General features: G+C 33.9%; 1 protein-coding gene and 1 pseudogene across 1 annotated transcript; both read left to right on the top strand.

The window, feature by feature from the left end:
* Positions 1–62,395: 62,395 nt before the first annotated feature.
* LOC110672769 (pentatricopeptide repeat-containing protein At4g19191, mitochondrial-like) lies at positions 62,396–121,931 on the top strand. The gene is made up of 8 exons (XM_021835636.2): positions 62,396–62,458; positions 62,840–62,980; positions 63,092–63,210; positions 63,475–63,832; positions 63,959–64,205; positions 64,845–64,942; positions 66,335–66,646; positions 119,564–121,931. Exons 1-8 carry the CDS (start codon positions 62,396–62,398, stop codon positions 121,790–121,792), a joined length of 3,567 nt encoding a protein of 1,188 aa, XP_021691328.2. The 3' UTR covers positions 121,793–121,931.
* A 2,271-nt stretch (positions 121,932–124,202) lies between these two features.
* LOC110672800 (probable methyltransferase PMT7) lies at positions 124,203–137,396 on the top strand (annotated as a pseudogene).
* Positions 137,397–144,179: the final 6,783 nt, after the last annotated feature.

Raw genomic sequence — 144,179 nt, 5'->3', positions numbered from 1 at the left:
GTCTACCTCTTGATATGTGTTCATTTGTAATGGAGGTGCGATCGGTTGGAAGAGTTTCAAACAGAGCACATTGCAGATTCCACTACAGAGGTCGAGTATATTCTTGCATCGATGTCGCAAAGGAAGTCGTTTGGATAAAGAAGTTCGTGAGAACTTACGGTAGTTCCTTCCATTGATTCAGCGGTTCCATTTCATCGTGACAACAATGGAGCGATCATACTGAGCTAAGGAACCAAGGTCTCACTAGAAATCCAAACACATAGAAAGGCGCTACCACATTATCAGAGAAATAGTTGGGCGAGGCGATGTAGCCATGCAGAAAATAGCATCAGCTGTAAATCCAGCTGATCCATTCACTATGCCTATGTCACAGTCTCGATTAGACCGACATCTTCAGAAGATAGGTCTAAGATATTGTAATGAATGGCTCTAGTGCTAGTGGGAGATTGTTAGTAGTATGCCCTAGAGCATATCATTTAGTATGTATCTTGTACATATTTTTATTAATAAAAAGGCATTTCCACTTTTCCGTTTACATAATATATTTATGTGTAATAGAAAAGGTCCATTGATATTTTGTTAGAAATATTATTCTTAAGTTGTTAAGAATATGAGTGACAATATTTCTAGCACGAAGTATCATAAATAGGTTCACAATCGAGGATACTTCATAATAAGGACATGACTTTTCCAGAAAGATTGTATTCATGTTTGTTCCCAAGTTATTTATATGAGATATAAATAAGATGGAATGGTGAGTCTCATGCCATATAACAAACATGATAGGCACTTATAAAAGATAAGTAGGCCGAACCAGTGACACTTATGACAAGCACATGGAGCTTACTCTTGTCAATGTTTTGTTATAAATCATATCAGCGCATATAATCTTTAGACCTGAGATAGCACAGTTATCTTGTATATAGGTAGTTTGAGTTTGATACTTCTTTCATACTTGTACTATGTATGGATATATAGGCATGTGTTGGCTCCTACTAGTTATATATGGAGGTAGGTGTTGATCAAGATGGAATCTGTTCCTCTAAGTAAATAGAGACAAAATCCTATGTTCATATAATTGTTCTTGATGTTTCAAGTTCCTGGCCAGGACAGATAGATTTATTCAGAAAAGAGTTTCTGATGAGAAAATCTTTTTAATCAAGAACTGGAATTAAAAGAGAACATAATATTCATAGCAAATGGAGTTTGACATAAACCATGACTCCAGCTTGAGTTGGGATTTTGTAACAGAGAGATTCTAGTGCATGGTAACATATGATTATAGGTTCATTTAAGGTAAACCTTATTACTAATTGGGTGGCCATGGCATGCTATGCTAGGTGTTAACCATGGTCTATGAGGTTCATAAAATGATTTAGAGAAATCATTTATGGTAAGAAAGAGTTCTGATGATATTAAGAGTTGATATCATGTCTCATTGCCAATTAGTGATGAGCCTAGTAAGTCACACACATACACAAGTTATCACCTAATTAAATATGATTTAATTAATTAATTAAAGAGTTTAATTGATTAATTAAATAGGTTTGGTTTGCAATTAAATTGCAAAGTCCCTAGCATGACTTGAAACCAAATCTAGATTATTGGATGTATAATATAAGTTAAATTTATATTTAAAGTGTTTAAATATGAATTTAATTAATGAGAAATTAATTAATAGAGATTAATTAATTAATTTATATTTGATATAAATTAATTAGAAGAAGAAAATAATTATTTTGGGTTAAGAACTCAAAATTAAGACACAGGGGCATTTTGGTCATTTTGCAGTGTGACACGTGGCACCATGAGATGGTGACACATGGGATTACATAAGCTTGGCAAATGTTTTTAATCATGTAAGATGATTAAAATCAAGATTAAATATAGGTTTGACACTTGGCACAATGTGATTGGGTCACTTAAACCTAGAGCTAATCAAAGGGTGACATGTGGCAAGGGTTTAATGTGTTAACCTAGCTATTTAAGTGTTGTTATGATAAAATAAAACACAACCAGCAGCCACACTCCTTTGTCACGCCACTTTGAGGGTTTTTATCTCTTCTTCTTCATCTCTTATCAATTCAAAGAGATTAGCCATCAATCTCTTGAATTAAGAACACTAGAAATTGTTTCTAGTGTCCTGTTTACATCTCTAATCTCTTAAAAGGCAGAACTTGAATTTCTAATTAATAGAAAAGGCTTTAGAAGCTATTCAAGGGCTGCCATAGGTGTTCTTGGTGTGGACAAGCTAGAGGGACAACATCTGGTGTCCTGAAGACGAATCTCAAAGGCGCAGACACGCTGCAGTGCATCAAGAGGTTAGTGTAATCGTTCTTGATTTAATCTAGGGTTCTAAAATTAATCTGATTAATTTTAAAATCTTAAATGGAAAATACAGATCCAAAAACATATTAAAAGAGTTTTAATATGTTGTTTATCATTGAAATCAAATAGATAAAAATAAATCTTGCATGATGCATGTGACCCTAGGTGAAAATTTTTGAATTCAATGGTATAAACTTGTGTTTTTCACGCTTCCGTTCCTTCAGTGTATTGATGCAAGAGGGGAAGGTGGTCGCTAATGCTTCTAGACAGCTAAGGCCACATGAACAGAATTACCCTACCCATGATCTAGAGCTTGCAACAATTATCTTCGCACTGAAGATATGGAGGCACTACTTGTATGGTGAAAAGTGCTACATTTACACAGACCACAAAAGCCTGAAATACTTGCCAACTCAGAAAGAGCTCAACCTTAGACAGAGGCGATGGATTGAGTTCTTAAAGGACTATGATTGTGTAATTGACTACCATCTTGGGAAGGCAAATGTAGTTGCTGATGCTTTGAGCAGAAAATCCATGACAGCTTTGAGATCATTGAATACCCGTCTATCTTTGGTTCAAGATGGAGCTATTTTGGCTGAGTTGCAAGTGAGGCCAAACCTGTTACAGCAGATTTTAGATGGGCAGAAGGCAGATGAAAAGTTAATGGCTATTATGAGCAAAATCTCAGAGGGAAAAGCAACTGATTATGGGGTGAAAGCAGATGGGTGTCTGTATTACAAAGGAAGACTGTGTGTACCAGATGATGGGGAATTGAAGGCTAGTATTCTGAAAGAGGCACACACTAGTGTATATGATATGCACCCAGGAAGTACAAAGATGTATCATGATCTGAAGCTTCAGTATTGGTGGCCTGGTATGAAGAGGGACATAGCTGACTATGTGACTAAATGCTTGACATGTCAGCAAGTCAAGGCAGAACATCAAGTTCCATCAGGTTTGCTACAGCCTATACGCATACCTGAATGGAAATGGGATCGGGTCACCATGGATTTTGTAAGTGGTCTACCTCTCACCCAGAAGAAACATGATGCAGTATGGGTGATAGTGGATAGATTGACGGTCAAGACACTTTCTCGCCGATTAGGACTGACTACTCACTGGAGAAGTTAGCAGAATTGTATATCAGTGAGATAGTTAGACTGCATGGAATTTCACTTTCCATCATATCTGAACGAGACCCAAGATTTACATCGAGATTTTGGAAGAAGTTGCATGAGTCCTTGGGTACACAACTCCATTTCAGCACAGCTTTCCATCCTCAGACGGATGGGCAATCAGAAAGAGTAATCCAGGTAAACAATTGAAACCAATGAAATTGATACAAATATTGAATTGAAATGATAATAATAACATGAAATATATGTCAGGTCCTTGAGGATATGCTGAGGAGTTGTGTCATTGAATTTGAGGGAAGTTAGGATAGATACCTCCCACTGGCAGAATTTGCATACAACAATAGCTACCAAGCTAGCATCCAAATGGCCCCGTATGAAGCACTGTATGGGAGAAAATGTAGAACTCCAGTGTGCTGGACTGAATTGGGCGAAGACAAACTGGTAGGGCCAGACCTGGTGAAACAGACTGAGGAGAAAGTGAAACTAATCAAAGCCAACCTGAAGGTTGCCTGCATGCATGTAAATCTTATGCCGACCTGAAGAGGAAAGAAATAGAATATGTGGTTGGCGACAAAGTGTTCCTCAAGGTGTCACCGTGGAAGAAGGTATTGAGGTTTGGAAGAAAAGGTAAGTTGAGCCCTAGGTTCATTGGCCCATATGAAGTCATTGAACGTGTGGGTCCAGTGGCCTATAGGCTAGCTTTACCACCAGAGCTGGACAAGATCCACAATGTGTTCCACGTGTCCATGCTCAGAAGATACCGCTTAGATCCTTCGCATGTCATCTCCAGAGAAGAAATTGAAATACAACCGGATTTGACATATGAAGAAGAACCTCTACGAATCCTAGCTCGGGAAGTAAAAGAATTGAGGAACAAGCAGATTCCACTGGTGAAAGTGCTTTGGAGGCACCACAACACCGAGGAGGCAACTTGGGAAAGTGAAGAGACGATGAGGCAACAGTTCCCTCAACTGTTTGCATCAGGTAAATTTCGAGGACGAAATTTAAATTAGAGGGGAAGAGTTGTAACACCCTCCCGGTAGCAACTCCGTACATTCTACTGTTCCGGTGACCCGTGTCGGTCCGGACAGCTAGAATGTTCGGAAAAATATTTAAACTAAAGTGAGGGACCACAATTAACTCAAATATTAATAAGAAAAATTTAGTAAAAATTTTAGAAATAAAATACAACCAAGTCAAATGAGCCGGTGCCCAAGCGATGGGTAACCAGAGGGAAGTTGCGGTTCTCGCAACTAGGAGCCCTAGACCCGGGGAAAAATTCATAAAATAATTTTTGGGACTCCAGAGAAGGGTCATTGAGGTTCCTATGGCATTAGAATGCCAAGAAAATATTTAGAAAAATTTTTCAATCGGTACAGACAATTTTGACCCGTTAAGCCAAACGGAGGGCATTTTGGTCATTTCGCCTTCAGAGACGATTTTTGGCCAACTTGTCCATTTGAGTAAATAATTAATATGACATAAAATGTGAATAAACATTACTAAAAATTAAATTGAAAATGAGTAGTGATGAAAAGAAAAGAAAAATGAAATAAAAAGCAAATTATGACATATGATGATGTCATTTAAAAAGCTGCCACCAATCATATTTAAACAAACATTCAATTAACAAATAAAAAGAGATAAATATGGCCAAAAAAAATTAAAGAAAGCAGTAGCCTTCTTCTTCCCCAAAATCAGCCGTTTCCTTTGCCTTGCCCAACCTCCATTGACAACTTCAAGCAAACTCCCTTTCTCCCTTTGTTACACCACTAAACCCTAAACCCCTTTCATTAAAATTTGTCCACTCATCTTGGGAGAGTGTTTGGAAGTCTAGAAAAAGAAAGAAAGTGAAGATTAAACTTGGGAAAAATCTGCCACTTAAAGGTTAGTGCATCTATATACCTAAACCTCTTTACTTTCATGATTAAGGACCTGAATTTAGTAAGAAATTGAAATTTAAATGGACAAAAACTCATGTGTATGTGTACCTGGATTTCGGTAGCCCTATTTTAGGGATAGGAATGAGTGTTTTGTTGGACTTAGAGTGGGCTAGAAATGATGTTTAAGGTATATATATGCATGGATAATGAACTAGTGTGCTAACTAAGGTGTATGGGTAAATTGAAATGGATGCTAGGGTTTTGAGAAGTGAAAATTTGACTTGGCTTAGGAAATTGTTAGAGAACATTTTAATGGTCAATTAGTGACCATTTTAGGTAATTTGACCATAATTTGGACTGAAATGTAGCATGGCAAAGTGAATGAGTATGCTGCCTAGGGACAGCAGCAGGGTGACTGAAATTTCAGTCCACTTAGACAGCCATAACTTTGGCTGTGTAGGTCCAATTGGTGTTTGGCAAATTGGACATGAAACTAGGCTTATAATGGCACATTTTTGCTGAAGAAACCATGCCCAAAAGACCAAAGCAAGAGGACCAAAAGTTGGCCCCAATCCGGATACCCTGCAACAGCACCTGCAGAAATGACCAAATGAATAGTAACTGTTCAATTGGCCATAACTCACTGTAGATATGGTCAATTGACCTGAAATTTTTACAGCAACAAGTTAATACATAGACAAACAACTTTCATGAAGGAACTTACCCCAAATTATGGCCAGAACCCATCCAAAAAAGTGATTCCAGTCACTGTTCATGTTACTGTAGATATGGTAATTTCTGCAGAATGGAAATCCGGCCAGCTGTGGTTTTTGGACCATATCTAGAGCTACAAAACTCCAAATGGAGTGATTCAAAAAATGAAATTCAACTAGACAAAATAAGGAACAACTTTCATGTTTGCCATTTCTTCAAATTCCCACTGCAACAGTGCTTAATGGAACAGTAAACTTAGGCTTCAAAAACTAAAATTTCTGCCCTCTTGGTTTTAAGCATAGAAATGGTAATGGCAATCAATTCCAACAAGTTTTAAATACAAAATGTGGTATGTTTGGGGTGTTAAAACCAATACACCTATTTTCTATCCAAAAGTCAACATTTTTGTTGACCAATGAGGTGAATAGTGACACCAAAACTTGAAATTCAAAGATTGAAGAATTTAAAAGTTTCAAATGCCCTAGTATACCTAACAAGATTGGTTTGGATAGTTTGGCATGCCAATAGGGTTCAGTTAGCAGTACTGCACATGGCAATATGTCATTCTGTGATTTTATGGCTTTTAGCCATTCTGACCTTGTATTGAGATTTGGCCTTGTGCCTGATGTATTTACAGCTTGTTAGCTGTTTTGTTGCACACCGGGAGATGCATATGTGACCGATGGTGTGACGGCCCGAGGTACTTGATACCCAGTGCCAGTTTACCCGTTTATCCAGCCCAGTCGTCTAGTGTAGGTTACTTGGGCAACCAAATGAATGAAAGTGGACAAAGTTAATGATATACAAATTCAAAACAAATGAAATATATACATTCACTACATATTTATTTTCTTGCTATTTCTTTTATTTTATTATTGCACCACTAAGCATCATTGCTTAGCGCGTTGCTTTTGCCACGCGTAGGTTCTGGAGATACAGATCGTGAGCCCAGTAGACCGCAGACTGGGTGAGTCCATCCTGCAGTTCTACATAGTGTCTGTGTCACCTCAGCTTCTGCAGTGCATTGGTAGGACACTAGGTGTCATTTTGGCATTTTGTAACAAATTTTTATTTTCTCATATGTATTTAGAATTATGTAATGTATTTTGTTGATCATGTAAATTATGAAAATTGTATTTGTGAATGGAAAAGTAAATATCTAATTGTGATTTATACTTGATTATCACTTGTGATGGATGATTGAGAACTGAAATTGAGAAATGCTGTTGAGATTTTGATATTGGAGTTTGAGATGATGAGACATGAATATTGGAAGTGTTTTTCACAGGTTCCGAAGAACTGTTTTCTCCATTTTTAGTCGATACTCTGCCGGATTTTTTTTATAAAATTTTCGAAACCTCGAATAAATAATAATTTCGATAAATGGCTTAAATAAATTATATTTCATAAATTATATTCAAATCTATGACAAAAATTGATTAAGGTAAAATAGAGTGTGCCGGTACACCGTGTGGCATTGCTTACTTGGATATACGGTACACGGGTAAGGGGTGTCACAATGTATATATTGTATTTGGTCTTGAGCAGTTGTAAAATAAAGTTGTAATTTATTTTGGCCTATAAAAATGTTGTACTATAATTTTCTTATCTCAGCTTTGAAATACTTAGTCATTTTGCATCCTATTTTTGAAACTACTGAAAGTGATGTTGAATTGAGTTTGACTTATGTTTGAGAAATTGAATTGTGTTGAGCCATATTGGAGTTTGGGATTGAAACAAATATATTGGAAGTGTTTTCTATAGGTTTTTGAAGAACTATTTTGCTTAAAATATAAATGGCACTCTACTGAAATTTTTATAAAATTTGTGGCTATTTCAGACCTAATATGTGATTTAACTTTGATTAAAAAGTTTTAACACCTGTCAAAAGGACTCACCATTTTAAAAAGAAGTAAGAAATTGTTTAAAATCCCTTGTAGTGTATTTAATCGATTACCGGTAGGCGAAGTACAGTAATTCATTAGGTGTACTACGGGATCATATTACATCTTACGGAGGTGTAGGGTGTAACATGTTTAGTGGTATCAAAGTTGTAACACCCCTATGTTCAGTAGTGCGTTCTACTGCTCCAGTGACCAGTGTTGTCCGGACAGCTAGGATGCCTAGAACCACACTTCAATATGAGTGAGGAGACATAAAATAATGAAATACAATAAAAGAAAATACAAGAAAAACAAAGGAAAAATAATATCAAAGAAATGTAACCAAGTTAAACGAGCCGAGAACCATAGCGATGGGTGACCGCACCGGGAAGTCACGGCGTGGACCGTTGACTAGCCCTGGACTGCGGAGAACCCTGGAAAATATTTTTAGGACTTAAAGAGACATCAATTGAAGTATAAATATCATTAGAAATATCAAAGAAAAATTAAATAATTAGTACAAACAAAAGTGAGAAATCGAAAAATAGACAAAACCCGGTGTTACCGAAAAATTGGGAATGCAATCCGAACAGGGGCATTATGGTCATTTGACATCCTGAATTGTCTTTTGACCTAAATGTCCATAAAAAATAAATAATATTACACTTGGAAAATATAATGAAAAATTAATTTAGGGGTACCTAATGTAAATAGCAAAAATGGGGAGTTAAATGTGGGAAATTGAAACTTTTGAATAAATTAACATTATCTTTCCACTTAGTGCTCCACTCACACCTAAAGTGGACCACTTAATCTGCATTTGGACAGCAGATCCATTTCCTTCTTCAATCTCAAAAATTCAGCCGTGAGCCTCCAAGAAGAACTCCATGGCCAAAGCTTCCAAGCTCCATGCATGAACTCCAATCTTCACTTTCATGCCATAAATCCAACAAGTCCCTTCATGAAAGTTTGTCCTCACATCAAGAACAATCCTTGGGCAGCCATTAGGAGAGGAAATAGTGGAGTTGTCAAGGGCAGCAAGGGTCACACATATGAGGTAAGTTTACATTTTTGAAGATTTCTTTGTTAAAATTTGTGTACATGTTATGGGTGTTGGTTTTGTGAAGGAAATTTTTAAGTTTGAAGAGTTATTGAGATATCCATTTTTGGGCAGCCATGTATTCATGTATTGATGAAGTATTTGTACATATAATTGATGAGAATTATGTTAGTTATGGTGATTTAATATCCTAGTAAAATATTTCATATGTATAAGGTGATTTTTGCACTTGGATGAAAATTGATGATTATAGGACACTTTGGTATTGAGGAAGAATTTAGGCAGCTTGGGGATTCTTGAATAAATGTGTGTGTTCATGAAGGTGGTGGCAGAATATTGACATAGAAGTTTGATGGATATGTATATAGATTGATATTGTAAAGTGTATGTAAGATTTGTAATGGTTAGGTGTGTGTGTGATTGTACTTAGAACTTGTAAATGTGAATTATATTTGGTGTGTTGAGGATAATTGTAATCTGCCCAAAGTAATGTTAATGTAAAGTGGAATATGTTTTTGGTAATGTACCAAAACAGATTTGGTAGGGAAGTAAACATATTTGCAAGGTAAGTGTGTGATTGATGTGTGTTTAAGCAAGGTAACTAAGGGCAGTGTACATTTTAGCCAATAAGTTTAAATGTGTAACCTCAATTGGTATGAGACCAATTGGAGGTGGAACTAGGCACAAAATGTGCCAACTTTCATTGAGAAAGCATACCAAAATTCTGCTTGCAAGGTGACCTAAGAAAATGACCAATTCGGATTAGGTACAATTAGGACCTGAAAAATGACCAATTGGGCAGCAGTGAGTGTTTAAGCCATAACTCACTCAAAACAGGTCCAATTGACCTGAAATTTTAACCATGAATATTTAAGACCCATACCTACAAGTCTTATGAAGACACCAAAACCCAGAAATGACCAGAAGCAAGTCAAAAAGCTTGCACAAGTTCGGGTCCAAAAACTGGCCGAACCAAAGTTGACCAAATTGACCTAAAATTGACCTAATTTGATGCCATTTGACCAGCAATAGTATAATGACCATAACTTGGTCTACTTAACTCGGATTGACCTGAAATTTTGTCCCGCGTGCAATAAGACAAAGATCTACAAGTTTGTAGTTTTGACCGAAACCCGAAAACCGAGGGAACTAGATCGTCCGGTTAGGTCAAACTAGTATCCCAGAATCCAGTAAATTGCAAGAAAATGCACTAAACAAGGAAATGAGTTTGCTAAAACGTACCAACCCTAAAACCCTATCGAATGTGACATATTAAGGACACCAAAACCTAATTTACCTTAAACGCATCGAGGGTCGGTATATTAGGTAATTGAGCAAATAATAGCCTTCAGTGAATTACTTATCGAACATTATCGTTAGAGACAGTTTAATTTAGTACTGAAACACTTCAAATTGTGTTTCTCAGTTACCAAAGACTCAGGAAAAGGGAAGGAAACACTGAGTCCAGACCAGGAGACAAATATCAGAGGTTTGTGCACAACTAGTTTTTAACTGATTTTGTTTGAATATTTCATATGATTAAATGACATACTTTTCTTATGTATTATGTTTAACAAGCATTGGATTTAATTCAATGATTATAGGAAATTGTTATAGTATGTATGAATTTAGCTTTGTGAAATGGTATTTCCGCAAGTATTAAGCATTGTTATGGATTGAATAAATTATGTTTTGGAAAATTGTGATAGAACATGTTTTGAGTTGTGATGGTAATTTTCATGGAAAAATGCAAATTTATGATTTGAATTGTGATGAGCATAAAAATTATTGGACATTGGAATTGACTTTGAATCACATTATATTGTGATTTATGCTCACTAAAAGGATTGTGATATTGTTTTATATCTCACTATAGATGCTTGACTAGGTTATTACCCGTCTCTCTCATTTGTTGAGAAGACAATGGAGTTAGTTATGTTTTGATTACCATGGTACGTGCACAGGCTTAGATTTTCCTCTGATTTGAGGTTAGATCTAAGTTTATTTTATCGTTATGGCCCTTGCGGAAGATTCATTATTGTGATGGTACTGTGCACGATGATTCGACCTCCCCGACCATAGGGAGTTAGAATTTGATTCGACCTCCCCGACCATAGGGAGTTAGAATCACATCGAATATGGCCCTTTCGGATTAGTCTTGCATATTAGTGAGATAAAGATTGATTTTTGAGATACAGAATGGCTTTTGAATGATAAGAAATTGTGATTTCAATTATGGGTTATGTATAATTGATTTTGTTGAATTACTTAAATGGTTAGCCATGATTTGATAAATTGAATTTTGGGATCAAAGTCATTTATACAAATGATTTACATTATTGGCAACGAATATTTTGAGTTTTGAAATTTGATGAGTATTCAGATTCCCAATTTATTTATCAGAATTTTGTCAATGTATATTGTACTATGTTTTAAATTATAGTTGTGCACCATCGAGTTCACCACTCAATGATAGCTTTGCATGTCGTCGCAGTAAGAAGAGCATAGAGCGATAAGTAAATTTCCTTGAAGATATATTCAGATCACCTGTGTATATCATAGGTATACCCATGTACATAGGTTTTGATGTATGCATGTAATAATATGTATGTAAATTATTTGAGCAGTTGTATAGAAACTCTTGTAAAATATTTTGGTTTGTAATTAAATGTAAATTATTGTAAATGTAAATTTGAGATTTCATTTACTTGAATAGTTTTGTATTATATTTCTTGTATCTCAGTCTTTGAAAAATCATCATGATTTGAGTTGAGAAAAATGTTGTGTTGAGAAATATGTTGGAGTTGAGATTTGCAAATACATATTGAAGTGCTTTTTACAGGTTTTCTGAAGAACTGTTTTATCCAAAATACAGAGGGCACTCTGCCAAAATTTTTACAGAAATTCCAAATAATTCAAATGTGTCAATTCTATCACTTCAGTTCAAAAAGGTTTTAACACCTGTAAATAGTGCTCACCACTGTACAAGAAGTAAGAAAAGTTTTGAAAATCCCTTGTAGTGTATTTAATGGGTTATCAGTAGACAGAGTTGGTAATTCATTAGGTATACTACGGGATCATGTTATGCCCTACAGAGGGGTAGGGTGTGACAAAAGTATATATTCCTCCTCCATTTATGGGGTGAGTATGACTATATTCCTCCCTCTTTGACTTGCCAGTCTGAGGTGAGTATGGATGAGTTCTCGTTAGCTAGCTAGCCACCTCCCTTATTGATTTCGATTGGTGGGGTGAGTTTGCCTTGTTGTGGTGTACAACACGGCATGTTTGAAAAATTTGTGTCATGACCAAAGTTGTGTTATTGATTGGCAACACTGTGTTATTAAATTGTTTAATCAAATTTGTGTTATATGAGCTTTGAAAATTGTGACATGAAATTGTAAATCATTTGAATTGTGAATTGTCAATAAATGTTTAATATAGCACATTTTAAATTTTTATTATGCAGCACTAAGTAAATTTTACTCAACGATAGCTTTTTCATTGTTGTCGCTGGTAGACAGACAGATAAAGTAGCAGAGTAGGCTGCTTGTAACTTCACTTTGGGATTTTGCCGGGTATATTGAGTATACCACTTCCTTGTAAATATTATTGTAATATATGTAAACTGTATGTGTATATTGTATTTGGTCTTGAGCAGTTGTAAAATAAAGTTGTAAATTATTTTGGCCTATAAAAATGTTGTACTATAATTTTCTTTTCTCAGCTTTGAAATTCTTAGTCATTTTGCATTCTATTTTTGAAACTACTGAAAGTGATGTTGAATTGAGTTTGACTTATGTTTGAGAAATTGATTTGTGTTGAGCCAAATTGGAGTTTGGGACTGAAACAAATATATTGGAAGTGTTTTTTACAAGTTTTTGAAGAACTGTTTTACTCAAAATATAGACGGCACTCTGCTGAAATTTTTATAAAATTTGTGGCTATTTCAGACTTAATGTGTGATTTAACTTCGATTAAAAAGTTTTAAAACCTGTCAAAAGGACTCACCACTTTAAAAAGAAGTAAGAAATTGTTTAAAATCCCTTGTAGTGTATTTAATGGGTTACCGATAGGTGAAGTACGATAATTCATTTGGTGTACTACGGGATCATGTTACATCTTATGGAGGCATAGGGTGTAACAGTTAGTGCTAATTCATCCTTAAAACTTTGTATATATATCATGTGGAGTATGAAATGAGGGTGAAATTAAGAGAATTGAAACAAGTTTTTGCATGAATAAATTCCACCAATTTCGGCAGCCTTAGGATACATTAGGGTTTCATTGATTAGATTAAGTTATAGTTGTACATGGCTGCCATTGAATATAAATTTGATGCTTTGGTTCATTGATTGCATGTATATGGAGAATTGAAGTTGTTGGAGTTAGGGTTTAGGCAACAAATTTATGATTTTGCTCATGTATTGGTGAAAGGAAATTCTAATGGTCAATTAGTGACCATTTGGTTGTGCTTGAGTAGGAATTGAAGTGAATTGTGCCATGGGAATTGAGGTTAGAGGTGCTGCCTTGAGTGCCTTGCAGGTCTGGATGTGAGTCCAGTATGTTTGGGCAGCTATAACTTGAGTTGTGTAGGTTCAACTGGTGCAAGACCAATTGGACATGAAATTAGACACATAATGGCACAACTTTGATGAGTTAAATCTTTCCAGAAAACAAACTTAGGATACCCTAAAAAATTGACTAAATCCGGGTAGCATCAATTCTGCCTAGGCAAAATGACCAAATGAATAGTGTTCATTCATTTGGTCATAACTCAGTGTAGAAAGGTCCAATTGACCTAAAATTTATATCAATGGAAAGCTGAGGCAATTTAGAACAACTTTCATGTAGAATACAAACTTAAATTCTAGACTTAACTAAATGAATTTGCTAGCTAAATTTAGACTACCAAATCTGGCAGAACCAAAAACTGCCCAGAAATTCTGGGTAAAGGCAATCCGACCAGTTATGGTGAAATAGTCATAACTTGAGCTAGAAAACTCCAAATGGGGTGATTCAAAAAGAGAAATGTAGCTAGACACAATAAAGAACAACTTTGATTAAGAACACTTGGCCAAATTCTCACTGTAGAATAGCCTAATGGAACAGTGAACTCTAACACCTAAAACTGAAATTTTTGATTTATTCTCTATTGGTTAGAAGCAATGATTGACAACTAATGCCAAAACTTTTGGGAATCAAAATGTGGTAAATCTATGTGATTAAAACTCATGTAACTATTGTATATGAGAAAGTCAATATTTTGACTTAAATAACCAAATGAATAGTAACCTTACATGTTAAGTACAAATATTCAAGAAATAACTTTGTAATATGCCCTAGTAGGCCTAATGTGATTGGTTTGGATAGGTTGGCATGCCAATAGGGTTCTGATAACAGTACTGCGTATGGCTTCATGCCATTCCGTGATATGATAGCCTATGGCTATACTGATTATGATGTTATACTTGGCTTTATGCCTTATTGCTTTTATGGCTTATTAGCCATTTTGTCTGCACACTGGAAGACACATTGTGACCGATGGTGTGACGGCCCGAGGTACTTGGTACCCAGTGCTAGTTTACCCGTTTATCCAGTCTGGTCAATTCATATAGGTTACTTGGACATGAAAAAGTATAAATGTAATTGAATTGATTATTAAAGGAAGTAAGGAAATTAAATATCAAGATAAAGAACAAGAATGATTACAACAAAAAGAGGCTCAAAATCATGAATTAAATAAATGAGTAAGAATACTTACAATAAATTAGATTAGTTATTTAGCAGAAAAAATTGAAATGAATCGGAACAATATTAAAATTTAATTATTATGAAAGAATTAAGCGCTTCTGAAGAGGAATAAAATAGAACAAAGTATAGTTAATACTAGAAGTATTATATGAAATTAGATTAAATTCTAAAGTATCCAAATTTTGATCTATTTCTTTCTTTATTGTATATTATTTTTTTATTATATTATTGCACCACTAAGCAGCAATGCTTAGCGCAATAGATTGTTTCCTTCGTGCAGGTACTGAAGGTAAAGCCCAGCGAATATTAAACAGAGATTTTAGAGTTCTGATATGCAGAAGTGCCTGAAGTATTCAAGGTTGTCATCTCCTCAGCAATGCATGTAGATAGGGCCCATATAAGTTATTTTATGTATTTTGCATATTATGCTAATTATGAACTTGTGTAATTAATTTATAAATCATGTAAATTTATGTAATTTGAAAATTTTTATATATGAATTCAGTATGAATGGAAATGTATGGAAATGATTATGAAATTAAAATATATGGATGAGATTTGAAATATGAGATAATTATGAGAATAATTGATGAGATAATCATGATTGGCACGGATAAGATTTTATTGTGAAAATATTATTGAAAATTTCAAACAGGTGAATAGTGAATCACGTTAAACAATAACAAAATAAGGGAAACTCCATTAGTTTCTCCGTCGAAAAATAATTGATATTAAATTGAACAAATTTAAAATTTTTAAAGAAATAAAGTAAGATAAGTTAGGGTGCTCTGGAACCGAATGTAGCACACCTTGCTTGACTACACTGTAGACGAGTGAGGGGTGTCACAGCTTGCATATGCATCATACATGAATTTTAAACTTTTTCAAATGGATGAGAAAGGTGCTTTTCTAAATGTTTTTATTGATGAGGAGGTATATGTTGAGCAACCTCCCGATTTTGAAAATTATGAATTCTAAACCATGTTTTTAAATTAACTAAAGCCTTGCATTATTTGAAACAAGCTCCTAGAGCTTGGTATAAAGGGCTTAGTTACTTCTTTTGTAAAATGATTTTTCAAAAGAAAAAGTGGATACAATACTTTTTGTTAAAAATCATTAAATGACATTCTTGTAGTGCAAATATATATTGATGATGTTGTATTTGGTGCTACTAATGAGTGTTTGAGTGAAGAGTTTTCTAACACCATGAATAGTGAGTTTGAGATGAGCATGATGGGAGAACTCAAATTCTTCCTTGGGCTTTAAATCAAACAAGCTAAGGATGAGATCTTCATCAACCAAGCCAAGTACACAAAAGAGTTGATCAAGAGGTTTGGAATGGAGAATAGCAAGCCAAGCAAAACTCCAATGAGCACAAATACCAAGCTTAATAAGGATGAAAAAGGAAAGTCGGTTGATTAAAAGCTTTATAGAGGTATAATTGGTAGTTTCTTATATCTCACAGCTAATAGATCGAATATCATGTTTTTCGTTTGTTTATGTGCACATTTTTAATCATGTCCTAAAAAGTCTCATTTGCATGCTATTAAATGCATTCTTAAATACTTGAGTGGCACATTACACTTAGGTTTATGGTATCCTAGAAATGCATCTTTTAATTTGTATTCCTATTCGAATGCTGACTTTGTTGGAAGCATCCTTGATAGGAAGAGTACCTTAGGTAGTTTCTTAATGTAGCAAAAAACAAAACCTGATTGCACTTTCTACCGCCGAAGTTGAATATGTGGCTACGGGTCTTTGTTGTAGCCAAATACTTTGGATTAAACAACTTGAGGGACTTCAAAGTGCCTCTTAATCACATTCCTATAAAATGTGATAATAAAAGTGCAATCAATTTGATTGAGAACCCCATTCAACATTCTAGAACCAAGTATATAGCCATTAGACATCATTTTATTTGTGATCATGTGTTGACTGGTGTCGTTATTCTTGAGTTTGTTGATACAAATAACCAACATGCTGATATTTTTACAACTTATGAGAAAATAGGTTTAATTTCATTAAAAGAAAATTAGGGATGCTTGATAGGCATGATACTTAATTAATGAGTGTCTTATTGCTTTATGTGATAAATGCCTTGATTCTCTTTTTATATGACTTTCATAATATGAATGATTGAATGTGTAAAACAACTTATTATAAATCCTTTCCCTTTAACTTTGTTTCAACTATTACATAAAATTCTTTTGTGTTTTTTTGCTCAAATCCTTGTATTTTTTTTTTTTTCGTTCTTTTCTTTTCATATCAAAAAGGGAGAGAAAAGGTATTCTTAAATAAAAAATTAAACTTTAAGAACTCTTTTCATTTTTTTTCCAGGCAGTAGCGAGATCAGTAGTTGAAAGTTCAAAAGAAATCAAAAGTTCAAAAGAAAATTGCCTCTTTAAACAAAAGCGGTAATGACAACCGAAACTTACTTCTTTGGCTACCAAAATCTCTTTTTTTTTTTTTGGGGGCAGTTTTAGCTGCGGCAGCCAAAACTTCAGGTTTCAATAGTTGAAGCTAAGTTTTAAAAGAACCCTAAAATCCCTCTTTCATTTTTTTTTTTAAATCCTCTCTCTCATACCTCTTTCTCTCTCTCAACATTTCTCTCTTTCTTTTTCTCCGTTTAACCAAAATTTCTTCGAGAATTTACAAAAATCCTTCCCCATTGCCCTAAAAACCTTCTAGCAGATTGTGTCTTCAAGGTTTTTATCTACACATTTCGCTTTTTCACTCTCTTTTCTAGCTATTTGTCTAATTCTTCTAATTTTTTCTTTTTTTTTTTGATTTTCTATTTAAATTTATATTATAAAATGTGTTCTTCTTACTCTTTGCAAATTAATCTTAAATTTCCTAGATTTTTTGGCTTGTTTGGTGTTTGGGTCTTTTCTCCTTTTCTCATCTTTTTAGGTTAGTGTTCTCTTTCTTTGTTTTCAAACACACACACACGCACGCACACACACACACACATATATATTCTTATTTAAATATGTTCTACAATTCTATTTATAAGGATTTGCTTATTGCAAATTGATGAAATGAATACACTTTTATTGTGCTTTGCGTCTCTACTTGATATGAGTTATATACATTTGATTTCATTCTCCTAAAATAATAATTATGTTTTGCCAACCAATTTTGCTGTGCTAATACCGGTTTAACTTGAACAAAATTGAATTTTTTTACATTAAATATAGCTCCTTTAAGCACTTGTTCTACTTATCTTACTGTGTCTTCTTATCACTTTGCTACTTATTTCATAACTATTTTTGTTTGCTATATTTGTCAAATTCTACGTATATCAAAACTGCATTTGAGCAAAAAATGGATATTGTGAGAAGTTTTTATGTTTTTAAATTTCTTGAATTTCTTTTACAACTACTTTGACGTTAATATATCTTGAGTTCCTTTTATGATGACAGGCGTATGAGTCAATCTAAATATGTTAAATATCTGTAGTGTATGCTGTCTTGTTTTGTGATCTTATGCTACATTCTTTTTATTGTTGCATTTTTGTTTTTCTCTTTTTCTCAAGCATGCCTGTTTGGTTATGTGTTATGAAGAAATGAGGTTTTGTATCAAAATGCTTAGAGCTAAGATACAATTCTTTTTTTTTTTTTTTTTGCTATTTTTTTATGCATGAGATGTTGTTATATTGCTTTTTTTATACAAACCTCTTTATCATAAGTTTCTAAGCTAAAGCTACCCCTGTACTGTCTTAACCTTAGTTCTGATCAACTTACGCACCTTGATTGAATCTTTGTGCTTATTATTTCTTTATTTCTTCTTGTTTGATCTTAGAATTTATGTATGTTAGTTATAATTGCTTTTATTAGGAGCTACTTGTACAATTGAGATTGGTATATAGCTATATTGCTTTTTTTTTAATGCTCCTTGTGATTTTTTTTTTCAATGTACTTGCTTCAACAAATGTTCTACTATTTGTGTTTGTACTTGCTGTTTGTACTTCTGTGGGTCATGAGACTTAAAGATAAGTTGCTAAATGTTTATGTTGAAGCTTTATTAATTGAAGTTGGGGTTGAGTTTATCTTTTGTGGTTGACTTATATTACGCTGTTTTTGACTTTGAAAATGAACTTTTTATGTTTGGTTTGGGTATCTCCTATATTTTTTATGTTTAGATAAGTGTTGAGATACTTTTAACTTAGAGATGTCTTTTCTATGTTTATTGCGTGTAATGCTTCTATCTCTATCTCTTTTTCTCTGCTCTGTGGGTTAAAAGAAGACTTGTGGTAAGTAGCCTAGGGGAGAATCCAGTCGAGGACCTCAACCTACCCAACCTCCTTTAACCTTTGAGTATCATATATGAAGGAACGGAAGCGTGAAAAACACAAGTTTATACCATTGAATTCAAAAATTTTCACCTAGGGTCACATACATCATGCAAGATTTATTTTTATCTATTTGATTTCAATGATAAACAACATATTAAAACTCTTTTAATATGTTTTTGGATCTGTATTTACCATTTAAGATTTTAAAATTAATCAGATTAATTTTAGAACCCTAGATTAAATCAAGAACGATTACACTAACCTCTTGATGTACTGCAGCGTGTCTGCGCCTTTGAGATTCATCTTCAGGATACCAGATGTTGTCCCTCAAGCTTGTCCACACCAAGAACACCTATGGCAGCCCTTGAACAGCTTCTAAAGCTTTTTCTATTAATTAGAAATTCAAGTTCTACCTTTTAAGAGATTAGAGATGTAAACAGGACACTAGAAACAATTTCTAGCGTTCTTAATTCAAAAGATTGATGGCTAATCTCTTTGAATTGATGAGAGATGAAGAAGAATAGATGAAAACCCTCAAAGTGGCGTGACAAAGGAGAGGAGTGGCTACTGGTTATTTTTTCTTTTCAAAACCACACTTAAATAGCTAGGTTAACACATTAAACCCTTGCCACATGTCACCCTTTGATTAGCTCAAGGTTTAAGTGACCCAATCACATTGTGCCAAGTGTCAAACCTATATTTAATCTTGATTTTAATCATCTTACATGATTAAAAAACATTTGGCAAGCTTATGTGTAATCCCATGTGTCACCATCTCATGGTGCCACGTGCCACACTGTGAAATGACCAAAATGCCCCTGTGTCTTAATTTTGAGTTCTTAATCCAAAATAATTATTTTTCTTCTTCTAATTAATTTATATCAAATATAAATTAATTAATTAATCTTTATTAATTAATTTCTCATTAATTAAATTCATATTTAAACACTTTAAATATAAATTTAAATTATACTATACATCCAATAATCTAGATTTGGTTTCAAGTCATGCTAGGGACTTTGCAATTTAATTGCAAACCAAACCTATTTAATTAATCAATTAAACTCTTTAATTAATTAATTAAACCATATTTAAATAGGTGATAACTTGTGTATGTGTGTGACTTACTAGGCTCATCACTAATTGGCAATGAGACATGATATCAACTCTTAATATCATCAGAACTCTTTCTTACCATAAATGATTTCTCTAAATCATTTTATGAACCTCATAGACCATGGTTAACACCTAGCATAGCATGCCATGGCCACCCAATTAGTAATAAGGTTTACCTTAAATGAACCTATAATCATATGTTACCATGCACTAGAATCTCTCTGTTACAAAATCCCAACTCAAGCTGGAGTCATGGTTTATGTCAAACTCCATTTGCTATGAATATTATGTTCTCCTTTAATTCCAGTTCTTGATTAAAAAGATTTTCTCATCAGAAACTCTTTTCTAAATAAATCTATATGTCCTGACTAAGAACTTGAAACATCAAGAACAATTAAATGAACATAGGATTTTAACTCTATTTACTTAGAGGAACAGATTCCATCTTGATCAACACCTACCTCCATATATAACTAGTAGGAGCCAACAAATGCCCATATACCCATACACAGTACAAGTATGAAAGCGTTAGATCAAACTCAAACTACCTATATACAAGATAACTGTGCTATCTCAGGTCTAAAGATTATATGCACTGATATGATTTATGACAAAACATTGACAAGAGTAAGCTCCATGTGCTTGTCATAAGTGTCACTGGTTCGGCCTACTTATCATTTATAAGTGCCTCTCATGTTTGTTATATGGCATGAGACTCACCATTCCATCTTATTTATATCTCATATAAATAACTTGGGAACAAACATGAATACAATCTTTCTGGATAAGTCATGTCCTTATTATGAAGTATCCTCGATTGTGAACCTATTTATGATACTTTGTGCTAGAAATATTATCACTCATATTCTTAACAACTTAAGAATAATATTTCTAACAAAATATCAATGGACATTTTCTATTACACATAAATATATTATGTAAACGGAAAAGTGGAAATGCCTTTTATTAATAAAAATATGTACAAGATACATATTAAATGATATGCTCTAGGGCATACTACTAACAATCTCCCACTAGCACTAGAGCCATTCATTACAATATCTTAGACCTATATTCTCAAGATGTCGGTCTAACTGAGTCTATAACATAGGCTTAGTGAATGGATCAGCTGGATTTTCAGCTAATGCTATTTTCTGCATGGCTACATCACCTCGCCCAACTATTTCTCTGATAATATGGTAGCGCCTTTCTATGTGTTTGGATTTCTGGTGAGACCTTGGTTCCTTAGCCTGTATGACTGCTCCATTATTGTCACAGTGTAGTGGAACTGCTGACTCAATGGAAGGAACTACTGTAAGTTCTGTCACGAACTTCTTTATCCAAAGCGACTTCCTTGCGGCATCGATGCAAAGAATATACTCAGCCTCTGTAGTGGAATCTGCAGTCGTGCTCTGTTTGGAACTCTTCCAACTAACTGCACCTCCATTACAAATGAACACATATCCAGAGGTAGACTTTCTATCATGGATATATGATTGGAAATCAGAATCAGTATAACCATCCAATTGCAAGTCTCCACCTCCATAAATCAAGAATAAATCCTTAGTTCTTCTCAAGTACTTAAGGATAGTCTAAACCTGGATTGGATTGATACCTGCTAGTCAAACTAACAGCATATGCGATATCCGGCCTAGTACACAACATTGCATACATTAAACTTTCAATAGCCAAAGCATATGGAATCCTGGCCATCTTATCTCTTTCTTCAGGTGTCTTTGGAGACATCTCTTTAGAAAGATAGATACCATGTCTCACTGGTAACAATCCTCTCTTGGAATCAAGCATATTAAACCTCTTTAACACCTTTTCCAAGTATAGACTTTGGGATAAACCAATTATTCTTTTCGCTCTATCTCTATAGATGCGAATCCCAAGAATATAGGTTGCCTCCCCTAAGTCTTTCATGGAAAATGTATTTGACAACCATACCTTTATAGTTGTCAACATACCTGTGTCATTACCCATCAACAGTATGTCATCCACATATAAGACAAGGAAAGTGATAGCACTGTCACTAACCTTCTTATGTACACATGGCTCATCCTCATTTTTGATAAAACCAAAGGATTTAATGGCTTCATCAAAACGGATGTTCCAACTCCTCAAAGCTTGTTCCAACTCCTCAAAGCTTGTTTCAACCCATAAATGGATTGCTTTAGCGTGCATACCTTGGAACCATCTTGGGATTTAAATCCCCTAGGTTGTTCCATGAAAATGTTTTCTTCAATGTATCCATTGAGAAAAGCTGTTTTGACATCCATCTGCCAAATCTCATAATCATAGTATGCAGCTATTGCTAATAAAATCCTAATTGATTTAAGCATGGCAACAGGCGAGAAAGTCTCCTCATAATCGATTCCTTGCCTTTGGCGAAACCCTTTCGCTACTAGCCTTGCCTTATAGGTCTCTACCTTTCCATCAGAACCAATTTTCTTCTTGAAAACCCATTTGTTCCCTATAGGTACAATACCTTCAGGTGGGTCAACAAGATCCCAAACTTGATTCTTATACATGGAATCAATATCGAATTTTATAGCATCAATCCATTTTGAAGAGTCTATATCTGATATAGCTTCTTCATAAGTAAGTGGATCATCTCTATGATCTACTTCTTCATGAGTAGACAACTCTTGTTCTTCTTCATGAAGAAAACCATATCTCACTGGTGGGTGAGATACCCCGGTTGTTCTACGAGGAACAGCTGTAGATGTTTCATCAACGGGTATAGGTTGACTAGATGGATCTATATCCATCTGATGCATTGGTTGGTCGAATTCTCCAATTCTAACTCTATTTGCTTTCCTTTGCCTCCTTCTTGAACAAACCGTTGTTCAAGAAATGTGGCATCTCTACTTATCACAACCTTTTTGAAGTAGGCAAATAAAAATAATATCCAAAACTATCTTTTGGATATCCAACAAATCGACCTTTTACGATCTGGTCTCCAATTTATCGGTGTTGACTTTTTGATATAAGTGGACAACCCCAAATCTTAACATGCTTAAGACTTGGTTTTCTTCCATGCCATATCTCATAAGGTGTGGAAGAAAGCGATTTTGATGGAATCCTATTCGAACATACAAAGTGATTCTAATGCAAATCCCCAAAGAAGATTGGCATATCAGTATAGCACATCATACTACGTACCATATCCAATAGGGTACGATTTCTCCTTTCAGATACACCATTCAGCTGTGGCGTTCCTGGAGGAGTCAGCTGAGAAACAATGCCATGCTCTCTCAAGTATTCATCAAATTCAGTACTCAAATATTCACCTCCACGATCTGATCGAAGAGCTTTAATACTCTTTCCTGTTTGATTTTCTACTTCAGATTTAAATTCTTTGAACTTTTCAAAAGATTCATGTTTGTATTTCATCAAATACAAATACCCAAACCTTGATTTATCATCAGTAAAGGTAATAAAATAATGAAAGCCCCCTCTAGCCATTTCTTTAAATGGACCACATACATCACTATGTATTAGCTCCAAAATATTTTCAACTCTTAGCCCTTGTCCAATAAAGGGTGATCTAGTCATTTTTCCCTGAAGGCAAGATTCACAAGTTGGAGTAGGCTCAGAGCCCAATGAGGATAGAATCACCATTTTCTCCAATTTTGCAATCCTATCTTCTGCAACATGACATAACCTTAAGTGCCAAATATATTTTGAACTTGAGTTGGTTTTCACCATGGCATTGTATTCTTTTAGATCACTTGCATTCAATTTGTGTTTGTCATTATTATCCAAATAATAAAGACCATCATTCATATAACCCGAACCAACATATTTATTTCCAAAATAAATATTGCAAACATCATCTATGAACTAAAATTCATAGCCATTTCTAGTCAAACTAGATATAGAAATGATGTTCTTAAAAGCATCAGGTACATATAAAATATTATCCAAACACAAAACATGTCCAAACATGTAAAAAGATTTAGATCCTATGGCTAAAGCTTCAAAAGTTGAGCCATTGCCAATCCGGACTCTAATATCTTGAGAACGCAAGCTGCTACTATTTGCTAGTTCCTGCATATCATTAGAAATGTGAGAACTGGCACCAGTATCTAAAACCCAAGCTGTAGATGAACTATGAGTATCATCAAAATCTAAATAACAAGATATGGACATACCTTCCGAAGGTGTATCCTTCTTGTCCTTCAGAGAAGCAAGATACTCTGGGCAGTTCCTTTTCCAGTGCCCATCCTTTTGGCAGTGGAAACACTTTCCTTTGCCTCCATCAGCTTTAGTCTTCCTTTTTTGTTTAGCTATTTTCTTAGAAGGACCAGGAATCTGAGGTTTCTTTTTCTTATTGCCCTTCTTCTTGCTGGACTTTCCAACAGAAGAAGATGCAACCAAATCTACCTCTTTTCCTTTATTGCCTGGCATATTCTTTTGGGCAATAACCAGCATGTTGAGTAAACCAGCTAAGGTGCATTCCTGTTTAGTCATATGGAAATTTGTCACAAAATTCCCAAAAGACTCAGGAAGGGACTGAAGGATCAAATCCGTTTGTAGTTGGAAATCCATGTTGAAGTCAAGATGTTCCAACTGCTCAATCAGCCGAATCATCTTGTGGACATGATCCCCAACATTCTGTCCCTCAGATATCCTCATATGGAATAGCTGTCTTGATATCTCATACCTAGCATTCCTACTGTGCTCACCATACAACTCTTGTAGGTGAAGGAGGATCTCACTCGCACTCTGCATGTTCTCATGTTGCTTCTGTAACTCATTACTCATGGAAGCAAGCATGTAACACTTAGCTCTCATATCATGCTCCTTCCACTTGTCCAAAGTTTCATGTTCCTCTTATGTGGCCTCTGGAGGTAAGGGACCAGGATCATTTGAATCTAGAACATATCCTATATGTTCAAGGTTCAGGACAAGTTTTAAATTTCTTAGCCAATCAGATAGATTAGGTCCTGTCAACCTATTGTGATCAAGTATGCTTGCAAGGATATTGGATGGTGGTGGTTGTTTTGTGCTCATTTTTATCAGAAAATTAACTGCAGAAAATAACCAGATTAATTAGTAAATGTATCATGTAATTAAACAAAATGATTATGGTCTTTTAATCAAATTGGTCCTCCCACTAACTTAGCGAATCCTACACTTCCAAAGTAGAAAACGGAAATCCTAGTTGGATGGATTTCTAGTGGGTGATTGAATTCTTATAATTCTATTGATCATCCTAAGGTACATCCATTATTGGAATTACAATAAACTATAAGTGAGCAACTCCTTGCCCATTACATCTCATGTGAGGTTCAATCCTTTACCTAGCCCCTAATGCTCAAAATCTCAAGTACATCCATTATTGACTTATCTTGCATTAGTTAAGTTGATCCCATTGAGCCAGTAATTATGCAAATAATTTTAATGTCCTTAGGTACATCCAATATTGGCCACTAAACCATTTACATAATTACAACATCTCACGCTTAACAATTATTCTTAAGAAAATCTCTTAAATTAATTGCATCTTATGCAACTATTTAAAATTTCTTAAAATAATTGCCCCAATGGAGGGCCTATGTTATAATTACTTTAATTATAGCATTTCCAACTTAATCATTTGTTTGGAAGATTTTATGGTCATTCTAATTACTATTAAGGTCTCACTTTGCACATTATCCATTTAGCATGCATATATCATATAATTGCATACATTCCCATACATCTCATGCATTCATGGATAAGCAGTAAATATGGTATGATCATGGACTTTCTAAGGGATTCAATTCTGAGCCACCAAGAATTGAATCAGGGCATTCCTAGGTGCATTTCATTTATTCATTTTACAAGAGTTGCTGAAGGAGTACATAATCAACACTTGATCTTGAATTCCTTCCACTGGTCCCACCAATGCTCTTGACCTCCTTGAACTTCTTGCAATCCAATATTACATAGTAATCCTTGGCATACCAAGGCAAATTTACAAGAACTTAAATAAATAAAATTACAACCCAAAAATTATTACAAACTTAATAATACATGCCCAAAATAAATTAAATTAATTAATTAATTTACAATCCCAAAGAAACATAAAGAAATAAATCCAATCACATTGGTCTTTTATAGTCCATGATCATCCATCATGCATATCACTATTTAACAATTAATTAAAACATACATACTTAAATTAAATTGAATATCTCATATTCAACTTAAAAATCCAGATTTGAATATGATTCAAATAAATTTAAAAATTCATATTTGAATCTCATTCAAACAAATTTAAAAATTCAGATTTGAATCACATTCAAACATTTTTTAAAAAAATCATATTTGAATCACATTCAAACATTTTTTAAAAAATCGGATCTGAATTTTATTCAATCAATTTTAAAAAATCAGATTTAAATATGATTCAAACAACTTTAAAAAATTCAGATTTGAATCACATTCAAACAACTTTTAAAAAAATCAGATTTGAATCACATTCAAACATTTTTTAAAAAATCAGATCTGAATTTTATTCAATCAATTTTAAAAAATCAGATTTAAATATGATTCAAACAACTTTAAAAAATTCAGATTTGAATCACATTCAAACAACTTTTAAAATTCAGATTTGAATCACATTCAAACAATTTTTAAAATTCTGATTTGAATCATAATTTAATTGTGTGATAAAAATTATAATTAAACAATTTAATTAGACATAAAATGGATCTTGGATCATACAACAATTGCACATTCACCATCCATTTACCTTTGCACACCATTGTGGTGCATCAACCATGCGCACCATGGTGTTCATCATTTGTGCCACCACCTTGGCTTTGCAACCAGCAATGAACTTTTGATCTCATGATCAAACACACAATTAAATCATATAAACATCAATCTAAATGGCAAATATAGTGGCTCTGATACCAATTGAAGGAACGGAAGCGTGAAAAACACAAGTTTATACCATTGAATTCAAAAATTTTCATCTAGGGTCACATGCATCATGCAAGATTTATTTTTATCTATTTGTTTTCAATGATAAACAACATATTAAAACTCTTTTAACATGTTTTTGGATCTGTATTTGCCATTTAAGATTTTAAAATTAATCAGATTAATTTTAGAACCCTAGATTAAATCAAGAACGATTACACTAACCTCTTGATGTACTGCAGCGTGTCTGCGCCTTTGAGATTCGTCTTCAGGACACCAGATGTTGTCCCTCTAGCTTGTCCACACCAAGAACACCTATGGCAGCCCTTGAACAGCTTCTAAATCTTTTTTTATTAATTAGAAATTCAAGTTCTGCCTTTTAAGAGATTAGAGATGTAAACAGGACACTAGAAACAATTTCTAGCGTTCTTAATTCAAGAGATTGATGGCTAATCTTTTTGAATTGATGAGAGATGAAGAAGAATAGATGAAAACCCTCAAAGTGGCATGACAAAGGAGAGAAGTGGCTGCTGGTTATTTTTTCTTTTCATAACCACACTTAAATAGCTAGATTAACACATTAAACTCTTGCCACATGTCACCCTTTGATTAGCTCTAGGTTTAAGTGACCCAATCACATTGTGCCAAGTGTCAAACTTATATTTAATCTTGATTTTAATCATCTTACATGATTAAAAAAACATTTGGCAAGCTTATGTGTAATCCCATGTGTCACCATCTCATGGTGCCACGTGCCACACTGTGAAATGACCAAAATGCCCCTGTGTCTTAATTTTGAGTTCTTAACCCAAAATAATTATTTTTCTTCTTCTAATTAATTTATATCAAATATAAATTAATTAATTAATCTCTATTAATTAATTTCTCATTAATTAAATTCATATTTAAACACTTTAAATGTAAATTTAAATTATACTATACATCCAATAATCTAGATTTGGTTTCAAGTCATGTTAGGGACTTTGCAATTTAATTGCAAACCAAACCTATTTAATTAATCAATTAAACTCTTTAATTAATTAATTAAACCATATTTAAATAGGTGATAACTTGTATATGTGTGTGACTTACTAGGCTCATCACTAATTGGCAATGAGACATGATATCAACTCTTAATATCATCAGAACTCTTTCTTACCATAAATGATTTCTCTAAATCATTTTATGAACCTCATAGACCATGGTTAACACCTAGCATAGCATGCCATGGCCACCCAATTAGTAATAAGGTTTACCTTAAATGAACCTATAATCATATGTTACCATGCACTAGAATCTCTCTGTTACAAAATCCCAACTCAAGCTGGAGTCATGGTTTATGTCAAACTCCATTTGCTATGAATATTATGTTATCCTTTAATTCCAGTTCTTGATTAAAAAAATTTTCTCATCAGAAACTCTTTTCTGAATAAATCTATCTGTCCTGGCCAGGAACTTGAAACATCAAGAACAATTAAATGAACATAGGATTTTATCTCTATTTGCTTAGAGGAACAGATTCCATCTTGATCCACACTTACCTCCATATATAACTAGTAGGAGCCAACAGATGCCCATATACCCATACACAATACAAGTATGAAAGCAGTATCAAACTCAAACTACCTATATACAAGATAACTGTGCTATCTTAGGATTATATGCACTGATATGATTTATGACAAAATATTGACAAGAGTAAACTCCATGTGCTTGTCATAAGTGTCACTGGTTCGGCCTACTTATCATTTATAAGTGCCTATCATGTTTGTTATATGGCATGAGACTCACCATTCCATCTTATTTATATCTCATATAAATAACTTGGGAACAAACATGAATATAATCTTTCTGGATAAGTCACGTCCTTATTATGAAGTATCCTTGATTATGAACCTATTTATGATACTTTGTGCTAGAAATATTGTCACTCATATTCTTAACAACTGAAGAATAATATTTCTCACAAAATATCAATGGACCTTTTCTATTACACATAAATATATTATGTAAACAAAAAAGTGGAAATGCCTTTTATTAATAAAAATATGTACAAGATACATACTAAATGATATGCTCTAGGGCATACTACTAACAATATAGTGACTAGGAACTCTGAGCAATATGCTCCTTTCTCTAAATATTTTGCTCACTCAGGTCGACCCATTAACCCAGATTATGTCCCTCACTTCACCTCACATAGATTCCTACAGCCATTTATAGCTTAGGGGTGGGATTTCCTTATCACCACATCTGGACCTACCCATGAGAACCTAGTTAGAGATTTTTATGCTAACCTACACTATCACGACCCAGGGATGGGGTTGGGACGTGCTCGTTCAACCAGCTATGCACTAGAGTTGACTTCGTGTCCCACATCGAAAATGGGAAAGAAAGATTTGTGCTATATATGTGGGAGCCTTCCTCACCTGGTTAGCGCGCTTTTGGGAATGAAACCTCCCAAGGGATAAATCTGTGAGGCCCATGGGCCAAAGTGGACAATACTAATTAGAGAAGGATCAGGCTATTACAATTTGGTATCAGAGCTGGACTCCCTTAAGTACGGTGTGTGGTGCGAGGACACACTAGGCAGAAGCTGGTGGGATGCGGTTGGGACGTGCTCGTTCAACCAGCTACACACTGGAGTGGACTTCATGTCCCACATTGAAAACGGGAAGGAAAGATTTGGGCCATATATGTGGGAGCCTTCCTCACCTAGTTAGCGCGCTTTTGGGAATGAAACCTCCCAAGGGACAAATCCGTGAGGCCCACGAGCCAAAGCGGACAATACTGACTAGAGAAGGATCGGGTTATTACAATTTGGTATTAGAGCTGGAATCCCTCTAGTACGGTGTGTGGTGCGAGGATGCACCAAGCAGAAGCTGGTGGGCTTATTATAACCCAGGGATGGGGTTGGCACGTACTCGTTTAACCAGCTATGCACTGAAGTGGACTTCGTGTCCCACATCGAAAATGAGAAGGAAAGATTTGGGCCATATATGTGGGAGCCTTCCTCACCTGGTTAGCGCACTTTTGGGAATGAAACCTCCCAAGGGACAAATCCGTAAGGCCTACGGGCCAAAGCAGACAATACTGATTGGAGAAGGATCGTGCTGTTACATACACACACTTTGTCAATCCAACCCCTTACTCTTGTTAGTTATGTAAACCAACGTAGAGGTTAAATTACATCTGCTACCCTAGTTGAGATTTTAGGAATACCCAACACCGGTGAAGTTGTCAATAACACTTACTAGTGGATCACTGAACCATTCTCTCCTAAGGATCAAGTCAGAATTATATCTTAGGTTGAACATACTAAAAACCCTGTACATTTTCCTGCTGCTCATCCAGGTGTTATCCCTAAAGTAGTTCACCACATTCTTACCTATGAGATCATCCTTAGGGCTGGACATAGACTTGATATCACTTATGCTGATATGTTTATCATGTCTTACCTTTTAGAGCATCGTCCTTTAAACCTACCTATACTTATGATTCATACCATAACCATGGCTTTTAGGTACTCCTCTGTCTGTCTCCTCTATGGTCAGGTAATCACTAGGCTTCTTAGGGCACTTAGGGTAGACCCTGGTGCCAAGGCTACGATGACCATCCCCAAAGACTATGGTTTTTACACCATGAATAATCTACCGCACATGGGGCTCAGTGTTTATGCGGCTAACTATGAGCATGCCAGGAGAGATAGATCCACATCTGCTCAAAGACCACAGCCTCAACACACAGCAGCAACAGCTTCTTTTGATCAAGGTGGTGTAGCTCTAGCCATTGTAAGAACTAGTGCCACAGCCAACTAAGATGAGTCCTCCCAGACTTTTCACAACATATATGATGCCTTAGCTCATGTGGAGCTCAGGTCTGTCCAGATGGAGGATAGACTATAGAGGATGGAGGACTGCCAACTTCACCATTAGTAGTATGTGGAAGAGCAGATGGCCCAAATTTTCTCACTTCTCCAGCATATGGCCTCTAGTGCTCCTCCCTCAGGTACAGCTGCTCCACCACCTCCTTTTGACCTTCTTTTCTATTGTTTTTTTATGCTCTTTTTATACATCTTCTCCTTTGTTGAGTGTTTTGATGATGCCAAAAAGGGGAGATATGTAGCTAATGGATGTTTTTCTTTATCTTATGAATGTTTTAGCTAGCAAATATAGTTATAGGTTTTATAGCTGCTAATATACATGTTTACAATTGATATACATGCTGTTTTTAACCATTGCTCACAGTGGGCTTTTGGATGATGATTATTCCCTATGGTATATTTATGATATATTCATTCAGATTTTGGTCTTTTGTCTCTCTTATTGGACTATTTTTTATCTAGCAATGTTCTTTTGCATTATCATTCATTTAGGACTCATGATATCATATCATTGCATCCATTGAGTCAAAACCCTTCTTATGTACTCTCCTAATTTTATTTATTGAGGTATAAATTATTTTTGAAAGGGGGAGTACACTAAAGGGGAGATTTTTGAAAAACACACATTTCAGTTGTGCTTAATTTCTCTCATCCGCTAATTATTTGTCATCATTAAAAAGTGGGAGATTGTTGGACCTAGGGATCTTAATCTATATTTTGATAATAATAAATAATTAGTGTGCTACTAATTTATTTTGGAAGTATTTGTGTTAAGATTGTAAATCCCAAATTCAAAATTGTGAAATTGCTTCAAAATAAAAATTGAATGAGAGCAAAGAATTGAAGCAAATATCATGGGAGACTCTATAAGATTTTTATTGTCTTTATACTTTGTGAATCTCAATTAATTGATTGTGTTAGCTCAAGTCTAGGTATTTCCAAAATTTCTTTATATCTTTGTTTTTACCTATTTTTTGACCAAGGGGGAGTGAAATGAAATTTTCATTTCAAGAAGTGCAAAATTTTTTTTTGAAAATGTTTTTGTTGAAAATTGTATTGAATTAGTTTTCCAATGGTTCAAATGGATCAAAAATCTAGTTTCGGGTCAAGAAGTTATGCATTTTTTAAGCCTTTATGTTTTTTAGTCTAGTGGGCACTTCGGTAGCCGAAGTAGTGGACTTCAACAATCGAAGTTAAGTTTTTAAACATATGTTTTTAGCACATTAACTTTTGGCAACCGAAGTAAGGGACTTCGACCGCCAAATCTAGATTTCCACAACTCGAAATAATAGGGTTTTAAGTGGTTGAACGGTTATATTTGCATTTAATACACCCCCTAATAGTTATTTTCTTGTCAAAACTATAAATAGAGACTATTTATGACTAGAGAAAAGTTACAACTAATTATTTGAAAATTTATTGAGTTTTAAAGCTTTTTCCTGCTTTTTCTCTCTAAAAATTGAGCCATTTCAAATAATTTATTGAGAGCTTATTTTTTAGTTGTAATTATTGCATTCTGAGAGTGAGATTGAAGTTATTGAGAGTATTTATTGTATTTAGAGTGTGCTAGAGCATTAAGTTGCTCTTATGAGAAGGGATTTGTAAAAGAGCAAGGGTTTGCTCTTGTGATTTTGTAAGGGGTTTGTTCTTTACCCAAAGAAGAAATATAGTGAAGTTAACTCTCAAGGAGGGCCTTGAACATAGAACGTAGGCTTAGGATAGCCTAACTTCTATAAATCTTTGTGTTCACCATCTTTCCTTTCTCTTTTCCTTGTGTTTGTTTTTCATTAAGCTCTCTTAGCCACTAAAATATTTAATTAGTATCCAATTCACCCCCCCTCCCCCTTGTTAGTAGTATACACTAGAATATATCATTTAGTATGTATCTTGTATATATTTTATTAATAAAAAGGCAATTTCACTTTTCCGTTTACATAATATATTTATGTGTAATAGAAAAGGTCCATTGATATTTTGTTAGAAATTCTATTCTTAAGTTGTTAAGAATATGAGTGACAGTATTTTTAGCACAAAGTATCATAAATTAGTTCACAATCGAGGATACTTCACACAGGACCTGACTTATCCAGAAAGATTATATTCATGTTTGTTCCCAAGGTATTTATATGAGATATAAATAAGATGGAATAGTGAGTTTCATACCATATAACAAACATGATAGGCACTTATATATGATAAGTAGGCCGAACTAGTGACACTTATGATAAGCATGTGGAGTTTACTCTTGTTAATGTATTGTCATTAATTATATCAGTGCATATAATCTTTAAACCTGAGATAGCATAGTTATCTTGTATATAGGTGGTTTGAGTTTGATACTACTTTCATACTTGTACTGTGTATGGATATATGGGCATGTGTTGGGTCCTACCAGTTATATATGGAGATAGGTGTTGATCAAGATGAAATCTGTTACCCTAAGTAAATAGGGATAAAATCCTATGTTCATTTAATTATTCTTACTGTTTCAAGTTCCTGGCCAGGACAGACAGATTTAATTAGAAAAGAGTTTCTGATGAGAAAAATCTTTTTAATTAAGAACTGGAATTAAAAGAGATCATAATATTCATAGTAAATGGGGTTTGACATAAACCATGACTCCAGATCGAATGGGGATTTTGTAACAGAGAGATTCTAGTGCATGGTAACATATTATTATAGGTTCATTTAAGGTATTCCTTATTACTGATTGGGTGGCCATGGCATGCTATGCTAGGTGTTAACCTTGGTCTATGAGGTGTCTAAATTGATTTAGAGAAATCATTTATAGTAAGAAAGAGTTCTGATGATATTAAGAGTTGATATCATATCTAATTAGTGATGAGCCTAGTGAGTCACATACATACAAAAGTAATCACCAAGTTAAATATGATTTAATTAATTAATTAAAGAGTTTAATTGGTTAATTAAATAGATTTGGTTTGCAATAAGATTGCAAAGTCCCTAACATGGCTTGAAGTCAAATCTAGGTTATAGGATGTATAGTATAAGTTAAATTTATATTTAAAGTATTTAAATATGAATTTAATTATGAAAAATTAATTAATAGAGATCAATTAATTAATTTATATTTGATATAAATTGATTAGAAGAGGAGAAATAATTATTTTGGGTTGAGAACTCAAAATTACAACACAATAGTAATTTGGTCATTTCACAGGGTGACATGTGGCACTATGAGATGGTGACACATGGCATTATGGTTTGTCATTTGTCTTCCTATCATGCATGATGATCAAAGTCAAGATTAAACCTAGCTTTGACACTTGACTTAATGTAATTAGGTCAATTAAAATTAAGATGCAATCGGAAGATGACATGTGACAAGGGTTTTAAGTGATGACCTTATTATAAAAGGGATAGAATGAAAAAACAAAATAAATATTATGATTTTTCTCAAAGTGTGCCGCCACCTCTATGCCTTCTTCCTCTCTTCTTCTTCTTCTTTCATCAATTCAAATAGAATTGTCAATATTCTCTTGAATTAAAATTGCTGGAAATTGTTTCTAGTGTCCTATATATATCTACAACCTCTCTAAAGGCAAATCCCTAATTTCTAATTGGTTGGCAAGGCTTGAGAAGCTAGTTTAGGGGCTGTCCATTGGTGATCTTAGTGTGGACAAACTAGAGGGACAACATTTGGGGTCCTAGGTGCTTTACAAAGGTACCAATCATATCTACAGTGCATCAAAAGGTTAATGCACATATTCTTGTATCAATCTAGGGTTCTAATGAATTAATTTATTAATTCCAAAATCTTAAATGGAAAATGTAGATCCTAATATATATTAAAAGGGTTTTAATATGCAATTGAACATTGAAATCAATTAGGTATATAATGAATCTTGCATGATGCATGATACCCTAGAAGAAAAATTTTGAATTCAATGTTCTAATCTAATAATTTTCATGCTTCCGCTCCTTCAATTGGTATCAGAGCCACTATATTTTCCATTTAGATTGTTTAATATCTAATTTAATTGTGTGATTTGATCAAAAGTTGATTGATTCATTGATGGTTGCATAGAAGAGTGTGGCGGCATCATGTTTTTGCTCCATGGTGCGCATGGTTTGAGCACCACAATGGTGCGCAAGGTATATGGGCTTTGAATGTGCAATTGTCGTATGATCTAAGGCCCATCCCATGACTAATTAAAATGTTTAATTAGGAGTTTTATTCACACAATTAAATTTTGATTCAAATCTGAATTTTAAATTTGATTGAATGTGATTCAAATCTGAATTTTTAAATTTGTTTGAATGTGATTCAAATCTGAATTTTTAAATTTGTTTGAATGAGATTCAAACCTGGATTTTTTAGTTGAATATGAGATATTCAATTTAATTTTAGTATGTATGTTTTATTTAATTGTTAAATGATAATATGCATGATGGAAGATCATGGATAATAAAAGACCAATGTGATTGTATTTATTTCTTTTATTTTTCTTTGGGTTGTAAATTAATTAATTTATTTTGGTGGCATGTATTATAAAGGTTGTAATATTTTTGGGTTGTAATTTCATTTATTTAAGGACTTTAAAGTCCATGTTCTTGTAAATTCACCTTGGTATGCCAAGGATTGCTATGTAATTGGATTGCAAGAAGATCAAGGAGGTCAAAAGCATTGGTGGGACCAGTGCGAGAAATTCAAGATCAAGTGTTGATTATGTACTCCTTCAACAACTCTTATAAATTGAATGAATGAAATGCACCTAGGAATGTCCTGATTCAATTCTTGGTGGCTCAGAATTGAATCCCTTAGAAAGTCCATGATCATACCATATTTATTGTTTATCCATGTATGCATGAGATGTATGGGAATGTATGCAAGTATATGATATATGCATGCTAATTGGATAATGAGCAAAATGAGACCATAATAGTAATCAAGCCGACCACAAAATCTTCTAAACAAATGATTAAGTTGGAAATGGTATAATGACTGAACCTCACATGAGATGTGATGGGAAAGGAGTTGCTCACTTACAGTTTATTGTAATTCCAATAATGGATGTGCCTGAGGATGATCAATAAGACTATAAGAATTCAATCACTCACTAGAAATCCATCTAACTAGGATTTCCGTTTCCTACTTTGGAAGTGTAGGATTTGCTAAGTTAGTGGGAGGACCAATTTGATTAAAAGACCATAATCATTTTGGTTAAATACATGATACATTTACTAATTAATCTGGTTATTTTTTGTAATTAATTTTTTGATAATAATGAGCACACAACAACCACCACCACCCAATATCCTTGCGAGCATACTTGATCACAATAGGTTGATAGGACCTAATCTTTCTGATTGGCTTAGAAATTTGAAACTTGTCCTGAACCTTGAACATATAGGATATGTTCTAGACTCAAATGTTCCTGGTCTCTTACCTCCAGAGGCCACTCAAGAGAAACATGATACTTTGGACAAGTGGAAGAAGCATGATATGAGAGCCAAGTGTTATATGATTGCTTCTAAGAGTAATGAGTTACAGAAGCAACATGAAAATATGCAATAAGCAAGTGAGATCATCCTTCACCTACAAGAGTTATATAGTGAGCATAGCAGGAATGCTAGGTATGAGATATCTAGGAAGCTATCCGCATAAGGATGTCTGGGAGACAGAATGTTGGGGATCATGTCCACAAGATGATTCAACTTATTGAGCAGCTAGAACATCTTGACTTTAACATGGATTTCCAACTGTAAAAGGATTTGATCCTTCAGTCCCTTCCTGAGTCATTTGGGAATTTTGTGACAAATTTCCATATGACTAAGCAGAAATACACCTTGGCTGGTCTACTTAACATGTTGGTTATTGCCCAAAAGAATATGCCGGGCAATAAAGGAAAAGAGGTAGCTTTGATTACATCTTCTTCTACTGGAAAGTCTAGCAAAAAGAAGGGCAATAAGAAAAAGAAACCTCAAATTCTTAGTCCTTCCAAGAAGATAGCTAAACAGAAAGGAAAGACCAAAGCTGATGGAGGCAAAGGAAAGTGTTTCCATTGCCAGAAGGATGGGCACTGGAAAAGGAATTGCCCAGAGTATCTTGCTTCTCTGAAGGACAAGAAGGATACACCTTCAGAAGGTATGTCTATATCTTGTTATTTAGATGCTGATGATGCTCATAGATCATCTACAGCTTGGGTTTTAGATACTAGTGCTAGTTCTCACATTTCTTATGATATGCAGGAACTAGCAAACAGTAACAGCTTGCGTTCTCGAGATGTTAGACTCCGGATTGGCTATGGCTCAACTGTTGAAGCTTTAGCCATAGGATCTAAATCTTTTTACATGTGTGGACATGTTTTAAATTGATCTAAATCTTTTTACATGTATTTTTGAATTTGAATAATATTTTGTATGTGCCTGATGCTTTTAAGAACATCATTTCTATATCTAGTTTGACTAGAAATGGCTATGAATTTTAGTTCACAGATGATGTTTGCAATATTTATTTTGGAAATAAATATGTTGGCTCGGGTTATATGCATGATGGTCTTTATTATTTGGATAATAATGATAAACACAAAATGAATACAAGCAATCTAAAAGAATGCAATGCCATAATGAAAATCAACTCAAGTTCAAGATATATTTGGCACTTAAGATTATGTCATGTTGTAGAAGATAGGATTGCAAAACTGGAGAAAATGGGGATTTTATCCTCATTAGGTTCTAAACATACTCCAACTTGTGAATCATGCCTTCAAGGCAAAATAACTAGATCACCCTTTGTTGGACAAGGACTAAAAGCTGAAAATATTTTGGAGCTAATACATAGTGATGTATGTGGTCCATTTAAAGAAATGGCTAGAGGTGATTTTCATTATTTTATTACCTTTACTGATAACAAAAGGTTTGGGTATTTGTATTTGATGAAATACAAAAATGAATCCTTTGAAAAGTTCAAAGAATTTAAATCTGAAGTAGAAAATCAAATAGGAAAAAGTATTAAAGCTCTTCGATCAAATTGTGAAGGTGAATACTTGAGTACTAAATTTGATGAATACTTGAAAGTGCATGGCATTGTTTCCCAGCTGACTCCTCCAGGAACACCATAGCTGAATGGTGTATCTGAAAGGAGAAATCATACCCTATTAGATATGGTACGTAGTATGATGAGCTATACTGATATGCCAATCTCCTTTTGGGGATTTGCATTAGAATAAGCTTTGCATATTCTGAATAGGATTTTATCAAAATCAGTTTCTTCCACACCTTATGAGATATGGTATGGAAGAAAACCAAATCTTAAGCATGTTAAGTTTTGGGGTTGTCCAGCTTATATCAAAAAACTGGACACTGATAAATTGGAAATTAGATCAGAAAAAAGTCGATTTGTTGGATATCCAAAAGAGAGTTTTGGATATTATTTTTATTTGCCTACATCACAAAAGATTGTGGTAAGTAGAGATGCCACATTTCTTGAACAACAATTTGTTCAAGAAAGAGGCAAAGGAAGGCAAATAGAGTTAGAATTGGAGAATTCTAACCAACCAACATATCAGATGGATATAGATCCATCTAGTCAACTTTCACCTATTAATGAAATATCTACAGCTGTTCCTCGCAGATCAACCAGGATATCTCACCCACCAGTGAGATATGGTTTTCTTTATGAAGAAGAATAAGAGTTGTTTACTCATGAAGAAGTAGATCTTGGAGATGATCCACTTACTTATGAAGAAGCTATAACATATATAGACTCTTCAAAATGGATTGTAGCTATGAAATCCGAAATTGATCATGTATAAGAATCAAGTTTGGGATCTTGTTGACCCACTTAAAGGTATTGTACCTATAGGGAATAAATGGGTTTTCAAGAAGAAAATTAGTTCTGATGGAATGGTAGAGACCTATAAAGCAAGGCTAGTAGCGAAAGGGTTTTACTAAAGGCAAAGAAACGACTATGAGGAGACTTTCTCGCCTGTTTCCATGCTTAAATCAATTAGGATTCTATTAGTAATAGCTGCATACTATGATTATGAGATTTGGCAGATGGATGTCAAAACAGTTTTTCTCAATTAATACATTGAAGAAAACATTTTCATGGAACAACCTAGGGATTTTGAATCCTAAGATGGTTCCAAGGTATGCAAGCTAAAGAGATCCATTTATAGGTTAAAACAAGCTTCGAGGAGTTGGAACATCCATTTTGATGAAGCCATTAAATCATTTAGTTTTATCAAAAATGTGCATGAACCATGTGTATGTAAGAAGGTTAGTGATAGTGCTATCACTTTCCTTGTCTTATATGTGGATGACATTCTATTGATAGGTAATGACATAGGTATGTTGACAACTGTCAAGGTATGGTTGTCAAATACATTCTCCATAAAAGACTTAGGGGAGGCAACCTATATTCTTGGGATTTGCATCTATAGAGATAGAGCGAAAAGAATAATTGGTTTATCCCAAAGTCATTACTTGGAGAAGGTGTTAAAGAGGTTTAACATGCTTGATTCCAAGAGAGGATTGTTACCAGTGAGACATGGTATCCACCTTTCTTAAGAGATGTCTCCAAAGACACCTAAAGAAAGAGATAAAATGGCCAGGATTCCATATGCTTCGGCTATTGGAAGTTTGATGTATGCAATGTTGTAACACCCCTATATGCATAGCTATGTATATTTCACTGTTCCGGTGACCCGTGTCAGTCCAAAAAATTAAGAGGATTAGAACTATATTTAAGACACCTAGAAAAGCCTTGAATGAAAATAAATAGTAATTATCAGATAGTTAAGTCGAAGTAAGAAGTACAAAACATAAAAAGTTAAATGAGCCGAGGATCACAGCGATGGGTGACCTTATCGGGAAGTGACTGCGAGGTCAATCCTAACCCTAATTTTGAACGGGAAACTGTGACACCGCGGTCCTAAGGACTATTGCGAACCTAGTGGAAAAGAGAAAATCACAGAAAAGAGTTGATAAGTAAGTCAAATAATTAGGTCAGGACTCCGGAAGAAATACTTGATTATCTGCAAATCGGATCAATCCGGCGAGGGGCAATCTGCTCAATTTCATCCCTAGAGGTGACTCCTAACCTAACTATCTAATAAAATCGGAGAAATAAAAATTTCGGAATATAGAATTGAATTGAAGAAGTTATGGAAAAACAAAAGGAAAAGAAAAAAAAATAGAATAAAGGAATTATGACATCACTAAGATGAGGTAAGCATGACTTAATAAATAAAAATCAATTTAATTGGATTTTTGACCAAGTCAAATTTAAGAGATAAATACATAAAATAATAAATAAAAGAAATTAATTTTAGTCTTCTCTTTGCTCAAGTTGCCGCCCTATCTCATCCCTCTCATCTCTTTCCACCATTAACACCCATCTCAAGCTTTTAAAAGCTTGAATTTATTCTCTAAATTCCCTAAAATTAGTGATTAAACCTTGCTCTTGCAACTTGAGAAGGAGAATTGAAGAAGAAATTTTGAAGAAAAGAGAAAGGATTTGAAGATTTGAAAAGTGCCAAGTGAGGTTAGTATTTATTCTTCAATTTCTCTTTATCTTATGATTTAAATACTTGAGTGAAGTTGGAATTTGATGAAAAATTGAAATTAAATGACAAGAAAATGGACCATATGGAATTCGGCCAGCCTTGTGAACTTAAGGAAATGGTGTGTTTCATGTTAATTAATCATGCAATTAAGTTCAATTGAGTATGTATGTGTGAATACCACACTTTGATTACATAAATTGAGTAATTTAGATAATTAGGGTTCTTGGCACTCAGGGTTTGGGAGAAAAATTATATAAAATGGTCAATTGATGTAAATAACCTTAATTGAGGTTAGAAATGGTCAATTGGGATCATTTGTGATGTGTTTGATTTGGTAGAAACTAAATGAAATTCGGATTAGTGAAGGGTCCCAATCTGGCAGTTTGACCTAGGTCACTTACATGGACCAAAACTGAAATTTTACCAACCCAATTTGTGTGAGGCCAATTGGGAATGAAATTAGACACATAAAGACACAATTTTCATTCAGAAACCATGCCCAGAAAATGACATTTAGATAGTGAACAATTAGGTCAAATCTGGGTAATGTGCACTGCCACTATACAAAAATGACCAAATGAATAGTGTTTGTTCATTTGGCCACAACTTGAGCTAGACAGGTCCAAATGACCTGATTTTTGTGGCATTGGAAAGGTATGACATAGCACTACAACTTTCATGAAGAACACAACCTAAATTATACCCATAACCAAGTCATTTTGCTACCCAAACTTAGTTGCCCAAAACTGCCAAAATTAATAAAGTGCCTAGAAATTCTGGGTAACATTAATCCGGCCAGCCTTATTCAAATGGCCATATCTTGGCCTAAAAATCTCCAAATGGAGTGATTCAAAAAGAGAATTAAAGATAATACAATAAGGAACAACTTTGATGAAGAAAACTTAGCCAAATTTCTATAGTAGCTAGACCAATAGAACATTGCAAAACAGGGGATCAAAACTGAAAAATTGAAAATTCTTTTAGGAGACTTAGAAAATTGAAATGGCAACCTAAACCAACAAATTAGGTACTCAAAATGTGGTATGTGGGTGTAATGAGAATTGCTATACCTATTTAGTGTGGAAAAGTCAACATTTTGACCCAATAGTCAAATGAATAGTAACCACCATAATTAAGAACACAAAGAACTTAATTTATGGGAGTATATAAGTAAAGTTTAAATACAAATTTCAATTGTTAAAATTATGGTTAAACATAATTTGAATAAATATTGAAACATCTTAATTGTGTGCTTCAGTGGAAAAAGGGCCTTCCGAGGAAAGGAATCGACAGGAGTGAAATAAGGAAAGACTAATTACAAGATTTGTGCACAATAAACTTATTTAAGTATTTCTTATTGAAATTTGATTTAGTATGTATTATGAATAGTTTTTAATTGTTTTGGCTTTGGGAATTTTATTTGAAAATTATTGTGTTGCCTACTTTATAAATGGAAATTTTGAGATAAAATGTGATTTGTGGTTTTTATGAAATATTTAAATGTTGTGATTTGAAATTGTTTTTAATTCACACTTGGCATGACAGTTTCTTACTATGTTCTTCCTCCACTTGTGGGGTTGAGTTTGATATTTGATTATATTTCTCCCTCTCTAGCTTGCCAGTCTGAGGTGAGTTTGGATGAGTACTCATTAGCTAGCTAGCCACCTCCCTCATTGATTTCGATTAGTGGGGTGAGTTTGCCTTGTCATGGTGTACAACATGGCATGTTTGGAAATTTTATGTCATGGCCTAAGTTGTGTTATTGATTGGCAACACTGTGTTTATTAAATTGTTTGACCAAATTTGTGCTATATTGAGCTTTAAAAATTATGAAATATTTAAATTGTGATTTGTTATGAATGTGATTTGGAAATTGTGAAATGTAATTATGTAATGTTTAAATTATAATTTGGCAATGAATGGTTTATGTTCAGCTTTTTAAATTTTATTGTCCACCACTGAGTAAAATTTACTCAGCGATAGCTTTATTTTGCTATCACAGATAGGGAAAAGGACATAGCAGTAGAGTGAGCTGCTACAGAAATAGGGGAGCACAGTTTGAAGATTTTGTATGGGTATTTATTTATACCCTTGTAAATTTGACTTGATGTAAATAATATTTTGTTCATATGTATCTAAGTAGTTAGATGAGCAGTTGTACATTAAAGTTTGTAATAATATTATTTTTTTGATTTTCCTTTTGTAAATTAAGACTTGTGTAGGTAAATTTAATTTAATGCAATGTTTATGAATTTATCGAATTATTTTGAAAAAAAATTTTGAGTTATAAATTTTGAATTGAAATTTGGTTGAATTGTATTGATTTGAGAATATATTAGCGGTTGGGGTTGAGAAATGAAATTATTGGGAGTGTTTTCACAGGTTTTGAAGAACTAGTTTTTTTCAATTATAGACAGCACTCTGCTGAAATTTTTATAAAATTTGCGGAAAATTTAAGTTGATTGAAAATTTGATATGTGGTTTAACTTCAAATAAAAGTTTTTAATTCCTACCAAAAATGCTCACCACCTTCAAAAAGTAAGAAAATTGTTTTAAAATCCCTTGTAGTGTATTTAATGGGTTACTGGTAGGTGAAGTTCGGTAATTCATTAAGTATACTATGGGATCATATTACACCTTACAGAGGGGTAAGGTGTGACAAATGTTGTGTACTAGGCCGGATATCGCATATGCTGTTAGTTTGACTAGCAGGTTTCAATCCAATCCAAGTTTGGAACACTGGATAGCTGTCAAGAATATTCTTAAGTACTTGAGAAGAACTAAGGATTTATTCTTGATATAAGGAGGTAGTGACTTGCAATTGGATGGTTATACTGATTCTGATTTCCAATCAGATATTGATGATAGAAAGTATACCTCTGGGTATGTATTCATTTGTAATAAAGGTGCAGTCAGTTAGAAGAGTTTCAAACAGAGTACGACTGCAGATTCTACTACAGAGGCTGAGTATATTGCTACATCAGATGCTGCAAAGGAAGCTATTTTGATAAAGAAGTTCGTGACAGAACTTGCAGTAGTTCCTTCCATTGAGTTAGCAGTTCCACTCTACTGTGACAACAATGGAGCAGCCATATAGGCTAAGGAACCCCGGTCTCACTAAAAATCCAAACATATAGAAAGGCGCTACCACATTATCAGAGAGATAGTTGGGCGAGGCGATGTAGCCATGCAGAAAATAGCATCAGCTGAAAATCCAGTTGATCCATTCACTAAGCCTATGTCACAGATTCAACTAGACCGACATCTTGAGAAGATGGGTCTAAGATATTGCAATGAATGGCTCTAGTGCTAGTGGGAGATTGTTAGTAGTATGCCCTAGAGCATATCATTTAGTATGTATCTTGTACATATTTTTATTAATAAAAGGCATTTCCACTTTTCTATTTACATAATATATTTATGTGTAATAGAAAAGTTCCATTGATATTTTGTTAGAAATTCTATTCTTAAGTTGTTAAGAATATGAATAACAGTATTTCTAGCACAAAGTATCATAAATTGATTCACAATCGAGGATACTTGACATAGGACATGACTTATCCAGAAAGATTGTATTCATGTTTGTTCCCAAGGTATTTATATGAGATATAAATGAGATGGAATGGTTAGTTTCATGCCATATAACAAACATGATAGGCACTTATACATGATAAGTAGGCCGAACCAGTGACACTTATGACAAGCATGTGGAGTTTACTCTTGCCAATGCATTGTCATAAATCATATCAATGCATATAATCTTTAGATCTGAGATAGCATAGTTATCTTGTATATAGGTGCTTTGAGTTTCATACTGCTTTCATACTTAAACTGTGTATGGGTATATGGGCACATGTTGGCTCCTACCAGTTACATATGGAGATAAGTGTTGATCAAGATAGAATCTGTTACTCTAAGTAAATAGGGATAAAATCTTATGTTTATTTAATTGTTCTTGATGTTTCAAGTTCCTGGCCAGGACAGACAGATTTAATCAGAAAAGAGTTTCTGATGAGAAAAATCTTTTTAATCAAGAACTGGAATTAAAAGAGAACATAATATTCATAGCAAATGGGGTTTGACATAAACCATGACTCCAGCTCGAATGGGGATTTTGTAACAGAGAGATTCTAGTGCATGGTAACATATGATTATAGGTTCATTTAAGGCATTCCTTATTACTGATTGGGTGGCCATGACATGCTATGCTAGGTGTTAACCTTGGTCTATGAGGTGTCTGTAACACCCCAAAGTTCGGTAGTGCGTTCTGCTGCTCCGGTGACTAGTGTTGTCCGGACAGCTAGGATGCCAAGAACCGTACTTCGATATGAGTGAGGAGACATAAAATAATGAAATACAAGAAAAGAAAGTACAAGAAAAACAAAGGAAAAATGATAGCAAAGAAATGTGATCAAGTTAAACGAGCCGGGAAACCTAACGATGGGTGACCGCACTGGGAAGTCACGGCGTGGACCGTTGCCTGGCCCTAGACTACGGGGAACCCTGGAAAACATTTTTAGGACTTAAATAAAACCTTATTGAAGAACAAATATCATTAGAAAGATCAAAGAAAAATTAAATAATTAGTACAAAGAAAAGTGAGAAATCGAAAAACAGACAAAATACGGTGTTACCGAAAAATCGGGAATGCAACCCGAACAGGGGCATTATGGTCATTTGACATCCCGAAGTATCTTTTGACCTAAATGTCCATTAAAAATAAATAGTGTTACACTTAGAAAATAAAAGGAAAAATTAATTTAGTGGTACCTAAAGTAAATAGCTAAAATCATTGGTTAAATGTGGAATAAATGAACAATTACCTTATTATATGATTTAAACTTTGTTAGTGGACCACTAAAGATTTAATTAAACATAAAAAGGTGCTGATGCAAGTCCACTAACCAGCTGAACTTTATCTTCCTCAAAGTTATCTCAACATTGCCGTGAATGAAGGTGAGAGGAAACACCATAGCCGTTTTTCATGCAAGCTCATCTAACCACTCATTTCACTTCTAATCACTTGAGTTCCTTCATAAAACTTTGTCTACACATCACAAGGAAGATATTGATACCAAATTTGAGAAGTTTGGTGAAGGTTTAGCAAGATACAATCAAAGGTAAGTTTACATTTTTGAGAATTCCTTTGTTAAGTTTTGTGTGCATGTTATGGGTATTGGTTTTGTGATGGAAAATTTTGAGTTTGAAGAGTTATTGTTGTTTTCATTTTGGACAGCCATGGAGTCACGTTTTTTATGAGATAATTGTGCATATAATTGATGAGAAATAATGTTGATCATGGTGATTTAATATCCTAGTGAATTACTTCATGTTTATATGGTGATTTTGGCACTTGAATGAGAATTGATGAATTGTAGGGCAATGTGGTGTTGAAGAAGGTTTACGGCAGCTTGGGGACACTTGAATAATTGTATGTATTCATGGAAGTGTAGGCAGAATATTGACCTAAAAGGATTGATGGATATGTATGGAGATTGATATTGTAAAGTGTATGTAAGATTTGTAATGGTTAGGTGTGTATGTAATGGTATTTAGAACTTGTAAATGTGAATTATATTTGGTGTGTTGAGGGTAATTGTAATCTGCCCAAAGTAATGTTAGTGTAAAGTAAAATATGCTTTTGCTAATGTACCAAAACAGATTGGTAGGGAATAAACAAATTGCAAGTTAAATATGTGTTTGAATTGGAGTTTGAAAGGCATATAGAGGGCAGTGTGCAAATAGACCAATAAGTTTAAATGTGTAACCTCAATTGGTATGAGACCAATTGGAGGTGAAACTAGGCACAAAATGTGCCAACTTTCATTGAGAAAACATACCAAAATTCTGCTTGCAAGGTGACCTAAGAAAATGACCAATCCGGATTAGGTGCAATTAGGACCTGAAAAATGACCAATTGGGCAGCAGTGAGTGTTTAGGCCATAACTCACTCAAAACAGGTCCAATTGACCTGAAATTTTAACCATGAATAGTTAAGACCCATACCTACAAGTCTTATGAAGACACCAAAACCCAGAAATGACCAGAAGCAAGTCAAAAAGCTTGCACAAGTTCGGGTCCAAAAACTGGCCGAACCAGAGTTGACCAAATTGACCTAAAATTGACCTAAATTGGTACCATTTGACCAGCAATAGTATAATGACCATAACTTGGTCTACTTAACTCGGATTGACCTGAAATTTTGCCCTCCGTGCAATAAGACCTAGATCTACAAGTTTGTAGTTTTGACCGAAACCCAAAAACCGAGGAAATTAGGCCATCCGGCTAGGTCAAACCAGTATCCCGAAATCCAGCAAGTTGCATTAAAATGCACTAAACAAGGAAACGAGTTTGGCAAAATGTACCAAACCTAAAACCCTATCGAATGTGACATATTAACGACACTAAAACCTAATTTACCTAAAACGCAACGAGGGTCGGTATATTAGGTGATTAAGTAAATAATTGAGTTCAGTGCATTATTTACCAAACACCATCAACAAAGACAGTTTAATTTAGCACTGAAACACTTCAAATTGTGTTTCTCAGTTAACAAGGACTCAGCAAAAGGGAAGGAAACACTGAGTCTAGACCAGGGGGACAGTCATCAGAGGTTTGTGCACAACAACTATTTCTTTTGAATTATTTTCAATTGAAATAAATATTGACTATTTGTATATTATTGTTTTAAATTGTGGAAATGTATTTGAATGAATATTTATTGCTTGAAAAGCATTGTAAATGATTTGAAACTATGAGAAATTGTTTGAATGACATTGATGGATACTTATTGATTTAAAAGCATTGGAAATGGTTTGGAACCACAGCTATCATGTATATTGATTGTATTCCTCATTAGCTTGTCTAGTGGGACGAATTGAATTCCCTCTCTGGCTGAAGTGTTGAGGTGTGTGCCTGTTGAGGACGAATTGGATGAGTACTCATATTTTTGCTAGCTAGCTATGTTATTCCTCATTAGTCATCGACTTTTGGGACGAATTGAATACCTCATTAGCCATCGGCTTTTGGGATGAATTGAACTATGGATCATGATTAAGCTGTGTGTGATTTATTGATATGTATTGTGAGATTGTGAAATGGATTTAAACTCTCATTGACATATACTATCTTTTGAATTCAAACATGATCTAACTTATGAAAATTATTGTGATATTGACAAATGGAGTTTAAATTCTTGTTGACAATTACTGTCTTGAATTTAACTATGGTTTTAAGTATCCACTATTTACATGATTTATGAATTGTGATTTAAATTGTATTTGGTTAATGTTGTGCACCACTGAGACATTGTCTCGTGATAGCTTTATTCTTTGTCGCAGTAGAGAGACAGAGCAGAGCGTGAGACTAGGTGCATATACATCCAAATGAGGATTACAGTATAATGAGTATACGGTATTTTGCATTTATCTTGTAATGTATGACCTTTGTATGTACATTTTGTTTTTGGTTTTGAGCAGTTGTAAATTCAAATTGTACCTTGAAGTTGTAAATTAATTATGAGTTATTTGACTTGTGAAAATTGTATTATATTTCCTTATCTCAGACTTTGAAAAATTTCTATGGAATTGAGTCGATAAATTGTTGTGTTGAGAAATGTGTTGGGGTTGAGATTTGGAAAATTATTGAAGTGCTTTTTTACAGGTTTTCTGAAGAACTGTTTTGTCCAAAATACAGATGGCACTCTGCCAAAATTTTTACAGAAATTCCAAATAAATCAAATGAGTTAGTTATTTCACTTCAGTTCACCAAAGTCTTTAACACCTGTAAATAGTGCTCACCACTGTAAAAGAAGTAAGAAAAGTTTTTAAAATCCCTTGTAGTGTAATTAATGGGTTATCGGTAGACGGAGTTGGTAATTCATTAGGTATACTACGGGATCATGTTATGCCTTACAGAGGGGTAGGGTGTGACAGTGTCTAAAATGATTTAGAGAAATCATTTATGGTAAGAAAGAGTTCTCATGATATTAAGAGTTGATATCATATCTCATTACCAATTAGTGATGAACCTAGTGAGTCACACATATACATAAGTAATCACCAAGTTAAATGTGATTTAATTAATTAATTAAAGAGTTTAATTGATTAATTAAATAGGTTTGGTTTGCAATAAGATTGCAAAGTCCCTAGCATGGCTTGAAATCAAATCTAGGTTATAGGATGTATAGTATAAGTTAAATTTATATTTAAAGTATTTAAATATGAATTTAATTATAAGAAATTAATTAATAGAGATTAATTAATTAATTTATATTTGATATAAATTAATTAGAAGAGGAGAAATAATTATTTTGGGTTGAGAACTCAAAATTACAACACAACAGTAATTTGGTTATTTCACAAGGTGACATGTGGCACCATGAGATGGTGACACATGGCATTATGGTTTGTCATTTGTCTTCCTATCATGCATGATGATCAAAGTCAAGATTAAACCTAGCTTTGACACTTGGCTTAATGTGATTAGGTCAATTAAAATTAAGATGCAATCAGAAGATGACATGTGGCAAGGGTTTTAAGTGATGACCTAATTATAAAAGGGAAAGAATGAAAAAACAAAATAAATATTCTGATTTTTCTCAAAGTGTGCCGCCACCTCTATGCCTTCTTCCTCTCTTCTTCTTCTTCTCTCATCAATTCAAAGAGAATTGTCAATATTCTCTTGAATTAAAATTGCTAGAAATTATTTCTAGTGTCCTATATACATCTACAACCTCTTTAAAGGCAAATGTAACACCCTCATTTTCGTAGTCCATACGTCCTACTGTTCCGACAGCTAATGTCTGCCCCAAAAAGTCGAGATGTCTGAAACTACACTTAATTGACAGTGAGGAAGCATAAAATAATGAAATATGTGATGAGAAAAATTAAGGAAAAATAAAAGAGATAAAATGTGACTAAGTTAAACGAGCCGAACCCGTAACGATGGGTGACCGCACCGGGAAGTTACGGCGAGGACCGTTGACTAGCCCTAGACCGTAGGGAACTCGGAAAAATATTTTTTAGACATAATTAAAGGTCTAGAAAAATGCAATTGACATTGAAAATGTCAAAGAAAAATTAATAAGTTAGTATAAATGAAAAACGAAAATTAAAGAAATCGGCGGGTCGAGGATTAAATCGGTGGTACCGAAAAAGTCTGAATTTGACCCAAAGATGGGCATTTTGATCATTTGACATCTAGAGTTGACTTTTGACCTAAATGTCCATGAAAAATATGTGGTATTATATTTTGAAAATTTAATGAAAAATGAAATTAAAGATAACATGTAATTAAAAGAATTATGAGGGCATTATGGCAATTATGATAACTTTGAATTATTATAATGTTAATCATAATTAGTGGGACTTAGTGGAGGATTAGTGGACCATATAAATACCTAAGTGGATAGACTTTAGCACCCAAAAACACTTCATTTCTTCATTGTTCCATCCATGGCCGAATGGTCCTCCCTAAATCCTCCATGGGCGGCCACCCATGCAAAGCTTCAATCTTCACTTTCAAGCCATAATTTCTTGTAAGTCTCTCCATTAAAAGTGATCCTCACACCATGGGCAGTAGATAGGCAGAAAAAAGAAAAGGATTTGAAGAGGCTTTGGTCAAGCTCAAAAAAGGTTAGTGCTAGCTTTTCATCCCTTGCTTCATTAAAGTTTGTATTAACGTTGAGATGAGTTGAATGGTGAAGAAATTTGAAGGATTTGATGAGTTATTGATATATTCAATTTTTGACAGCCATGAAAGTTTGTTGTGGATGAGTTTTTCTTACCTCTAATGGATGGGAATTAAGGTTGATTAACTCAAATGAAAGTTGTAGCAGGTTGATGTCCAAGTGTATGTATGTTAGTGCTTGAATTAAGGGTTTAAAAGTGGACTTTGATGCTTTAGTAAACTGCCATGATGCTTTAAAAGTGGTCCAATTGACTTGAAATTTTTACCATGGATAACTTAGACATAGAGCTACAATTCTTATGAAGATACCAAAGCCCAAAAATGGCCAAAACCAAGTCAAATAGCTTGCACAAGTTCGGGTACCAAAACTGCCAGAACTAAAAGTGACCTAAAATTGACCAAATTTTGCACTAAAGGTGTAATCTGTTCAGCTTTAGTAAATTGACCATATCTTGGTTTATACAACTCAGAATGACGTAAAATTTTACCCAGAGTGCAATAAGACATAAAGCTACAATTCTTATAAAGACATCAAAGCCCAAAAATGGCCAGAACCAAGTCAAATAGCTTGCATAAGTTCGGGTACCAAAACTGCCAGAACTAAAAGTGACCTAAAATTGACCAAATTTTGCACTAAAGGTGCAATCTGTCCAACTTTAGTACATTGACCATATCTTGGTCTATACAACTCAGAATGACCTGAAATTTTGCCAAAAGTTTAATAAGACATAGAGCTACAATTCTTATGAAGACACCAAAGCCCAGAAATGGCCAGAACCAAGTCAAATAGCTTGCACAAATTCGGGTACCAAAACTGCCAGAACTAAATGTGACCTAAAATTGACCAAATTTTGCACTAAAGGTGCAATCTATCCAGCTTTAGTAAATTGACCATATCTTGGTCTATACAACTCAGAATGACCTAAAATTTTGCCCAGAGTGCAATAAGACATAGAGCTATAATTTTGCTTCTTTGACCAGAAGCTAAAAACCAAGAGAAATAGGACTTTAAGCTAGACCAATCTAGGACACAAAAATTGAAATTTTGATATTTACATACAATGATGCTTGAAGTAATTTGGCAATGAATGCCAACTTGTAAAAATGGTAAATTGCATTATATAGACAGCATATTGAATTGTAAATTGTGACATATTGATACTAGAATCAACTTATGCATGATGTATGAAAAGGTCAACATTTTCATTGACCAGTGAATTGTATAATGACCAGTAAACCCTAAAAATAAATATTTAATCTTGTAATATGCCCTAGTTTGCCTAGTTGACTAGTTTGGATAGGTTGGCATGCCAATAAGATTCTGACAGCTGTTCTGTAAATGGCTTTACGTCATATTGTGTTTTATGACTTATTATGCCATACTATAATTTTAATAGCCCATGGCTATACAGATTGTGTTATTATACTCGGCTTAATGCCTGATTGATTATATGGCTCTTTAGCCATACTTTTTGCACACCGGGAGATAATTTGTGACCGATGGTGTAACGGCCCGAGGTACTAGGTACCCAGTGCTAGTATATCCATTTATCCAGTCTGGTCAGTGTATAGGCTACACGGGCAGTCAATTAAAACATTATTCAATTCAGGTAGTTAAGTTAAGTATACGGAAATTTCAGTACAATTAAATTAAGCATTGAATGAAATGAGCAAAAGAGATTAGCAATAGAAACATAACAAAGATACCATTTGCAGAACCATAAAGACCTAAAATACAATACAATTATAATAATTGATTCCTGGATATCTGAATTATGATTTATTTCTTTCTTTATTTGTATATATTATTTCTTGTTATATTATTGCACCACTAAGCAGAAATGCTTAGGGCGATGGAATTGCTTCCTCGCGCAGGTACTGAAGGTAAAACTAGTAGACTATCGACTGAGATTTTTAGAGTCCAGATCTGCAAAAGTGTCAGAAGAGTTCAAGGTTGTCACCTCCTCAGCAATGCATGTAGATAGGGCTCATTTTAAGAATATTTTCTAATTTGTACATTATAATTACTGCTTATATTGTAATGTGAATTAGTAACTGTAATTTCATTTGTATATCTTGTACTTGATAAATTTATGTACTTAATTAGCAAATTATATAAGTTAATGAAATATAAGAATTTTGATATCTGAGTTGATTATCTAATCATAATGATTCTGAATGAGATTGAGTTTGAGAAATTTTGAGACTAAATCTGAGTTTGAGAAACTGATGAGATATTATTGAGATAAATGGAGCTGTGAATTTGAATATGTTGTGAACTATTTTTTGGCAGGTTCAGAAGAACTATTAGTCCAAATTACAGCCGGCACTCTGCTGGATTATCATTAAAATTTTCAAAATTTCCAAATTAGTCAGATTTTGATAAACACTAAAAATAGCCTAAACCTCAAATAAAGTTTTTGAACAAGTAAATTAAGAACTGTAATAAAATCAGATAAGATCAGGTGCTCAGGCACTCCGTGTGACACGCCTTGCTCGGCTACACTGTAGACGGGTGAGGGGTGTTACAGCAAATCCCTAATTTCTAATTGGTTGGCAAGGCTTGAGAAGCTGGTTTAGGGGCTACCCATTGGTGATCTTGGTGTGGACAAACTAGAGGGACAACATTTGGGGTCCTAGGTACTTCACAAAGGTACCAATCACATCTACAGTGCATCAAAAGATTAGTGCACATATTCTTGTATCAATCTAGGGTTCTAATGAATTAATTTGTTAATTCTAAAATCTTAAATGGCAAATGTAGATCCTAATACATATTAAAAGGATTTTAATATGCAATTGAACATTGAAATCAATTAGGTATATGATGAATCTTGCATGATGCATGAGATCTTAGAAGAAAAATTTTCATGCTTCCGCTCCTTCACCCCTTCTCCCCCCCCCCCCCCCCCTAGGTTGGTACAAAAGACAACAGTTTGGAAACCTTATTTTGGATATACCATGATTCTACCATCACTTAGTATTTCTAGAGATACAGCTGCTTAAGATCTCAGGATCCAATCCCGAACTAATTCCAGATTGTATGGGAATGTTGTTACCAACCTCTAAGGACTTTATTGTTTGGTCTATATATATAGGTCTTCACCCTCAAACACCAAGTATGTTACTCTGCTGAAATGAATATTGATTCTATTTACTTTATTCTAAGCTTTTACAAACTTTATACTTAGTATCGAAGTGGTTGGCCTTAGTGGTTGCCTAAGGCCAACCGACCCTCTTCTTATTTTGCAAGTTACAAGCACTAGTGAACTCATAACAACACTAATATATATATATATATATATATATATATATATATATATATATATATATATATATATATATATATATATATATATATATATATATCTGATACCAGCGAATGCTGGAGAAGATCAAAAGGGGAATAAGCAATGGCAAATAGATTATTATAGTTGAGAATGAAAAACGTAAATAAATGCAGATATCAAAAAGTAATTACAGAAAAATTACAAAAAATAAATATCAGAAATTAAATAGATATATATATATATATATATATATATATATATATATATATATATATATATATATATCAACCATCAATATGCAGAAATAAAAAATCTTGTAAAGAATTTGTAAAGAAGCTTACTTGAAAATTTTATTCAAAATTTTGGAATTTGTACAAAGAGATAATAATTTCTTCTTAGGTAGGATTACAAGGGTTGCTCAACACATGAGCTTCCAAATCTCTACTCTTACAAAGAAACTACAAGGGTTTTGTAAGGAGGATAGGAGATGGGAGTTTTGGAGAAGCTTGATCTTCGAAAGAAGCTGGATTGGAGGTTGGATTCTGAATTCTGACTTTTCTTCAAATGAGCAGCTTCTTATATAGGAAATGTTGATGGCATGTTTTGTAATTTTTGGAACTAGAGTAATGATTGCCACTTACTTTCTTCTCATGTGAATAGTGACCTTCACATGTGAATAGGAAAAGTGAATAGTAATAAGTGAATAGTGATGGATGGACAATGACATTGACGGGTGCCTTGTCCGGTTTTGGAATCAAAATAAAACAAAATAGTAAAATGATTAAAAACAAAAAATAAAATGGATAGTAATATGCCGCCATAAATTTCTTTTGCCGGTCTTCCCCCCCCCCCCCCCTTTTTTTTTCAATCTTCCATCATATTATCAATGTTATGCCATTCTTCATCATCAAAATTAGCACTTTATCCACCCATACCGCTATTTAATGACTCATCATCATCTTTTTCATATTAAGCCATGTAGCCCGTATTCTGAGTTTCAACAAGGAGAGGAGTAGGGCTTTCTAATAGTAGATAATGGACAAATATCCTTAAGTATGTGTTTGTGTGGATGAGTACATACTCAGGATATTGGTATTTGAGCCAATTGCTTACAGTTGTCCTAGCACGCCATTTGTTAACTTGTTGGAGGAGGTTCATATGTTTACAATGCTAGTTTTGATGGTGAAGTTCAAACTTGATGGAGTTTTGTGGTTTTGTATCCATATAGAAATAATGGATTGCCGGTTATAGCTCTTCATTTTCCAATGCTTCTGGAGGAGTTGATACAATTTGTATTTTGACTTGTTATCTATGGAACATAAGTCTCCAAATTTCTTGATGGACCTTATTTCCTAGGAAGTGGGCTCCTTCTAACTCAAAGTGGTGTACACAAATTCCAGCTAGCATTCCCCATTTGAGTAGCTATTCTGGATTGTGTCTACGTGTTCCATATAACCATTGCATTTTGAATCTGGGAATACTAAAGTCCAGGCTGTGCTCACAATTTGGAAACTCAGGAGGAATTCCTTTCGGATGTTCTTGAGTGCATTGAAAGCGGGGCTGATAATAATATTCCCATTCCCATGTCCAACCAAAATCACTTTGTGGATTCTTCTCTGTATAATCAAGGTATCACTGGAGTAGAGTCAATTGTTCATCAACCCTAGTTTAGGCAATATTTTGTACGATTTTTTCTCTGATCTCTTGAGGAAGACTATGAAGAACCTATTGTCTGAACTCTTTTTTGAGACAACGAGTTTCAAATTGTTCCAAGGACCTGTTTGCACCAAGTGAAGCAGAAAGGACTTTGCTATGGCAGTAATTTCTCTCATTGATCAGTGGGGCCAGTGATAATTTTTCACTAGAATCCAGTGGGGATCCTAGGCCTTCAAGTTCCTAATTTTGTAAATGAACATATGATTCTGATGGACTAATTGTAGATGTTTGAAGAGGGTTTTGGAAAGTTTGTAAAAACTTGATGAATGATTAAGCTATTATCTCATGATTTTTATTTCTACTAATAAAGTCTGCCACATATTTATAAGATTCTTCAAACTCAATACAGAGAGCATTAAGAGTTGTTACTCCTAATCTTTTGTTTTGTATTAGAGTCCAAAGGTTATCTAACAAACATTGGAGCTTTTCTAATAGAACATATACTGTTCTGGCTACATTAATTCTGAATTTTTGAGCAGGAGTTTTTGAAAGTACTATTGGTCCAATGTAGACCAAATAGCCATTTTTTGAAGATTCTGCCATCTGCAAGAATTCATATAAGTTAGTGTGAAAAAGATAATTTGTAAATTTTGAATAATAGTAAGAACCAGAATTTGGTAAATCGGAAGAAATTTCCTTTTCAATTTAAAGTTTGAAATTAGAAATTTTTTGTTTTACCAATTCGTTTTGTAACTGGACTTGAATTTTTTGTAAAGAAACATCTTACTGTAAAAACTGCAAGTGTTGCTATTTTCCTTTTATCAAAAGATTTATCTCATTATCATAAATGGAGCAAGCTTTTATGATATTGAGATTTCTCATTTTTGGTTTATAAATAAAAGGGAAAACCAGGACTTGGTTTTTACTTTTGACAGAGATGGTATCATAGTTAACCTTATAGGGAGTAATCAAAATAATGAAAGGAGTCACTAAGATAACACTATGATGAATGTTTTAAACAAGAATAAAAGATGTTTTTAAAAGAAAATTACCATTAGCTATAGAGGCTTCTGTCTTATAGCTACTAGTCATTTTCGAATTGTTTACCGCTGAAAGTCTTACAGTGGTTTTTTCATGAAATCATTTTGAAACAATTCCTTCTTTGATATAATTTAAATATGCTCCTGTATCAAAAAAGGCAATTGTGTTGATTTTGAAATCTTTTGAAAAGACAATTGTGGTTTGTATCAAATACTTGCTGGAAGTAATTTGTTTTAAGATAAAGAGAAAATCTTTTGGAACATTTTCTAGATTCTCTATGTTTTGAGTTTCTAGATCATCTTCGTCCTGTTCAAATTCTTCTTGAAGTTGTTTTAAAAGCAAAATTTGGAGGGTTTTGGAATCTTCCATCTGTTTCTCCTTAAGTTGTCTAAGCTCAATTTTAATGGCTTTATTTCTTCTTGAAGACCTTGAATGATAGCTATAGGTTGTTTGGAAGATTTCTTTCTACCTAAAATAGTAGTAAGATTATATGTGTTCTTACTAGTAGAAGGCAAAACAGAAGGGTTTTGGATTGGTTTTCCTTTAAAGGATTTTAAGAGTTTATCTAAAAATTCCTTTTGAATCTGAGGGTTTTCTACATGCTTCAAGATATCTAAGATGAGTTCCTGATCCTTTGTAAGGATGTTGATTTGTTTTGTAATGTCTTCAAACTCTTAACTAAAGCTAGATGAAGTGCTTGTGACTAACTCATCTATTTGTAAAGGTTAATCATTTTCACTAAGTTCAGAAGAACTGGGTTCACTTTCTGAAGATTCAACTAGAAGAGCAGTTATTTTTCTTATGACTTCTTCTTCTAATTGGAGTTCCTGAAGTTTTTTGTTCAGTTTACAATACTTGGCAGTATGGCCTTTCTTACCCCACCTGTAATAAGCAACGTCCTAAAAATTGGTTTTGTACTTAGAACTAGATTTACTAGTCCTATGGGTTTTCTTTGGATTGGGCTTTTTGTAATAGGAATTTTCTGTGGGTTTTGAAAATTTTTTGTATTTGTGGGAAGACTTCTTGTAAGGTTTCCTACTACAGGCTCCTCCACAATCAAGAGTTAGGCTTTTTATACCAATTTCAAACTGTTTGCAGAAAGATCCTAATTCTTAGCGGGTTTTCCTCATTTCCCATTTCAAATGTTTTCGTAATTTCAAATCCTAACAGATCTTTAAACCTTCTTTTTAGGTGATACTGACTAGTTCACCATAGGTTAATCGACTGTACGGAATTTGATTTGCAAATGCTTCCTTGATTCTATTCCTAACTTTCTCTCTTAGAAGGGTTAGAAGTCCTGCAAGGAATTTTTCTTTCCAAAAGGGTTTATTAGAATCTTCTCTAAGCATTACCCTACTAAGAAAAGTGTTTTTGTAATGCTGAAAATCACTCAGCTTTTTGCACCTCAGATTTGAAAGTAATTCGGCATTCTTATCCTTGAGATGAGAAGGATCACCTATGAAATGTAAGGAAATGGTTACAATCAAGGTGGCTACTGCATCTGGGATAGTTTGGCCTAATTCATCTAAGATGGTTGTTCCATCATCTTCTGTTTGGATTGACCCTAAGATTTCTAACTGCTACTAGGGTGTGAGATGGTAATCCCACCATCCTTTTAGCTATCTTGAAAATCCTGCAATTAGGAGCTCAATAATTGCTCTATCTGGGGTTCTTGTTTGGGTTTTGTAGGCATTTTCTGCCATTGTCATTTGTTAGAGCAAATTCAAGAAATTGTATTCAGACTTACCATCTATGTTCCATTCATAGATAGTAGAGGCATTAAACTTAGACTGTATCAATATGTTTGGTCTATTTTCCATACCTATGTGTGGGGCTGTTACTGGAAGGGGTCCTGTCCTTGGCCAGTAGAGTTTGTTCAATTTTGGACTTTCTTGAGGGTTTTGTTGGTCTGAGTTTTGTTCTAGTGTGTTTACACTAGTTTATGGAATGTCAGGAGCTGCAAGCGTAGGAGTGGAGGCTTCTAACCTATTTAGCTGGGTCCTAACAGCTCTTATGAATTCAGTTGGTTTGCTTTGTAACTGTTGTTGACTGGTTTTGCAGACTTAAAATGGTTTGAAAATCGGACTTTTTAAATTTGTATCAGTGGATTTTGTAGTTACAACAAGGGTAATTATAGCCTTCTGGGATTGTTCTATCCTAAGAAGCTGATTCCCTATTGTGTGAAGATGAGTATTTGTAAAATTGTTTTATTGAATAATATTCCTAATATTCACAGAATTACCTTCATTTGGAATTTTGTAAGGAGTGGCTTCTACGGTCTGGTTAGAATGGGTTATCCTAATCTGTCTAAGAGGAGGGTGCTCTGACTCTACCTTCCTACCATTAGCAATTTCCCAATTTGGTGTTTTATTCCTGATTGTAACAGGGTTCAAAGTTTTGAAAAATGGATATGAAATGCAATTTTGAGAAGCATACATTTCAAACCAATCCAAAAATGGAATGTTGATTTTATGCTGAAACACAAACTCATAAAACTTATCTTGTATTTCCTTCCTCTGATTCAGAAAATATTTGAAAAAACATATTTTCTTTTCTGTATTATGAGAAGCATAAAAGTTATCATGTAAGGATTTCTTATCAACTTCAAATTCTTTTTCCAACACATTCAACTCATTTGCAATATTTTCAATGACTGCAGAAAAAGTTAGAGAAGTTAGAGGTGAAACCTATTGTTCTGTAGACTCTACTGTGGATTTATATAGACTAGATGCGAAACATTTGTAGAATAATTAACATTTTGTAAAATGGAACTAGGTAAATCTAAAGTATAAATCCTAGGCCGAACTACTAGAGGAACACTGATATCTGGTCTTTCTTCAGTTGGTTTTGTAATCGGTAGGTTCATGACAAAGGGTAGATTTGAAATCCTTCCTAAGTCAATGGTACTAAATGTCGAAGAATCATGTAACACCCTGAATTTCTTTAGCTCTGAATAGTACCATTTTCAATCAGTGAATAGTACTATTCAAATCCAGTTTAAGGACTAAAAATAAGATGGAAAATAATTGGAAAAAAGCAGAATAAAAATCAAGTAACCATTGGGTTATGGAAAATATCGATATTAATGAAAAAGATAGACTATAACCTGATGAAAAGCATTTTGGTTAATTCACCCTTAGAGTTAACTTTTGACCAAAAATGTCAATTAAATTAAGTGAAATTAATGTAATAAATTATGAAGAAATTTTGATGAAAAATTAAATAGAAATGTGTAATCAAAAGAAAAAAAAGAAAGAAATGAAAACTTAATTAGAATTTTGATATAAGCATGACCAAATGATGACCTAACTTAAAAGGTATATGAATATAAAACCATAAAACAAAAATCATAAAAACAAAAGCCGTCTTCTCTTCCCTTCTCTCCCTTAGGCCGAACCTCTCTCCTTCCACCCCTCTACCATTTTTGCTTCTTCTTTCTCCAATTTCTTGACTTCCTCTCCATATCTCCCATAAACACCAACACATAAACTTGAATTTGGACCTTGATTTAGTGATTAGTAGTGAAAAGAAGAGAAGAAATTTAAGATTGGAAGCTTGAAGAAAATTACCCAATTGAGGTTAGTGCTTAAACTTGACTTCTCCTTTCTTTAAATCTTGACATCAAGTTGAAATGAGTTGAATTTGCGAATAAAATGAAAGAAATAATGCATGAAGAGAGGTATGGAATTTCGGTCAACCTAGGAAATTTAGGGATTTTGATATTCTCATGAAATTTAGCATGAATCTTAGTGAGAAATGAAGTATATGCTTGAATTTTATGTTGGGTTGGCATGAATTTAGGAATTGTGAAATTAGGGCTTTGGAAATTTTGGGAGAATTTGATTTTTGATGTCATGAAGTGTAATTAATGTTTTTGAGGCCAAATATTGACCAAATTATGTATGTTGAGTATGAAATGAAGTTGGTTGTTGAGTGAAATTAATGAATTTGGAGGTTGGTCAATATGCTGAATTTTGAAACCCTGAGTCCAGCAGCTTTGGATGAGCATAAGTAGAGTTACATAGCTCCAATTGGTGTAAGGTTAATTGGAGATAAAACCTAAGACATAATGCCACAATTTTAATGAAGGAAGCCTACCCAGGAAATGACCATAGGTTACCCTAATTCAACCTTAAATCTAGAATGGCAATTCTGGACAGTAGCAGAATTAGCCACGTGAACAATAATCTTTAAATTGTCACAACTCACTCTAGGAAACTCCAATTGACTTGCTTCTTGAACCCATGGAAACCTAAGACATAGGAGAACATTTCATATGCTGAACTTAAGGCCAAATTATGAACTTAACTCAACTAAATTACTAGACAAATCTGGGTTAGCAAACCTGTCTTGCACCAGAACCAAATCTGAAAATTTTGCATAATTGAGTTTCTGACCAATTTTGGGGAAAATGACATAACTCAAGCTACAAAACTCGAAATGTAGTAATTCCAAAGTCAAAATTCTCATACATAGAACCAAAATTTTAGGACAGTACCGACAAAATTTGGGTGTCCAGCAGACTGTCTAAAATTTAACTGAGTTGCCCTAAGATCTGGGTGCTGGTCAGTGAAATTGTTAGGACAAAATAGGATAAAAATGCTGGAAATTCTGGAATCCAGCAGACTGCCTTATGACCTCTGGATACTTAATAGGTCATAACTTCTACTAGAAAAATCCAATTGAGGTGAATAAATTTGATTTGGAAACCTATGAAAAGGATCTAAAACTTTGTTTTAGGAACTTAAATAAAAAAATTGAGCCTAAGATGCTCAGATTTGGGAAGCAAGACTTAGTAGAAATTCTGGCAGGAAGAGACCTTCAGAATTGAGTGCATGAATAGTAGTTAGAAATTTTACCATATATAGAGCTACAAAACTCCAAATTGAATGATTCAAAAAGGGAAATAAATTTAAGACATAAAGGAACAACTTCCATGAAGAAAGTGTGGCCAAACAGATTTTGCATCTTGGGCAAATTGCTAGGAAAAATTATAACCCTAATTCTAGAAATTCTTGAATCTTTCCCAAATGACTTGAAATGTGAAAATAACTTAATGTAAAGGGATTAATGATCACATGAACTACATGAACATGTCATTGGGACTTATGTTCCCACTATGAATAGTGTACTAATGCTATGAAAATAAATAACACAAGTGATAAGTTATTGAAATTTATGAACACATAAGGACATTAAATTTGACCTTGTATGCCTAGAATTATTTGTATGAGTTGGATCGATTGACATGTCAATTAGAGACTACAGATGCAGTACTGCCCATGGCTCTTTAGCCTATTTCATGGATGATCATTGAAAAGCAATATATGCCTAACTTATTCTTCTAGATTTTATGCTTGCCCATTGGCTTTATGCCCTACATGATTTTACTAGCTTCATGCCTGCCCGCTGGCTTTATGCCTGACAGATGTATACATGATAGGCACATGGGGTGTCTAACTAGTAAATTCCCATGTATCTAGTTTTAACAGTCTGTTATAGGTTGCTTGGGCAATGAAATGAATTAATTTGATTGAATATCATACAAATAAGGGGAAAAGACCAATAAACTGTAAAACACTCATAAATCATGAAATGCATTCCTATTATGATATCATACATTTGAAACATATATTTTTACTTATTTAGTTTATTTTTATTATATTATTGTACCACTAAGTAATATGCTTAGCATATTGGTTTTCCACGCGTAGGTACTGAAGACGGAGCCCAATAGTGATCAGATCTACAATAGGAGAGTGGTCACCTCAACTGTTCATTTTAGTAGGGCCCATGGATATCAGATATATGTATTCATTTTGAGATTGTATAAGTTATATAACTTCTGTATGTGAACTTTATATATGAAATGAGATGAATTCCACATGAATGATTATGGGAAATTTATATGAGTAGATGAAGGTATGATGAGATATGAATTGAAATGATTGAGTTTAAACTATAATGTCATTAAAGCTAATAATGAACAAGACAAGGTAAGATAAGGTGCTCCCGCACAGAATGTGACATTCCTTGCTCGACTACACTATGGACCGAGTAAGGGGTGTTACATTTAGTGGTATCAGAGCTGAGGTTTAGGCATTCCTAGGCATAGCTAGATAGAAAGAGACAGAGTGCATAACATGCATGGGCCTTTAATTAGGAGTTGAGATGACACTAATACAGATATATTCTTCTGTCTGTTTTATAGGTTAGATGGCTTCTGATCCTTTAGAACACGAACCTCCTAGACATGTGAAGGAGGAGGTTGAGAGTCATGTACCTGTCCATAGTCAGGATAGGGACAGGAGAGAGGAGTCATCATAGAGTACTGTCGGTAGGGCACGATAGGCATTCTTGGAGCAGATGACTCAGATGCTCTGTCAGGTTACCAGAGCCATCCCACAACCACAGCCATAGTTGCAGCCACAGGCATAGCCAATATAGAGATCCCCATTAGAAAAATTGAGGAAGTATGGGGCTATAGACTTTAAGGGTAAAAAGAAGGACAACCCAGCAGCTGTAGAGCATTGGCTTAAGAGGACTGAGAAGGTACTGCAGCAGTTACACTGCACAACTAAGTAACAGTTGGAGTGTCCTCTTTCACTGCTGCAGGAGAACGCCTACCAGTGATGGGTTACAGTGTCCTGGGTTGTGCAGCAGGCAGTAATCACATGGGATTTCTTCCTGGCTGAGTTCAAGAAGAAGTATATCAGTCACGTGTACTTGGAGGCCAGAAAGAGGGAGTTCTTAGCTCTGAGGCAGAGGCAGTTGACAATATTAGAGTATGAGAGAGAGTTTGTACGGCTAAGCAGATATGCCTGAGAGATGATGCCTCCAGAGGCTGATAGGTGCTGATGGTTTGAGGATGGGCTGAATGATAACATCAGACTTCTGATTACTGCACATCAGATTACTGATTTCTCCTTGCTAATGGCGCCGGCTCTGAATGCAGAGAGAGTCAGAGAAAGTGAACAGACCAAGAGGAACAGGCAGCAGAAGAGAGGACTGGGACAAGGACAGTCCAGTATGTCAGCTTATAGTAGCAAAAAGCCCAAGGGTTCTCAGGGCTAGATGCAGGGCCAGGGCCAAAGACAGGGTTTTTGGTCTACTTCGAAAGGAGGCTAGTATAGGGTGTTTACAGCCAGTTCTCTGAGCACAGCAGTAAAGGGATCAGCCACAGTGCCAACCTGTACACATTGTGGTAGGAGTCACAGAGAAGAATGCCGATTACTAATTGGAGGCTATTTCCATTGTGGAGCTACAGACCACCAATTGTGGGATTGTCCATGAAGGAATGTTTCCACTGCTCCACCACAGACTGAGAGGTCTGCCTCAGCAGCCCTGAGGCGTAGAAGACCTGCTAGGCCAGAGGCATCTGGTACTTCACAAAAGGGTACTTCAGAGATAGCTGAGAGACCTGAAGCCAGAGTAGCACCACGTGCATATGCCATGCAGGCTTGGGATGAGCCAGATCCAGCAGATGTCATCAAGGGTATATTTTCTCTCTATGACATGTCTGTATATGCATTGATAGACCCTAGTTCTACGCATTCATACATATGTATTGCACCACCAGTAGATAAAAGGGTACAGATAGAGGGATTAGAAGAAGACATACTTATCACTAACCCTTTAGGCTATAGCGTAATGGTAAAGAAAGTCTATAAGGGTTGTCCCTTGATGATATAGAGATATGAATTTTTGACCGATTTGATTGAGTTACCATTCTACGAGTTTGATGTGATATTAGGTATGGATTGGTTATCACGCCATCAGGTGATGGTGGATTATCGGCTAAAGAGGATCACTCTAAGAACAGTAGAGGGTGATGAGATAACAGTTGTGGGGGAAGGAACGGGTAGCCTTTCTAGTATCATATCAGCCACAACAGCTAGGAGATTGATAAAGAAGGGCTGTGAGGCTTTCCTAGCACATGTGATTGACATCAAGAAGACTAACCCGAGTCTACATGATATCCCCATAATATGTGATTTTTCGAATGTATTTTCAGAGGAGTTGCCGGGTTTGCCACCAAAGAGAGAGGTGGAATTTGCCATTTAGGTTATGCTGGGTACTGCACCGATTTCAATTGCTCCATATAGGATGGCACCTACTGAGCTGAAGGAGTTGAAAATTCAGTTATAGGAGTTACTAGATAAGAGTTTCATATGCCCTAGTGTGTCGCCCTGGGGAGCACCGGTGCTATTTGTTAAGAAAAAGGATGGTACACTCCAGCTTTGCATAGATTAATGGCAACTGAATAAGGTAACAGTAAAGAACAAGTGTCCATTGCCCAGGATAGATGAGCTACTTGATCAGTTAAAGGGAGCCGGTGTATTCTCCAAGATATACCTCAGATCAGGCTATCATCAATTGAGGGTAAAGGAGGCAGATGTACCAAAGACTGCTTTCAGAACCCGGTATGGGCATTACGAGTTTCTAGTGATGCCATTTGGGCTGACGAATGCACCAACAGCCTTCATGGACCTAATAAATCGTGTCTTTCACTCTTACTTGGATTGGTTCATAGTAGTCTTTATAGATGACATTTTGGTGTATTCCAAAAAACGGGATGAGCATGATGAGCACCTAAGAGTAGTATTATAGATATTGTGGGAGAAGCAATTGTATGCTAAGATGTCCAAGTGTGATTTCTGGCTAGATAAGATTGCCTTCCTTGGACACATTGTATCAGCAGATGAGATCAGAGCGGATCTAAAGAAAATTGAAGCTATAATTGAGTGGACGCCTCCTAAAAGTGTAATAAAAGTCAGAAGCTTCTTGGGGTTAGCTGGTTACTATAGGAGATTTGTGAAGGGATTTTCCCTTATAGCAGCCCCATTGACTAAGTTGCTGCACAAGAATGTGAAGTTTGACTGGAGTGATAAGTGCCAAGCCAGTTTTGAGAAGCTGAAGGCTATGCTTATAGAAGCACCTATGTTAACACAGCCAATATCTAGGAAAGACTATGTGATCTACAGTGATGCTTCACATAATGGACTCGGGAGTGTCTTGATGCAAGAAGGGAAAGCAGTTGCTTATGCATCTAGGCAGCTAAAGCCACATGAGAAAAACTATCCAACCCATGATTTGGAGTTAGCAGTAATAGTATTTGCTTTGAAGATATAGAGGCATTACCTATATGGTAAAAAGTGTTACATCTACATAGATCACAAGAGTCTGAAGTACTTGCCAACCTAGAAGGAACTCAACCTGAGACAGAGGCGATGGATTGAGTTTCTGAAGGACTATGATTGTGTGATTGATTATCACCCTGGGAAGGCAAATGTGGTAGCAGATGCTCTGAGCAGGAAGTCCATAACGGCTCTGAGATCTTTGAATGCTCGCTTGTCTCTAACACAAGATGAAGCTATTTTGGCTGAGTTACATGCAAAGCCAAATTTGTTACAGTAAATACAGGAGGCACAAAAGCAGGATGAAAAGTTGATAACCATCATGGGCTGAATTAAAGAGGGGAAAGAGATTAAATATGAGATGAAAGAAGATAGGTGCTTGTTCTACAAAAGGAGAATATGTGTACCAAATGATGCAAAATTAAAGAAAACTATCTTGAAAAAGGCACATAGTAGCTTTCATGTTATGCACACTTGTAGTACAAAGATGTATCATGGGTTAAAAACACAATATTGGTGGCCGAGTATAAAGAAATATATTGGTGACTATGTGGCTAGATAGCCGGTTAAAGCTAAGCATCAAGTTTCATTGGGGTCGTTGCAACCCGTGTCCATACCAAAGTGGAAATGGGATCGCATCACCATGGACTTTGTCACTGGGTTGCCACTGACACAGAAGAAACATGATACCATATGGGTGGTTGTTGATAGGTTGACTAAGTTAGCTCATTTCCTAGAGCCGACTACTCACTGAAGCATTTGGCAGAGCTATATATAGCTGAGATCATTCGGCTACATGAAGTGATGACATCGATCATATCTGACCAAAACCCGAGATTCACTTTGAGGTTTTGGAGGAAACTACAGGAGGCATTAGGCACTCAATTGCATTACAGTATGACTTTTCATCCTCAAATGGATGGACAGTCAGAATGAGTGATTCAGGTAACCTCTAAAGACTTAGTGAATAATTATGATTGTTAAAAGAATGATAGTGATGACATGAATTATATGATAGGTGCTTGAGGATATGCTTCAGAGTTACATTATTGATTTTGAAGGAACTTGGGAAAAGTACCTTCCGTTGGTAGAATTTGCATATAATAATAGTTACCAAGCAAGTATAAAGATGGCTCCATATGAAGCATTATGTGGGAGGAGATGCAGAACCCCATTATGCTGGACAGAACTGGGTGAGGACAAGATTGTGGGGCCAGATCTTGTGAAACAGACTGAGGAGAAATTAAAGCTCATCAGAGATAATTTGAAAGCCACCTTAGATAGGCAGAAGTCATATGCAAATCTAAAAAGGAAAGACATAAAATATGAAGTGGGCGACAAAGTGTTCCTGAAAGTATCACCATGGAAGAAAGTGTTGAGGTTTGGGAAGAAGGGAAGCTAAGACCTAGGTTTATTAGTCCATACAAGGTCATTGAGTGTGTGGGTCCGGTAGCCTATAGGCTAGCTTTACCACCGGAGCTAGATAAGATCCACAATGTATTCCATGTTTTGATGCTGAGAAGGTACAGATCAGACCCTTCACATGTCATATCAGTAGAGAAGATAGATGTGCAGCCTGATTTGATATATGAAGAGGAACTAGTAAAAGTCTTGGCACGAGAAGTTAAGGAACTCAGGAACAAGAGAATTCCATTAGTGAAAGTACTGTGGAAAGAGTTGTAACACTCTGAATTTCTTTAGCTCTGAATAGTACAATTTTCAGTTAGTGAATAGTACTATTCAAATCCAGTTTGAGGACTAAAAATAAGATGAAAAATAATTGGAAATAAGCAGAATAAAAATCAAGTAACCATTGGGTTATGGAAAATATCGGTATTAATGAAAAAGATGGACTATAACCCGATAAAGAGCATTTTGGTCAATTCACCCCTAAAGTTGACTTTTGATCAAAATGTCTATTAAATTAAGTGAAATTAATGTAATAAATTATGAAGAAATTTTGATGAAAATTTAAATAGAAATGTATAATCAAAAGAAAAAAAGAAAGAAATGAAAACTTAATTAGAATTATGACATAAGTATGACCAAATGATGACCTAATTTAAAAGGTAGATAAATATAAAACCATAAAACAAAAATCATAAAAACAAAAGCCATCTTCTCTTCCCTTCTCTCCCTTGGCCGAACCTCTCTCCTTCCACCCCTCCACCATTTTTGCTTCTTCTTTCTCCAATTTCTTGACTTCCTCTCCATATCTCCCATAAACACCAAAACATAAACTTAAATTGGACCTTGATTTACTGATTAGTAGTGAAAAGAAGAGAAGAAATTTAAGATTGGAAGCTTGAAGAAAATTACCCAATTGAGGTTAGTGCTTAAACTTGACTTCTCCTTTTTTTTAAATCTTGATACCAAGTTGAAATGAGTTGAATTTGCAAATAAAATGAAAGAAATCATACATGAAGAGAGGTATGGAATATCGGTCAACCTAGGAAATTTAGGAATTTTGATATTCTCATGAAATTAAGCATGAATCTTAGTGAGAAATGAAGTATATGCTTGAATTTTATGTTGGGTTGGCATGAATTTAGGAATTGTGAAATTAGGGCTTTGGAAATTTTGGAAGAATTAGGGTTTTGATGTCATGAAGTGTAATTAATGTTTTTGAGGCCAAATATTGATCAAATTATGTATGTTGAGCATGAAATGAAGTTGGTTATTGAGTGAAATTAATGAATTTGGAGGTTGGTCAATATGCTGAATTCTGGAACCCTGAGTCCAATAGTTTTGGATGAGCATAAGTAGAGTTACATAGCTCCAATTGGTGTGAAGCAATTGGAGATGAAACCTAAGATATAATGCCACAATTTTAATGAAGGAAGCCTACCCAGGAAATTACCATAGGTTACCCTAATTCAACCTTGAATCCGGAAAGGCATAGTAGCAGAATTAGCCACGCGAATAGTAATATTTAAATTGTCACAACTCACTCCAGGAAACTCTAATTGACCTAATTCTTGAACTCATGGAAACCTAAGACATAGGAGAACATTTCATATGAGGGACTTAAGGCAAAATTATGAACTTAACTCAACCAAATTACTAGACAAATTTGAGTTAGCAAACTTGTCTTGCACTAGAATCAAATCTGAAAATTTTGCACAATTGAGTTCCTGACCAGTTTTGGGGAAAATGACATAACTCAAGCTACAAAACTCCAAATATAGTCATTCCAAAGTCAAAATTCTCATAAGATATAGAACTAAAATTTTCCTCTTTTGACCAGCACCCAGATCTTAGGGAAACTCAGTAAAATTGTTAGGACAAAAATGGATAAAAATGCTAGAAATTTTGGAATCTAGCAGACTACCTTATGACCTCCGGATACTTAACAGGTCATAACTTCTACTAGAAAAATCCAATTGAGGTGAATCAAATTGATTTGGAAACCTAAGACAATGATCTAAAACTTTGTTTTAGGAACTTAAATAAAAAATTTAAGCCTAAGATGCTCGGATTTGGGATGTAAAACTTGGTAGAAATTCTGGCAGCAAAAGACTTACAGAATTGATTGCGTGAACAGTAGTTAGAAATTTTACCATATATAGAGCTACAAAACTCCAAATTGAATGATTGAAAAAGAGAAATAAAGTTAAGACATAAAGGAACAACTACCTTGTAGGAAGTGTGGCCAAACAGATTTTGCATCTTGGGCAAATTGCTAGGAAAATTTATAACTCCAATTCTGAAAATTCTTGAATCTTTTCCAAATGACTTGAAATGTGAAAATAACTTAATGTAAATGGTTTAATGATCACCTGAACTACATGAACATGTCATTGGGACTTATGTTCCCACTATGAATAGTGTACTAATGCTATGAAGCATGAATAACACAAGTGATAAGATATTGAAATTTATGAACACATAAGGACATTAAATTTGCCCTTGTATGCTTTGACTTATATGTATGAGTTGGATCGATGGACTACAGATGCAGTACTGCTGTATTAGGGACTACAGATGCAGTACTGCCCATGGCTCTTTTAGCCTATCTCATGGATGATTATTGAAAGGTAATATATGCCTAACATGATTATTCTTCTGGGTTTTATGCCTGCCCGTTGGCTTTATGCCCTACATGATTTTACTGGCTTCATGCCTGCCCACTGGTTTTATACCTATAGACCCTTATTTTGTGACGAGTATGTGCATTGAGGCCGTGGGAAACCTGATGATGAAAAATTATATGATTGTAAGATATAATTGAAGGCATGGAACTGAATTATTAATTTCGTGGCATGATCTTGAAAAAAAATAATAATAATATGTTTTTTTGGAAAATTAATTTAATTTAAATAAAATTTTGTTTTATTTAAATTTAATATGGGTAGTTCTTAAATGGACCTAATTGAGTTTAATTGGGCGCCATGAGCCTAAGAAAGCCTAGTTACGAATTTTAAATAAAACCCATTTAATTTATTTTTTGAAAATTAAAATAAGAAAATATCTTTTTCTCTATCACTCTCCTATACAAACTCTCTCTCCCCCTTTGGCCCATCTCTCTTTCTCACTCCTTATTGGTACCACCCTGTTTCCCTCTTTCCTATTGATTGGAACACCTCACCCATATCCCAATCTCACCCAAATCCCTCAATCCCAATTGTTTAAGTTATCTGAACCTTATTACACTAGGACTTCAAATCCTACCACACGTCTTCCTCACTCCCTATTGGTGCCTTCCCCTTGCCCTCTCTTCCTATTGGTTGAAACACCTCATCCATATCTCAGTCTCACCCAAATTCTGCAATCCTAGTTGTTTAAGTTATCTAAACTTTATCACCCTAGGACTCTAAACCCTATCACACCTCTCTCCCAAAACCCTATAAATACCCTACTGGAGAAAGAAAAAAAAAAAGAGAGAGAAAGAAAAAGAGGGGGAGGAGAAGACAAAAAAAAATAATAAAAAAAGGAAAGAAAAAAATTAAAGAGAGGAACAGCCAAGATTCTTTTAGTTGTTCTTTCTTTCTAGCAATATTTCTTAAAGTTTCTTTACTTTTTATTACAAACAAAATTACTAAGTAACTCTAAGGTAAGTACCAAAGAGAGCATTTGCGTGGAGCTTACATGGAGCTAAACGGGAGTAAGCCAGGGATATCATTGCCATACTAGAAGAGAAGACCCTTTTTTAAGGGTAGCTTGCCCCAATGGCAACTGCAATTACTAACAAGTAAGTAATCCTAAATTTCTAGAATAACCATTGGCATGAAATTATAGTAATAATAGGATTTTTATTTGGTAAATTAAAATTAACTTTATTTTTAATTTAACTAACGTTTGCATGTAATTAATTTAAATAAATACTTCGTAAATTAAAATTAATCTTATTTATAAATTAAACTAATATTGGAATGTAAAATAAATTTAATTTAATACTTGGCAATTGTAAAATAAATTTGTATGTTAGAAATCTTTATTAGGTTGTTATTATTTGGGCCTTATGTGATATTAGAATAAATTATGCATGTACATAATTAACTTAGTTCAATTATCCTCAGGGTAACTTGGTGAAAATTAATTAATTAGGTTAAATAAAAACGTATGGTTATTTGAAATTGAATTTTTTTGTAAATTAAATTCTCTATAATAAATTAATTTTAGTCATCTGGTAAATATCATTTAAATAATTAGCAACCCCATAGATAGAAATTACTTGTGCATGAAAATTATTTGTAAACAACAACCCTTTTGTGAATTACTTGCGTGTGTAGGATTAGAATTGCATTTTTTAGGATGAAGTTTAATAAAGGAATAATAAATAAGACTTTTAGAAACATTAGTAGAGGACTGGTACTAGAATTAACGAGGTTAGACCAGGCATAAGGGGTGCCTAATACCTTCCCCTTACGTACCCACTATCCCAAACCTAGACATTGGGCTATGGTAATAACGGTTCTGGAAACTGAATATGTCCCGGTTGGAAAAAACACTGAATATGTCCCAGTTATTACCCGGGTGGCAACTCCTGTCTATCTATGCCTTCGTGGCATAAATCCTTAGTACCGTGGTAGTATTATGGGAAGACGGTACTTACCAGTGGTTTGATTCTATTAGGATTGTATGAAGTGCATGTCTAGGAAATACTGTCTAAGGAGGTGGCACTTAAGTGAGACCATTGTGACTCCACCATCTTTCCAGGGCATTACGTGGTGCATTTTATATGATTCTAATGGATGATATTTCGCCTCACGCCCCCCTCCTACAATGCCTGACAAATGTATACATGATAGGCACATGGGGTGTCTAACTAGTATAGTCCCATGTATCCAGTTTTAACAGTCTTTTATAGGTTGCTTGGGCAATGAAATGAATTAATTTGATTGAATATCATATAAATAAGTGAAAAAGACCAATAAACTATAAAAACACTCATAAATCATTGATGGTTGCCGAATCCACCGAAAATTAACTGAAATTACTAGTAATGAAATATTTTCTGAATGATTGCAACAAGTGGTAATCCAGATCGAACCCTACAAATTGAGTTACTAAATTTCGTGCACTTGTGTAACAGAAAAAGAACAAAGGTTGGGGGGGCGGGGGGGTTGTAACACTAAATCAGAAGAAATCAATTTCAGAAATTAAAGAACTAAATTCAAATATGAAACTCTCAATTTAAACAAACTTCAGTCCAAGGTAATTCATATTCCAATGCATGACTCTATCATAGACAAAAGAAATACAATTATCTCTTATTGAATACTTAACGTAGATTTACCAAACAGCGAGGTAAAACCCCTAACTTTCCTATACTCATCAATTCGAGCCCAGCACTCTTGTTGACTCTAATTATTAACTAAATTGGTGTTAAGCAATCCTCATCAAATTAATAATTACTTTAAGAACATGATGTATTAAAGCTGAATAACGATTTATAAAGCATAAATCATTTCATTCACCCTATTTTTTGCTAGGTTATTATCGAAAACTTGGATCATAATCAATAAAACATAATTACTACTCACATTCAATCTTACACAATAATTACGGATTATGAAGATGAACTAGCAATTGATCACATCAAACAATTAACTAATAGGCCTTTTTAGCAAATCATTCAATAGATCAAAAACAATGAAATCAAGAAACAGTAGATATTCAAAAAGGCATAAATTAAATTAAGAACCTGGTCTTACAAATCATACATAAGAACTAGAATCCCTTGAACTGAATTTAAAAACTTAGCCACTCATGTTCATGACTTACAAAAGAAAAATAAAATGGAGAAATCTAAAGCTGTGGACGTGAATGGAGAATGAAGGTGTTGAAGGCGTGTTGAAGGTTTACTCATGGTTGTATCTCCGCTGCTGCCAAAAATGGTCTTTATAATCAAAAACCTAATCCACAAATTTAGAAAACTTTTGAATTTCGAAAAGACAGATTCTTTGCTTTGCAATCACGACTAATTTTCAACCACTTCCCTTGTGATTCTGCCTCTGACTTCTTCAGGAAAGTTGTAGCCCTACTTCTTAGCTTTCCAAGGGTACTCATTTGCCCAAATCCAAGATCTACAGCCTAAGTAATGGGCCAAAAATCGAAACTGATTCTAACAAAGTATCCAGCCCATAATGACAAATTCATTGTCATTTTTGACAATTAAAACGGCCTAATCTCTCTTTCAGCCCTTCATAGAAATTATAGAGGTGGCTCTTAAGGTTCAATTGGGCCTAGGTTTGCTTCATTTGGACCTCCAGAGCTCCATATATAAAATAAATCCCAAGATTAGTCGTGACACATCAAGAGTGGGCTTTTATAATAGATCCATAGATCATTTTGATAACCTTGGAGATTGATTTAGGCTTTGGTCCCCCTTTGTCATTTTTAATGCTCTGACTTAGCTTTTCAATTAATTAAACAGCACTCAATTTGGAGACCCACAACTTTAGAAACACCTAAAATGTAACACCCCTAAGTTTGGTAGTGCGTTCTACTGCTCCGGTAACCAGTGTTGTCCGGACAGCTAGGATGCCTAGAACTACACTTTGATATGAGTGAGGAGACATAAAATAATGAAATACAAGAAAAGAAAATACAAGAAAAACAAAGGAAAAATAATAGCAAAGAAATGTGATCAAGTTAAGCGAGCCGGGAAATCTAGCATGGGTGACCGCACCGGGAAGTCACGGCGTGGACCGTTGACTAGCCCTGGACTGCGGAGAACCCTGGAAAACATTTTTAGGACTTAAATAGACCCTTATTGAAGAATAAATATCATTAGAAAGATCAAAGAAAAATTAAATAATTAGTACAAAGAAAAGTGAGAAATCGAAAAACGGAAAAAACCCGATGTTACCGAAAAATCGGGAACGTAAACCGAACAAGGGCATTATGGTCATTTGACACCCCGAATTGTCTTTTGACCTAAATGTCCATTAAAAATAAATAATATTACACTTAGAAAATAAAATGAAAAATTAGTTTAATGGTACTTAAAGTAAATAGTTAAAATCATGGGTTAATGTGGGATTAAGTGAACAATTAGATTATAAAATGATTAAAATTGTGAGTGGACCACTAATGCATAAATTAAATACATAATAGGGCAGCTGTAACTCCACTAAACCAGCAGAAATATTCATCTTGTCCAAAGCATTCAAACTTGCCAAATTGAAGGAAAGGAGAAGAACTCCATGGGCGTTTGCATGCAAGCTTGATCCATCCTCCATTTTCAACTCCAATCTCTTAGGTTCCTTCATGAAACTTTGTCTACACATCACAAGGAAGATATTGACACCAAATTTGAGAAGTTTGGTGAAGGTTTAGCAAGTTACAATTAAAGGTAAGTTTACATTTTTGAGAATTCCTTTCTTAAACTTTATGTTCATGTTATGGGTGTTAGTTTTGTGAAGGAAATTTTAAAGTTTAAATAGTTATTGAGATAGCCATTTTTGGAAAGCCATGGGGTCACGCATTTAATGATTTATTATGCATATAATTGATGAGAAATAATGTTGATCATGGTGAATTAATATCCTAGTGAATTATTTCACATATATATGGTGATTTATGCACTTGCATGGGAATTGGTAAATTGTAGGGCACTTTGATGTTGAAGGACAATTTTCGGCAGCTTGGGAACACTTGAGTAAATGTATGTACTCATGGAAGTGTAGGCAGAATATTGACCTAGAAGGATTGATGGATATGTATGGAGATTGATATTGTAAAGTGTATGTAAGATTTGTAATGGTTAGGTGTGTATGTAATGGTACTTAGAACTTGTAAATGTGAATTATATTTGGTGTGTTGAGGGTAATTGTAATCTGCCCAAAGTAATGTTAGTGTAAAGTAGAATATGCTTTTGGTAATGTACCAAAACAGATTGGTAGAGAAGTAAACAAATTGCAAGGTAAATGTGTGTAATTGATGTGTGTTAAGCAAAGTAACCAAGGGCAGTGTACATTTTAGTCAATAACTTTAAATGTGTAACCTCAATTGGTATGAGACCAATTGGAGGTGGAACTAGGCACAAAATGTGCCAACTTTCATTGAGAAAGCATACCAAAATTCTGCTTGCAAAGTGACCTAAGAAAATGACCAATTCGGATTAGGTACAATTAGGACCTGAAAAATGACCAATTGGGCAGCAGTGAGTGTTTAGGCCATAACTCACTCAAAACAGGTCCAATTGACCTGAAATTTTAACCATTAATAGTTAAGACCCATACCTACAAGTCTTATGAAGACACAAAAACCCAGAAATGACCATAAGCAAGTCAAACAACTTGCACAAGTTCGGGTCCAAAAACTGGCCGAACCAAAGTTGACCAAATTGACCTAAAATTGACCTAATTTGATGCCATTTGACCAGCAATAGTGTAATGACCATAACTTGGTCTACTTAACTCAGATTGACCTGAAATTTTGCCCCGCGTGCAATAAGACATAGATCTACAAGTTTGTAGTTTTGACCAAAACCCGAAAACCGAGGGAACTAGGCCGTCCGGCTAGGTCAAACTAGTATCCCGGAATCCAGCAAATTGCAAGAAAATGCACTAAACAAGGAAATGAGTTTGGTAAAACGTACCAACCCTAAAACCCTATCAAATGTGACATATTAATGACACTAAAACCTAATTTACCTAGAATGCAATGAGGGTCGACATATTAGGTTGACTAAGTAAATATTTGAATTCAGTGAATTACTTATCGAACATTATCGTTAGAGATAATTTAAATTAGTACTGAAACACTTCAAATTGTGTTTCTCAGTTAGCAAAGACTCAGGAAAAGGGAAGGAAACAATGAGTCCAGACCAAGAGACAGTTATCTGAGGTTTGTGCACAACTAGTTTTTAACTGATTTTGTTTGAATATTTCATATGATTAAATGACATACTTTTCTTATGTATTATGTTTAACAAGCATTGGGTTTAATTCAATGATTATTGAAAATTGTTATAGTATGTATGAATTTAGCTTTGTGAAATGGTATTTCCGCAAGTATTAAGCATTGTTATGGATTGAATAAATTATGTTTTGGAAAATTGTGATATAACATATTTTGAATTGTGATGGTAATTTTCATGGAAAAATGGAAATTTATGATTTGAATTGTGATGAGCATAAAAATTATTGGATATTGGAATTGACTTTGAATCGAATTATATTGTGATTCATGCTCACTAAAAGGATTGTGATATTGTTTTATATCTCACTGTAGATGCTTAACTAGGTTATTACCCGTCTCTCTCATTTGTTGAGAAGACAATGGAGTGAGTTGTGTTTTGATTACCATGGTACGTGCACAGGCTTAGATTTTCCTCTGATTTGAGGTTAATCTAAGTTTATTTTATCGTTATGGCCCTTGCGGAAGATTCATTATTGTGATGGTACTGTGCACGATGATTCGACCTCCCCGACCATAGGGAGTTAGAATCTGATTCGACCTCCCCGACCATAGGGAGTTAGAATCACATCGAATATGGCCCTTTCGGATTAGTCTTGCATGGTTAGTGAGATAAAGAATGATTTTTGAGATAAAGAATAATTTTTGAGATAAAGAATGAGTTTTGAGATACAGTATGATTTTTGAGATACAGTATGATTTTTGAGATACATAATGATTTTTGAGATACAGAATGGCTTTTGAATGGTAAAGAATTGTGATTTCAATTATGACTTATGTATAATTGATTTTGTTGGGATTACCTAAAGGGTTAGTTATGATTTGATAAATTGAATTTTATGATCGAAGTCATTTTATACAAATGATTCACATTATTGGCAACGAATATTTTGAGTTTTGGAATTTTATGAGTATTCAGATTTCCAAATTATTTACTGTAAATTTTGTCAATGTATATTGTACTATGTTTTAAATTATAGTTGTGCACCACTGAGTTCACCACTCAGCGATAGCTTTGTATGCTGTCGCAGGTAAGAAGAGCATAGAGAAGTAAGTAAATTTCGTTGAAGATATATTCAGATCAGCTCCAGGTATATCATAGGTATACCCATGTACATAGGTTTTGATGTATGCATGTAATAATATGTATGTAAATTATTTGAGCAGTTGTATAAAAACTCTTGTAAAATATTTTGGTATGAAATTAAATGTAAATTATCGTGAATGTAAATTTGAGATTTCATTTACTTGAATAGTTTTGTATTAGATTTCTTGTATCCCAGTCTTTTAAGAATCACTATGGATTTGAGTTGAGAAATATGTTGGAGTTGAGATTTGCAAATACATATTGAAGTGCTTTTTTATAGGTTTTCTAAAGAACTGTTTTATCCAAAATACAGATGGCACTCTGCCAAAATTTTTACAGAAATTTCAAATAATTTAAATGTGTTAGCTCTATCACTTCAGTTCAAAAAGGTTTTTAACACCTGTAAATAGTGCTCACCACTGTAAAAGAAGTAAGAACAGTTTTTAAAATCCCTTGTAGTGTATTTAATGAGTTATCAGTAGACAGAGTTGGTAATTCATTAGGTATACTACGGGATCATGTTACATCTTACAGAGGGGTAGGGTGTGACATAAAAAATTCAGCAAAGATCCAATTAATGCAAATGCTGAAAATTTCTCCATTTAACACAATTATTCCAACAACACTCTAAAAATATGCCTAATTGATAATTATACTTTTAATCAACTGAATTAGGCATAAAAATACACTAGAAACACTAAATGTGATGGGAGTAAAATTAATAAATTATGTACTTATCAATCATGAAATGCATTCCTGTTATGATATCATACATATGAAACATTTATTTTTATTTATTTGGTTTATTTTTATTGTATTATTGCATCACTAAGCAATATGCTTAGTGCATTGGTTTTCCACACATAGGTACTGGAGATGGAGCCCAGTAGTGATCAGATCTGTAGTAGGAGAGTGGTCACCTCAGCTGTTCATTTTGGTAGGGCCCATGGATATCATATATATGTATTCATTTTGAGATTGTATAAGTTATGTAACTTATGTACATGAATTTTATATATGAAATGAGATGAATTCCACATGAATGATTATGGGAAATTTATATGAGTAGATGAAGGTATGATGAGATATGAATTGAAATGATTGAGTTTAAACTATAATGTCATTAAAGCTAATAATGAACAAGATAAGGTAAGATAAGGATCTTCGGCATAGAATGTGACATTCTTTGCTCGGCTACACTGTGGACCAGGTAAGGGGTGTTACAAATCATCTGAGATTCTGAAGCTCCTATCAAAGCTGAGACTGACTCTTCCATCTTTATACTGGGTAAACTATTTTAATTCGATGTTTGGTTCTGCAAGTTTTGAAGACTCAGGTTGTACTGCACCTTCTAAGATCCATTCTTCTAGCAAAGTTATGTCTTTCCATTGGATAGATCTAGGAATTATAGTATTTGATTTTGAAAGATCTGTTTGTAAAGGTAATGTTTCTCCCTTTTTACTTTGGAACTTATGTTTTGTAGCAAGGGCAGAAATCATAGCTTTGTAATGAATTTTGAAGATCAATGCAAGAGGTATCGATCCTTCAATCATTTTGTAATTGTGAGTTTTGATTTGTAAAATGAGTGATTTTAGAATGTTCTTGTCTTTCAAAGAAACAGTGAAATTTGGATAGCAATCAAAAGAGATAGGTCCACTGCATAAACTATATTCGACTGAACTAAGCAACGAATCCTGAAAATTTGTAAACCTGGTATCCCTAAGGACTGTTAGAATGGAGGTGTTTAATCCTTCCTTTGTAAGAGGTTTAATTCCTACTTGGACTAAACCTATGTGAATGTATTTGTACTGTTTGTCTTTGTGTTTTTGTAAAGAACTCTGAGAGAGGAGATGGATGGTCTCAAAGGGTTTTGAAATTTGTAAATCTATCTCTTCAGTTTTGATAGTAAAATCAGTTTTGAAAAAGTTTAGTTTGGAGGTTTTGTAAATCTGGTCTTTCTGTACTCTTGGAATTTTCCAATCATCTATTGATTTTTCAAAATCTTCTATAATAATTTCTTTACTATTGATTATCTTTTTCGACTCGAAAGAAGAGGTAGAAGAGTTTGAAGAAGAGACAGTTCTACAGAAGATAGGGTTCATATTTGTAAAGATCTTTAAGCTTAGAAAAGAGTTTTCCTACAATCGCTAAGAATGCTGGATTCACTGCCTCACCTTGGGACTTACAACCAGAATTAGATCTAGTGCAAAAACACTCAGAATTCTCTTAACCTTACTCCCTAATCTTCAAAAATATAAAACCTATATCCTACACAACTACTCCCACCTTGGCTCTGATAATTCTATGAATATTAAGAATATTATTCAACAGAACAATTTTACAAATGCTCATCTTCACATAATAGGGAATCAGCTTCTTAGGATAGAACAATCCCAGAAGGCTATAGTTACCCCTGTTGTAACTATAAAATCCACTGATACAAAATTAAAAAATTTGATTTTCAATTCATTTCAAGTCTCCAGAACCAGTCAACAACAGTTACAAAACAATCAAACTGAGTTCATAAGAGCTGTTAGGACTAACAAAACCCTTAAGAAAGTCCAAAATTCAACAAACTTTACTGGCCAAGGATAGAACCCCTTCCAGTAACAGCCCCAGACATAGGTATGGAAAATAGACCAAACATATTGGTACAGTCTAAGTTCAATGCCTCTACTGTCTATGAATGGAACATTGATGGTATGTCTGAATACAATATTTTGAATTTGCTCCAACAAATCAAATGCCTACAAAACCCAAACAAGAACCCCGAATAGAGCAATTGCTAAGCTCCTGATTGCAGGATTTTCAGGACAGCTAAAAGGATGGTGGGATTACCATCTCACACCCCAACAACAGTTAGAAATCTTAGGGTGAATCCAAACAGAAGATGATGGAACACCTATCTTAGATGAATTAGGCCAAACTATCCCAGATGCAGTAGCCACCTTGATTGTAACCATTTCCTTACATTTTGTAGGTGATCCTTCTCATCTCAAGGATAAGAATGCCGAATTACTTTCAAATCTTAGGAGCAAAAAGCTGAGTGATTTTCAGCATTACAAAAACACTTTTCTCTCTAGGATAATAATTAGAGAAGATTCTAATCAACCCTTTTAGAAAGAAAAATTCCTTACAGAACTTCCAACCCATTCTAGGAGAGAAAGTTAGGAACAGAATCAAGGAAGCCTTAGGAAACCAAATCCCGTACAGTCAATTAACCTATGATGAACTAGTCAGTCACACCCAGAAACAAGGTTTAAAGATCTGTCAGGATTTGAAGTTACAAAAACATTTGAAATGGGAAATGAGAAAAACCCGTCAAGAACTAGGATCTTTTTACAAACAGTTTGAAATTGGTACAAAAAGCCCAACTCTTGATTGTGGAGGAACCTATAGCAGGAAACCTTATAAGAAGTCTTCCCACAAATACAAAAAATTTTCAAAACCCATAGAAAATTCCTATTACAAAAAGCCCAATCCAAAGAAAACCCATAGGACTAGCAAATCTAGTTCTAAGTACAAAACTAATTTTCAGGACATTACTTGTTACAGGTGTGGTAAGAAAGGCCATACTACCAAGTATCGTAAACTGAACAGAAAACTTCAAGAACTCCAATTAGAAGAAGAAGTCATAGGAAAAATAACTGCTCTTCTAGTTGAATCTTCAGAAAGTGAACCCAGTTCTTCTGAACTTAGTGAAAATGATGAACCTTTACAAATAGATGAGTTAGTCACAAGCACTTCATCTAGCTCTAGTTCAGAGTTTGAAGACATTACAAAACAAATCAACATGCTTGCAAAGGATCAGGAACTCATCTTAGATATCTTGAAGCATGTAGAAAACCCTCAGATTCAAAAGGAATTTTTAGATAAACTCTTAAAGTCCTTTGAATAAAAACTAGTCCAAAACCCTCTGTTCTGCCTTCTACTAGTAAGAACACATATGATCTTACTACTATTTTAGGTAGAAAGAAATCTTCCAAACAACCTATAGCTACCATTCAGGGTCTTCAAGAAGAAATAAAGACCATTAAAACAGAGCTTAGACAGCTTAAGGAGAAACAGATGGAAGATTCCAAAACCATCTAAATTTTGCTTTCAAAACAACTTCAAGAAGAATCTGAACAGGACGAAGATGATCTAGAAACTCAAAACATAGAGAATCTAGAAAATGTTCCAGAAGATTTTCTCTTTGTTTTAAAACATATTACTTCTAGGAAGTATTTGATACAAACCACAATTGTCTTTTCAAAAGATTTCAAAATCAACACAATTGCCCTTTTTCATACAGAAGCAGATTTAAATTGTATCAAAGAAGGAATCGTTCCAAAATGATTTCATAAAAAAACCACTGAAATACTTTAAGCAGCAAACAATTCAAAAATGGTTATTAACTATATCGACACCATATTTTGGCCGATCCCCGAAATCAATAAACTTTGAAATCGATCCCCAGCACCAAGCCTCCATGTCGTTCAATTCATTTCCGATCTCTCTTCATAGGGATCAAACCAACGCCCAGTCTCTTTGCCAGCTAATCACATTTCCGATCTCTCTTTATAAGAAATCAAACCAGTACCAAGTCTCCATCCTTACCGATCTCTCAAACCAATTATCAAGTCTCCTGGCCAGTTAATCACATTTTCGATCTCTCATCAAGCGAAACCAAACCAACATCAGATCTTCGTGCCACCCAGTCTTATTTCCAATCTCTCTTTAAGATTTTGCGGATAATTGTTTTATAAAGTTAAGGTTTCAATCCGGTTTAATGATGCTTACAATCTTAATTGTTCAAGTCAGGTTTCCAATTTCAATAATCTTAAGTTATGTTCGATGTTTGTTCTCTTCCGATCTCATGTTTACAATGTTTTTCCGATCTCTTATACTTAGATTAATAGTCACTTTTAAGTTTGATGTTATAATTGGTTCAAACAGTTAGGCGCTTATACAATTTAGATACTTTTTGATCTCATCAAGACATTGAATAAAAGAGGGAACTTCATTTCATTTCAAAGTAAAAAATACAAATCATTCGGCTGGAGGATCACCCCCAGCCTGTTTTACATTTTGTTCACCCTCTCTATCTCCCTCGGCCTCCTCCTCGCTATCCTCTTCGTCTTGGGGAGCCAGGTCCACCATCCAGGAAAAGTCCTCCTCGGGATAATGCTTCTTGAGCTTGGCCAAAAGATCCCCATGGGCGTTCACATAAGCACCGGCCTCCCTCGCTACTGCCTCTTCTTCTTTGGTTCTAAGTTCTTCAGTGAGGTGAGCGACATCAGCAGCTCAGAGCGCCCGAGCCTCTTCAAGAACATGAGCCTGCTCGGCCAGTTTATCTTCATAGAACTTCATCCGCCCCTCGATTTCAGCTATGTAATTTTGGGCGGATGAAAGTTGGGCTCGGGCTGAAACTGCTTCCTGACCCACCTTCTGGATCTCCTGCCTCAAATGATGAGCCTTCTCCCGGATGATATGTTGGTTCACCAAACTCTCCACACTCAGGCTCATAGTCTGGGTCAGGATATCATTGAGACTGTTCGGAGTCAGCCTATTCCGATCCTCTTGAAGGTAGATGGAGGCCCCCAAAACCTTAGCCAAACCCGAATTCTCTCGAACAGTTCGGTTTTTCTCAAGCGAGTGAATCAAGACTTGAGCATCGCGGGAAAGGGTCCTTGTAGGAGGTTGGGAAGGACCCCCTTCCGCACCTTAAGCAACCGTTGGAGGTAGCGGTTCTTCCTGTGGAGGAGGAGACGGGATCACTTCTATTTTGGGGATCGGCGGCCCCGAGGGTCGAGACGAGCCTCCCTGCATCTCCCCTGGATCGTGCCTGGGCGTCTGAGAAGCCTCGGCGCGTTTCATCTCCCGTACTTTTCTGGAGACCTCTCTCTTTCGCTTTCGGCTCTCCTTGGAAGCCTCACCGCTTGCCATGCCTGCATAAAGAAAAAGTCAGTGAGTTTGCTAAGGCCCAGAGATCAGAGATATAGAAAGTACCGAGGCCGAGGTCAGAGAGTTGAAGCCCGCGTTCTTCGCCGGTAATTAGCTGCATTTTCCAATGATGCAGTTCGGCCATCACCGCATCTAAACAAGAGAACTTCTGATGGGCCGCCTGATCTTTTAGCTCCATTACCATTGCACCCTCTTCCCTACTCAGGGCGATGTGCTTCGGAAGTAATGGGCCCTGATGCAGCTAGCTACGCTGGAAGCCCTCAAAACCGTTCAGAAACTTGCTCCTCAAAATAAAGAAGTGATTCTTCCAATTCTTCAGTGAGGAGGGCAGATCGGTAAAGAGCCCACAATACAGTTTGGCCTGAAAGAACCAATATTCATCGTCCTTTTGATGAGTTAGCCTATGAAGTTCGGTGAACACCTTCGCTGTAGGATCGAGTCCCTTAGCTCGGCAGAGGCCTCTGAAGGCTACCAGGATCCGCTATGAGTTCGGGTGTACTTGGGCTATGCACACTTGGTGGAATTTCAGAACTTCCTTGAAGAAGTCATCAAGAGGAAACCGCAGCCCGGCTTTTAATTACTCTTCGTATACCATGATCATATCATTTTCTTCGAAGAAGTGATCGGCTCAGAGATCGCCATGACACCTGATAAGTTCATATGAATCGGTCCGAAGGTTATATTCTTGGCTAAACGACTGCAGATTGGTTTCTTGAAGGATTGATGGCAGCTCATCCACGGGAAGGTTTTCTCTCCCTGAAGAATGCATTCGTCTCGAGGGTGCCGCTTGACCACGGGCTGAAACGGAGGTCATGGGAAGTTCAGATCGCCCGCTTAGTCCGACCACTTCAACTTCGTCTGACGACCACGAGATGTGAATGAAAGGGGGGCTCGCTGCTCTCTGACCCTCGGCGCCGCTCATTTTCAAAAGAAAAGAGAAAATTTAACTAAAAGAACGATCAAAACCCTTACTAGAGTGTGATCGATGTCGGAAGGACTTAAAAAAATGAGAGAATTTCGGAATCGCTCGCGAGATGTTGAAAATGACATAAGGGAGCAGTTAACTGATCCATCCCCTATTTATACCCGTCTGAGCATTTAATGCTCACAGAGTCCCAAGCGGCGCATCGGTTAGCGAGATTCGCCAGCTTTTTTGACAAGTCGCACGAATATTCTAGAAACTCCGTGGTTAAATAAGGGAAGATCGGCTAGTTAAAGATCGGCGAATTAAGGCAAATGTTTAGAATTGCAGATCGGTTAAGGGCTGTTCAGTTAGGAATCAGATCGGATAAACACACTAGGGATCGAAAAAATAATCAATGCAATAATAATAAAATGATAATTATCAAAATAAAATTTCATTTCCAAAATGTCAGATTACATCATTTGGGCGATCTCTAGAGATCGGATTACATTAAAGGTCAGATTACATCATTTGGGCGATCTCAAGAGATCGGAATACATTAAAGGTCAGATTACATCATTTGGGTGATCTTTAGAGATCGGCAATACATCCTACCTAGTAAAGACCTATGTCAAAGCCTAGTCTCGTGGCTGAATCAAAAGATGTGTCTGATCAGGAAACCAACCATCGACATCAGATAGATGTACAGCTCAGATGGGGGGACTATGACTCTCATGGTGATAAGAGAGGTCATCGTCAATGTTATCGCTCGGAACCGAGCCGCTGTCGGGACACCTGATGTGGTGAGGAGCCAAGTGAACTTCAAAGGGCAGTCACCAATGATAAGAGGGAAATTAGCAGTCTTCTCGCCCGAAATCGATTCGCCGATTATATCGGTCGACCGACTCGAGATCGACACGATCAATATTCTTGATCTGGATCGGTAAACTAGTCCGGTTCTCTCACTGTCATCAGATGCTGTTATCGTGATTTTCTGATCACCGGGGTCATAAATTTTCAACCGGGGAGCTAAGAAAATTATCGAAAAAAGGTCAAAAGCAGTCACCATGGCCAAAATGTTACTGGAGAGATTTGAATGGAAGAAGAGAGAAATGGAAGGAGGAAGGAATGAAATGTGGGAAAAATTCCTCGACTGAGGCATATATATATAGGGGGGTCTGAGCATTTATTATAAGCAGAAAATGAAGCGGAGGCCTCGGTAACTGAAGGAATAAATGCTTTGACTGGACCAGCTCGGATAGAGGAGAAGATTCTGGAATGGGAAAGATCGGGAGAGGGACCAGGCATGAGAGATCGGAAAGGGATCATATTAGAGAGATTGGAAGGCACGGGAGATCGGAAAGTAAAGAGAGAATAAGACAACTTCCAATAACTGTCGTCATAATCAGAGCCGAGGTAGTTAAAGCGTTGCAGACGAGATCTCCACCGCACGCCTCATTTGCAGAATTGCCCACATTGCTGACAGGTGTCAGAGTATGTCATGACAGTCCTGTACATCCCAATCTCCACCGTTGATCTTACTTGTAAGGACAAGCCCACAGCCCTTGGATCAAAGAGAAGACGACAAGACCAGCGCTTTTTATTCCCAGCCCTCGGATCTCCCTTGATAAGAAAATGTTGAGCCGTCAGATTAGAAAAGATAAAGGACAAATACTCTGAAAAGGATCTCAGTCGTTCATTTTGATTCTCTTTAATTCTCAAGCATCAGATCATGTCCTTTAAAATCCAAACCTTCCATCTCCCTCAAAGAAAATCCTGACCCTTCATTGGGAGCACCCGTTCCCTATAAATACCTGCATGAAAACTGTTGAAAGGGGGAAGAACACAAAAAAGGGTGGTGATTATAGTGGAAAGGCTCTGAAAATTGATTCAGCTTTGCTACTCTGCTATTTTTAAGCTTTCAAAATAGAAAAAACTTCAGAAACCAGTTTTCTAAAGTATTTTCTTTGAAGGATTGTTGGACACTGAAACCCTTTATTTTCAGTTTGTTCATTGCTCCGCGATACCCTCTCTTAGTTTCAGTTCTGTTTTCATTATCTTTATATCCAATCTTATTTTACAAGCTCAATCTCATTCAAGCCCGGCTATTGTCATTTTGGTCCGACTGCATTTTAACTTGGCGCTCTTCATTACAAAGCAAGCATTAGTCCCCAAACTATTAGCACGCAGCTCTACTATATTTGTGACTCCATAGTTAGTTCGAGAGATCCAACTCCCTACAGGTAAGTGTTTGAACCGTTGCTTTACCAAGTGCTCGTTTTTTTTATTTATTTTCTTTGTTTTCATAGTCGTGATTTTCATCAAGTTTATGTTATGTTAAAAACCCCACGAAGGTGGTTATCCTCCTGAGTTTCCTTTTTGTTCATCCGCACATGTCATTTACCTTTTTCTTAGCCTTTATTACCTTCAAACGTGGGTGTTTTGGTCCCGAGTAACGTATAGGTAGTTTGGTGAAATGTTGGTAGCTGTATCTTAACACGAAAGTTTCTTCAAAATAATAAAAGTTTGGATAATAAATCAGAGGAGAATTATGAAGTCAAACCACTAGACTAGCTCAGAAGATAACTGGGCATAGTGGGGGATCGAAGTAAGGTCGGATCCCAGACTAGCAAACAAAAGAGATCGAATATTGCATGTCGAAAGGTACTGGTAAGGTGATCACATAGGAGATCGGTAAAATTCAGTCTAGCATCCTTTCCTTACCTATAAGGTACCAATGGGATAAGAGAAAGCCTTGTTCGGGTCACCGGTGTCTTTGAATGCCAGAACCCTTAGTCTTAGGTTCTTATGATATGTAACTGTAATCAAATTTTAAGAGGTCGGAAAAGTCCTTACCCGGCTCTCATTCAAACAAAAGGAGATCGGAGGAGAGTTCTTATCCGATTCTCAATCAAAAATTTTAATAAATATTTAAAAGAGATCGGAGGAGAGTTCTTATCCGATTCTCAATCAAAAATTTTAATAAACATTTAAAAGAGATCAGAGGAGAGTTCTTATCCGATTCTCAATCAAAAATTTTAATAAACATCTAAAAGAGATCGGAGGAGAGTTCTTATCCGATTCTCAATCCCAATTGTAATCAAATATCTAAAAGAGATCGGAGGAGAGTTCTTATCCAATTCTCAATCCCAATTGTAATCAAATATCTAAAAGAGATCGGAGAAGAGTTCTTATCCGATTCTCAATCCCAATTGTAATCAAATATTTAAAGAGATCGGAAGAGAGTTCTTATCCGATTCTTAAATCAAATATACAGAGATCGGAGGAGAGTTCTTATCCGATTCTCAAATCAAATATACAGAGATCGGAGGAGAGTTCTTATCCGATTCTCAGATCAAATTTTAATAAATATACAGAGATCGAAGGAGAGTTCTTATCCGATTCTCAAATCAAATTTTAATAAATACGCAAAGTAATCCCATAAACGAAAACCGCTATGCAACATCAATTCACTAAGGTCGTCTCATTTACTTATGTATCTGGGTAACCCGAAAACTAGTGAAAAATTAAATATTCCCTTTTATCAAAGGGATTAACATCTTTATCCTAACCCAACCCCCCTAACTATCAATTTTAATTTATAAACAGCATAATGTTAAATCTGCTTACGCTCATAGAGGGATGAGGCAGGGTGCCTAACACCTTCCCCGCCCGTATACGGACCCCAAACCTAGAATCTCTGTTTTCGAAGTGGTTTCATTCTAATTTATTTTCACAAATGGTTTCCTTTAATTTCTCTCAAAATTAAAGTGGCAACTCCTCACTCTTTCCCACTTCGGTGAGTATTCGTCCAGGCGACCGCAAAACACCTTGCGACAAACTATAAGACAGAAACCTCTATAGCTAATAGTAATTTTCTTTTAAAAACTTCTTTTGTTCTTGTACAAAACATTCATCATAGTGTTATCTTAGGGACTCCTTTCATTAATTTGATTACTCCCTATAAGGTTAACTATGATAGCATCTCTTTTAAAACTAAAAACCAAGTCCTTGTTTTCCCTTTTATTGAAAAACCAAAAATGAGAAATCTCAATATCATAAAAGCTTGCTCCATTTATGATAATGAGATAAATATTTTGATAAAATGAAAACAGTAATACTTGCAGTTTTTACAGCAAGATGTTTCTTTACAAAAAATTCAAGTCCAGTTACAAAACAATTTGGTAAGACAAAAAATTTCTGATATCAAACTTCAAATTGAAATGGAAATTTGTTCCAATTTACCAAATTCTAGTTCTCACTATTATTCAAAATTTACAAATTATCTTTTTCAGACTAACTTTTGTGAATTCTTGCAGATGGTAGAACCTTCAAAAAATGGTGATTTGGTCTACTTTGGACCAATAGTGCTTTCAAAAACTCTTTCTCAAAAATTCAGAATTAATGTAGCCAGAACTGCATATGTTCCATCAGAAAGGCATTGATGTTTGTTAGATAACCTTTGGACTCTAATACAAAACAAAAGATTAGGAGTAACAACTCTTAATGCTCTCTGTGTTGAGTTTGAAGAATCTGATAAATATGTGGCAAACCTTATTAGTAGAAATAAATGTCATGAGATAATAGCTCAATCATTCATCAAGTTTTTACAAACTTTCCAAAACCCTCTTCAAGCATCTATAATTAGTCCATCAAAATCATATGTTCATTTACAAAATCAGGAACTTCAAGGCCTAGGATCCCCACTAGATTCTAGTGAAAAATTACCACTGACCCCACTGGTCAATGAGAAAAATTACCGCCATAGCGAAGTTTTTTTTGCTTCATTTGGTGCAAACAAGTCCTTGGAACAATTTGAAAGTCATTGTCTCAAAAAAGAATTCAGACAACAGGTTCTCAACAGTCTTCCTCAAGAGATTAGAGAAAAAATCAGATAAAATATTGTCCAAACTAGGATTGATGAACAATTAACTCTTCTCCAGCAATGCCTTGATTATACAGAGAATAATCCACAAAGTGATTTTGGTTGGACATGGGAATGGGAATATTATTGTCGGCCCCCCTTTCAATGCACTCAAGAACATTCAAAAGGAATTCCTCCTTAGTTTCCAAATTGTGAGCACAGCCTAGACTTCAATATTCCCATATTCAAAACGCAATGGTTATATGGAACACGTGGACTCAATCCAGAATAACTATTCAAATGGGGAATGCTAGCTGGAATTTGTGTATACCACTTCGAGTTAGAAGGAGCCTGCTTCCATCAAAAAATTCAGAGACTTATGTTCCATAGACAATAAGTCAAAATACAAATTGTATCAAATCCTCCAGAAGCATTGGAAAATGGAGAGCTATAATCAGCAATCCATTATTTCTATCTGGATACAAAACTAGAAAACTCCATGAGGTTTGAACTTCACCCTCAAAGTTGGCATTGCAAACATGTGAACCTCCTCCAACAAGTTAACAAATGGTGTGCCAGGACAGCCGTAAGCAATTGGCTCAAATACCAATATCCTGAGTATGTAATCATCCACACAAACACACACTCAAGGATATTTGTCCATTATATGCTATTGGAAAGCCCTACTCCTCTCCTTATTAAAACTCAGAATATGGGCTACATGGCTCAATATGAAAAAGATGATGATGAGTCATTAAATAGCAGTATGGGTGGAGAAAGTGCTAATCTTGATGATGAAGAATGGCACAACATTGACAACATGATGGAAGATTAAAAAAAAAAATAGAAAAGACTGGCAAAAGAAATTTATGGCAGCATATTACTATCCATTTTATTTTCTTTTTTTAATCATTTTTACTATTTTGTTTTGTTTTGATTCCAAAACCGGACAAGGCACCCGTCAATGTCATTGTCCATCCATCACTATTCACTTATCACTATTCACTTTTCCTATTCACATTTGAAGGTCACTATTCACGTGAAGAAAGTAAGTGGCAATCATTACATCAATTCCAAAAATTACAAAAGATGCCATCAGCATTTCCTATATAAGAAGCTGCTCATTTGAAGAGAAGGCTGAACTCAGAATCCAACTTCTTCCAAAGATCAAACTTCTCCAAAACTCCCATCTCATATCCTCCTTACAAAACCCTTGTAGTTTCTTTGTAAGAGTAGAGATTAGGAAGCTCATGTGTTGAGCAACCCTTGTAAGCCTACCTAAGAAGAAATTATTATCTCTTTGTACAAATTCCAAAATTTTAAATAAAATTATCAAGTAAGTTTCTTTACAAATTCTTTACAAGATTTTTTATTTCTGCATATTGATGGCTGGTTATACAGCCTAATAATGTATATATATATATATATATATATATATATATATATATATATATATATATATATATATATATATATATATTTTATTATTATATATTATAATTATTTTTTTATTCTGCATTCCTTTACATTTTTTTTTTCATTTCATAATAATCTATTTTTTTTCTTATAATCTATTTGCTATTCTTTTACAAGTTCTTTATTCTTTTTATCTTTATCTTCTCTATCTTCTCTCTCTCTTCTTCCTCTTCTTCTCTTCAGTTAAAAAAGATAATAAATAGAAAAAAAATTATTATAGAAGATTTTGAAAATCAATAGTGAAAGAAAAAATCATTAGATGATGAAAAAGTCACCAAAAAACCACAAAAAAACTTTTTTTTCAAAATTTTACTATCAAAACTGAAGAAAGAGATCAAAATTTAAAAAAACAAAAACCAAATCCATCCATCCTCTCTCTCCTCTCTTATTACAAAAAACAAAAACAAAAAGAAAAAAACACATACACATAGGTTTAGTCCAAGTAAAAATTAACTTATTAAGGAAAAGAAGGAAGGATTATAACAATCTCAAATAAAGGATAAGTTATATATATATATATATATATATATTATTTATTATTTTTTTTTTATTTTTTTTTTTTTTTTTTTTTTAATTTTTCTATATTCATTTATTTTTCATTTTCATTTTTATCTATCTATTTGCTATATCTATATCTTATTATATATATATATATATATATATATATATATTATATATATTCTCTAATATATTAAATAAAAAATTTTTTTTTTTTTTTTTTTAATTATTTATTATATATATTATTATTGTCTATCTAATTAATTTGAGATTTGTCATGAATCAAGTAAGTCAAATGAGAGATACTATTTTTATTCTAATAATACTCTTATCCCTAAAAATCCCTTTCTCCCATCAATCTCTCTCTCTCTCTCCCTCCTTGATAATGCCCCCTTGGCCCCTTGGTGCTTCTCCCCCTCCCCCTTTATGCTTTGCATCATCTCCTCCCCTTGTTGCTTTGTAAGCATGTCCCCTATTTACTGCCTCGCCACCATCCCACCACACCGTTACTCTTGTGAGCCACTCTCCTTTCACTTAATCTCTATCTCCTAGCAATTATAGGCCAGTCCCTTTTTCCCATCACTCAGATGATGGGTTATAAAATCTGTTAGCAGTATGCCCTAGAGCATATCATTTAGTATTTATCTTGTACATATTTTTATTAATAAAAGGCATTTTCACTTTTCCATTTACATAATATGTTCATGTGTAATAGAAAAGGTCCATTGATATTTTGTTAGAAATATTATTCTTAAGTTGTTAAGAATATGAGTGACAGTATTTATAGTACAAAGTATCATAAATAGGTTCACAATTGAGGATACTTCATAATAAGAACATGGCTTATCCAGAAAGATTGTATTCATGTTTGTTTCCAAGTTATTTATATGAGATATAAATAAGATGGAATGGTGAAACTCATGCCATATAACAAACATGATAGGCACTTATACATGATAAGTAGGCCGAACCAGCGACTCTTATGACAAGCACATGGAGTTTACTCTTGTCAACGCATTGTCATAAATCATATCAGTGCATATAATCTTTAGGCCTGAGATAGCACAGTTTTCTTGTATATAGGTGGTTTGAGTTTGATACTGCTTTCATAATTGTACTATGTATGGGTATATGGGCATGTGTTGGCTCCTACTAGTTATATATGGAGGTAGGTGTTGATCAAGATGGAATCTGTTCCTCTAAGTAAATAGAGATAAAATCCTATGTTCATTTAATTGTTTTGATGTTTCAAGTTCCTGGCCAGGACAGATAGATTTATTCAGAAAAGAGTTTCTGATGAGAAAATCTTTTTAATCAAGAACTAAAATTAAAAGAGAACATAATATTCATAGCAAATGGAGTTTGACATAAACCATGACTCCAGCTTGAGTTGGGATTTTGTAACAAAGAGATTCTAGTGCATGGTAACATATGATTATAGGTTCATTTAAGGTAAACCTTATTACTAATTGGGTGGCCATGGCATGCTATGCTAGGTGTTAACCATGGTCTATGAGGTGCATAAAATGATTTAGAGAAATCATTTATGGTAAGAAAGAGTTCTGATGATATTAAGAGTTGATATCATGTCTCATTGCTAATTAGTGATGAGCCTAGTAAGTCACACACATACACAAGTTATCACCTAATTAAATATGATTTAATTAATTAATTAAAGATTTTAATTGATTAATTAAATAGGTTTGGTTTGCAATTAGATTTCAAAGTCCCTAACATAACTTGAAACCAAATCTAGATTATTAGATGTACAGTATATGTTAAATTTATATTTAAAGTGTTTAAATATGAATTTAATTAATGAGAAATTAATTAATAAAGATTAATTAATTGATTTATATTTGATATAAATTGATTAGAAGAGGAGAAATAATTATTTTGGATTCAGAACTCAAAATTAAGACACAGGGGCATTTTGGTCATTTCGCAGGGTGACATGTGGCACCATGAGATGGTGGCACATGGCATTACACATAAGCTTGCCAAATGTCTTTTAATCATGTAAGATGATTAAAATTAAGATTAAATATAGGTTTGACACTTGGCACAATGTGATTAAGTCAATTAAACCTAGAACCAATCAAAAGGTGACATGTGGCAAGGGTTTAGTGTGTTGACCTAGCTATTTAAGTGTTGTTATGAAAAGAAAATAATACAACCAGCTGCTACTCTCATTTTTGCCGCCACCTTGAGGCTCTCCCTCTCTTCTTCTTCATCTCTCATCAATTCAAAGAGATTAGCCATCAATCTCTTGAATTAAAAATACTAGAAATTGTTTATAGTGTCCTGTTTACATCTTTAATCTCTTAAAAGGCAGAACTTGATTTTCTAAATAATAGAAAAAGCTTTAGAAGCTGTTCAAGGGCTGCCATAGGTGTTCTTGGTGTGGACAAGCTAGAGGGACAACATCTGGTGTCCTGAAGACGAATCTCAAAGGCATAAATACATTGCAGTACATCAAGAGGTTAGTGTATTTGTTCTTAATCTAATCTAGGGTTCTAAAATTAATCTAATTAATTTTAAAATCTTAAATAGCAAATACAGATCCAAAAACATATTAAAAGAGTTTTAATATGTTGTTTATCATTGAAATCAAATAGATAAAAATAAATCTTGCATGATGCATGTGACCCTAGGTGAAAATTTTTGAATTCAATGGTATAAACTTGTGTTTTTCACGCTTCTGCTCCTTCAATTGGTATCAGAGCCACTATATTTGCCATTTAGATTGTTTATTATATGATTTAATTGTGTGTTTTGATCATGAGATATAGATCCATTGCTGGTTGCAATGGATATGTGGCGGCATGATTGAAGAACACCAACATGGTGCACAAGGTTTATGGCTTCATGGGTGGTGCAAGGTTTGGCTTTTTAATTCTGCAATTGTTGTACTAAGGCCTTTCCTATGACTAATTAAAGTGTTTAATTAGTAGTTTTAATCACACAATTAAATTTTGATTCAAATCAGAATTTTAAAAATTGTTTGAATGTGATTCAAATTTGAATTTTAAAAGTTGTTTGAATGTGATTCAAATCTGAATTTTTAAAGTTGTTTGAATCATATTTAAATCTGATTTTTTAAAGTTGTTTAAATAATATTCAAATCTGAATTTTTAAAAATTGTTTAAATGTAATTCAAATCTGATTTTTTAAAAATTATTTGAATGTGATTCAAATCTGAATTTTTAAGGTTGTTTGAATGTGATTCAAATCTGAATTTTTAAATTTATTTGAATGAGATTCAAATCTGAATTTTTAAATTTATTTGAATCATATTCAAATCTGGATTTTTAAGTTGAATATGAGATATTCAATTTAATTTAAATATTTATTCTTTATTTAATTGTTAAATAGTGATATGCATGATGGATGATCATGGACCATAAAAGACTAATGTGATTGGATTTATTTCTTTTATGTTTCTTTGGGATTGTAAATTAATTAATTTATTTTAATTTATTTTGGGCATGTATTATTAAGTTTGTAATAATTTGTGGATTGTAATTTCATTTATTTAAGTTCTTATAAATTTGCCTTGGTATGCCAAGGATTACTATGTAATTGGATTGCAAGAAGTTCAAGGAGGTCAAGAGCATTGGTGGGACTAGTGGGAGGAATTCAAGATCAAGTGTTGATTATGTACTCCTTCAGCAACTCTTGTAAAATGAATGAATGAAATGCACTTAGGAATGCTCTGATTCAATTCTTGGTGGCTCAGAATTGAATCCCTTAGAAAGTCCATGATCATACCATATTTACTGCTTATCCATGAATGCATGAGATGTATGGGAATGTATGCAATTATATGATATATGCATGCTAAATAGATAATGTGCAAAGTGAGACCTTAATAGTAATTAGGATGACCATAAAATCTTCCAAACAAATGATTAAGTTGGAAATGCTATAATTAAAGTAATTAAAACATGGGCCCTCCATTGGGGCAATTATTTTAAGAAATTTTAAATAGTTGTATAAGATGCAATTCATTTAAAAGATATTCTTAAGAATAATTGTTAAGCATGAGATGTTGTAAATATGTAAATGGTTTGGTGGCCAATATTGGATTTACCTGGGGACATTAAAATTATTTGCATAATTACTGGCTCAATGGGATCAACTTAACTAATGCAAGATAAGTCAATAATGGATGTACCTAAGATTTTGAGCATTAGGGGCTAGGTAAAGGATTGAACTTCACATGAGATGTGATGGGCAAGAAGTTGCTCACTTATAGTTTATTGTAATTCCAATAATGGATGTACCTGAGGATTATCAATAGAATTATAAAAATTCAATCACCCACTAGAAATCCATCCAACTAGGATTTCCGTTTTCTACTTTGGAAGTGTAGGATTCGCTAAGTTAGTGGGAGGACCAATTTGATTAAAAGACCATAATCATTTTGGTTAATTACATGATACATTTACTAATTAATCTGGTTATTTTTTGCAGTTAATTTTCTGATAATAATGAGCACAGAACAACCACCACCATCCAATATCCTTGCAAGCATACTTGATCACAATAGGTTGACAGGACCTAATCTGTCTGATTGGCTAAGAAATTTGAAACTTATCCTGAATCTTGAACATATAGGATATGTTCTAGACTCAATTGTTCCTGGTCCCTTACCTCCAGAGGCCACTCAAGAGGAACATGAAACTTTGGACAAGTTGAAAGAGCATGATATGAGAGCTAAGTGTTACATGCTTGCTTCCTTGAGTAATGAGTTACAGAAGCAGCACGAGAACATGCAGAGTGCGAGTGAGATCCTCCTTCACCTACAAGAGTTGTATGGTGAGCACAGAGGAATGCTAGGTATGAGATATCTAGGCAGCTGTTCCGCATGAGGATGTCTAAGGGACAGAATGTTGGGAATCATGTCCACAAGATGATTCAGCTAATTGAGCAGCTGGAACATCTTGACTTCAACATGGATTTCCAACTACAGACGGATTTGATCCTTCAGTCCCTTCCTGAGTCTTTTGGGAATTTTGTGACAAATTTTCATATGACTAAATAGGAATGCACCTTAGCTGGTTTACTCAATATGCTGGTTATTACCCAAAAGAATATGCCAGGCAATAAAAGAAAAGAGGTAGCTTTGATTGCATCTTCTTTTGCTGGAAAGTCCAACAAGAAGAAGGGCAATAAGAAAAAGAAATCTCAGATTCCTGGTCCTTCTAAGAAAATAGCTAAACAAAAAGGGAAGACTAAAGCTGATAGAGACAAAGGAAAGTGTTTCCACTGCTAGAAGGATGGGCACTAGAAAAGGAACTGCCCAGAGTATAGCAATCTAAAAGAATGCAATGCCATGGTGAAAACCAACTCAAGTTCAAAATATATTTGGCACTTAAGGTTATGTCATGTTGCAGAAGATAGGATTACAAAATTGGAGAAAATGGGGATTTTATCCTCATTAGGCTCTGTGCCTACTCCAACTTGTAAATCTTGCCTTCAGGGCAAAATGACTAGATCACCCTTTGTTGGACAAGGGCTAAGAGCTGAAAATATTTTGGAGCTAATACATAGTGATGTATGTCGTCCATTTAAGGAAATGGCTAGAGGCGATTTTCATTATTTTATTACCTTTACTGATGATAAATCAAGGTTTGGGTATTTGTATTTGATGAAATACAAACATGAATCCTTTGAAAAGTTCAAAGAATTTAAATCTGAAGTAGAAAATCAAACAGGAAAGAGTATTAAAGCTCTTCGATCAGATTGTGGAGGTGAATATTTGAGTACTGAATTTGATGAATACTTGAGAGAGCACAACATTGTTTCCCAGCTGACTCCTCCAGGAACGCCACAGCTAAATGGTGTATCTGAAAGGAGAAATCGTACCCTATTGGATATGGTACATAGTATGATGAGCTATACTGAAATGCCAATCTCCTTTTGGGGATTTAAATTAGAATCAGCTTTTTATATTCTGAATAGGATTCCAACAAAATCAGTTTCTTCCACACCTTATGAGATATGGCATGGAAGAAAACTAAGTCTTAAGCATGTTAAGATTTGGGGTTGACCAGCTTATATCAAAAAGCTGAACACTGATAAATTGGAAACCAGATCAGAAAAAGGTCAATTTGTTGGATATCCAAAAGATACTTTTGGATATTATTTTTATTTGCCTACTTCACAAAAGGTTGTGATAAGTAGAGATGCCACATATCTTGAATAACAGTTTGTTCAAGAAGGAGGCAAAGGAAGGCAAATAGAGTTGGAATTAGAGAATTTTGACCAACCAACAGATCAGATGGATATAGATCCATCTAATCAACCTACACCTGTTGATGAAACTGTGACACCCCTTACCCGACTACAGTGTAGCCGAGCAAGCAATGCCACTCAGTGTGCCGGAGCACTCTATTTTATCTTAATTAATTTTTATCATAATTTTGAATATAACTTGTGAAATATAATTCATTTTAAGCCATTTATCAAAATTATTATTTATTTGAGGTTTCGAAAATTTTAAAGAAAATCCGGCAGAATACAGGCTAAAAATGGAGAAAACTGTTCTTCGGAACCTGTGAAAAACACTTCCTATATTCATATTCAATCATCTCAATTCCATTTATCAAAATCTCAACATTTTTCAACCATTCATTTCTCAATCATTCATCACATGTGATAATCATATATAAATTACAGATAAACATTCACTTTTCCATTTATAAACACAATTCTCATTATTTACATGAACATCAAATTACATTTCATAAGTTCATTTACACATGAGAAAATAAAATCAATTACAAAATACCAAAATGACACCTAGTGTCCTACCAATGCACTGCAGACGGTGAGGTGACACAGACACTATGCAGAACTGTGAACGGCCTTACCCAATCTGTGGTCTACTGGGCCCTCTGTCCAAATCTTCAGTACCTACGCGTTGCAAAAGCGACGCGCTAAGCATAAAGCTTAGTGGTGCCAATAATACAAGAAAATATAATATGCAAATAAAAATCATAATTTCTTAGCCATTGTGTTCATAAGAACTGAATAATTACCAACTTAATGTTTAGTCGAGGGCTAATTACGTTTTATGATATTAACTTCTTCATGCATTTTGTTAATTATTTTCTTCATGATCTTGAGTTTCATTGTATTCTATCATAATCATTCACGATATTTAATTTTCGTATTTTCTTTAACAATCGGTTCAATTACGATTACTTTTCCATGCCCAAGTAACCTATCTTGAACGATCGGATGGATAACGGTCGTTGGCACCGACACCGCGTGTCTCGTCGTCATACCATGGGACGCAGAACGCCAACCACGTAAAATCGGGTATGGCTAAAAGCCATGATATCACATAATCGGGCATTAAAGACATTATGACGGGCATAAAAGCTTTGAATACGGGCATAAAGCCATGAATACAGGCATAAAGCCTTTCGCGATCGCTAAAACCATACCCTCTTGGCATGCCAAACTATCCAATTCGACACACCTGTCTAGGCAATATAAGGGCACATAATATCATTAAATGTTCATAAGTTTTATTATATCATTTTATGCTCCAATTATCGAACATAGTATTTTAATTTTATTTATAGTAGAAGCATAAATCTTCAAATCTCATTTTTATATAATTTATGCATTCATCATACCATTCACGTTAATTGCAATTTACATCAATCGATTTTCATGTACCATTTGTACATCGAAATATTTCCATTTCTCTCATGATGAGAGCAATTAACCCATTTACACATCCATGTGATTCATCTAATCGTTACAATATTTATATGAATTAGTATTCACATTATTACCTCTCATGTACCAATTTTTGTACAAGGTATTATAATCCTATTTGAAACAAAGACGTAAATCCTAATGATAACTTTATCTCATTTATACTCTAAACAATCCATTTGTGTTAATTACAATTTATATTTCAAGTTGTATTACTTATGTAATATGTGTCATTTTGTTTACTATTCACTTTACTAGTCAACCAAAATGTTGACTTTTTCATACACAATAAATTTATTGAACATAAGTTCTCAAAGATACCACATTTTGCATTTTAAACTTGTTGGAATAAGTCACAAATACCATTTCCAAACTTAAAATCAAGAGGGCAGAATTTTCAGTTTTTGTGACCCAACTTTACTGTTCCATTAAGCCCTGTTGCAGTGGGAATTTGAGGAAATGGAAAGCATGAAAGTTGTTCCTTATTTTGTCTAGTTGAATTTCCTTTTGAATCACTCCATTTGGAGTTTTGTAGCTCCAGATATGGTCCAAAAACCACAGCTGGCCGGATTGCCAAACTGCAGAATTGACCATATCTACAGTAACATGAACAGTGACTGCCACTGCCATTTGGGTTAGGTTCTGGTCATAATTTGAGGTAAGTTTCTTCAAAAATGTTGTTTTTATATGTCTTAACTGTAAGCTGTAAAAATTTCAGGTCAATTGACCATATCTACAGTGAGTTATGGCCAAATGAACGATTCGTTCATTTGGTCATTTCGCAGTGTCGCTGCAGGGTATCCGCATTGGGGCCTAGTTTTGGTCCTCTTGCTTTGGTCATTTGGGCATGGTTTCTGCAGCAAAAAGGTGCCATTATAAGCCTAGTTTCATGTCCAATTGGCCAAACACCAATTTGACCTACACAGCCAAAGTTATGGCTGTGTAAGTGGACTGAAATTTACCACTCACTGCTATCCTTAGGCAGCCTACACATTCACTTGGCCATGCTATATTTCAGTCCAAATTGTGGTCAACTTACCTAAAATGGTCACTAATTGACCCTTAAAATGTTCTCTAACAATTTCGTAAGCCAAGTCAAATTTTCACTCTTAAAACCCTAGCTCAAATTCAAGGGTTACACCAATTACCTTAGTTAGCATACCAATTCATTATACTTGTGTATATGGACCTTAAACATCATTTCTAATCCACTCTAAGTCCAACAAAACACTCATTTCTATTCCTTCAATAGGGCTTCCAAAATTCATGGCATTCATACACATAATTTTTATTCATTTTAGTTATAATTCCTTACTTATTTCAAGTCCCTAACATAGAAATAAAGAGCTTTAGGTGTATATATGCACTAACCTTTAAGTGGCAGATTTTTCCCAAGCTAAAACTTCACTTTCCTTCACTTTCTAGGCTGCCAAAAGGTTATGCAAGGTGTAAGAATAAATTTTAGTGAAAGGGGTAGGAGGAATTATGGTGAAAAGAGGAGAGAAATGAAGCTTTGGTTGAAAATCAATGGAGGTTTGGCTATGGAATTTGAGAGCTACGGGTGAGCTTTGTGAAGGTGAGGGCTGCTGGAATTTTAGGAGCTGTTGTTGTATTCTTATACATATTTTATTAGTTAATTTAAGTGTTGACTAAATGTGATTGGTGGGTAAGTGTTTTATGACATCATATGATGTCATAATTGGTATTTTCTTCCATTTTTTTTTCTTCTCTTCTCTACTCATTTTCACTTTAATTTTTGGTAATGTTTCTTCATATTTTATGTCATAATAATTATTTACTCCACTGGACAAGTCAGCCAAAAATCACCTCTGAAGGCGAAATGACCAAAATGCCCTCCGTTTGGCTTAACGGGTCAAAATTGTCTATACCAATTGAAAAATTTTTCTAAATATTTTCTTGGCATTCTAATGCCATAGGAACCTCAATGACCCTTCTCTGGAGTCCCAATAATTATTTTATGAATTTTTCCTGTCTAGGGCTCCTCGTTATGAACCGCAACTTCCTCCTCGGTTACCCATCGCTGGGCACCGCCGCTTAACTTGGTTGTATTTTATTTCTAAAATTTTTACTAAATTTTTCTTATTAATATTTGAGTTAATTATGGTTCCTCACTTAAGTTTAAATATTTTTCCGAACGTTCTAGCTGTCCAGACTGACACCGGTCACCGGAACAGTAGAATGTACGGAATCGCTACCGGGAGGGTGTTACAGAAACATCTACAGCTGTTCCTCGTAAAACAACCAAGGTATCTCACCCACCAGTGAGATATGGTTTCCTTCATGAAGAAGAACAAGAGTTGTCTACTCATGAAGAAGTAGATCATGGAGATGATCCACTTACCTATGAAGAAGCTATATCAGATATAGACTCTTCAAAATGGATTGATGCTATGAAATTCGAAATTGATTCCATGTATAAGAATCAAGTTTGGGATCTTGTTGACCCACCTGAAGGTATTTTACCTATAGGGAACAAATGGGTTTTCAAGAAGAAAATTGGTTCTGATGGAAAGGTAGAGACCTATAAGGTAAGGCTAGTAGCGAAAGGGTTTAGCCAAAGGCAAGGAATCGACTATGAGGAGACTTTCTCGCCTGTTGCCATACTTAAATCAATTAGGATTCTATTAGCAATAGCTACATATTATGATTATGAGATTTGGCAGATGGATGTCAAAACAGTTTTTCTCAATGGATACATTGATGAAAACATTTTCATGGAACAACCTAGGGGTTTTGAATCCCAAGATGGTTCAAAGGTATGCAAACTAAAGCGATCCATTTATGGGTTGAAGCAAGCTTCGAGGAGTTGGAACATCCATTTTGATGAAGCCATTAAATCATTTGGTTTTATCAAAAATGAGGATGAGCCATGTGTATATAAGAAGGTTAGTGATAGTGCTATCACTTTCCTTGTCTTATATGTGGATGATATACTGTTGATGGGTAATGACATAGGTATGTTGACAATTGTAAAGGTATGGTTGTCAAATACATTCTCCATGAAAGACTTAGGGGAGGCAACCTATATTCTTGGGATTCGCATCTATAGAGATAGAGCGAAAAGAATAATTGGTTTATCCCAAAGTCTATACTTGGAAAAGGTGTTAAAGAGGTTTAACATGCTTGATTCCAAGAGAGGATTGTTACCAGTGAGACATGGTATCCATTTTTCTAAAGAGATGTCTCCAAAGACACCTGAAGAAAGAGATAAAATGGCCAGGATTCCATATGCTTCGGCTATTGGAAGTTTAATGTATGCAATATTGTGTACTAAGCCGGATATTGCATAAGCTGTTAGTTTGACTAGCAGGTATCAATCCAATCCAGGTTTGGAACATTGGATAGTTGTCAAGAATATCCTTAAGTACTTGAAAAGAACTAAGGATTTATTCTTGATATATGGAGGTGGAGACTTGCAATTGGATGGTTATACTGATTCTGATTTCCAATCAGATATCGATGATAGAAAGTCTACCGGATATGTGTTCATTTGTAATGGAGGTGCAATCGGTTGGAAGAGTTCCAAACAGAGCACATCGCAGATTCCACTACAGAGGTCGAGTATATTCTCGCATCGATGTCGCAAAGGGAAGTCGCTTGGATAAAGAAGTTCGTGATAGAACTTGCAAGAGTTCCTTCCATTGAGTCAGCTCCACTACAACCGTGACAACAATGGAGCAACATACGTGCTAAGGAACCAAGGTCTCACCAAAAATCTAAACACATAGAAAGGCGCTACCACATTATCAGAGAAATAATTGGGCGAGGCGATGTAGCCATGCAGAAAATAGCATCAGCTGAAAATCCAGTTGATCCATTCACTAAGCCTATGTCACAGATTCAACTAGACCGACATCTTGAGAAGATAGGTCTAAGATATTGCAACGAATGGCTCTAGTGCTAGTGGGAGATTGTTAGTAGTATTGTAACACCCTCACTGTAGCAATTCAGACATTCCCATCGTTCCTGACCTGTCGGTCCCACGATTAGAACGTCTGAAAAATAATTAGACTAGAGTGAGGAGTCATAAATAACTCAAATATTAATAAGAAAATTTTAGAAAAATTTTAGAAATAAAATCAACCAAGTTAAACGAGCTGCCTGCCGATGGGTAACCAGAGGGAAGTTGCGGTTCTCTCAACGAGGAGCCTTAGACCCGGGGAAAAATTCATAAAATAATTATTGGGACTCCAGAGAAGGGTCATTGAGATTCCTATGGCATTAGAATGCCAAGAAAATATTTAGAAAAATTTTTCAATCGGTACAGACAATTTTGACCCGTTAAGCCAAACGGAGGGCATTTTGGTCATTTCGCCTTCAGAGACGATTTTTAGCCGACTTGTCCAGTTGAGTAAATAATTATTATGACATAAAATGTGAATAAACATTACTAAAAATTAAATTGGAAATGAGTAGAGAAAAGAAGAAAAGAAAATGGAAGAAAATGCCTAATTATGACATCATAATGATGTCATTTAAAACCTCCCACCAATCACCATTTAACAAACCTTTTTAAAACATTAAAAGAGAGAAAATGGACAAAAATTTCTGGTTTTCATCCTTCTTCAGCCAGCCGAAATTCTCTCCTTCCTCCATAACCCTCCATTTTTCTCCTTAAATCAAGCTTAAAAATCTCTTAAACCTCTCCCCAAAACCCTAAGTCATCTTCACTAAAACTAATCCCCACATCACAAGGCAACTCTAGGCAGCCATAAGAAGAATAAATTCTAAGGAAAACACAAGTCCAAGAAGTGCCACTTAAAGGTTAGTGCACATATATAACTTAAACTCTTTATTTTCCATGTTAGAGACTTGAAATAGGTAAAAATTTGTGAATTAAATGAACCAAATATATGTGTATGTCCACCATGAATTTCGGCAGCCCTAAGGAAGGAACAATGATGGAGTGTTTTTGATGGTTTTAATGGACTTAGAATGAATTAGATATTATGTTTAAGGTGTATATACACATATATAATGAATGAAAGTGTTTAACTAGGTGTATGGGTGAATTGAGATGGAAATTAGGGTTTTGGGAGTGAAGAATTGGACTTGGCTTATGAAGTGATTAATGGACATTCTAATGGTCAATTAGTGACCATTTGAGGCAAGTTAATCATAATTTGAATTTAACCAAATCGACACAAACCAAGTTAGTAGGTCATTTAGTGACAAAGAAAGAATGAGATCTGATTCCACTTTCACTTAGACAGCCATGACTTTGTTGTGTAGGTCCAATTGGTGTTTGGCCAATTGGACATGAAACTAGACTTATAATGGCACATTTTTACTGAAGAAACCATGCCCAAAAGACCAAAGCAAGTGGACCAAAAGTTGGCCCCAATCCGGGTACCCTGCAAGCCAATTCTGCAGAATGACCAAATGAACAGTAACTGCCATAACTCACTGTAGAAATGGTCAATTGACCTGAAATTTTTACAGCAACAAGTTAAGACCTAGAAAAACAACTTTCATGAAGAAACCTACCCCAAATTATGACCAGAACCTAACCCAAAAAGGCAATCACGCCACTGCTCATGATATCAGATTTGGTAATTTCTGCAGAATGGAAATCCGGCCAGCTGTGGTTTTGGACCATATCTGAGCTACAAACTCCAAATGGAGTGATTCAAAAAGAAATTCAACTAGACAAAATAAGGAACAACTTTCATGTCTGCCATTTCTCAAATTCCCACTGCAACAGTGCTTAATAGAACAGTAAATTTAGGCTTCAAAACTGAAAATTCTGCCCTCTTGTTTTAAGCTTAGAAATGGTAATGGTAATCAATTCCAACAAGTTTTAAATGTAAAATGTGGTGCATTGGGAGTTTTAAAACCAATGTACCTATTTTCTATCCAAAAGTCAATATTTTTGTTGACCAATGAGGTGAATAGTGACACCAAAACTTGAAATTCAAAATTTGAAATTAGAAATGCATCTAGGGGACTTTAAATTGCAATTGGCAATTAATACTAGCAAATGTAAAACTCAAAATGTGGGATCTTGGTGTAATTAGAATTAACATATCCCTTAAGTATGAAAAAGTCAACATTTTGGTTGACTAGTAAGGTGAATAGTAATCAAAATGAGTAACAAACTAAGATGAAGACTTAGAACCAATTCTAAGCTTAAATGCTTAGAATTGTATGACAAATGTGGACTATGTATCTTAGTCAAAATTGTTAAAAGGAAATTAAGACCATAAATTTGAAATCTATGAAATATTCATGGATTACTTGAAACATGAAAAATAAGTCACCTAATTGATGTGAATAGATAGTTAGGGCTTATATGCCCATCACAAATGGAATTCATAAAATATTAATATCTCAACTTGAAATATAAAATTGTGACTACATAAGTAGATTCTTAAATGTATAAATGAGAAAGGAAAATGTTTTGAATACAATGGTACATGTGAACCATTGTTTAGAATTGCACTGTATTATAGTAATATACACTGTTGATGAAATCGTGACACCCTTACCCGACTACAGCAGAGCCGAGCAAGCAATGCCACCAGCAGTCTGAGCACTCTATTTTATCTTAATTAATTTTTATCATAATTTTGAATATAACTTGTGAAATATAATTCATTTTAAGCCATTTATCAAAATTATTATTTATTTGAGGTTTCGAAAATTTTAAATAAAATCCGACAGAATACAGGCTAAAAATGGAGAAAATCGTTTCTTGGAACTCGTGAAAAACACTTCCTATATTCATATTCAATCATCTCAATTCCATTTATCAAAATCTCAACATTTTTCAACCATTCATTTCTCAATCATTCATCACATGTGATAATCATATATAAATTACAGATAAACATTCACTTTTCCATTTATAAACACAATTCTCATTATTTACATGAACATCAAATTACATTTCATAAGTTCATTTACACATGAGAAAATAAAATCAATTACAAAATACCAAAATGACACCTAGTGTCCTACCAATGCATCAGACGGTGAGGTGACATGCACACTATGCGAATCGTGAACGGCCTTACCAACTGCGGGTCTACTGGGCCCTCTGTCCAAATCTTCAGTACCTACGCGTTGCAAAAGCGACGCGCTAAGCATAAAGCTTAGTGGTGCCAATAATACAAGAAAATATAATATGCAAATAAAAATCATAATTTCTTAGCCATTGTGTTCATAAGAACTGAATAATTACCAACTTAATGTTTAGTCGAGGGCTAATTACGTTTTATGATATTAACTTCTTCATGCATTTTGTTAATTATTTTCTTCATGATCTTGAGTTTCTTTGTATTCTATCATAATCATTCCTGATATTTAATTTTCGTATTTTCTTTAACAATCAGTTCAATTACAGTTATACTTTTCCATGCCCAAGTAACCTATCTTCAACGATCGGATCGATAACGGGTCGTTGGCACCGACACCGATGTCTCGGGCGTCATACCATGGGACGCAGAACGCCAACCACGTAAATGCGATGGCTAAAAGCCATGATATCACATAATCGGGCATAAAAGCCATGAAGACGGGCATAAAAGCTATGAATACGGGCATAAAGCCATGAATACAGGCATAAAGCCTTTCGCAGTACTGCTAAAACAATACCCTATTGGCATGCCAAACTATCCAATTCGACACACATGTCTAGGCAATATAAGGGCACATAATATCATTAAATGTTCATAAGTTTTATTATTTCATTTTATGCTCCAATTATCGTTCATAGTATTTTAATTTTATTTATAGTAGAAGCATAAATCTTCAAATCTCATTTTTATATAATTTATGCATTCATCATACCATTCACGTTAATTGCAATTTACATCAATCGATTTTCATGTACCATTTGTACATCGAAATATTTCCATTTCTCTCATGATGAGAGCAATTAACCCATTTACACATCCATGTGATTCATCTAATCGTTACAATATTTATATGAATTAGTATTCACATTATTACCTCTCATGTACCAATTTTTGTACAAGGTATTATAATCCTATTTGAAACAAAGACGTAAATCCTAATGATAACTTTATCTCATTTATACTCTAAACAATCCATTTGTGTTAATTACAATTTATATTTCAAGTTGTATTACTTATGTAATATGTGTCATTTTGTTTACTATTCACTTTACTAGTCAACCAAAATGTTGACTTTTTCATACACAATAAATTTATTGAACATAAGTTCTCAAAGATACCACATTTTGCATTTTAAACTTGTTGGAATAAGTCACAAATACCATTTCCAAACTTAAAATCAAGAGGGCAGAATTTTCAGTTTTTGTGACCCAACTTTACTGTTCCATTAAGCCCTGTTGCAGTGGGAATTTGAGGAAATGGAAAGCATGAAAGTTGTTCCTTATTTTGTCTAGTTGAATTTCCTTTTTTGAATCACTCCATTTGGAGTTTTGTAGCTCCAGATATGGTCCAAAAACCACAGCTGGCCGGATTGCCAAACTGCAGAATTGACCATATCTACAGTAACATGAACAGTGAATGCCACTGCCATTTGGGTTAGGTTCTGGTCATAATTTGGGGTAAGTTTCTTCAAAAAAGTTGTTTTTTTATGTCTTAACTTGTTGCTGTAAAAATTTCAGGTCAATTGACCATATCTACAGTGAGTTATGGCCAAATGAGCGATTCATCGCTCATTTGGTCATTTCTGCAGGTGCTGTTGCAGGGTATCCGCATTGGGGCCAACTTTTGGTCCTCTTGCTTTGGTCTTTTGGGCATGGTTTCTGCAGCAAAAATGTGCCATTATAAGCCTAGTTTCATGTCCAATTGGCCAAACACCAATTGGACCTACACAGCCAAAGTTATGGCTGTGTAAGTGGACTGAAATTTCAGTCACTCTGCTGCTATCCTTAGGCAGCCTACACATTCACTTGGCCATGCTATATTTCAGTCCAAATTGTGGTCAACTTACCTAAAATGGTCACTAATTGACCCTTAAAATGTTCTCTAACAATTTCGTAAGCCAAGTCAAATTTTCACTCTTAAAACCCTAGCTCAAATTCAAGGGTTACACCAATTACCTTAGTTAGCATACCAATTCATTATACTTGTGTATATGGACCTTAAACATCATTTCTAATCCACTCTAAGTCCAACAAAACACTCATTTCTATTCCTTCAATAGGGCTTCCAAAATTCATGGCATTCATACACATAATTTTTATTCATTTTAGTTATAATTCCTTACTTATTTCAAGTCCCTAACATAGAAATAAAGAGCTTTAGGTGTATATATGCACTAACCTTTAAGTGGCAGATTTTTCCCAAGCTAAAACTTCACTTTCCTTCACTTTCTAGGCTGCCAAAAGGTTATGCAAGGTGTAAGAATAAATTTTAGTGAAAGGGGTAGGAGGAATTATGGTGAAAAGAGGAGAGAAATGAAGCTTTGGTTGAAAATCAATGGAGGTTTGGCTATGGAATTTGAGAGCTACGGGTGAGCTTTGTGAAGGTGAGGGCTGCTGGAATTTTAGGAGCTGTTGTTGTATTCTTATACATATTTTATTAGTTAATTTAAGTGTTGACTAAATGTGATTGGTGGGTAAGTGTTTTATGACATCATATGATGTCATAATTGGTATTTTCTTCCATTTTTTTTTCTTCTCTTCTCTACTCATTTTCACTTTAATTTTTGGTAATGTTTCTTCATATTTTATGTCATAATAATTATTTACTCCACTGGACAAGTCAGCCAAAAATCACCTCTGAAGGCGAAATGACCAAAATGCCCTCCGTTTGGCTTAACGGGTCAAAATTGTCTATACCAATTGAAAAATTTTTCTAAATATTTTCTTGGCATTCTAATGCCATAGGAACCTCAATGACCCTTCTCTGGAGTCCCAATAATTATTTTATGAATTTTTCCCCGGGTCTAGGGCTCCTCGTTGCGAGAACCGCAACTTCCCTCTGGTTACCCATCGCTTGGGCACCGGCTCGTTTAACTTGGTTGTATTTTATTTCTAAAATTTTTACTAAATTTTTCTTATTAATATTTGAGTTAATTATGGTTCCTCACTTAAGTTTAAATATTTTTCCGAACGTTCTAGTCCCGTCGATCGACACCGTCACCGAATAAGAGGAATGTACGGAATCGCTACCGGGAGGGTGTTACAGAAACATCTACAGCTGTTCCTCGTAAAACAACCAAGGTATCTCACCCACCAGTGAGATATGGTTTCCTTCATGAAGAAGAACAAGAGTTGTCTACTCATGAAGAAGTAGATCATGGAGATGATCCACTTACCTATGAAGAAGCTATATCAGATATAGACTCTTCAAAATGGATTGATGCTATGAAATTCGAAATTGATTCCTTGTATAAGAATCAAGTTTGGGATCTTGTTGACCCACCTGAAGGTATTTTACCTATAGGGAACAAATGGGTTTTCAAGAAGAAAATTGGTTTTGATGGAAAGGTAGAGACCTATAAGGTAAGGCTAGTAGCGAAAGGGTTTAGCCAAAGGCAAGGAATCGACTATGAGGAGACTTTCTCGCCTGTTGCCATACTTAAATCAATTAGGATTCTATTAGCAATAGCTACATATTATGATTATGAGATTTGGCAGATGGATGTCAAAACAGCTTTTCTCAATGGATACATTGATGAAAACATTTTCATGGAACAACCTAAGGGTTTTGAATCCCAAGATGGTTCCAAGGTATGCAAACTAAAGCGATCCATTTATGGGTTGAAGCAAGCTTCGAGGAGTTAGAACATCCATTTTGATGAAGCCATTAAATCATTTGGTTTTATCAAAAATGAGGATGAGCCATGTGTATATAAGAAGGTTAGTGATAGTGCTATCACTTTCCTTGTCTTATATGTGGATGATATACTGTTGATGGGTAATGACATAGGTATGTTGACAATTGTAAAGGTATGGTTGTCAAATACATTCTCCATGAAAGACTTAGGGGAGGCAACCTATATTCTTGGGATTCGCATCTATAGAGATAGAGCGAAAAGAATAATTGGTTTATCCCAAAGTCTATACTTGGAAAAGGTGTTAAAGAGGTTTAACATGCTTGATTCCAAGAGAGGATTGTTACCAGTGAGACATGGTATCCATTTTTCTAAAGAGATGTCTCCAAAGACACCTGAAGAAAGAGATAAAATGGCCAGGATTCCATATGCTTCGGCTATTGGAAGTTTAATGTATGCAATATTGTGTACTAAGCCGGATATTGCATAAGCTGTTAGTTTGACTAGCAGGTATCAATCCAATCCAGGTTTGGAACATTGGATAGTTGTCAAGAATATCCTTAAGTACTTGAAAAGAACTAAGGATTTATTCTTGATATATGGAGGTGGAGACTTGCAATTGGATGGTTATACTGATTCTGATTTCCAATCAGATATCGATGATAAAAAGTCTACCTCTGGATATGTGTTCATTTGTAATGGAGGTGCAATCAGTTGGAAGAGTTCCAAACAGAGCACGACTGCAGATTCCACTACAGAGGCTGAGTATATTCTCGCATCGATGCCGCAAAGGAAGTCGCTTTGGATAAAGAAGTTCGTGATAGAACTTGCAGTAGTTCCTTCCATTGAGTCAGCAGTTCCACTACACTGTGACAACAATGGAGCAGTCATACAGGCTAAGGAACCAAGGTCTCACCAAAAATCTAAACACATAGAAAGGCGCTACCACATTATCAGAGAAATAATTGGGCGAGGCGATGTAGCCATGCAGAAAATAGCATCAGCTGAAAATCCAGTTGATCCATTCACTAAGCCTATGTCACAGATTCAACTAGACCGACATCTTGAGAAGATAGGTCTAAGATATTGCAACGAATGGCTCTAGTGCTAGTGGGAGATTGTTAGTAGTATTGTAACACCCTCACTGTAGCAATTCCGTACATTCTACTGTTCCGGTGACCGGTGTCGGTCCGGACAGTTAGAACGTCTGGAAAAATAATTAGACTAGAGTGAGGAGTCATAAATAACTCAAATATTAATAAGAAAAATTTTAGAAAAATTTTAGAAATAAAATCAACCAAGTTAAACGAGCCGGTGCCCAAGCGATGGGTAACCAGAGGGAAGTTGCGGTTCTCGCAACGAGGAGCCTTAGACCCGGGGAAAAATTCATAAAATAATTATTGGGACTCCAGAGAAGGGTCATTGAGATTCCTATGGCATTAGAATGCCAAGAAAATATTTAGAAAAATTTTTCAATCGGTACAGACAATTTTGACCCGTTAAGCCAAACGGAGGGCATTTTGGTCATTTCGCCTTCAGAGACGATTTTTAGCCGACTTGTCCAGTTGAGTAAATAATTATTATGACATAAAATGTGAATAAACATTACTAAAAATTAAATTGGAAATGAGTAGAGAAAAGAAGAAAAGAAAATGGAAGAAAATGCCTAATTATGACATCATAATGATGTCATTTAAAACCTCCCACCAATCACCATTTAACAAACCTTTTTAAAACAATTAAAAGAGAGAAAATGGACAAAAAATTTCTGGTTTTCATCCTTCTTCTTCAGCCAGCCGAAATTCTCTCCCTTTCCTCCATAACCCTCCATTTTTCTCCTTAAATCAAGCTTAAAAATCTCTTAAACCTCTCCCCAAAACCCTAAGTCATCTTCACTAAAACTAATCCCCACATCACAAGGCAACTCTAGGCAGCCATAAGAAGAATAAATTCTAAGGAAAACACAAGTCCAAGAAGTGCCACTTAAAGGTTAGTGCACATATATAACTTAAACTCTTTATTTTCCATGTTAGAGACTTGAAATAGGTAAAAATTTGTGAATTAAATGAACCAAATATATGTGTATGTCCACCATGAATTTCGGCAGCCCTAAGGAAGGAACAATGATGGAGTGTTTTTGATGGTTTTAATGGACTTAGAATGAATTAGATATTATGTTTAAGGTGTATATACACATATATAATGAATGAAAGTGTTTAACTAGGTGTATGGGTGAATTGAGATGGAAATTAGGGTTTTGGGAGTGAAGAATTGGACTTGGCTTATGAAGTGATTAATGGACATTCTAATGGTCAATTAGTGACCATTTGAGGCAAGTTAATCATAATTTGAAGTGAACCAAAGCGTCACAAACCAAGTTAGTAGGCTGCCTAGTGACAAGAAAGAATGAGCGTGATTCCACTTCACTTAGACAGCCATGACTTTGGCTGTGTAGGTCCAATTGGTGTTTGGCCAATTGGACATGAAACTAGACTTATAATGGCACATTTTTACTGAAGAAACCATGCCCAAAAGACCAAAGCAAGTGGACCAAAAGTTGGCCCCAATCCGGGTACCCTGCAAGCCAATTCTGCAGAATGACCAAATGAACAGTAACTGCCATAACTCACTGTAGAAATGGTCAATTGACCTGAAATTTTTACAGCAACAAGTTAAGACCTAGAAAAACAACTTTCATGAAGAAACCTACCCCAAATTATGACCAGAACCTAACCCAAAAGGCAATCACAGTCACTGTTCATGATACTGTAGATTTGGTAATTTCTGCAGAATGGAAATCCGGCCAGCTGTGGTTTTTGGACCATATCTGGAGCTACAAAACTCCAAATGGAGTGATTCAAAAAAAGAAATTCAACTAGACAAAATAAGGAACAACTTTCATGTCTGCCATTTCCTCAAATTCCCACTGCAACAGTGCTTAATAGAACAGTAAATTTAGGCTTCAAAAACTGAAAATTCTGCCCTCTTGTTTTAAGCTTAGAAATGGTAATGGTAATCAATTCCAACAAGTTTTAAATGTAAAATGTGGTGCATTGGGAGTTTTAAAACCAATGTACCTATTTTCTATCCAAAAGTCAATATTTTTGTTGACCAATGAGGTGAATAGTGACACCAAAACTTGAAATTCAAAATTTGAAATTAGAAATGCATCTAGGGGACTTTAAATTGCAATTGGCAATTAATACTAGCAAATGTAAAACTCAAAATGTGGGATCTTGGTGTAATTAGAATTAACATATCCCTTAAGTATGAAAAAGTCAACATTTTGGTTGACTAGTAAGGTGAATAGTAATCAAAATGAGTAACAAACTAAGATGAAGACCTAGAACCAATTCTAAGCTTAAATGCTTAGAATTGTATGACAAATGTGGACTATGTATCTTAGTCAAAATTGTTAAAAGGAAATTAAGACCATAAATTTGAAATCTATGAAATATTCATGGATTACTTGAAACATGAAAAATAAGTCACCTAATTGATGTGAATAGATAGTTAGGGCTTATATGCCCATCACAAATGGAATTCATAAAATATTAATATCTCAACTTGAAATATAAAATTGTGACTACATAAGTAGATTCTTAAATGTATAAATGAGAAAGGAAAATGTTTTGAATACAATGGTACATGTGAACCATTGTTTAGAATTGTGATCAATATGAATAACATAATGAATGAATAAATGAACTATATTAATGTATGAATGAGACATTAGTTCTCATTATTGTAGAGAGGAGAAGTATTTTGAGTACAATGGTATAAAAGGATAATTGATGTAAATTATGATCATATAAATGATCAAATGAATGTATGAATTATAATTGAAATTTATCATGAAATAATGATGTCATAAAACACAATATATTAATATTTAATGATATTATGTGCCCTTGTATTGCCTAGACATGTGTATCAGATTGGATAGTTTGGCATGCCAATAGGGTATTGTTTTAGCAGTACTGCGAAAGGCTTTATGCCCGTATTTAAGGCTTTATGCCCGTATTCATGGCTTTATGCCAACATTCATGGCTTTTATGCCCGATTATGTGTTATCATGGCTTTTTAGCCATACTGACTGCATACGTGGTTGACGTTCTGCGTCCCATGGTATGACGGCCCGAGGCACCGCGGTGTCCAGTGCCAACGACCCGTTATCCAGTTTAGTCAGCCTGTCGTAGGTTACTTGGGCAGTGTAATTTATTGAGATAAGTTAAGAATATTAGCAATTAAAAATATTAGAAATTAAATAAAATAAATGAGTAAGATGACCTAAAATAAAGTAGGATAGTTATTTATTAGAAAGAATCGAAATGAACTGGACAGATATCAAAATTTACTTATTATGAAATAATCTGAGACAACCTAGCAAGTATAGAGAAAATGCTAAAAGATTAGCAAAGAAAATTATAACATAAATGAATATTGCAAACGTGCTTATATAACAATATAAGCATAAATTTATTATTTTCAAATCATTTTTCTTTGTACATTATTACTGTATATTGGCAAATAAACACTTTCAAAGAAGACTAAATTAGGATTAAACATATTAAATTCCATATGAATATAAATTGAGTATTTTTATAAATTCTGTATATTGTACATTATCACTGTGAATTTCGGAATTAAACGCTTCCAAAGCGAAACAAATGAGAACAAAAGATAATTAATATTAGACACATTGTATTAAATTAAATTGATTCTTAAATATTCAAATTATGCTTCGTTCTTTCCTTATTTGTATATTTTATTTTCTTGTTCTATTATTGCACCACTAAGCAGCAATGCTTAGCGCGATGGATTTGTTTCCTCGCGCAGGTACTTTGACTAAGGTTTTTGGAGTCCAGATCTGCAGAAGTGCCTGAAGCATTCAAGGTTGTCACCTCCTCAGCAATGCATGTAGATAGGGCCCATATAGATCCTATTTTGTATTTTGTATAAAATGCTAGATATTGTATTATGATGTAAATTATGAAATTTTGTAATTATTTTGTAAATTATGTAAATTAAGGAAATTTGAAAATTTTGCTTATGTAATTTGAGAATGTTTACATATGAATTGAGTATGCATGGAAATGATTATCAAATTGAAATGTATGAATGAGATTTGAAATATGAGAAAATTATGAAAATGATTGATGAGATAATTATGATTAGCATGGATAAGACTTTATTCTGAAAATATTGTTGAATTTCAAACAGGTGAATATTGAAATACGCCAAACGATAATAAAATAGGGGAAACTCCGCTGGTTTCTCCGTCGAAAAATAATTAATATTAAAATATAACGAGATCAAAACTATGAAAGGAATAAAGTAAGATAAGATAGGGTGCTCCGGCACTGATTGTAGCACTCCTTGCTCGGCTACACTGTAGTCGGGTGAGGAGTGTTACAAGTATGCCCTAAAGCATATCATTTAGTATGTATCTTGTACATACTTTTATTAATAAAAGGCATTTCCACTTTTCTATTTACATAATATATTTATGTGTAATAGAAAAGGTTCATTGATATTTTGTTAGAAATATTATTCTTAAGTTGTTAAGAATATGAGTGACAGTATTTCTAGTATAAAGTATCATAAATAGGTTCACAATCGAGGATACTTCATAATAAGGACATGAATTATCCAGAAAGATTGTATTCATGTTTGTTTCCAAGTTATTTATATGAGATATAAATAAGATGAAATGGTGAAACTCATGCCTTGTAACAAACATGATAGGAACTTATACATGATAAGTAGGCCGAACCAGCGACTCTTATGACAAGCACATGGAGTTTACTCTTGTCAATGCATTGTCATAAATCATATCAGTGCATATAATGTTTAGACCTGAGATAGCACAGTTATCTTGTATATAGGTGGTTTGAGTTTGATACTGCTTTCATACTTGTACTATGTATGGGTATATGGGCATGTGTTGGCTCCTACTAGTTATATATGGAGGTAGGTGTTGATCAAGATGGAATCTGTTCCTCTAAGTAAATAGAGATAAAATCCTATGTTCATTTAATTATTCTTGATGTTTCAAGTTCCTGGCCAGGACATATAGATTTATTCAGAAAAGAGTTTCTGATGATAAAATCTTTTTAATCAAAAACTGGAATTAAAAGAGAACATAATATTCATAGCAAATGGAGTTTGACATAAACCATGACTCCAGCTTGAGTTGGGATTTTGTAACAGAGAGATTCTAGTGCATGGTAATATATGATTATAGGTTCATTTAAGGTAAACCTTATTACTAATTGGGTGGCCATGGCATGCTATGCTAGGTGTTAACCATGGTCTATGAGGTGCATAAAATAATTTAGAGAAATCATTTATGGTAAGAAAGAGTTCTGATAATATTAAGAGTTGATATCATGTCTCATTGCCAATTAGTGATGAGCCTAGTAGTCACACACATACACAAGTTATCACCTAATTAAATATGATTTAATTAATTAATTAAAGAGTTTAATTGATTAATTAAATAGGTTTGGTTTGCAATTAGATTGCAAAGTCCCTAGCATGACTTGAAACCAAATCTAGATTATTGGATGTACAGTATATGTTAAATTTATATTTAAAGTGTTTAAATATGAATTTAATTAATGAGAAATTAATTAATAAAGATTAATTAATTAATTTATATTTGATATAAATTGATTAGAAGAAGAGAAATAATTATTTTGGGTTGAGAACTCAAAATTAAGACACAGAAGCATTTTGGTAATTTCGCAAGGTGACATGTAGCACCATGAGATGGTGACACATGGCATTACACATAAGCTTGCTAAATGTCTTTTAATCATATAAGATGATTAAAATTAAGATTAAATATAGGTTTGATACTTGGCACAATGTGATTGGGTCAATTAAAACTAGAACCAATCAAAGGGTGACATGTGGCAAGGGTTTAGTGTGTTGACCTAGCTATTTAAGTGTTGTTATGAAAAGAAAATAATACAACCAGCTGCTGCTCTCATTTGTGCCGCCACCTTGAGGCTCTCCCTCTCTTCTTCTTCATCTCTTATCAATTCAAAGAGATTAGCCATCAATCTCTTGAATTAAAAATACTAGAAATTGTTTCTAGTGTCCTGTTTACATCTTTGATCTCTTAAAAGGCAGAACTTGATTTTCTAAATAATAGAAAAAGCTTTAGAAGCTGTTCAAGGGCTGCCATAGGTGTTCTTGGTATGGACAAGTTAGAGAGACAACATCTGGTGTCCTGAAGACGAATCTCAAAGGCACAAATACATTGCAGTGCATCAAGAGGTTAGTGTATTTGTTCTTGATCTAATCTAGGGTTCTAAAATTAATCTGATTAATTTTAAAATCTTAAATGACAAATACAGTCCAAAAACATATTAAAAGAGTTTTAATATGTTGTTTATCATTGAAATCAAATAGATAAAAATAAATCTTGCATGATGCATGTGACCCTAGGTGAAAATTTTTGAATTCAATGGTATAAACTTGTGTTTTTCACACTTCCGCTCCTTCAAAATCTTTGTACAAGTGCATGGTTTGAGCTCTTATAACATCTACTTGGACTTACAAGGGTTAAAGTTTTTACAACTCTTGCACAAAGTTTAAGATAATGAAAAAAAATGGGACATTAGGATAAATAGGAAGAGAAAAGTCTACACGCTTTACTTCAATTGAGAACGAAGATGGTCACGAATTATAGTGTGTTGTAATAGGGGCGGAGCTAGGAAATTTTCTTTAGGGGGCCCAAACATAATGCATTGATCATATATGTATAATTTATGTTATACCAAAAAATAAATATAAATCCCATATAACTAACTATATGGCATAATAGTATAATATTAAAAAAACATAATAATCATTAAAATTAAAGAGATATAAAAATTAGATATTAATAAAAAAATAAAATAAACATATTGCTTATAAAAATTAAATAAATATATTAGTTAAAAATAAATTTATATTTAAGTTAATCCATTTAAAATATGCATAAAAATGCAGACAACTAATTTAATTTACTTATAAAAATATAAACAAAATAATTTTTTAATTTGAATGAAATAAATGATAGAAAGCTAAATGAGAGAGAAGATATATATATATAGGATAAATGGATAAATTTTGACAACTGTCCCTGAACTTATCTAGTTGTAACATTACAGTCCGTCAACTTAAAAATGTAACATAAAATCCCATCAACTTTCAAATTTTGCACAGTAAAATCCATCTAATCTCCAATTACCAGTTTTTCAGTTAGACACTGACCTAAACAGCTCTAGTATGGATCTTAGTCAATATTTCTCTTTTCTCTCTCAAGTCATGTATAAATTAAATCCTTCGTCTCTTTGTAGACAGAATAATTTTTGATGCATAAAGAGAATAATTTTACACTTTGCATAAGAGAAGAGAGAGAAATATTGACTAAGCGCCATGCGGGATCTATTCATATCAGTTTCTAACTAAAAAATCAGTAATTGAAAATCAGAGGGATTTTACTGTGTAAAATTTGAAAATTTAGGAGGTTTTATATTACTTTTTAAAGTTAAAGGACTGTAGTGTTATAAATATATAAGCTCAGGGACAGTTATTGAAATTTATCCTACACACACACACACACACACACACATACAATGAGGGGGAGAGCAAAAATAATAAAAAAATGAAAAATCCAATCTGATTTTAGATTATATGATAGGAAATTATTAAATTAGCTTAAATTTATTTTTTAATAAAAACTACTAATAAATTTTAATTTGAAAACATAAAAATTTGAATAATTATTGAATTTTTATATTTATTTAATGACAATCAAATAATTTTAATATTTTAATTTAAATCATAATGTATAAGTTATAAATTATTGGGGTTCAATAGAAAATTTAAAGGGGCAATTGATGAAAAATAAATTTTGTTATACATATTTAAGATTTACTTTTTTATAAATACATAGAGAGACTAATAAAAAAAATTGAGAAATCAATTAATTAAAAAATTAAATTTTAATATATTTATTAAAAAATTTTGAAAATAATTAAGAGGACAAAACTATCTCTTATCTACATCCTTAATTAAATATTACATATATGTACTAAAAAAAATCATAAAGTTTGGGAGGCCATGGCTGCCTGTATCCCACCTGCACCCCTCCTTCCCTCCGCCACTGTGTTGTAACCAAATCTACCTTGTTGCCATTAAGGAAGCATGTAATTTACAAAGAAAATAAAGCAGAAAATAAAATAATAATAATATTTATGTAATACACCCTCTCAATATAATAGTAAGTATATTATTTTCTACTATTATCAAATAATAATTACAATAATAAGGTCAAAGCAACACTCTACCCATCAGCCCAATTCACTAAAAAAACACTATATTACTAATTATAATAAATATATTGGTTTGTCCCTCCCATACTCCTTTAAACATAATGAATGTATTTCTTTTACAATACATGACAACAATATTTTCATTACATGGACAACAACCCTTTCAATAATGGACAAAAGTTTATTCTTTTTAGACTCTGCCATTTCTCCACGCATGTGCCAAAAACCAAATAACCTTTTATACAATACTCTACTTATAGTATTAGTTTGCTCAATACTAATCTAAATATAATTCCACTCAATTAGAAATAAGTTTTTCTTTACGTAAGAAATAATATTCAATCCAATTGAGAAATATTTCTATACTCAACAGAAAAAAATAATTTCAAATCTACAAGGATTTTAAGTTATTAACCTAACAAATCACTATCCTGCCTCAAAATCTATGAACTATGCATATCTCAAATTCTTGAGTGTCTTATCAAATTCGCTGCTCATGCTTAAGCTTTTCAAATCTTCAGCTTTTTAATATTTTTAATTTATTTTGAGTGTAACTTGTTGTTTTTCTTTGAAATCTAGCATCATCAAAATTTTTTTAATTTTGTATTAAGAGCTCCACTTTAATTTTAACTTTTTACCACTTTAAACTTACATTATTATCATTATATGTGTGACTTTTTACATATCATAGTAGTTCAACTTTCAATCGAATTCATCAATATCATTTCCATTTGATATCACTTGTTATGAAAATATTTACGTGCAAATAAAATTTAAAATAATTCTAACAAAAATCTATAGGTAAATTATAGTTTACTTTCCGAGATTTTGTCATAAATTCTAAGGCCTTTATCTGACAATATTAGTTATTCTAATAGCTGTTAATCATTTTAATAATCATTATCTATTTTATTAGTTGTTAGTGATTAATTTTTATACAGTGATTTAAAATGAAAGTGTTTGATAAAAATAATTATTGAATTAACCGTTAAATATATAAATAATGGCATAATTTTATTGACATTAATTAAAATGTACCCTCAACTTTTAAAAATTTAAAGAATAATATTTTATAAATTATTCTCTTAATTATTTTTAAATATTAATATAAATATAATATTTTAATTATAATTAAAATACAAAACACTGCTTCAAATCTGTTGTCCCAAGGGCCTAAATCTAACAACTCTCCCAGTGCAACGACGATTGATAGGCCGGCTTTGAAACTCTTGGCTTCTATAATTCTGTTCAGACTCGCATTTTGGCTTAAAACGACCGCAAAAGTCTCATCGTTTTTCTAGGCCATTATTATTCAGAAAGCTTTGCAATTCCCAGATATTTTCCTATCAAGCTCCACTATTCCTTCTCATTTACATGGCGTTTTCCGTTTCGCTTGGTCTCCTCTCATCTCTGAATTTCCTCTTCTACTTCACCCCCATCACCTAAAAATAGAAACCCATCGGCTATTTTCTTCTTCTTCTTCTTCGTCTTGGCTTCTGCATTCCTGTAAAGATCTCAAAACTCTCAAACAAATCCATGCTTCTGTTATAGTCTCCGCTGGTTTCGTTGATCCTGTCTTCTCTGCTTCAAAGCTCATGTCTTTATACTCGAACTTTAATGACCTTGAAAGTGCCATTTCTGTGTTCAATTCCGTACTTGAGCCTAGTACTCTAACTTGGAATTTGATAATGAAATCCCACGTTAATTTTGGCCTTTCTAATGAGGCTTTGCTCTTGTATAAGAAGATGAGAGAATTGGGTGTTGAACACGACACTTTCACGCTTCCTATAATAAACAGAGCTGTTTTGTCTCTTAAGAGCAGGGTAGTGTTGGGACAAATGGTTCATTCTGCTTCAATAAAATTGGGTTTTGGATTCGATCTTTATTTTTGTAATACAATGATTGAGGTCTATGCGAAATATGGACGCGTCTGGTATGCTCGAAAAGTGTTTGATGAGATGCTGCAGAGGGATTTGGTTTCTTGGACATCCATGATTTCTGGGGATGTTTTTGAAGGAAATGTTTCTGCTGCTTTTGAATTGTTCAATAAAATGAGACTGGAACTGGAACCAAATTCTGTGACTTTAATTGTTATGTTGCAGGGGTGTTATGCATTTGATGTTTTGATTGAGGGGAGGCAACTTCACTGTTATATCATCAAGAATGGGCTATTAGTTGATGGGTCTGTGCAAAATTCAATTTTGAGAATGTACAGTAAATTGGGTTGTGTCAAAGAAGTCGAAACTTTTTTCATTGAAATTGATAAGAGAGATGTTATTTCTTGGAATACTTTGATTAGCTTCTATTCTTTGAGAGGAGATGTTGAACAACTGGCTGAGAGGTGTAATAAAATGTACAGTGAAGTAGCACTTAGCAGGGAGACTTTAACTTTACTTATATCAGGGTTTGCAAAGATTGGGAATCTGGTGGAAGGTGAAAAGCTCCACTCATTTTCCATAAAATCTGGGTTATGTGATGTCATTTTGCTCGCTTCACTCATGGACTTTTATGCGAAGTGTGGTAAATTGAGAAATTCAGTTCAGTTGTTTGAATCAATCCCTTGTAGAAGCAGCATTACTTGGAATGCGATGATGTCAGGGTACATTCAAAATGGATATTTTGATGATGCCATTAATTTGTTCCGGCAAATGAAATCTGCAGGTGTTCAACTCCCTGCTGAGATTTTAGGAAGCCTTGTTGATGCATGCAGTCATCTGGGTGCATTACAATTGGGTAAAGAAATCCATGGCTACCTCATCAGGAGCTTGTTTTACACACATGAGGAAGAAAATATACAATTGGGAACCTCTGTCCTCAACATGTATATAAGATGTGGAAGCATTTCTTTAGCAAGAGTTTGTTTTGACAGAATGTCCGCAAAAGATAAGGTAACATGGACATCAATGATTGAAGGTTATGGAATCCACGGGCTGGCTATTGAAGCCCTACAACTTTTCTCTCAGATGATGGTGGAAAGAATAATACCGAACAGAGTGACCTTCTTAGGCTTGTTATCTGCATGTGGCCACTCCGGTCTGATCAGAGAAGGCTGTGATCTGTTCTTTTCTATGAAATGCATACTTGGCATTGAACCTGATTTAGACCATTACACTTGCATGGTGGACCTCTTAGGTCGATCTGGAAAGCTCAAAGAGGCATTAGCTATGATTGTAAGAATGGTGGTTGTTGCCGATAGTAGAATATGGGGAGCTCTTCTTGCTTCCTGTAGAGTTCATGGAGACAGGAAAATTGGGGAATTTGCAGCACAAAGGCTTTTGGAAGTGGAACCTGATAATGTTGGATATCATACAGTGCTGAGTAATATACAAGCTTGTGTTGGAAAGTGGGATGTAGTTGAAGAAGTTAGAAAAATTATGCATGAGAAGGAGCTGAGGAAGACACCAGGTTGGAGCTATATTGAGGAAAAGGGGAAGAGTTATTGTTTTGTATCAGGAGACAGATCACATGAGCAAAATGAGGAAATTTATGAGATATTGGGGCATTTAAGTAGGAAAGTGCAGGAATTTTGATAGTTATAGCTATCAATTTGCAGATATTATTAGTTTAGAAGGAATTCTGATCGTAACCCAAAGGGATGAAATTTTTCTGCTCCTGTTTTACGAGCTGCATGTCTGTAAGAGTTGGTTAAAGATAAAAGTTTAGATCAAAGTTCTTTTTTTTATCATTATTCAGGTTTGTACTCGGAATCTCATATTTTTAAAGGCAATTCTAATACCAATTAAGTCAAAATTGGTTCCAGCATCAAAAATTTTTTGGAAAACTAAAGTCAATATTAATTTCTTTCTTATTTTTATGTATTTTCTTATTAAGTTAATTTGATATTGTAATAAAAAAAATTAGAATTTAATATAATAAAAAATAAGAATAAAAAATGACTAAGCTTATCTAAAAATGTTTTTTGCATGTATAAAATTAAGAAATTTATAGTATTACACAATGATTGGCATAAAACCTAACAATTTTTCTATTTCAAGCATATTTTACCATTATACGGCAATATTAGTGTTTTATTAGTATTATACTATAATTATTAAAAATTAAAAGCCATTTTAATTTTTTATGAATTTTTATTATGTTAATTTGATATTGTAGTAAAAGGTTTTAAATTTAATTTAATAAAAAATAGAATAAAAAAATTGACTAAAATTATTCTAAGAATATTTTTGTATGTATAAAAAAAATTAAGAAATTTATTATATTACACAACGATTAAATTAAAACTTACCAACTTTTTGTATTTCAAATGTCTTATTAGTATTATAAAGCAAATTATTATATAATTCCTTAAAAAAGAAAAATGTTATATAATTATTAAAAATTAAAGGAAATTTTATTTTTTTTCTTTTACATAAACTTTTTATTTTGATCAACTTAATTTAATATTGTAGTAAAAAAATTTTAGAAGTTAATATAATAAAAAAATTGACTAAACTTATCTTGAGAATATTTTTTGCATGTAAAATTTATTATTATATAATACAATATATTAAAGAAGGGGAAATTATAAAAACAATATTATGTGTTTTCACTCATTTTTATTTCAAGATTTGTGATTCAATTATGACAATGTGGTATTTAAGGTTTCGCATTATTAGCAAATGACACTTTTCGTCTTCACTTCATCAAAAGATGCTGAAGTGGAACAGAAAGTAAAAATTACAAAAAATTATCATATTATTCCACTCATTTTCACTTCAGGATTTGTAATTCATTTTGTTACAAAATAATACTTTGAGATTTTCTACCATTAAAGTAAATTATTTAAACCCCTCAAAAATAATCAAAATATGAGATTTTTCACTTTCAGAATACCATGAAAAGAATATGCATGTTCTCTTTGAAAAACTTAATTTGTGAATTTTAATATTTTCTTATAGTCAAGTTTCTAGTTAAGAAGAGTCTGATAGAATGTCCAGAAGTGCTAAGGAGTTTAGGGGGTAGCTTCATCCACAAACTCTACAGTGCTGATGGAAGCCGTGTCCAAAGCAAAAAAATGTATCAATTACCTCATAAGAGGAAAGAATAGGTGGCTAATTAGCCAAAAACCCAGTTTAATCTAGTTGCTCTAACAACAGAACTATTTATCTTACCCAAATTCTAAGTAATATTAATACAATAACTTACTTGAAAATTTATGTTACACTGAATAATGATATTAAAAGTGAAGGTACAAACTGTAGGTACAAACTGTAGGTTTAGAAATTTGTTAATAATAATTTCAAAAATCAGAGTTTTAATGCAAAACTCTACATCAGCATCCCTTTATTTTCTGAATTATCGTGCTTTAAATGAATAAAGTTTTTTTCTTACATAAAATATTTTTTATTTTTATTATAAAAAATAATTAAAATATTATTTTAATATTATATCAATAAAAATTAATAACATCAGATAAAATGATGTAATTTGATAATAAAACATTATTATAAGTATCAATTTATCATAAAGTTCTAATATTTTTAAATTTGGGGCAACATTGCATTCGTCCCTCTATTTATATAAATAAAAATAAAAAAATTAAATTGCATTTTCTTCCCATCATTATAATTCCATAATAGAAATAAAATAAAAAATTAAAAACTTTTAAGGCAATTGAGGTAATTCCTCAGGTTTGTGAATCTGCATTTGATTCTTTCCATAATTAAGGAATTGATGATATTCATAATATTATTATTATAATTATAATTTTACTAAAATTTGAAAGCTTCAAAATATTTAATTAAAGTAATTTTCTAAAATAAGAAATTCCTTATATATAAAATACATAAACCCTAAATAGAAACTGCCACATGACCTATGATAAGAAAAACCACATTGTAGCTTCAAAAAATCATGACTGCTTTCCATAAATATAAATTTGATTATTAAATTAATACATTATATATATAATTTTAATTTTTATATTTCTATTTAAAATATTAATTAATAAGGTTAAGGTCCATGGAGCAGATCCTGTTCAACTAATGTCAGAGGCACAAAAATCTCAATTAATTTAATTCAAAGCTGAAAGCAAGAGCCCTTCAGGTGGTCTTCTTCTTCTTAGTCTTCTTCGTGTTTGTTACAGTTACAGAGATTTGGAAATGCCGATTTAGTCTCTCTTGTTGCTCCAATCCAATTTAGATCAACCCACCGACACAGAGATAGAGAGAGAGAGAGATGGGAGGCTGTGCTTTGGGGTCGGCTTTTGATTTGAAATCAGGGCAGATGATAATGTTGGCTTTGTTATTAATGGTGGGTTCATTCTACTTAGGCACTCTCTTTGGCAACAAATATCCCATTTATATCTCTCAATTCTCTTCCTGTGGTTCCTCCTCTTCTCCTTCCTCCCCCGGTACGTTTCTTCTCTTTCTTTTTTTACTATCATGCAATTTTTAGTTACATCTGTATCTACTGAATCTATTGCATCATCTTCATTATTTTTTTGAGCTGGGTTTTGTGGATGGAGGATATTTGTATTAAGGATGGAGAATATACAGCACAAATTCAGTAGGAAATTACTCCTCAGACTCAGGAAATTAATTAGTATAAATTTTTTTATTATATTTTCAAGTTAAGTGTACAAAATTCCTGTAACTTAGCTAGACAAACTGTAACCCATTAAGCATCAATGAAATATACACAGAAAATTACAGCTGAACTTGTTTTGTTTACATGGTATCAGAGCACTGTCCAACGAGATTGTTGATCCACCAGAATCAATTTCTTCCCCCTTTGCTCCTTCCTTCTCCTACTCCCTCTCGTTTTTGTTGGAATCCCACGTTGGAAATGTAATATATGAAATGAAAGGCAAAATATAAATGATTGGGTTGCAACAATGAATTAGCTAGTGCAGCAACTCAATTACTGCCTGTATTAAAATGAATTAAAGTGTAATTTAAAATGAATTAAAGTATAATTTGCTCAGCTCTCTCTTCTAATTTAACATGGTATGGGTTTCAGCTGTTATAGCCCATAAGGCTATATAAATTGGTTGGGGCTTTCAGTCGCCATAAGACTGTATAATTGGAGCAATATTGGATTAATACTAATTAATTGTCAAGTAACAATCATGTGTTTGCAGATTGTTGGGAATCTTCCGTTGGAAATATATTAAATGAATGGGTTGCAATATTGAATTGGGTAATTATTTGATGTTCTAAAGCAACACAATTACCATATTAAAAGGAAATAAATTGTAATTTGCCCAGCATTCTCTTTGAATTTAACACTCTTCCACTTTAAACCAAGCATTGTCCAAATCATCAACTCTTCAAGCACCCAATTCAATATACCAAACGCTCTTATCTCCACCAATGCCTCTTCCTTACCTCTTAAATTAACCCCATCAACCTATCCATAATGGAGGGCTCAATTGAATGCCCTGTTGCTTGGCTACAATCTTATGGGCTATGTTGACGGTTCTCTACCACCCCCTTCATCAACTCATATTGAATTGGAAAACTGTACCAAACCCAGATTATACACTCTGGTTTCGACAAGATCAGCTTCTTCTTTGTGGTATAATGACATCATTTTCTGAAGCCGTCATTACATTGCTAACAATAGCAAATACTTCTTGTGATGCGTGGTCAAAACTTAAAAATCTCTATGCGAATCGCTCTTGCATGGTGACTCTCAAATAGTGTCTGGCCAACACTCAATGTGGCTCTAAATTTGTTTCAGAATATCTTCAATTAGTCAAAGCCCCTGTTGATGAACTTGCACTAATCGATGCTCCAGTATCTGATGGTGACATTTGACAATCACAAGTTTAGCAAAATAAAATGAGACCATGTTACTGAGAATATGCATGAGTTTGTTATGTGGCTCTGCACTTGATGTGTAATATTGACTTTTGACTTGTTCTTCTAAATGAAGTATTTTATCTTGAACACTTGCGGATGTGTTCACATTTACCAACAAAATTGCTTTTGCTTACAGCAAAACACCATTGTTGATCCCAGAAAATGGGATGAATGTATGCCCCTTGAAGTTCAATGAGTATATCCCTTGCCATGATGTTTTATATGTGAAAAGTATACTCCCAAGCTTAGATCTTTCTAGACGAGAATAGTTAGAGAGGCATTGCCCTCCACCTGAAAAACGTCTATTTTGCTTGGTGCCACCACCAAAAGATTATAAATTGCCAATAAAATGGTCAACCAGCCCGGATTATGTGCGGTGAAGCAATGTGAATCATACGCATCTTGCTGAAGTCAAAGGAGGACAAAATTGGGTGCATGAAAAGGATCAATTATGGTGGTTCCGTGGTGGTGGTACTCATTTCAAGCATGGAGCCCCTGAGTACATTCAGAGGTAAATTTGGTTATCTTTTCTTATGTATCTTGTTATCTTTGGTCTCTCTTTTTTTTTTTTAATCATTTCCTACATGATGATTATTTCATGATTGATGATATTTCCATTACCCAAGCACTAGATTGTTTTAATATTATGTATAAAACCATTTTTTACGTTCTTTTTCAATCTAAGTGCAGGTTAGGAAATATGACAACTAATGAAACGGGTGATCTACATTCTGCTGGGGTTTTTCAAGTTCTGGATGTTGGCTGCGGGGTTGCTAGCTTCTCAGCTTATCTTCTTCCCCTGGATATACAAACAATGTCATTTGCTTCCAAAGATGGCCACGAAAATCAAATTCAGTTTGCTTTAGAACGAGGAATTGGTGTTATGATCTCTGCTATTGCCACAAAGCAACTCCCATATCCCTCTAGCTCTTTTGAGATGGTTCATTGTTCAAGGTGTCGTGTTGATTGGCATGAGAATGGTATGTTGCTTTTTTATACATATTTATATACACAATTGTGCTAAAAAATTGTTTATACTAAAAAAGTTATATATTAGGCAACATTCCTAATTAGAATAACATTGTAGACATGCTGCAATTTGTTTTCCTATTACAATGACAATTGTTAGCCAAAGAAGTTAGCAATGATTATTGTCCACTTTGGTGGTTGTAAAGTAGCAAAAATTAAATTGACAATTACTTGTCAAAAGGAATGGATCACGGATTGGTATTTGTTCTGTTGTTTGTAGAGTAGGGGGAAAAAAGGTATCTGTAATGGATATGGATTCATTTGTAGGCAAGACTCATGTAATACGTGATCCATAAGAGATTCTAGTCAATCATGATAAGAATGGCAACTAATAAATTAACATCAAAGGTGGATTTGGTGGTAGCAACAACTAATTATTAGCAAAAATAAATATTCCAATTAAGATATTACTCTAAATATCGTTATCTTAAATTATGGCTTTAAATGTTGGTTTCCAATAATAGAAAATTTTATATGAAATCATGTTATAATCTCTTTATAAGGAGATCAGATTATGAATAAAATATTAAGTAGAATCATTTTCAACTAGATTAAGATCTGGACTCTTTTTTCTCCAACGAGTCTAAAGTTAGAGCTCCCTTTTAATGAGCTCACATTTTCAGCAACAATAGGTCAAGGAAAGAATCGAGGTGAAGCAAAAAGTTTAGCTTTTAAATTAGATTTCATTGTTAACAGACCCGTGACTCGATCCTAGGCGAAAGATCATAACAACTTGGTATTAGAGCCGGCTCTCATGGACGATACAGATCTGATAGAAGAATTGAGGCTATTCCAAAAAGCACAAGCATTTACTGAAGCAAGAGTAGCACAAGCTGAATCAAGGATGGAAGATCGAATTAAGCAATCAGAGTTAAAACTGGAATCCCAATTGCAAAACTTGTCCCATCAATTGTAAAAGTTCATTTAGGGAACTTACAAAAGTCGAGGCAAGAAAACAGAAGGCAGCTCAGTTAGCAATTGTTATGGAAAGTCAATCACTATGTTATGGAAAGTCAATCACTATATTATTTTTCTGTATATTTTGTATTCTGTATTCCTATTTAGGATTTCTTATTTAGGATTTCTTCCTAATTAGTAGAACACAATTATAGGAATCAATTGTATATATATACCCATGTACAGATTAATTGAAATCAATAAGAATCATCTCTTTCTACATGATATCAGAGCCGGTCATCAATCTAGGGTGACTATTTGTTCTCACTACCCAGCTCAGGAGAGACCTTGGTCGCCGATCGGCCGTTTCAACTCCGATCAACATTGCCGGCGTCGTCTCAACCCCCTCATTCCACCACCGTGTGCTGTTGCCCGATCCAGTATAACCATTAAAGGACTTCTGAGGTTTGGCTCTCAGATCCTATTTTGGTATTTGCTTGATTTGTGATTTTGGGTTATTTTGCTGCTATAAGCACTTTGGATTAGCGTTTCGGTTAGTTTTCTTTGTCTCAACAAATGGCAGACAATAAGAATATTATTTCTGATGTGATTCCGATGATGACTAAGATCACGGAACACAAACTTAATGGTTCGAATTACCTGGAGTGGAGTAAGACTGTTAGGGTCTATTTGCGTAGCATTGATAAGGATGATCACCTTACTAAAGATCCACCCACTGATGATATACGACAAACTTGGCTAAGGGAGGATGCTCGATTGTTTTTGCAGCTTCGGAACTCGATTCATAGTGAGGTAATTAGTTTAATTAATCACTGTGAATTTGTTAAGGAATTGATGGATTACTTAGATTTTCTGTATTCTGGTAAAGGGAATATCTCCCGTATTTATGATGTTTGTAAGGCATTCTACCGTCTTTGAGAAAGAGGATAAGTCTCTCACGGCTTATTTTATGGATTTTAAACGGGTATATGAGGAACTTAATGTATTGTTGCCTTTTAGTCATGATGTGAAAGTTCAGCAGGCCCAACGGGAGCAACTGGCTGTTATGAGTTTTCTTGCAGGCCTTCCTTCAGAGTATGAGGCGCTAAATCTCGATTCTCTCAAGATCGAGATTTCCTCTTTGCATGAAACGTTCACAGGGGTCCTTCGTACAGAGAGTACTCAATCTTCACAACCTGTCAGTAGTGCTCTTATTAGCCGTAATCCAAATGGACAACAGGGTAATAGAAGAGGAAGTAGAGGAGGAATTACAGGCAACAGAAGTAATCAGCGTAATGGAGAGGCTAGTTCTAATCAGGACTCAAGAGGAGTCATTTGTTATTATTGCCATGAGCACAGCCATACAAAATATAATTGTCCGCAACCGGAGAAAAATCAGCGATCACAGATGACAAATATTGCAACAGAGAATTCGACAGTATCTTCCTCTGAGAAAACTATTTTGGTATCTGCAGAGGATTTTGCACAATTTTCCCAGTATCAGGCATCTCTAAAGCCTACGGTTCCTCACATCGCGATCATGAGTCGAGTAAATCTACTATATGCCTTGTGTCTTCTTCATCCAAATGGGTTATTGATTAGTGCGACGGATCACATGACAGTAATTCTAGTCTTCTATCCTTTTTCGGTCTAATCTCACTTCCTCTCATTACTTTAGCGATGGTTGTACTTCTTGTGTCATGGGTTGCAGGCTGAACCGACCGTCAATTTCTTTGTCTTACATTTTGTGTCTACCAAAATTCTCTTTTAATCTACTTTACATTAGTAAACTTACTCGTACCTTAAATTGTTCTGTTTCCTTTTTCCTGACCGGTGTTTGTTTGAGAATCTTACGACGAAGCGATTATTGGTAGAGGGCGAGTCAGGTGGTCTCTACATTCTGGAAAATCATGTACCGCGGTCGCTTGTTTGCTCCAGTAACTTAACACCTCTTGAATCTCATTTTAGTTTGGGTCATCCTTCTTTGTATACCATGAATAAGCTGTGTACTCAATTTGATCTTTATCGATTACTAGAATGTGAGTCGTGTCGGTTGCAAAACATCATCGTTTGCCTTACGTGTTTAGAGTCAATAAACGGGCTTCATCTCCTTTTGAGGTAGTTCATTCGATGTTTGGGGTCCTTGTTACATTACATCTAAACTGGATTTCGTTATTTTGTTACTTTTGTTGATGATTACTCTCGTGTTACATGGTTATATTTAATGAAGAATCATTATGAGTTGTTTTCTATCTTTTGTGCCTTTTCTAATAAAATCAAAACTCAATTTAATATTTCTGTGCGCATATTAAGAAGTGACAATGCCAAAGAATACTTTTCAGCACAATTTCAGCCTTACATGACACAAAATGGCATTCTTCATCAGTCTTCCTGTGTGGATACCCCATCCCAAAATGGCGTGGCGAAAGAAAAAATCGTCATCTTCTTGAGGTAACTCGTGCTCTTCTTTTAGGATGAAAGTACCTAAACACTTTTGGGGATGCGTTTCTACGGCATGTTTTTTAATCAATCATATGCCGTCTTCTGTCCTTAATGGGGATATTCCTTACACTGCTTTGTTTCCTACAAAATCTTTGTTCCCTATTGAACCCCGTATTTTTTGTTGTACCTGTTTTGTGCGTGATGTTCGTCCACAGATTACTAAATTGGATCCAAAGTCTCTCAAATGTGTCTTCCTTGGGTACTCTCGGCTCCAAAAATGGTACTGTTGTTTCTCTCCTACTCTTAATCATTATCTTGTTTCTGCAGATGTCACATTTTTTGAGTCCACTCCATTTTTTCCTCCATCATCTGTGTATGAGAGTCAGGGGGAGAAGGATGATCTCTTAATATATACTGTCCAACCAATGTCTAGTCCTCTCCTACAGCCTGATCCTTCTGTCTCTAGATCTACTCAACCTCCGTTGTTCATGTTTATTCCAGGAGATTGGAGATTCTGACTCGGATCCTTCACGGCTACTTCGTTGGGAGATCCTGCCTCATCGATCATGATTCTAATTTAGACTTGCCCATTGCTCTTCGTAAAGGTAAACGTTCATGTACTTACCCTATCTGTTCTTTTGTTTCTTATAATCAATTGTCTTCTTGTTCTCGGTGTTTTGTTACTTCTTTAGACTCTGTACTATCCCTAATCATTAATGAGGCACTGTCTCATCTGGCTGGTGTGATGCTATGAAAGAGGAAATGGAGGCTTTAGATGCTAATGGTACATGGGAACTATTGCCTTTACCCTCTGGTAAGAAAGCTATTGGTTGTAAATGGGTATATCTGATGAGGTAAATCTGATGGTTATGTGGCTAGGTTAAAAGCACGCCTTGTAGCAAAAGGATATGCTCAGACATATGGGGTTGATTACTCTGATACTTTTTCTCCTGTAGCTAAACTTATTTCTATTCGCTTGTTTATCTCTTTAGCAGCTACATATGATTGGCCCCTGCATCAATTGGATATCAAGAATGCTTTCCTTCATGGTGATCTTCAGGAGGAGGTGTATATGTAGCAACCACCTGGGTTTGTTGCTCAGGGGGAGTTGGGTAAAGTTTGTAGGCTTCGAAAGTCTCTTTATGGCTTGAAACAAAGTCCTAGGGCATGGTTTGGGAGATTCAGTGAAGCAGTACAGGAATTTGGTATGCAAAAGAGTAAGTGTGATCACTCAGTATTTTATAGGCAATCTGAGGCTGGTCTAATTCTCTTGGTAGTCTATGTGGATGACATTGTCATCACTGGGAGTGACTCTGCAGGTATTTCATCTCTTAAAACCTTTCTCCAAACTCAGTTTCATACCAAAGACTTGGGATTGTTAAAGTATTTCTTGGGTATCGAAGTTATGAGAAGTAAGAAGGTATTTTCTTGTCTCAAAGAAAATATGTCCTCGATCTATTGTGAGACAGAAAATTAGGTGCTAAGCCTTGTAGCGCACCAATGACTCCAACTTTACAAGCTTAGCAGGGGATAGTGAGTTGTTTGAAGATCCAGAGAGATACTGGAGATTGGTAGGAAAATTGAACTACCTTACAGTCACTCGTCCTGACATTGCTTATGCCGTTAGTGTGGTAAGTCAGTTTATGTCTTTCCCAACTGTTGCTCATTGGGAAGCCTTGGAACAAATCTTGTGTTATCTGAAGGGCGCTCCAAGAAGAGGTTTGCTATATGGTAATCATGGGCATTTGAATGTTGAATGTTTTTCAGATGCCGTTTGGATCTAAGGTTGACAGGAGGTTAACTACTGGATATTGCGTTTTTATTGGAGGAAATTTGGTGTCTTGGAGAAGCAAGAAGCAGAGTGTAGTTTCTCGATCTAGTGCTGAATCCGAATACAGAGCCATGGCACAATCAGTATGTGAGGTAATGTGGATACTTCAATTACTAGATTAGACAGTTTTAAGACCTCCTGCTGTGAAATTGTGGTGTGATAATCAAGCTGCTCTTCATATTGCTTCTAATCCGGTGTTTCATGAGCGAACCAAACATATTGAGATTGATTGTCACTTTATTCGTGAAAAGATTCAACAACAGATCATCTCAACAGGACACATCAAAACTGGAGAGCAGTTAGGAGATATTTTCACAAAAGCACTGAATGGAGCTAGGATTGACTACATTTGTAACAAGTTGGGCATGATTAATATCTATGCTCCAACTTGAGGGGGAGTGTTATGGAAAGTCAATCACTATGTTATGGAAAGTCAATCACTATATTATTTTTCTGTATATTTTGTATTCTGTATTCCTATTTAGGATTTCTTATTTAGGATTTCTTCCTAATTAGTAGAACACAATTATAGGAATCAATTGTATATATATACCCATGTACAGATTAATTGAAATCAATAAGAATCATCTCTTTCTACAGCAATAATAACTATGAAGGCAGCAAAGATAGAATTAACGGAAAAACAGAAGCGAGACCTGGGGCAAGGATAGTGCCAAGGTATACAAAGTTGGATTTTCCAACTTTTGATGGATCTGAAGATTCGTTGATTTGGTTACACTAATGTGAATAATTTTTTTCAAACCATTGTATGCTAAAAACAAATAAGGTAAACCTTGCAGCATTTCATATGATAGGAAAGGTACAACTCTAGTTCTACAGATTAGAACAAGAAGAATCTCAACTATCGTGGAATGCATTTAAAAAATATTATAATTTGAGATTCGGGCCTCCACTCAGTAGCGATCCTTTAGGCTAATTGGCTAATCTGAAGCAGATAGGGACAATGGTAGAGTACCAAAATCAATTCCAGAACCTTCTAGCTCGTGTAAAAACAGCTCGAGCAGATCAACAAGTTGATTTGTTTAGTGCAGGATTGACACATTCAATCTGAATTAATGTGAAAATGCAAAATCCCCAGAGCTTGGTGGCAACTATGAACGTGGCAAGAGCCTTTGAAAGAAAACAACTGCTAGAAGAAAATTAGACAAATTCATGGTCCAATACAAGAATAGCACCTACTTCATCAATTATGCCTCTAACAAATGCTACTGCCAACTAGGTCATTAGCACATTACAGAATTCCAGTTTAGGAAGTGTTTTGTCTCCCTTTATTGAAAGATTGAGCCATCCAGAGATGGCTAAGTGAAGAGCAAAGAGGCTTTGCTATAATTATAATGAACCATATTCCTTTGGGTGTCAATATAAGAAGTTGTTTTGGTTGGAGATGGATGATTCAGAGGAAGTAACGGGGCAAAAGGACTATGTGTGATTCATAGTCTTATCTTACTGTTGAGCTTGAGGACAAGCTCTTTCTCCAGGATGAGGAGTGATGTTATAAATATGGATGTATTTGTAGACAAGATTTATGCCAGAAGTGATCCATAAGAGATTCCAGTCAATGGTGATAAGAATAACAACAAATAAATTAGCATCAAAGGTGGATTCAGCAGCAGCAACAACTAATTATTAGCAGAAATAAATATCACACTATAGTTATCATTATCTTAAATTATGGCCTTGAATGTTGGTTTCCAATAGTAGAAAATTTCACATGAAATCATATAATAATCTCTTTATAAGGAGATCAGATTATGAATAAAATATCAAGCAAAATTATTTTTAACTAAATTGAAATTTGGACTCTCTCTTTTCCAATAAGTCTAAGGTTAGAGCTCCCATTTAACGAGCTCATATTTTCAGCAACAATAAATCGAGAAAAGAATCGAGATAAAGCAAAAATTTCAAATTTTTAATCAAATTTCACTATTAATAGGGCGGTGATTCGATCCTGGGCAAGAGATCATAACAATATCCCTGTAGTGCAAGTGGAACAAATGATATATCAAAGTTGTATGTTATCCAAGCTAGTATCTCTCTTTGACTCATTTTCTTTTCCTTTTAAAATCTTTTTTGGATGAGATGCTCTCTTAATTTGGATTTGTGAGAAGCTTGATTGATGATCCCCCACTCTATATCCTTTTTAGTCAAATACTTTCACATTGTGCATATTCTTTTCATATATCAAAACTATTAATAACATAAATTTCTTTTTAGTCAATAATGAAAATTATTAACAATTAAATTGAAAAATAATTTATTTATTATAACAACACAATTTAATTACAAATACCCTCAATAGTTGTTCCTCTATTAAAAACACGTACAAAGAGGAAAAAATAATTACTAAAATTTTGAAGTACTTTCATTCCCTGACAATCCTTAGAAATAGTAGTTTCATGTCCTCTGACCTTTGCTCACTACAATCGCTCACGCTATATCTTTATTGTTTATGATAATCTTGAGTTTGAGAAAGGTTAGTCCTCTGATTTTTCTTGCATTCTTTTAAAAATTTCATTGAATCTAAAATTAGTTGTTATATTTTCCCCTGCAGATGGTATTTTACTGAAAGAAGTTAACCGTGTTCTGCGATATAATGGATATTTTGTCTATTCAGCTCCTCCAGCTTACAGAAAGGATAAAGATTATCCACTGATTTGGGAATAGTTGGTCAATCTGACTTCAGCAATGGAAACTCATTGCTCGAAAAATTCAGACAGCAATCTGGTTTAAACAAGAAAATGAGTCCTGCCTAATGCAGAATGCAGAAATGAAGCTAATAAATATGTGTGATAATGTGGATGATATTAAACCATCGTGGAATACCCCTTTGAGGAACTGTATACCAAGAAGAGGTGCACAAACTAATGCTCAGAAACTCCCTCCCAGGCCAGAGCATCTCTCTGTCTATTCTAAGAGTCCTATCAAAATAGGTTTTTGTTTTATCCCTTAACCTTTTTTGAGCTTAAACAGCTTTTATTTTTGCTTTAACCTCATTCTGTTCATTACCCTGCTTCATATCTAATAACTTTTTCACATTCTGACATGCTATTTGAAAAAAATGGCTAAAAAGGATGCTTTATTTTTAAAATTTAGCACATTATGAGATTTTCAGTTGCATGGTGATAAGCAGAGTGAAAAAGGAAAATCAGACCAAATGCATTTATAAATGCTTGTTCTATTGTCAAATGTGCAATTAAACCCCCTTTTTTTTTTTGGCTTAATTTGACAGAAAACTTTTGATTTAGGTGCAAAAAAGTACAATTCTTTTTGACTGTATAAAATGAGGTAGCATTTGGTTAGCAACTTTTTGTTTTTGTTAATTTGGAAGCAAAAAGCACTTTTTGTTTGCATCTTGAAAATTGATCATTTGGAAAAAAAGAAAATATATATATGTATATATTATGATTGACAAGTAACATTTAAATCAGGAACCTTTGCGTATGTAGCCTTATCATTTAGAGTCATTGTTATGATTACTCAGAAATATACTTGAAACATTTCACTCTGACACATTAATTTCTGGACATGCTTATTGCAGGTATTAGCAAAGAAGAGTTTGCTTCAGATGCGATATTCTGGCAAAATCAAGTCAGCAATTACTGGAAGCTTATGGATGTCGGTGAGATGGATATTCGAAACATCATGGACATGAATGCTTTTCTTGGTGGATTTGCTGTGGCTTTGAACACATTGCCTGTTTGGGTGATGAATATGGTTCCTGTGAACATGAATAATACATTGTCCGCTCTTTATGATCGGGGTCTGTTAGGTGCTTTTCATGATTGGTAAGAAATTGTTGATTGAATTCAGACTTTTGCGGTATGCTAATATTGATGTATGTGAGTAGTAATATGCTAGTTTGCTATGCATATTTTTATTTCAGGTGTGAACCATTCTCAACATATCCGCGCACATACGATTTGTGCATGCCAATAATCTGTTCAATCATTATAGAAACCATGGAGAAGGTTGCTTGCTAGAAGATATCATGCTGGAGATGGACAGGGTTATACGGCCTCGGGTATTTTTTTTTAATAAAAATCATGCTTTAAAGATCATATATGCGGAAGAATTAAAAATCTAAATGTGATAAAGTGAGTGAAGAACGAGATGGGGTTTATGAAACTAGCTGCAAAGTCCCTCCCCTCCCTGGGCCGTTTGAGCTCACTAGGCTATGAAACTGGCTGCAAAGCCCCCTTGCCCATTTGAGGTCACGAGGCTAATATATTTTTGTATGGTCGCAGTGTGTCCATCCATTGTACTGTTTCATTGACGTATTGATACACTGTTAACTCTACTACTGTCTCCAGTTTGTAATTTCTCCAAAACTATTTCAATATATATATCCATATGATAAGTTTGGGAAAAGAAGAAATATTGCATTATGGGTAGTTATCTTAAAACTTACTTGGGGTCATTTTGCTTTTTGTTTCTTTTATTTTATTTTTTCATTTCACATTTATTTTTAGGTGCATGGTAAGCTAGAATTGATCTTAAGTTCTTTGTGATTGGTGATAGTGATTCTTTAATCTCATTGCTTAATTTGGTTTCTATCCATTTTTTTCATTTGCATTAATTAAGAGTAGATGTTGTCGTACATTTGAAATCAAATATGTTGCTGGAACTAAATGTCTGGGTACAGATGACTCAAAACTCATATTGAGCTTGTATTTAATGCAGGGATATATTTTCATTAGAGATGAGGAAGCCATTACCTCAAGAATCCGTGATTTGGCTCCAAAATTTCTATGGGAGGTTAAATCACATTCTCTGGAAAACAAAGAAAAGAAACTTGAAACTGTGCTATTTTGTAGAAAGAATTTTTGGGCAATCAACTGAGGTGTGCTCCCACAAATTTTCCACTGACAGGTTTTCTCTTGACCTAGAATAGGCTACTTATACCACAAATCTGTTAGCTATTTTCTCTAATGTTCTCTACTTTTTCCCCCTGTATTGGCATATCTGACAAAATGAAATAAGGCTCAGGTCATAAGGCTATAATTTATTCATATTTTTGTAATTATTTTCATTTTTGCTTGTTACTTTTTCACCCATGACAAGATTTCAACATATAAATGGTATGAGGTCATAGGCATTCTTATTTTCTAACTGCCAAAGAAAGCAAAATAGTGGCTGCTAGTGAGTATTGCCCATTTCTTTTAACTGATCACTGGTACGGCTATTCACACACTATTAGCTTACTTGCAATTAGTGTTGCCTAAATAAGAGAAGCAGAAGATAACATCTTTTAGGAGGCAAATGAATCAGTAGACACGATTGCACACATTTCATCTGTAGTTAAATTTGATGAGAATGAAATAGGATGTAGAATAAAAACCAAAACAACTAAGCTTTAATTCTGAACTAGTTGAAGTAGTATGAATCTTTTTTCGCTATTTAGCTTTATTAGACATCAGGTCGGCTACATAAATAAGATGTAGAATAAGGATGTAGAGTATTGATGGAAAATGTGAAAATTATTTTTCGTGAAATAAATGATACCCAAAAGAAAAAGTAAAAGGTTTCTTGAAGGACAAGAAAATATTATGCTATTAGGGGACTTGAGCAATGAGCATATCATTTTTCATCTGGAGATTAGCTAACCAAAGAATTAGATTAGGCCCATGTGGGAGTATCAAACCTTTTTTAGAACAACTCATGGCATTGCATCCAATTGGGCTAAGTTAGGAAGTCTACTGTTTTTCAAAATAATAAGAATGAAAAATAGAAGCCATCCTCTTCTATGAAACTCCTACTCTAACCTTCAATATATTTCAGTTATTAATAAGACTCTGTCCTTGAAGAGATATTGACCTATAATTTCTGCAAGCAAGAATGATCGTGAAAACGCTTTAGAGATGTTAAATACTAGGAGTGTTGTCTTTGTTCTTTGTTTCTAAATAAGAAGAGTTGAGTTCAACACTTCTTATGGATCATCATCATCATCTCCAAGAAACACTTGACCTAACAACTTGTTAACCTTTAAAGAACTTAAATATCTTTTTGAGACAAATAAAGATAATACATATATATCATATGTATTTTCTTCTAGTTAATCTCATTTTCAGATATTTTATATATACATATATATTAACATCGAATGAAATACTCCGATACTTAAATCAGTTAGGATTTAATGACAATAAGGAGAGAAGAGAAAATCAAAAAATATATGATTTTAAAAGTTAATACGGTTAAGGAAAAAACTTATCTATTTTTAAGAATTGGTATTTATATTGTGGATGAGCATGTTTAACAAAAAAAAAAATTTTTAGCCTGCGATAGTAGGTTTTTATATTAAAAAATATAATTTCAATACTTTTCTGGTAAACGGTGAATCATTCTTTTTAAAAAATAGATCATTGTAATAGTATTGGTCAGTATTTTTTTTGATCTGAGAAGAAAGAAAATAAAAATATAATTTTATTATTTTTTTAATTTAAAAATTTATTATAATTAATTAAAAAGATTTTTATGAAAAAAGATTAAAATTTAAATATTTTTTAATAATAAATTAAAGTTAAGAGGTAAAAATAAAATAAGAGATAAGATCCGATTACAGGCTATAAAATTTGTCAGAAAAGTGCGAGATGTATAGTATGTTTATAGGGCTTTCTTTCTTCTTTTAAAAAATAATTTTCATGTAATTAATTTAAAAATAAAAAATATCTGAAAACGGTGACGTAATAAAAAAGGAAGAAATAAAAAGAGAGGAGGGGTGTTAATGGTAGGCTTGACCGTAGGGAGATTGACGAGAGCCATGCAAATGAAACAGAAGAAGAAGGAAGGGCAAAAGAGTAAATAAAAGGAGAAGGGGAAGTGACCAATAAAAGGAAGGAAAGTGACAAGACAAGACAACCCCACGCTTGTCGGAGTTAAAGGCTCCCCATTATTTGCCTTTTTCCCTTGCTTGAGTTGACCGCTTTGGCTTCTTCCTTTCTCTCTTCATTCTCCCCCTTCTTCTTCTTCTTCTTCTTCTTCTTCTTCTGCCTGTTAACTTATGCTTTACTATTTCTATCTTTTCTTCTTTTCATTGGATAAATTGTCTCTATCACGTGCTCTTTAATTTAACCCTAGATCTTTAATATTTATTAAATTGCTATTTTCATCATTTGTGCCAAATTATGGAAGAAAGAGGTGATCATTTTGTGAGTGTTTTTGTTCGGCTTAAATATTTAAATTTAAATTTATATATTTTTTTATATATTTTTTAATTAATTTTATATATTTTAATATAAATATTTAATTTAATAATTATTAAATTTATTATTATATAAATTTAAGTTTATATTAGATGTACCTATTTTTGTTTGAGTTAATTATATAAATAAAATTACTTTTTTATCTTTAAATTATGTCAAAATATATATATACATATATTAATTTTTAAAATTAATAATTCAATCTTTCTATTTTAATTTCATCAAATTGAAAGTTCTTTTCTATCAATTGTTTGAGAAAAAACCAAAATACCCTTAAAAGTAAATTATTTTTTTAATTCTTAAATTATGTTAAAATTAAAATTTATGTTCTAATTCGTATATTATATTTTGATTCCATCAAATTGAAAAGAAAATATATTATTTTTATATAGATAAAGAGAGTTTAATTTAACAAAATTAAAATATAAGAATTAAATCATTTGATTTTTAAAAGTCCAAGGACATACATGTTAATTTTTTATATAATTAAAAGAAAAGTAATTTACTCTTGTGTATAAGTAGTATTATTCATTTTTTCTGAATTATTTATAGATAGAATTGGAATAAATAAGTAGATTCCATGCATGTATTGGATTCACATCAATGTGAAAGAGAGCACCTAATTATTTTACTTATCTCTAAGTGCATTTTTAGCAAAAGTGAATTATTGTAATATAGGAATATATAAGGTGATATAGACAAATACAAGATGCTCTACTTTCTTTTCAATTATTTTTAATATCTAAATACCCATCCACTATATATTAATAATAATGAAATTATTGATTTAAACACACAAAATTATAAATTCCATAATAATAATAATAATTGATAATGGCCTAATTGTGAATCCCCATGAGATATATATAGTGGCCTTGTAATTTGAATAGAAATCTTTGATTAGATATTTGTTTATAGAAGCAAATATATTTAAATATGTTATTAAATTATATATAATTTAATCAATAAATTTTAATTGAATAGAATTAATATTATGTAAAAAATTAAATTTAAAATATAATTGAAATTAAATAAATATAAAAAATTCAATACTTAAAAATGTATCTAAATATATAATTTATTCCAAAAGAGTACTGCCCCTTAAAATTTTTCACTCCTTGATGCCATGAATCTTCACAACAATGAAAAGTCACCCTTCTCATTTATGGGCTCTTTCAAAGCAATTAAAAGTAAATAAAATTTTAATTTAACAAAAAATCATTTGACCTTGATTTTTTTATTTAATGAGTCAAACTTTATTTTAATTAATTTTTAGACTATTTAATAGATGTGCTGGGGCTTAAATTTTTAAAATTTATTAATAAATAATTCAAAATTGAGTATATTAGAGCTTGTTTGGTATTATTGTTAAAATTGCAGTTAAGAAAATTACTTTTTATATATATATAAATATTAATTAGATAATTAAAAAATAATTTAAAATTAAATTTGATAAGTTTTAGCCATAAAAATATTAAAATAATAAAATAAAATTTTTTAAATTGTTTTTTTTAACAACATTTAAAATGATCTTTTTATAAAAAAAAATAGTTTTAACCTTTCAATCTCAATGTCAAATAGACAGCTAATATTTAGACTTTAAATTTAAAATAGATTTTGAACTCAATGAAAATTTAACTAGTCAAATTTAAACTTCTTAAAACTCGGCTCAATTTGACTTATTTACACTATTAATACTGTTAGCTACATAGAAATATTATATGATTAAGAAAAATTCAAATCCTAATTATATCTTTTATTGAAGGTGGACAATATATTTATATTTCATATTCTTGTTTAAAAATTATTGTAAATTTTAAATAATATATAAATGAATGGCAAATTAATTAATGAATTAGAATATGTTTGAAGGCAAATGGAAGGATTAAGAAAATTCAAATACGTAATGAAGCCAGAAGAAAGCTTGTGGGTGAAAGAATACAGAAGAAGATGATTTTCTTCATATAATTTGGTGTGTGTTAATTAGGAGTCCAATCAATCTAAAGTGAAAATGATGTCCAATTATAGAAAATGGTCGATCTTAGCCAAAAGCCCAAGAAAGTTACACATCATCGGATACTTATCTCATCAACATGTCTGCCTATTTTTTTTCTTTGCAATTTTCCTCAATCACTTTAGGTGCAAATTAAGTATACTAACCAGCAAATCACCCATTACAAAATGAGAATCATCCCCAAAGATGTAATAATAAGGTTATTGTGCTTTCAAAGAGAGAACTCTGGTTCGATCTTTATAAAAAACATCATTAAGAAAGATAATTTCGAATTCTAAAAAGATTACTCTTATTTGAATAGTAGAATAAACATTAAAGAACATCCTGACATATAAATCCAAAAAATTGAGAATTATCATAACAATATACTTTAATTTAGCGTTATTGATATCGTTTTCATCATTATAAGATTTTAACTTTAGTTCTCAATCAGAATCAATTATTCAAAATAATAATAATAATAATAATAATAATAATAATAATAATAATAATAATATTGTTGTTGTTGTTGTGGTGGTGGTGGTGGTAGCGGCGGCACTTAATAATTTTTATTATTTTCATTTTAAATATAATTCAAACTTTCTTGTTTATCATAATTTTTTGGTTGTATATATAAAATTAATCCATACTTAAACACAATAATAACTTATAATTAATCATAGGTATGTTTGGCCTTTCTATTCATGGCATATAAATATGAGTTTATATTAGCTTAATAGTCAAAAAGGCCAAACAAACAATAAAATTTTAACTTTTTTTTGAAAAATTGTAATTTAATTCAATTAAATAATTTTATTAATTTAACTTAAATTATGCACATTTGATATAAACCTGCCTAACTCCACCTGAAAAGCTAGCTCATAAGGGGAAGTTTGCAAACCCATATATAACACACTCAAAACCTCCCTGCAGAACTGACCACTTTAGACTGAACATCCTCGTGAAGCAATTAGAGTCATGACTCATTCACTCCGACCTCTCCCGAAGAACGTCAGGGAACCTTTGTACATGGCCCACCGATCCATATAGAGTATAGCTCTGATACCAAATGATATGAACCTGCCTAATTCCACTTCAAAAGCTAACTCACAAGGGGAGGTTTGTAAATCCATATATATAACACTCAAAAACTCCCTGCAGAATCGATGTGGGACGCATCAACATTAGTTAAAATTATATATATATAACCAATATGCTATAGTTCAAAACCTTAAAAGCGCATACATGATATAGTGGAAATTAAATCAATCATTCTATATAACATAGAATAGTAGTTTTTGTTTTGCTCAATTGGGTCCTAAAAGATTTGTTTTTAATTTTAAAATTTGGTTGGTATATTAATAGTTAAAAGTACATGATGTTTAAAAAGGTTCTATCAAATTCTTAATTTGTGCTTTTTATCTTCCACTTGCTAATTATGTCATTCTCTTTTAACACTAAAAAGAAATTGTCATTACTTCCATTTTAAGCCCATAAAAGCACTTTGTGTTTTGTTAAAGTAGTAAGTAGAAGTTCAAGTGCATGCATTTGTTCCTCTTTTGTAATATTTTATAAAATTTGCTTTTTAATCCCTAAACTTTTAATATATTGTCTATTAACTATTGAACTTTTTTATTCTTTAATTATTGCTATGGGTATCACAAAATTTTCAATTTTAAGCATACCTTTTTAGTAGGAATCTCTTAAAGAGATCATCTCCCAATTACTCTTAATTAAAGAGATAATTTCCCAATTAGTGAAATTTCACAAAAATGTAAAATTCATTTTAACTTTTATTATTATACCCATATATGAATTAGCCTTTGAATTATTTGAAAAAGTCTATTATTCTTGTGGGTCTGTTTGGTATTGATATTAAAATTATTGTTAAGAAAAATATTTTTTAAATATAATAGTTAAAAAATAATAAAAAATGATTTAAAAATAAATTCTGATAAGTTTTAGTTATAAGAACACTAAAGTAATAAATTTTTTAAACTATTTTTTAATGATATTTAAAATATTACTTTTCTTTTTTAAAAAAAAAAATAGTTTTAACACTCCCACCACAATATCAAATGGTCACTTTATTGCAATTGTATTTTTAAACTTTTACTCTCTCTCTCTCTCTATATATAATCACATTCTACTTAATTTAATAATGAATAGTAAACAAAATCATCAAATTAATATATTATGAAATAAAAGTATATATAAAGTGATACAATTATTTTTTAATTTATAAATTTAAAAATTGTGTTTATTAATTATAAAAAAAATTAAATTTATAAAAGATAAAAATAAAAATTATAAATATAATAAGTTAAAGTAAAAGCCTAAAAAGTCCATGATACAATAATTTTTTTTCCAAATAATTTACAAACTATAATTTTTTTTTCAAAATTAATTCTACTATTATATATTAATAATTTTTCTTATCTAAATCTGATTTATTATAAATTTAAAATATAAAAAATAAGATAGAGCCCACATATTTCGAATTTAAATAAAAATTTTTCAGTAATTAATTTCTGCAAATTAATAACAATTGTTAGAAAATTAGATGAATTTGGCTAAAAAATAAATGCTGACAAATATGTCCAAATAAAAGATTTATAATTTTTTTAGACATGACAAAATTTAAGGAACCAATCTAGTTTTTTCTATACATTTTAAAAAATTTTAAAGAAAAATGCA

This window comes from Hevea brasiliensis, chromosome 5, assembly GCF_030052815.1.
Source record: "Hevea brasiliensis isolate MT/VB/25A 57/8 chromosome 5, ASM3005281v1, whole genome shotgun sequence".
In the NCBI taxonomy this organism is placed as follows: Eukaryota; Viridiplantae; Streptophyta; class Magnoliopsida; order Malpighiales; family Euphorbiaceae; genus Hevea; species Hevea brasiliensis.
The sequence above is the reverse complement of the archived record's forward strand: the minus strand, read 5'-3'. Positions and strand labels throughout refer to the sequence as shown.

Excerpts from the sequence above, each read along its gene's own strand:
- LOC110672769 (XM_021835636.2), top strand. The coding sequence starts at position 62,396 with ATGGCTTCTGATCCTTTAGAACACGAACCTCCTAGACATGTGAAGGAG. Across the intron at positions 62,459-62,839 it reads AGGAGGAGGTTGAGAGTCAT|CAGGCAGTAATCACATGGGA; the intron begins GTACCTGTCCAT and ends TGGGTTGTGCAG. Across the intron at positions 63,211-63,474 it reads GGACAAGGACAGTCCAGTAT|GAATGTTTCCACTGCTCCAC; the intron begins GTCAGCTTATAG and ends TTGTCCATGAAG.